Raw genomic sequence first — 144,179 nt, 5'->3', positions numbered from 1 at the left:
GTATTTTACTCACTTGAACATTCTTCAAGTAAGATCACGGTGAAATTCTGGCCCCACTGGTCAATGAGAGCATTTTGCCATTTACTTCAGTGGGACCAACACTTTACCCAGCTGTTTGAAGGATGATGTCCATAGTCAGGAGGAGAATTTGAGGAAATCAGTGGAGCTTTGAGACAGAGGCTAAGGAAGAATTTTAAGAAAGTGTCCAGCTTTTTACTGTCTCTCCCACACAGTCCCTCCTTAGAAAAGCTAGGCTGCTGTGATTTATTGCCTGAATAAGGAGTTTAGATTTTATCATTTACAAAGAGTAATTGAAAATGCACATAGATCACAGAAAACACCACATTTGTCAATTCTATATATTATATATATATATATTACAGTTAATATTAAGTGGACAATTTTATTTGCTTTACTGATGAATTTACTCTAACCACCCTCCTACATCATGTTATGTTTAATGAAAGAACAAAAGTGCAGAGAAAGGCAAAGCAAAAGAAGGAGGGGCTAGAAGGTCTTTCATTCCTTTCTTCTCTAACTGCGGAGAAGAAATTACACAGCCCATTAACAGTCACTGATTTCCTCCCTTCCTTATACTCCCAAGCTAACCTTTTACAAAAGGAAGATAACTCCTTCAATCTTTGCATACCTGCTCTGCTGTGAAAGTGGTGATCTAACCACACTTGTTGCAATCTTCTTCCTAATTTGGCAAATGATTAATTGCCAGTAAGAATGATGATAATGCTGTCTTTTCAGGAGATTATGTTATCACTGCCAAATTTTACACATTTTGTACTGCCAAAGTCATGTGTGGTTCAACTCGTGCTTCTCTTAAGTATACAGCTAATGAGTGTTCCCCCTCCCCCAATACCCTACTTACTGTACGAGTGGCCTTTCCAAACTCACTGAGGCCACTATGACTGGCTATCCAGCAAAGCATGTGGTTCTTTTAACATTACACATTTTAGCAGTTATTTTCTGAGACTAGACTATCACCAAACTCCTTACAATTAAGGCCCATTACTCTCCAGTTCGCTCAGCCTTCCCAATGCTACTTTTCTTTGATATGCAGTGTCTATAAAGCAGACACACATGCCAAAGCTGTAAGTATTGCTGAATATTCAGTGCAGCGGGAGCACAAGGTGGTAATGCCATTGTTCATGGGCAGGAACATCTGTATTATCAATGCACAGCAAGCTAAGCTATATCCAGTGACAGACGTTAGCCAGGTAGCTTAATGCTCTATTGGAAGACACTCAGACACTATGCTGATGGCATAAGTATAAGAACATATAAAACAGAGTAAAATCCATGTATCCCAGGGTGGCTGCCATCTAGCAGCATGTGGAACTGCAAAGTTACACCTGGTGGGCAGTCTTTGTCATCGTACTGCCCTCTGAGGATGCAACTCAGGTGGAGATCCATGATGATGCAGGCATCATTCAAGTGGGATCATACATGCATCTGCAGAGAACTACTTTGGTGCACAGCATGTAGCAGACAATGCAGAGGGACCCGCAGGTCACTGAAGAACAGCGAGCACAGCACTACACCTTGTCCACCTTCTTGAATCCTATTGAAAAGCCTTATGTTCTTTTATTGCCCTAGCAGAGAGGACCTTGATCGCTACAAGACATCCGAACAACGTAGACTGGATCACTAGAAGCCAGCATGACATGGAGAAGGAGACATTATTATTCCTCATCAGATGCAATGCTCATCCTTAACAGCTAACTGCTATCACTAGCTTCAGATGGAACATACAAACCAGCAGGCAAAGGAGTTGGACGTACTTCTTTTCCACTAGAGCAAAACCTGGGGCTTTCCACTGGGGCCATGGCAGGTGAGCATCTCCACTAAACTCTAGTACTGTGAGGGTGCTCTTCCTGGCTGATCATGTGGAAGGATGATACTTCCTATGTCTTTTTCTACCATATTCACCAGCATGCCGGGTTTAGTCCATAAGGCTATTTAAAGAGATACCATATACGGATGAAAATACAATTCAAAATAATTGATTACATTTTGCTGCAGCTAATAGAAAAAGCAAAACTTTTTTCTTTGTTACTTTAAACACATATAGTCTACTGAGGACCATTGTGGTAGCCAGCGTGATCACGGTTGGTTGCATCACACTAGGCATGCAATGTAACTTTTGAATATAATGAGCAATTGAAGGAAGGCCAGATCTCTGCGAGATTAGGATATTCCATACACAGTCAAACCACTTAATGCTCAGGATTTGGTGCTGACGGTGCATATGGAATGCCTCTAGTTGATCCAAGTCTGCCTGTAAGAGGGTCCAGGTTATTATGATCCTTGTTACAAGACTCAGTTTTATGCGGTCCCAAATGCATGGCTTGAATACTTTCCATATTAAATATTTAGAATTGTTATTCCACATATCATTTTTATATAAAAATTTAGTTTATGAGATATTTTAAAATATATAGCGTATGACAACTCTATTGTAAGAGTAAAAAGAGCATTTTAGTAATAGTGTTGTTGAATATTGGAATGTAAATCTCTCAGCTTCTTGTCTTATGAAGTAAGTCTTTTTCAATGTTAAGTATTTTCTACAAAACTGAGGACAAATCCCAGTGTAATCTTTATACAAAGTTATTTTAGATGTCTAATGCCTGTAAAATTATTGCTGTGCTTTGTCCTGAAGTTGAGGGTCTTTCAACATTTCCATTATAAACCCAGTTTTTCATGGGTTTATAACAACCATAAAAATTTGATTCAGTATGAATCTTGGTGTAAAAACTTCAGTCTAAGATATATTTATAAACTGTGCCGATAGATACGAGTATATTTTCAGCTGGGATGAGGCTCAGCCTCTGGTTTGTGGGTGCAAGTTGCACCCACAGAGTTTGCACTTGTATTTTTACACTGGTAAATTGAATTGCACATGAAAATCAGATCAGTTGCACCTTTAGCTACTTGATTTGCAAGTCCAAGTCAAGTAGTTTGGGTGTTCCCATTTAGATTGTCTCTTCAATTTAACAGGTGGCACAAAAATGCAATCACCGATTTTTTTTTAACTAGGGAAAATCAGCACCTTCAAAAGATTTCTGAAGATTTATTCCACTGAAATTTCAGACATCTAGAGTTATTTTAAGGTAAAATAAGAACAATGGTTTGAACACTTTACTAGATTCTTCTAATTAAAAAACTGATTTTAAAAATTAAAATCTGATATGGGAGGTGGATGGCTTGGGAGATCAGTAAAGATATATAGATCTTTTCACCACTCTCTCCCTTCCAGCCCAGGCATCATTAGCAAGTAAAAGCTGCAACAATTTAAAAGGAGTAGACAGTTTCAAGAACTAAAGATGGAAAGTTGATAGCCTTATCAGGGTCTCTGCTGCTCTGTGTTGCTCACAAGGGAGGGTTAATTGATGAGCAGCCACCCTTATGAGGGCTTCATGCTGCTCTCAGGCAAAGGAATATGGTAAATTGTTGCATGGCCAGATCTGATCCTAGAACTCTACTGAATCCCATGTGTCTCTGGCAAGAGCCAAGGGAAGGCTGGATTGTTATTTTAGCCAACTGTGCATGTGTGCTACTGCTTGCAGCTCACAGCTGCTGAATTAGGCAGTGGGCAGAGGGAATAGGCAGACAAATGGGCAGGTATCTTTACAGTAAAGGGTACAAGCTGCAGCAACTGGATTCAAACTTCAAACACCTCAAAATTCAGGTGTAGTCAGATTCAGGATTTTGGTTTAGGCACATCTCTGCTTTTACTGCTCCCAGCCTCAGCAAATCAATCAATCAAATAGCCCTTTCCAGCACAGCAGCCTTTAACTTGGTTGCCATTAGGCATTGATGAAGACTGCCACTCTCTCTGCAAGTTCACTGGATGAGACAGAGCCTGAAATCTAGAGAGCTGGTTTCAGACAAATTCAAGTTTCTGGTCTCTTCTGATGCCTGTGAAACACAGTACAAGTTGCCTGCCAGAGCTTTTGTATTGCAAGAAGTTACCATCACCATTGTGCTTAGGTTCTATATAAACATATCCAAACACTGTCTGTCACTTACAGTATAATTTAAGAGAAAAGAGGCAACAAATAAGTCCAGTAGGAGAAAAGGAGGCAAGACAAGGATAATAGTCATAAGATTACACAGGCACCGCATGACAGGCTGCACAACTTGAACCGTCAAACCATATTAAAACAAACAACAATCTTTGTTGCCAGAAAACTGCTCATTTCTATTTAATTTATGACACTTTTTTTGTTCTTTTTTTAACCCCCCCCCCCACCTATTTCTGTATTTTTAAGAACCCATTTCTATTATTTTCATGGGTTTTGTTTGGGGGGAGGGGGAAAGGGCTTTGATGGGGAGAGAAATGCTGATCAAAATTCTTTTCTGTGTGCCAAATGCAAGTCACTAGCAAGATATTCTTTCCATTGTTTTTGGGGCCATGCCCTTGTCAGCAACATTTCCCCAAGCAAATCAGATGTGATGCTATTCTTCCCCCCCTGCTGTGCCTGTTGGGAGGCTTCCATACACTGTGGTGTACTGGGGACATTGCCATTTGGCTCGTGTCCTACTCTTTGTGACTTGCAAAGGCATTTTAATAAAATGTACAGACTCTCTACCACTCACATCTGACATTTGGATCTCCACCTTGTTCATAACAATAGACAGGCACCTACCAAGTCAGGAATTCTTAATCCCCTTCCAGAATTTGGGATTCTGTCGAACAAGTTATCAAAGGGAGGAGGGGATCAATATTTTGACAACTCAGTACAGATTTTGGGACTAGAGGCAGATCCAAACCAAACCCAGATGATGGGTGGCTTGGGAATTGTCTAAAGTCAGTCAAAGAACCAAGTCTGATTGTTCTTTAAAAAGCTCACTTGTACTTAGCCCCAGACTGTAACCTGATGATTAATGCATTGGTTTCCTCCATTTTCTTTTGGTTTTTTCCCCTTTGTGCCATTGCTCTTTTAAATTCCTTTATTCGTTATGTTATTTGTATTGCTTACTTAATGTCATTTCTCATGTTGCAGTGAGAGAGAAATGGACAAGACCTCTGTAGCATCACCTAAATTTCATATTAATTATTAGTTTTAAAAATAGATGAACTGATAGTCTACATTACTGATATTTGTACGATGTTTTTAAAATTATAATTCCTTCACACTGAATGTTGTGATGATACATTGCGAGATAGTGTCAGTTAACCTTCTCAGGTGATCTTGGGAGTGAAGGATCCATATGTTTAAAGGATATGTTTTAATCACATATTGTAATTGTTAATACGCATTCATATTCACATTTTGTCTATATTACAGTGTTGTTAAAATCTAGTAATAAAGGGTTTCTGAAGCCACTGATATCTAATAAATCAAAGACCTAGAATTATAAGATACACTTACAAAGACTCTATAGGGTGTTCTTATCAGATGGAGTAAAACATTAGCATAACAGAAAAGGAGTACTTGTGGCACCTTAGAGACTAACGGTAACACCTAGAGACCTCACCAGGTATCAGAGTGTCAACATTTTATGCATTAGATAAATAGTAAGAAACTGTAAGCTCTCTGGGGCAGGGACTATCTATAAGACAAAGGATAAAGGGTATTTAGTCCATATAGGGAGTATTTTAAAGGGTTCATAAAGAGGATGCCAAATATTGAATTGTTTGAAAATTCTGTAATCATATTTACAGGTTGAAATGTAACAGGCCCGTTTTCAGTAGGAAAATAATGCAGACTTTACAGAGCATCTACATACATATGTACATGTATCTGTATATTTATATGATTAATCATAGCAGTCTAATGTGTCTAATCATAAGGCTAAATTCTCCATTCTGATTCAGTACTTATTCTGAGCACAGAACTTATTGATGTCAGTGGATGTTGCACATATGATACAAGAACAAAATACATAACAGAGGTCTGCTGTGTGGATTAGAGAGAAGAATTTTAACCATAATCTTTCATGAGTGAGGTGTGGAGGATTTTTTTTCCATTTTTAAAAATAGCATAATAAAATATAAAACATTGGGGGTGGAAGGCAAGAGGAAATACATATTCAGACAGGGCTGGATTGTGCAACTCTCACCACACATTGACTTACTCAAGCAAGTAGTCCCATTGTCTCACACAAATAAGTGCTACTCACTGGGAGTAACAGTTTCACAATAGTGCCCATAATGCTGAACTTCTGACTTAAAACTCATGAACTCAAGGAACATCAGTTAGGAAACTTCATACATTATTTTTTGTATAGAAATGGGTAAACATGCAATTCTATACAGCACATTCTCCATTGATTTCAATGGGAGTTTTGCCCAAGTAAGGACAAAAGTTTGGGTCCTGTGTATGCTGCTGTGCTAAAGGACGGTAGGGTGAGGTAAGGATACGGACTGAGTCTTAAGCAGGGCTAGAGTCACGCTGGAATGTTCTGGAGCACCATTCTGGCACTCCTTTTGGGAGCTAAAATGGCATTCTGGTATTATCACTCACCTGAAGTACCCCAGAAGTGTGTTCTGGCACTTCTTTATTTAGGGCTGGCACACTGTTCTTAAGTTATATTCAAAAAAGTGAAGAATTGAATCTGAGACCCCTGACTTTATGAAGAGGCAGTAGCTTTTCCATAGTTAAAGGTTGTCACTGCCTTTCAATTATAAAAGGAAACCATGATCACTCTAAAATCCTTAGATTGTGTCTTTAGGCCTAGTCTGTTCAGAACAAGTCTAATCAATATAGTGCTTTAAATGATTTTGGGAACTAGTAGACTGTTTACACTAGGGTTCCCAATCTCAATACAGGAGTCACTGGGTGAAATTCTATGGCCTCTGATTTGCAGGAGGTCAGACTAGATGATCTAATTATCCCTTCTGGCCTTAAATGCCATTAATCTAATTGTGCTAACACCAATTCAAGTGAAGTGACGTTAACATCCTATGGGGATGACAAAATAGAAGAGAAGAAAAAGGGAGAGGATGATCGAAAAGAGGAGAAAAAATTAAATTGAAGAAAGAGAGAGATGAGAACAAATGAGGATATGAGAAATGGTAAATAAGATTTTCACATATAGATACCATGAAGATAGCGGTCTTAAAAATATTGAAAATATACAATTTTAATGGTATCTGCCTTGGAGGCTGCTATATGTAGGTATGCCAGCTCCGAGTCTAATAACCTGGAGCATATGCAGCTTTTCGTTGCAACTCTTGAGAGCCTTACTTTACTTAAATATTTTTTTTAAGTTAACTCATTTCAGCCAGTGGGAGCTTGAGCTGAGTGAGGAATAAGTAAAAAGTGAGTCAGGAGCTCAGGACTTGGCCTATAGTGAGCAGGTAGAATGATTGCCTTGTTTATACCATTTTTCAGTTCATTAATTGGTAGAATAAGTCTTTCAGTAGCCAAATGTCATTTACCATATGTTTGTACACAGTTTACTGCAATGGGGCTCAGACCCAGTTGTCTCTAGGAGCTGCTGCTACATAAGTGCTTAAAAATAAATATAGGGAAAGCAGTAGCCTTCATAATCAGTGTCTAAGAGTAAGATATTCTTACTTAAGAGCAATGGGTGACATATGTATGGCTTTATAACACTATCCATTTGGATAACGCTATCCCCTAACAGTGTTTCTGGCTGTATGCTGGGTAGTGCAATGGGGTAGAGTTAAGATTGTTTGGGGTATCTTAATTGTGCATTTCCACACTCTATTAACTGAAACATACATTTAAGTGGAGGGTTTTGTTTGGTTTTGGGGGGGTTGTTTTGTTTTTTGGTCAGGGTGTGGGGGTTTTGAGTGGGGAGTGGAGTTGGGTTTTATTTTAAGTAAAAACTTCAGTATTTTAATATTTCCCTTAAATTGTCAGTGTATCAATAACTTTAGCTTAAAAATAGTCTGAGAATTGGTTCAGTGCTGTTGTGGTTTAACAATATATCAGAAATGTACATTTGTTATGGACTGTAACATCAGTTGTCCTTCATTTTATACAGGCCATGTACCTACCACAAAACCTCAAAATAAATAGTGCATGAAAAATATTTCATGCTTTGACAGGCTTTTGCATAAAGCATGTCTATTCATTCTAAACCTCAATTTTGTTCTAAGGATTAAAAGGTGGGGGGTTATCAAAAGCACCTAAATTAGGTGTCGAACTCCTACTGAAAGCCTTAGGGAGGTGGGTACCTAACTCCCTGAGGTACTTTTGAAAGATCTCTCCCAAAATGTTTAACAGTGTCCATTTAGCCTCTGTATAATTTTAAAATAAAAATATACCTACTTTTAATAATTTACAGGAATTTTTCTTACTGTAAATTATTATATTTATTTATATTATTGTATATTTCTTGCTGTAAATTATATTTACCTAATTATTTACGGTAAATAAGCTTTGGTACTATCTCTGAGAAGTGTTCATCCTTATCTAAGTAAGAAGAAGAGGTTTGAAATAGTTTAGTTTGAAGGTCCACACACACACACCCCTTCTATAACTGGTATGTAATTTAGTTTACCTATGCCACTGTGTTACATTAAGGGCAAATACACCACTCTATAAAATAATGCCAAGAATAAACCAAACTAAGATGAAGGTTGAAAGTAACAAGAGATTAAACTGCAAAGTCAGGCCAAAACTTCCCTTCTAAATTGCAGTAAGATTGCTGGGTGATGAAACTTCTGCAAACAAAGAGATTTTCCAGTAAAGCTACAGTAATTTAATTAGAAAAATATTCCCAGTACTCATGGCCATGAAATCTTTTTGGCTAAAAGACTGAATGTAAGAACAACAGGAAAGTGATTACTGATATGTTTGATTTGTAGCCAGATTAAAAAAGGTACTGCATTGCATTTTGGTATAAGGTGCATCATGCAGCACCCATTTTATAATAAAATCTGGACCCCTACACTAACATAATTGTAAACCATTATTCTCAGTCAGAGCACAAACACATTTTAAACAGATGTATTCAACCTCTAGTTTATTACATGCCAATCTGTTTATCATTAAAATGAAAAATCAATATGTCCGATTCATATATAAACAGAGGTTGACTGTTCTAGCAGTCATTGAGGATGACATAATTATAGAATAATGATTTACTAAGTACAAATCACATTTCCTGCAAACAGTGGCAATATAAACTTTTCATAACACCACACTACAGTGCCACTTGTAGCCAAAAACTTACGTCCACGAATGCAAACGAACACCTACACCGCTGAACAGAGCACTAAACAATCATTGTTAAATATACTTTTCATGTTTGGGTATGGCTCAATGTTCAGCTAACGAAAGAACATGCAACTTTATATGTTCCTGGGCAGCATCCAGGTTTTTATTTAAAACAGGAATGCTGCAAATAATAACTTCAAAAAAATGTTACATGGTTTCTCTTCTGGACCATTAATTTTTCAGTCAAATTGAACTATCATTTAAGTGGATCCTGATGCTAAAACTTGGATTCCACATTAAAAGCTTGAAACTGAAAAATATAGAATAATTTGTTATGCTGAGCTATTCATCCCAAGATGTCAAGAGAAAATAAGCCAGTCTCAAAATAAAATTAGCCTACCTTCTGTGATGACATCAAATTAATAATACAAAGAAATAAATGTGTGTTTGCCAAGAAACAAAACCATTAGCATTTCAATAATAACTGTCTTCTAATTCATGTTTAACTTAAATACAGACTTACAAAATGACCTGGGACTGCTGTCCAGCAGGAATGTAGCACCCCTAGGAGCTAACTATAAGGACTGCTCAAGAAAGCCAAGATTTTCAAAATCAGTTAGCAATTTTAGGTGTCCAACTTCGAACACCACAAAGAGGCCTGATTTCCAAAGACTGAGAACTCTTCAATTTCCGAAAACCAAGCCCCTTTCAAGATGTCTCAAGTTGTGCACCTAAAATTACGAGCAGTTTCTGAAGATCTTGGTGGACACATCCACAATTTGGCAATCATAAGAGAATTTCACTTCTGAGGAAAGGATATTTTCTTATTTTCTGATGTTGAAATCACCCTGCTAACCTCCTGCTTTCATCTCTCAACTCACAAAAAGCCTCAGAACCACAGCTACAATGCACCATCTCTGAAGTCTTAATTAGTACCTTGTGGATTTGCTTTGCATTGTGTGAGGTAAAGTTCAGAGGTAAAGTTCAGAACAATGTCACTGGGCCATGTCCTCCTCATTTACTCCAGTGAAACCTCACTAAAGCCAACAACACCCACATAATAAAGAGAGGTTATTCAATGTTTATTAGCAGTAATAAATTTTCAGAACAGCAGTAGAGTTTCTTAATAGAAAAGAAATGCAAAAAAAAAAAAAGAGACAGAATCAGGATGCTGAAAGCCTCCTGGATACACTTGCTGGTATCGCCGGTAGTTTTTGAGTAACCCAAGAGCAGCAGGGACAGAAGGATGGTGAAGAAATTTGGCAGCATATGACCTCCAGAAGAAAGGGGAGCGTCCATGTACCAGCAATGCAGATACAGGTAAGCAACTGTTTTCATGTTCTCTCCACAGGTACTAATGCGGAGAGTGGACTAGATGATACATCTGAGGGAAGGGAACAGAAGGAGACTCTGCCAATGGGAAGGCATGTGATGCACTGTCCTAGGGATGGGGGTTCCATGACCACCGCTCCCAAGAGAAGGAGGGGGGTGGTGGTGTTTGGGGACTCCCTCCTCAGGGGGACTGAGTCATCTATCTGCCGCCCAGACCGGCAAGTCTGCTGCTTGCCAGGAGCTAGGATTCACGATGTGACGGAGAGAGTGCTGAGACTCATCAAGCCCTTGAATCGCTACTCCTTCCTGCTTCTCCATGTGGGCACCAATGATACTGCCAAGAATGACCTTGAGCAGATCACTGTAAACTACGTGGCTCTGGGAAGAAGGATAAAGGAGTTTGAGGCGCAAGTGGTGTTCTCGTCCATTCTCCCTGTGGAAGGAAAAGGCCTGGGTAGAGACCGTCGAATCGTGGAAGTCAACGAATGGCTACGCAGGTGGTGTCGGAGAGAAGGCTTTGGATTCTCTGACCATGGGATGGTGTTCCAAGAAGGAGGAGTGCTAGGCAGAGATGGGCTCCACCTAACAAAGAGAGGGAAGAGCATCTTCGCAAGCACGCTGGCTAACCTAGTGAGGAGGGCTTTAAACTAGGTTCACCAGGGGAAGGAGACCAAAGCCCTGAGGTAAGTGGGGAAGTGGGATACCGGGAGGAAGCACGAGCAGGAGACCGCTAGAGGGGAGAGCTCCTCCCTCATACTGAGAAAGAGGGACGATCAGCGAGTTATCTTAAGTGCCGATACACAAATGCAAGAAGCCTGGGAAACAAGCAGGGAGAACTGAAAGTCCTGGCACAGTCAAGGAATTATGATGTGTTTGGAATAACAGAGACTTGGTGGGATAACTCACATGACTGGAGTACTGTCATGGATGGATATAAACTGTTCAGGAAGGACAGGCAGGGCAGAAAAGGTGGGGGGAGTTGCATTGTATGTAAGAGAGCAGTATGATTGTTCAGAGCTCCGGTATGAACCTGCAGAAAAACCTGAGAGTCTATGGATTAAGTTTAGAAGTGTGAGCAACAAGGGTGTTGTCGTAGTGGGAGTCTGCTATAGACCACTGGATCAGGGGGATGAGGTGGACGAGGCTTTCTTCCGGCAACTCACGGAAGTTACTAGATCGCACGCCCTGGCTCTCATGGGAGACTTCAATCACCCTGATATCTGCTGGGAGAGCAATACAGTGGTGCACAGACAATCCAGGAAGTTTTTGGAAAGTGTAGGGGACAATTTCCTGGTGCAAGTGCTGGAGGAACCAACTGGGGGCAGAGCTCTTCTTGACCTGCTGCTCACAAACTGGGAAGAATTAGTCGGGGAAGCAAAAGTGGATGGGAACCTGGGAGGCAGTGACCATGAGATGATCTAGTTCAGGATCCTGACACAAGGAAGAAAGGAGAGCAGCGGAATACGGACTCCTGGACTTCAGAAAAGCAGACTTTGACTCCCTCAGGGAATGGATGGGCAGGATCCCCTGGGAGAACAACACAAGGGGGAAAGGAGTCCAGGAGAGCTGGCTGTATTTTAAAGAATCCTTATTGAGGTTACAGGGACAAACCATCCCGATGCATAGAAAGAACAGTAAATATGGCAGGCGACCAGCTTGGCTTAACAGTGAAATCCTTCCTGATCTTAAACACAAAAAAGAAGCTTACAAGAAGTGGAAGATTGGACAAATGACCAGGGAAGAGGATAAAAATATTGCTCAGGCATGCAGAAGTGAAATCAGGAAGGCCAAATCACACCTGGAGTTGCAACTAGCAAGAGATGTTAAGAGTAACAAGAAGGGTTTCTTCAGGTATGTTAGCAACAAGAAGAAAGTCAAGGAAAGTGTGTTCCCCTTACTGAACGAGGGAGGCAACCTAGTGACAGAGGATGTGGAAAAAGCTAATGTACTCAATGCTTTTTTTGCCTCTGTCTTCACGAGCAAGGTCAGCTCCCAGACTACTGCACTGGGCAGCACAGCACGGGGAGGAGGTGACCAGCCCTCTGTGGAGAAAGAAGTGGTTCGGGACTATTTAGAAAAGCTGGACAAGCACAAGTTCATGGGGCCGATGCGCTGCATCCGAGAGTGCTAAAGGAGTTGGTGGATGTGATTGCAGAACCACTGGCCATTATCTTTGAAAACTCATGGTGATAGGGTGAGGTCCCAGACAACTGGAAAAAGGCTAATGTAGTGCCCATCTTTAAAAAAGGGAAGAAGGAGGATCCTGGGACCTACAAGCCAGTCAGCCTCACCTCAGTCCCTGGAAAAATCATGGAGCAGGTCCTCAAGGAATCAATTCTGAAGCACTTAGAGGAGAGGAAAGTGATCAGGAACAGTCAGCATGGATTCACCAAGGGCAAGTCATGCCTGACTAATCTAATTGCCTTCTATGATGAGATAACTGGCTCTGTGGATGAGGGAAAAGCAGTGGACGTGTTGTTCCTTGACTTTAGCAAAGCTTTTGACACGGTCTCCTACAGTATTCTTGCCACAAGTTAAAGTAGTATGGGCTGGATGAATGGACGGTAAGGTGGAGATAAAGCTGGCTAGACCGTCGGGCTCCACGGGTAGTGATCAATGGCTCCATGTCTAGTTGGTAGCCGGTATCAAGCAGAATGCACCAAGGATCAGTCCTGGGGCCGGTTTTGTTCAATATCTTCATTAATGATCTGGAGGATGGCATGGACTGCACCATCATCATGTTTGCAGGTTACACTAAACTTGGAGGAGTGGTAGATATGCTGGAGGATAGGGATAGGATACAGAGGGACCTAGACAAATTAGAGGATTGGGCCAAAAGAAATCTGATGAGGTTCAACAAGGACAAGTGCAGAGTCCTGCACTTAGGACGGAAGAATCCCATGCACTGCTACAGACTAGGGACCGAATGACTAGGCAGCAGTTCTGCAGAAAAGGACCTAGGGGTTACAGTGGATATGAAGCTGGATATGAGTCAACAGTTGCTAAGAAGGCCAATGGCATTTTGGGCTGTCGAAGTAGGGGCATTGCCAGCAGATCGAGGGACGTGCTCTTTCCCCTCTATTCAACATTGGTGAGGCCTCATCTGGAGTACCGTGTCCAGTTTTGGGCCCCACACTACAAGAAGGATGTGAAAAAATTGAAAAGCATCCAGTGGAGAGCAATAAAAATTATTAGGGGACTGGAACACATGACTTATGAGGAGAGGCTGAGGGAACTGGGATTGTTTAGTTTGCAGAAGAGAAGAATGAGGAGGGATTTGATAGCTGCTTTCAACTACCTGAAAGGGGGTTCCAAGGAGGATGGACCTAGACTGTTCTCAGTGGTAGCAGATGACAGAACAAGGAGTAATGGTCTCAAGTTGCAGTGGGGAGGTTTAGGTTGGATGTTAGGAAAAACTTTTTCACTAGGAGGGTGGTGAAGCACTGGAATGCGTTACCTAGGGAGGTGGTGGAATCTCCTTCCTTTGAAGTTTTTAAGATCAGGCTTGACAAAGCCCTGACAGAGATGATTTAGTTGGGGATTGGTCCTGCTTTGAGCAGGGGGTTGGACTAGATGACCTCCTGAGTTCCCTTCCAACCCTGATATTCTATGATTCTAAGAGACCACTGATATTATTTTAAAGGCAATATATCAGGAACCATTCAGGATAAAGACGAACAGTGTACATGTTGGAAGCCTGGAAATCCCTGTTTCTAATAGGAAATCCCTCTTGAGAATCCCAGTACAATAGTTCTTTCTAGTCTTGGTCAGGTCATCTGTAAAACCAGGGGAAGTGCGGGAGGGAATCACATAATTCTGATTACCCTCTTGCTTTCCTCTCTCTCAGTTACTTCAAATTCAGTCTGATTGTAGTGGCCTTCATATAAAAACTTTAGAATCAATGCTATATTCTACCAAAAGTTTGTAATTCTACCTGGCAAATAGTATAGAGCATTAATCTCTAATTTTAGCAATTCATATTGAGAATATTGGCTGTTAAAAATCATGCTGGAATGGAAAGAGAATGTAGAATGGAGAAGAAAGCAAGATAGTGATCATAATCATCTGATTTTCATGTATAGGTGGCATAATTTATTCATCCCTCACCTCCATGTTTTTGATGTTATTGAAGCCAATAGGAGCTATGAGCATTTAGCATCTTTGAAAAAAATCACATCACTTATTTAGGTGCCAAAATATGGATTTAAATTGCCAAAAGTTAGGCACTTACATTTGAAAATTTTGGTTATAATTTCTATTTTGCACAGCATTTCATGTGGAAGACTAAAAGATAGACTTATTGCTACTTTTCATTCCTTCCTGTCATATCACAGGTTACACATAGAACTGGAGAAGAATATATTTCAATATCTGCTTAACAGGTGATCTTAACAAACCTACCTCAAAGATGCAGCAGCCCTCATATACCCAATTGATATTCTAGCCCACACTTCAAACAAGAAGATTTTCAACCGTATGTGTTAAATTAGCACAATCAGTTTCTTTTATTCCAGCAAGAATATGCAGACATGCTTTAGCCTCAAAAACATTTGTAAAATACTTAAAATTGAATCAAAAGTATAGCTCTAATAAATATTAGAGAGCAATTATTTAAAATTCCTAGCTAAAGGGAAGATTTTTTTAAAAAATCTGAATGCTATTCTGGTACTATAACTTAAAATTCAATTATATACTAAAATTAAGATTTACATTGCATAGAAACAATATTTCTTCACCTTAGTGCAAAAACTAAAATGCTTTAGCCTCGAAGGGAGAAGAGATTTGGGAGGAACTTAACTGAGGTATTTAAGAGAAGGGTATAATATGAATTTATGAGGATGACATACCACATTAAATTTCCAGTTCCTCACTTCTGTCATAAACATAGGCCCTGATTCACCACCACTTTGTATGCTGTGTAGTCATTTACACCTGTGCAAATGCTATTAAATCAGAATGGTAGCATTTTGCAGCCACTTTGCACTCAGTTTTTACAATTTTAGGGCCCCTTATAATAAAGGTACAAAAGGATTATTCAGCTGTAGTCTACTTTTTTATTTTTATGGTGGATACTGAAGAGTTTTTTGTTTTGTTTTTTAAATAAATCCACATTATAAACTCAGGTCTGTCTTCCCTTGAAGGCCCTGTAGCAACTGGAGATCTATGAAATGATCACATTACAAGAGACTGACAGCTGAGCAATGGAGACGTTATTTTCAGTTGCTTATGACTTTGCCACACTTTTACCATTCAGACTACGATTTTCAATGCCATATGCCAACCTCAGGTTAAATTTTTCTGGAAAGCTTCAGCTGAAATGATTGAACTATTTCTCAGAATGAGGTAAGGGTAACATTTTTTTTGCCCATGCTAAAAAATTGTTTTAACTATTTCACTGAGACGCTCTAGTGCCTCCATGCTTTGGAACAGAGACTTGAACCATGGTATTGGGTCATCAGGGATGTGCCTTTTTTAGTCCCTGTGAAAATTCACCTAAACTTCACCTAGTTATAAGCCTCAAAAGGACTTTGAAGGGATCTCACTTTAAGAAAGAGATTCATTATGAGCAGAAACTGAGCATGGAAAAACCTACAGCCCCAGATTATAGTCTTTCAAAAAGTTATTAGCATGTAAAAAAAAGAGACTTATAATTGAAATTATTTCTCAGCCCTAACTATGGGACACATTAACAAGTACCCAAAAACCTAAAGGACTAGAATAAGTCCTTCATAGACATTCTAGCCTATTAGACAGTTAAGTAATTAGAGTCAAAAAAGAAAATCCTGTATTAAGTATCTGATAGACTAGGAGTGCCCTTTCAAAACATAGTAGGTCATTTTTAAGGCAGAATATCGTCATGCCCATCTGAATTATATTTTAACGCCAGAAGTAATTGCATTTCATAATGGGATTTTTTTTTTAAACTTTGTTTTGTTCTCAAAAAAACCAACAACATGTGCAGCCTGATCCTGCAACATTCCATTGGAGCAAAGGCGGGTGAGAGATGTGAAGACTGAGCAAATATATATCTTTTTCACTGTAGTTCAAAAGCCTTCTGTACTGTATTTCCATTTCCAAATGGCTGTGATATGTAAATCCCTAACCATTCATACATGGACATAAAACTCAGTACTTGTAATCAGAGTTGTGTTAAGCTGGTTTTAAATTTTCACTGACATACAGCGGTAACTTTGTGAATGCGGATAAAGCATGATGCCTGATATCAGCTATTTTAACACAGGCTTCAGTAGTTACTTCATAACTTGACAATCCACTGGTCACAAAAGTCTAAATTCACAAGGGGCATGTAGGCACATGAGTCCAACTGAGGGGTAACTGAGAGACCCACGTCAGACCTTTCCTGTTCAAGCTGTTCCCCTTTTTATTAAATGCTTCAATATTCATTGGGCCAGAGAGAGTGCAAGAGTGACTCTATAGGTCAGTGGCTAGGGACTCCTCTAGGAGTTGGGAGACCTGGGTTCAAGTTTTGTTGGCAAAGGAAGAATTTGAAACCTGGTCTCATACTTCCTGCAGTAGTGCTCTCACCACCACGCTATTGGATAAAAGAGCAGAAACTCTTCCTCCTTGCTTTAGCTGTTTGCGAGAGGGTTCCTGGTTGTGAATCCCAAGTGGAAAGAGGTGCTTCTCTCTGCCAAGTTAGGGGCCTAACTACCTTTGAGGGATGGGACCTAAACCCCACTCCTTTCCTTGGCATTTCCAGCTGGCTACCATAGGCAGCTCCCTGTTCAGCATACCAGCTTCTGTAAATTCCTCTTTTAGGTGCCTAACTCACCTCATGCATTGTATAGGAAGCCTGGGAGCCTAATTCAGGGTGGTGAATTCTACTGGGTAGCTAGGTGCTTAAAGGTTAGGCAATACATCACTCAAGCCTACCTTGTGTATCTAGCCCAAATATATATGGCCCCTTGTGATATATCAGAGTACAATCAGAGCTCTGTAACTTGGGGTGCCCTTTACAACGCTTTTCTGCTGTAACTTCCAACCTGAACTGCTCACAGACTTCTGCATGTAAATTACTCACAACTTTGTGTGCGCTGAAGCCAGCGAGCTACACCTTGGCTCTTACAAGCCTTGAAGACTACCACAGGGTGACTTCACCACACTCCCAGTCCCATATTTTTCCCAGAAATGTATGTCCTGTACTGCCCAGCCTTCTCCCAGGCAGTATGAATATATTAAATCACTTATTCCTTTAGGGGGATAATATTCACACAACTCCAAATGGAGTTAGACGACTTGAACACACTGGAGTAGATAAAACAATAAAACAACTTTAAAAATCTCTCTTCGTAATTAATAAGTGAGAATTAGTAATGAGGCATAAAAGTCAGAAATGGTTATGAGAAAAATAAAGGTAAAATGTTTACTGGTGCCTAACTTAAACTACATTAGATTCAAAGCAAAATTTTCTCACCACATGCTCTCAGCACTCTTACTGACCAAACTCTTTAGGTCAGGACTCCTCCCCCAGAGTCCAACAGTTTCTTCCTTTCTCTCTTCGGGTGCAGTAAATGCAATGGGGAGAGAGAGAGAGAGGGTGCCTTGGAGTGTTTCTTCCTCCTTTTATAGTTTCAGTCCCCCTTTTGAAAAACATTTCCAGCTGAGACCCAAGAGACAAAGGGCACATCTTCACTGGGCAAGTTAAAGCGCTGCCGTGGCATAGCGCTGGGAGAGAGCTCCCCCAGCACTCTAAAAAACCCACCTCCACAAGGGGAATAGCTCCCAGCACTGGTGCACTGTCTACACTGGCACTTTACCGCCCTGAAACTTTCAGCACTCAGGGGGGTGTTTTTTCAGCCCCGTAAAGTGCCAGTGTAGACAAGCCCAAAGAGTCTATGTGAAAGGACATTCCTTGCTGTTTTTTTTCACCTGTTTGAACTTCCTTTATCTTCCCTTCCTGCTTGATGACTCTGTTTACTGCTTAAATGCAAATTAAGCAGAGCACACATTCCTTCCTTTGTTTAGGACAAACCTGACTTCTGCCTGGGCAAGACTGCTGGATTTGGAACATGTATTAATAACATCATAGAGGGGAATCTTATAACTTCACATACAACATTAACATACATATTTTACCAGGACAATACTGCCCAGCAAAGTATGAGTTTTCAAATGATACCTTAAAAGCCATGCTCTGTACAAATATTATTACAATAGTATGTACGGTGTGAATACAGGGGTCTATTCCATCGATATATTTCTATCCTACACCCCTATATTTCTCCTGCTGTGAGACAGAGAAGAAAGAAAAAGAAAGTAAAATGGGGTTTGTGAGAATATTCGGTCTCAGGAACCAGAAAGAGGAAAAACAACTATAGTCAGCAATACTTACCAGCTAGCAGAGAGAGACATAGCCACCAGTTGCAAAATAGCCACTTTAACTCTCTGCCAAATGTGAAAGGCCAGGCTCCCTTACCCCAAAAGGTATGTTGGGAAAACATGTTTCTTTAAGAGGGAAACATCAGGAGGAGGTGGTCAGTAGCCTCAACACAGTCCGGGGCGGGGAAAGGCTGTGTTTCTGTGTGTTGTCACTATGACACACAGTGAGAAAAGCCACAAAAGCATTAGAAGGGGGAAGGAATAAGGGTCACAGCCGATGTAAAATGGGTTCAGCTATTATACTGATGAGTGCAGTATAAAAGCTGATTCTGTAGACAAATAGATACATTCTCCACCGTAGCCCAGAGAAAACTCTGTTTTGTCAGGGATGTATGGCTCAGGGATGGGTGAGTGGAGAAGCAACAATTGCTTTATTTGGCATGGTAGTCTCACAAGCTGTTGTCAATAAGGAGTTAATTCTGCTCTGAGTGGCACAAACTCCCATCCAGAGAAAGAGTATAAAATTAGCATGATTAATGGCAGTATAGTTCTTTTGGGAATTTCACTTCTCAGAAAGAAGTGAGTAATGGAAAGCAATGTAGAAGAGAATCCCTCTCATAGGGTTGAAGCTTTCATTCCCCCATGATCCTTGGAGGTATCAAACCCTGCCTTCTCCATGATTTCTATGAGACTCTGTCCCCTAGTTGAAGCATGCACTGAGAACTCCAAGAGTAGAACCTCTGCCTTAAGTTTGACCTTAGGCCTGTATCTCTTCTGCCCATGGAAATTAAGGCCGTCTCAACATCCATTCCTAGTACAGTGTGTTTGTGTTTTAAGTTTATCTCATTTTGGCAAGTGTTTCCTCCCTCCCCCCCCTTTTCTAACCTATTAATCATTTCAACTTGATACTGTGTTTTATTATACCACATTCAATTTCTAAATGCTTTCTAATAGATAGTCCAAGCAAGCCAAAAATACTGCTTTATCAGATTGCCACCATGTCATTGAGAGCTGTTTTATCTATCATATTACATTAAACCTGTCATAAGTATGAACAGCAGATCACATCATAAATTCAGTCAGAATAAATATTTTCTAAAAACATTTAGTATTTTCTCTGATGCATGATGCCAAAACTGATTCATGTAAAAGTAGCAAAATGTGCAAAGCAGTATTCAACTGGTGAAGTAAATTTACCATTAGGGTTCCAAGTGAAACACACTTTTTAAAAACGTTGTATAATAGAAAGCCAGCTCTTTGACATGGTATATTATAGCAAGTAAGAGAGCTTGGCTAAGCTCCCAGACAAAAAAACAAACTATTGGATGCTATTGAATTTGCCCTCAAATGAGTAGCTCTCCCAAATTGTCACTCAATGTTTTAACCTTTTCAAAGTACCTTTAAAAGAGCTGGGCAAGGGAGGGGGAAATTACAGCACCGACACCCCCATCTTCTCAGTTCAGTGTCATCGGTTTTAAAAATAATCTACATAACTTGGTCCAAATTCTGCTCACATCAGGCAAACAAGTCCCATAGAATTTAACAGAATACTCACATTAAGGCAAGCAGAATTCAATCTGTTAGCCTGTTGATATCAATAAGATGCACAAGATATGTCCTTTGGACCCAGATCCACAAAGAGACAGAAGCATTGTGATGCTGAGCAGTTGCAGCACCTAACTTTTTAAGTGCCAAGAAAATCACAGGAACAACACTGCAATCACCAAAGCCTGAGTTAGCAGAGAGGCTGTAGTACAATGCCTGGGAGAGACAGGCCCCTCAATCCACAAAGCCAGCATGCCAGGTGAGGAGCCATTAAAGGTAGCCAATGGGAGACACCAACCAAAGGTGTGTGTACTAAGCCCTGCCCCACTCACAGAGCTAGGAGCCTAAGCCTGAGGGGCAGAGAAGCACTTATCTCTGCTTGCAATCCACAAACTGGGGGAAGATAAAAGATAGAGGAGTACTTGTGTCACCTTAGAGACTAAAGAAGACGAGTTCTTGTGGCACCTTAGAGACTAACAAATTTATTTGAGCATAAGTTTTCGTAAGCTACAGCTCACTTCATCGGATGCATTCAGTGGAAAATACAGTGGGAAGATTTATATACACAGAGAACATGAAACAATGGGTGTTACCATACTCACTGTAACGAGAGTGATCACTTAAGGTGAGCTATTACCAGTAGGAGAGCGGGGTGGGGGGGAGGACCTTTTGTAGTGATAATCAAGGTGGGCCATTTCCAGCAGTTGACAAGAACATCTGAGGAACAGTGGGGGAGTGGAAGGGGGGAATAAACATGGGGAAATAGTTTTACTTTGTGTAATGACCCATCCACTCCCAGTCTCTATTCAAGCCTAAGTTAATTGTATCCAGTTTGCAAATTAATTCCAATTCAGCAGTCTCTCGTTGGAGTCTGTTTTTGAAGTTTTTTTGTTGAAGAATTGCCACTTTTAGGTCTGTAATCGAGTGACCAGAGAGATTGAAGTGTTCTCTGACTGGTTTTTGAATGTTATAATTCTTGACGTCTGATTTGTGTCCATTTATTCTTTTACATAGAGACTGTCCAGTTTGACCAATGTACATGGCAGAGGGGCATTGCTGGCACATGATGGCATATATCACATTGGTAGATGTGCAGGTGAAAGGGCCTCTGATATTGTGGCTGATGTGATTAGGCCCTATGATGGTGTCCCCTGAATAGATATGTGGGCAGAGTTGGCAACAGGCTTTGTTGCAAGGATAGGTTCCTGGATTAGTGGTTCTGTTGTGTGGTGTGTGGTTGCTGGTGAGTATTTGCTTCAGGTTTCAGGGCTGTCTGTAAGCAAGGACTGGCCTGTCTCCCAAGATCTGTAAGAGTGATGGATCGTCCTTCAGGATAGGTTGTAGATCCTTGATGATGTGTTGGAGAGGTTTTAGTTGGGGGCTGCAGGTGATGGCTAATGGCGTTCTGTTATTTTCTTGGTTGGGCCTGTCCTGTATTAGGTGACTTCTGGGTACTCTTCTGGCTCTGTCAATCTGTTTCTTCTCTTCAGCAGGTGGGTATTGTAGTTGTAAGAATGCTTGATAGAGATCTTGTAGGTGTTTGTCTCTGTCTGAGGGGTTGGAGCAAATGCGGTTGTATCGCAGAGCTTGGCTATAGACAATGGATCGTGTGGTGTGGGCTGGGTGAAAGCTGGACGCATGTAGGTAGGAATAGCGGTCAGTAGGTTTCCGGTATAGGGTGGTGTTTATGTGACCATCCGATGAAGTGAGCTGTAGCTCACGAAAGCTAATAAATTTGTTAGCCTCTAAGGTGCCACAAGTACTCCTTTTCTTGTTGCGAATACAGACTAACACGGCTGCTACTCTGAAACCTTAGAGACTAACAAATTTTTGGGGGCATAAGCTTTTGTGGGCTAAAACCCACTTCATCCAATGCACTCTGTGGAAAATACAGTAGGAAGATATATATATATATATATATACATACAGAGAACATGAAAAAATGGGTGTTGATCAGATAAGATAGACATTCAGCCACCCTAACTTGCATGTGGGGCCCAATTTGGTAGGTGTGCTCAGAAGCCACCTAACTCACAAAACAGCTAGAGGAGGAGGAGGATAACCTTTAGCCTAGTGATTAGGATACTTGCCCATGGTGTAAAACTTCCCCACTTCAAGTCCCTCCTCCTCCTCAGGGAGAAGAAGGGATTTTAACAGGGATCTGCCACCTCTTAGGTGAGTACCCTGAGCACTGGGATAATCTGAAGTGGGTTTCCCTCAATCTCTCCTATTAAAGTTGTTCTATTTCAATTAAATAATTGAATATTAACTTGGCCAGGGAAAGTAGTAGAATGACTTTATAGGTTAACTGGGGCACTAACCTGACAGGTGGCTGACACTTGCTCAAGTCTTCTCTCCTGCTCAGGAGGATGGGGGACTTGAACTAGGAGTGGTGACTGGCATCCTGAGTGAGTACTCTATCCACTGGACTAAAATTACAGGGGAGTGCATCCTCTTTCCTCACCCACCTCTTAGCTGTTGTGTGTGAACTTGCCTGAGTGTCCAATTGATGGCCCTTGAGCACACCTACCAAATCAGTCCCCCACATGCAACTCTAAGGCAGTTAAATGCCTGTCTTCCCCAATTTTTGAATCACTCTCAAGCTTAGGCAAGAGATGGGAATCCAGCTGCCTACAATGAGGCTGCAGCATGCACGCCCAGAAGCAAAAACTTAGGCACCTACAAGGTTAGGTAGAAGCTGAGTGGGAGTTTTCTAGCTCCCAGTGGTGCCCAAAAACAGGACTTAGGGGCCTCAGTAGCTTTGTGGATCATACCCTTTGTAATTATGAGTGACTACCATGAAGGCATTGTTGGAAAACTCTTATTCTGACTCATTGCTCTACTGAGAATCTTGCCAAATGAACTTGATTCCCAGGGAATGTAAACCTGTATTTTGTCTATGTTGTTCTTCTATGTTTGTACAGCCCTGAGCCCAGTGGAATCCTAGCGTTCTAGATGCTTTGGTAGTACAAATAAGAATTCCAATAATAATAAATAATTAATAAAATTAGCAGTTGGTCCTTTATGGTTACAATAGATGGTGAGATTTTATTAGTTAAATCACTTCTCTGAATCAAGAGAATGTATCCGAGATGTTAGAAGTGGGTCATTGACTCCTTTCCAATCAATTGAGTACTTTAGGAATCTCATACACAGTAAAGGACTTGTTTTCATAGTGACAGGTGTCCAGAATTAAACAGCCATTCCATTTTTAAGCTAGTAGATATCTTCACCCTTCAATTCAACCCATTCTTAAGACACCAGGAGCCTTGCTTTTCTGCAGGCAGGCTCCTTTCACTCTTTCCCATTCAGACCATTTATAATCCTTCCCTGAGCAAGGGTATGGGACAGTTGTCCTGAGGTTAACCCCTTGTTCACAGAAAGCCAGGTAAGTGCTCTTACATCTTGTCAGAAATAAGATTTCCAGAAATCAGTTGTTTATCCAATATCTCTTATGGTCTGTTTTCAGAGTAGCAGCCGTGTTAGTCTGTATTCGCAAAAAGAAAAGGAGTACTTGTGGCACCTTAGAGACTAACACATTTATTTGAGCATCAGCTTTCGTGAGCTACAGCTCACTTCATCAGATGCTTATGGTCTGGAGAGTAGGTAGATTATTTACCACACTAAATCATGAACAGGAAAGAATTGTCCTTAAAACTATATTTTGAATTTTAGCTTCTAATTCCCCCCTTTTATATTCCTCACATGTGTTGTGTTTCCATATCTATGGACAGAGTTCACAATGTTCATCAATTATTTTAAAAAATATGGATTGAGACATGTAATTTATCAAGATATTTTAAAGGATTAGGGGATTTTATGAACATTAATAACATTTCCATCTATGTGATCTAATACAAAAAAGACACAAGGGAAACAACCTAGTGCAGCAGTGAGTAAGCTAATCAACTGCAATGGTTGGAAAGGAATTAAAAGGGGGGGGGGGGCTGGGGCAAGAAAAGTTCATGAGATTCTCCTCAAATGTTTCCTTCAAAGGGGTTACGTATCCCCCACACACACACCCATGAGTGGGAAGTGCTGCCCTGGAATTCACAGATCTACTGAATGCACAGGATTTCAAGAGATCCACCAGAGACACAAAGCTCATTTGCATGCAAGCTCTGTACTTCTGCATTGACTCCCCAACCCCAGCACCTTGGGAACATGGATTCAATGGAGACTCTTCACACCTGCTAACATATTAGCATCCCATCTCCTCACCACAGGAGGGTTTCCCCCCAAAATTAAAGAAGCTTTAGGCATGAACTTTTCTACAGATTCTCCATAAGGATGGTAGGGGAATAGTTAGTGTCTGTTGATAACAAAAAGCTCCCACTGTATTTTAGAGTAATGGTTCAAAAGGCAGCTTTGTTATTGCAGTGTTCTGGGTGATCACTGGAAACTACGGTAGAATATTTCATATAGACTCACATTGGGATTGGTTTTTTGGAGTGAGGAAAAAGTATCTCCCATTTAATTAATGTATTCTTTATAGAGGACTCTATTTTCCATGCATTTGCATGAATTCAACTCCCCTTTCTATGGGAGTTGCACTCATGAAACAGAGTGGAGAATTGAGCCAAGAGATGGAAAAAATTTTGACTTCATATTCCCCTACCCTGAGTCATTGTTCACAACAGCCATGAACTAGTGGCAACTTTATGATCTTCAGAATTCAGATGGTCTAAGACAGAGGTGAGCAAACTACACCCCACGGGACCGTCCTGACCGGCCTCTGAGCTCCCGGCCAGGGAGGCTCGTTCCCGGCCCCTCTCCTGCTGTGCCCCCTCCCCTGCAGCCTCCGCTCGCCACACCACCAGCGCTCTGGCCCACCGCTCCTGCTGGGCAGCGCGGTGGCATGGCTCTGAGTTGGATAGGGGGTGAGGTCCCAGGAGGCGGTTAGGAATGGGGGTCCCAGGAGGGGGGCAGTCAGGGGACAAGGAGAAGGAAGCCTTGGATGGGTCAGGGGTTCTCAGGAAGGTGGGAAGTGGGAGGGGGCATATATGGAGTGGGGAGAGAGATTTGCCACCACAAGGAGTGCTGCGAAGACAGTAGCTAAAACTTGTTACCCAGACAGATATACCCTTCCCAATGACGGCAGCAGCAGAGAGTAGGTCAGCAAAGACATAGAAAAAACTAACAGGCCCAAAACACTTCACAACAAATACACAATGCTCTTAGTTAATTGCATTTTGGGAAAGGACAATTTTTGGAGAGAAGGCCTCTTGTTCCTCATAGCAAACAAACATATCTCAGTCTGTTCTTTGAGGGTTGTGGAAATTTTGTTTGTACTTTTTGGTCTGAAAAGTCACCAAAAGTAGGTATAAGGGAGAAGCACCCACAGACATCAAAAAATCAAAACACAGTTGTTTCTGGGTCATTCTAGTACAAAACTCTTTCTTCCCCCTTTCCTTCAGGAAATGTTCAGAGAATCACAGCTTGTGTTTGGGCTTGGGAATCTTACACCAAATATTTTTGTGTCTGGTAAAATGGATTTGCACAAAAAAGGCAAGCAAGATACAGGAGAAGCAGTTAATTGACAGAAGCTCCCTGAAGAGTGTGAGCACAAATACTGCAAGTACTCATAGCATGAGGAATGATTCCACGCACACCCATGACAGATAGAAGGTGTGACCTGCATGTTTTCCACACATGAGTGATAGACAAGGCTGTAAGCTGCATCTCTCTAGCATTAGCTGCACTGTTTTGCTATTCCTGTTTGAAAATATATCCCTTTCAACCTACAGCTGTAGCACTCACTATCATTTTGATAACCATTTATCAAGAGACTAGAAAGAGAGAACACCTCCAGGTTCTGAACACTTAGCAAAAGGGGATCAAAGTAATATGAAACAGGAAAATCAGAAGGGCTGTTGGTGCCTGTCCTAGGGCTTCTGTGCTAATCTTTCACTTCCAAAAATCTGGGTTCAACTACTATGAGATAATAAGGGGTGGTTTCATCCTTTTTGCCATTTGGCCACAGCACCACACTACTCTGGAGGACCAGGAATTAAAGTACTGCAAGGAATTAGATGGGTAGAGAGAAGAGATGTTGCTGACCAGATTGTGTTTGAAATGGGATATAAAACAACCTATCCTGGACCAGGATGTAGGCAGTCAGACCTAGTGGGGGGTCAGACCGAGTGATAAGAACAGGAGTCAGAACTGGAGACAGAGTCAGGAATCAAGCCAAGGATCAGAGCCAGAGTCAGTAGCCAGGCATGGAGCAAAGAAACAGGTATCTGGAACAAGGCAGGAGGGCTGGAACAGGACAGGAAGGCAGGCACCATGAGTCAGGCAAAAAGGCATAGTCCAATATAGCAGCCAGCCAGGGATTCACTTAACTGCTCATAAAACTTCCTGAGGCACCTTCTGTCTTAAATAGTGAGTCTGAGCCAATCAGAGAAGCTGGAGGTCTCCTCCAATCGGGAAATTCTGGGCCATGCCTCTGGTGAGTTAGGGTCCACCAGGCAAACCTCTTTGTTGGTACCAGCAAGCTGCCAGGTGGTGTCTGCAGGCTGCAGACCCTCACACAACCTAGGGCTGGAAAACTTGAGATAATTAACTACAGTGATGCAAAGAGGGCTGAAGAATACTGCAGGTTCATCAGTGCTTTAGAGAGAAGTACCACTCTTTTAAAAACAGAGTGTTGGAGAACTGGAAGTCAATACAGAGTGTAATGCAGATGAGGTGTGATCAGACAATTCAGATAAGTCACAGCCATGAGTCTGTCTGGGGTTTGGCTCTGCAGAAATGTGTAAAATACATTCATAGGGAAAGACAGTTATGGACAGCAAGGAAATTGCCCAGCCTGTTTACAATGAAGGCATGAACTGATGACTCAGCATTGGTAAGAGAGGCCTGGCAAAGTTTCTAAGATGCTAAAAAGCTGAACAAGGGATGTTGAAATGCGAGAAAAAGCAAGATTACCACCCAGATTCTGCACAGCTATAACTAACAAGAGAATGGAGAGACTCAAACTGCAAAAGGTAGTGTCTGTGTAGATAGTGGGTCTTTCAGGCCTACTAACTACACAGGCTCATGAGAGGTAGGTACCAACCCAGTTTTTCTCCATACTCGGCTGAACTGCTGTGCTGACACCAAAATAAACACTCCCCTCTCAGAGTCAAAGGATCTGAGAATAGTTTGCTATACAGTTAAAAGAGAGCGATTAGATGATGGTTATTTATCCACACTACCAAGATGAAAAACAATACTCATAAAAGGAAGATCCAGGTTTTTGTGTGTGTTTTAATCTACCAAGTGAGACAAAGGAATTTTGTTTCCTTTTAGTCAAAAGTGATGCTGTCATTTTTCAATTTTGTCTCCTTCAGTGTACTGAAACTGATGTAAAAGAGATATAATTTGCATTCTAGTTGCTGGCTTTGATAATAGATTTTCCATGTTGATTTTTCTGTACGAATTTTCCTTTTTGTCTCTGTTCAAACTGTATATATCTAATTTTGATTATATTCAAACAAAGCTGTCAGTTGAAGTGGCGGGTTTGAATTTCTGATACAGTGTAACACGCAGCTGCCCCCTGTTCTCTCTCCCCTCCCCCTCCTTATTTACAATTTGACAAATAATGTGTTTGTTTGAAATGTTTAAATGTACATTTCCACTCATGTATTCCAAAATCCAGAGAGAGAGCAGAGCGCTTGCAATCATCAGAGATTCCATTACAGTGAAAGAAAGAAAGAAAGAAAGAAAGAAAGAAAGAAAGAAAGAAAGAAAGAAAAGCTTTATTTTCACTAGATTAAAACATGTTTTCATATTCACTGTCCTTTGCAGAAATTCTGGCTTGTTTTTATTTTATTAGAAATGTCACAAGATCTAAAGGTATCAGGTTAGTGATATATGCACCACAGATCAGACTGATCGATAAACAGGCCTACTAGTGGAGAGGGAAAATTTAATATGAAATTGCACATATAGTAATGGGAGCGAGAGACAAAAGAGTTTCTGAATAATTTTAAAAGTTCAAAATAAGCAAACTCTTGCTGTCAAAGTGTTGTGTTTTGTTTTTTTTTTCCCCAAGCAGTTGATGTGGTAATTAAGAATTTGGTGAGAGCCCGGTCAGGTTACCTCGTTCCTGAGATCAGAGCCCCATCAGAAATTCTTTCAAGTGTCCTTCTGCGTCGCCAAAGATGACAATAGCAAATCAATAAGTGCTTGAAATGAAAGGGGTTGTTGGCTAGCCCCCGAGGCTACAGATTTTCACACCGCCAGCCTGTTTCTGAACTTCTAGCATTCCTTGGCACTGTCTCTCATAAGAAGAGAGACCTTATTCCTATTCTCATGCGAAGGTAAGTGCTCAGTTAGCATATCTATTACATTATGGTCTCCACATGCTTTGCTTTGCTTCCCTGCTCCTGGCTCTGGCTTGGGCTTTCTTTCTAGGGAGGTGAAAGTCTAACGCAGTCTCTGTTAAGGACATCCTGCTTAAAAAGCTGCTGCTGTACTTTCGCCTGTGAAAACCACAGATAGATCGCTCTGGATATTAGAAATAGTAGAACAAACTGGGCAATATTTGCACTTCCTCTTCTTTTCTTCTTTTTTTTTCTCAAGAATTAATAGAAGGGGGTAAGAGCTCAAAGCACAGAAAAATAAATACAGGAATCATTGTGTGAAGCTTAGATTACTTTGTGTTCACAGAGATTGCTCTGCACTGATTCACACTGTCATCCTTACCCCTAATGTGCCCTGATTTAACAATCTTTCTAACGACCAACATCCTCAGGACGTTTTAATTAGGTAATTCATTAGTGAGTCAATACAGACATTTATATATTCTTTTAGCTCAAGTGGTTAAGCACTAATTTCGCAATGATTATAAACCACTGGAATATGCAAGGCATAGTCATTTTAATTTATATGCAAATCAATTGGTCCATTTGAAATGCTTATTTTTTTTTTAACAATTATTGTATTGTAGCATCGGGATCAACGGTCTGAATGAACAATTTGGAAACAAGATCTGGATAGGAAAGAAAATTTCGAGCCGCCAACAAATCAATAATGTTTGAGGCTGTCAAACACAGCTAGCCATTGGTATTTACATACTCGCTTGTTGTCAGATGGGGGGGGGGGGGGAGAGGGCGGAGGACGCTGGGAGGGGGCGATTGCTTGCGAGGGTTGAGATCATAATCCAAGAGAGAGGAAAGTGGATGGTAGTGAATAGCCCTATCACCACACTGTCTCAAATAATAATACTGTACCTCTCTCAAGCCCCGCACTGGTGGGGATTGGCGCAGGCCACAGAACGTTTGCTTTGGGTGTTGTTCTCTATTTGATCATGGGTTGGGTTGGGTTGGATTTTCCTGTCCGTAGGAGAAGCTCTATCAGTTTGACAGTATCAAAGCATCTTAATTCCAGTTTTGGTTTGTCCAACAGCTGACTTCAAGAATTAAAATATTACCACTAGCAATCCTCGAACACTTTTTAACCGACATGCCCTCACTACTCGCTATGCCAGGTGCCTGGAAGTGGATCCTATTAATAATAATGTTTTAAAACGGCTTTTCTGCATGTTGGAAGATGAATACGTTTAGGAGTTTTCAAATCATTGCAAAGGGAAAATGTATGTCTGTGGGACTCTTGTGAGGCTAGAGGCGTTATCGATCCGGAATTATGGAGTAATCCGAGCCAAAGGTGTTTATGTCAAACTGTGCCAGTCTTGAAATGCAGAATTAGGATCATGTCAGACTCCTGCTGCAAAACTGCAGTAGCCCAAGTATTCAGAACTGGTCCTGCAGATAGTGAAATGTTGCTTATAGCTACCGTTCGTTTGTTTGTTTTTTTAAATTGTTGACATTGTCTGAGGCAAATTGGAATACAAATACAATCACCAAGGCCTTTACCTAGTCCAGAATTCTAATATTACATTTACTGGCTTGGCAGAAAGGGGGGAAAATGGAAATCCATGTATTAAGTCAGCTCCACAGTTTCCAGACACCCTGGAACCCCTATTCCACAGCAGCATGTCTAATGTATTCCCTGGTGATTCTGGGCATTAATTAGTTGTTTAATAGGAGTATGACTAAAAATGTAAAAGAAGGATTAGGAGCGTGAAACGTATGTCCAGCTCCTTCCACACACTCGAGGAGGGAATGAAAATCACCCTGTATCTTATGTTTCTCTAGGAGCCATTTGCATTTCCCACCAGCTGCTCACTTCAGCTGTACCGATTCTGGGCCAGTAAAAGTGCCCAGCTCATCTCCTGATCCTGCTGCAGCCCCGACATGGGGGCAGCAACAGCGCACGGCCGGGCGAGAGCCCAGACAGAAACGGGACAGCTTCAGCAAGCGGCTGCTGCTTTAAAACCTCTGAATCGGGAAAGTGGGGGGACTTGCGCACGCACAGCTGCGTATGTCTCTCTGCACAGAGTCCTCTCGCGCATTCTTCGGGAGGCTTCAAAGCAAACCCAGTCACAACCCTGGGTATTTATTTACCTTCGTTATTATCTCCAGCGCCTATATGAATTAAGACACACAAATGCGCATTTATTTCACCGAAAAAAACGACTGAAGGTTGTGAGGACCGATCCGAGTATTTTTCATCGACAGCACAATTTTAGGTGAACTCTGGTGGATTTTCCTCTCTTCTGTTTCTTCTTCAGATTGGTTGAAAAAAATTGTCTTAACTTAGCATACCAGTCCCATGGACAGAAATCCAGAGTGCCAAGAACAGATTTATTTACTTTTTTTTAAAGAAAACTCATACACATGCATTTTGATTTCTTTCAAGTAAATCAATTTGTTTGCGGGCGTGTTTAAATGGACAACACTTAGTGTTTAAATAGATTTTCTACTCACGTCATCAATTCTTGATGATGTTTGAATGCAGTTCAGTTTCTTTCGTAGCTAAAGAGGATAACACTTTCCATACAATTACTTTGTCAGCTCTTAGCCATTTTCAGAGTAATTTGCTTTCATCCTCAAAAATTACTACCACATTTACTACTAACTAAAACTAATTCAAAACATGAAATACTTCAAGACAAACGTATTATATGCCTCATCAGAAGTAATGAAAAAAATAGGTATTTTTTCAAGTAGTGCAGCTGTATACCCGAAGTCACTAAAAAAATTTCAGCAGGAAAGTATATCATTTGTTTGGTTTAAATATATACTTTTCGCGTGGTGCTTTTTTTACAATACAGAACATTTAATAAAGTCGAATTTCAGTGGATGGTAATACACATTCAATTTAATGGTTTGGATATTATATTGTTTCCTTAAACGATGTATTACGAATATCAAAGATTAGCGGGAGAATTCAAATAACGTCAGTTGTTTCTCATAAGTTTATCTGTGAGTGTGTGTGTGTGTGTGTGTGTGTGTGCAAATAACCTAGGGCTTTAAAAAATATCGCACGCTATGTTTGTTTGTAATCACCTTTCACACCTAGTAGTAAATATGTCCGAATTTATAGTACTCTACTAGAGAGCCTATAAAAATAAATCGCGATAAAGTTTACAAATACCTATGTTCTTTTCTAACGATAAACAAAACATAATATTTAAATGGTCAGGCAGTAGTTCGTGCCCTATATCTATAGCTTCCTACAGTAGCACACATTTTCAGAAGCAAATGTAAATATATAGATAAGCACAATATTGCGGGGGTAATGCCGTTCTTGCAGAACCCTTAACCTCGTCATTTTAAAAAATGAGTTATCAGCGACCCTGTGTGAACTTGGGTCCATCTACAGCAAAGGAAATTCTAGACTTAAATAAGCTTCTGAGTCTTGTACATCGCAATCCCTTCATTAAAACTGGCCAGTGCCTCCCCTTCCCAGCTGCACACTGGGATCTGCAACATATTTTTCAGTCTGGACCGAGTTGACTTTGAACTAGTGGAACAGTCCTGAGCGGGAGCAAAATGACCTGGCCCTTTGCATAGACTTCACCAGCGCTGCGTTTATCGTCCCATCTCTCTCTTTCTGGAGCAGGCACACACAGACCACTCTGTCCCTCTCACCTCGGTTTTCTTCTTTATCTCTATCTATTCTTCTTCCTTTGCTTGTTTCTTCTTCCCCTTTTCTGGTTTTTCTTTTCTTTTTCCCACTCCCCCAATCACACACACACACACACACACACACATACATACACTCTTTCAGTTTTTTTTCTCAGAATTTCTATTGCTCTTCATCCTTTCCTGCCTCATCATTCCGATTTTCGCGTGTGTGTGTGTAACATATTAATGCTAATATACTATAGAGGTAATGTAGATCCTACTCTTAATTGCCCTGCCTTCACTCTGGTTTCTTATTCGGTGTCTGTCTCTGTTCTGCTGCCTGAGTCGATTTTATTATCTCCCTTCTTCCCCGCTTCTCTTGTCTATGTGTCCCTCTGCCCTGCTCTTTCTTTGCAGATTTTACGCCCCCCCCCCCTTTCCCCGCGCCGCTCGCCTCTGTCTATCGCTGTCTCTGCCTCCCCTTCCCCAGCAAATCCACTGCCCCCTGCACTCCCCCTCTGCGCTGCTCCTCGCTGGAGTTAGTTTGGTGGAATCTCTGCTGACGTCACGTCGCTCCCAATGCAGAGAGGGGGCGAGAGAGAGGGAGCCGGAGAGTAAAAGAAAGAGCGAGTCAGACACAGGAAGATCTCCGATCCCACAGCGAATACACTAGCCCCCCGCTTCCCCCCCCCCCCCCAGCCCCAACCACCTCCACGGAACCCTGCGCTCTTGTTTGGATCCTTTATTACTTCTGCCCCTGCGTTGCTGGCGCTGCAGTCAAGCCAGCCCCCAGGATTTGCTAAATCTCGAGGAGGAGAAGAAAGAATAACGGGGTGGAAAGCTCAACTAGTAGCCGGTAAGTGGAGGCCCATCCTTCCCCGGGATGTGAGATAATGCGAGTCTGAGAATTGGTTCCACTTTGCGGGGATCTTCCCGCTAGGTGATTTGTGTGACTCTCTGATGTCTCTTTTCGCTAGCGAGGGCCGTTCCAAACAGACGTGAGTCGAGCCGTTCTGGGGACTTTACACTGTTTTTCAGTCCTGGCAATAATGATCTATGGGGGCAGTTCAATGGCAATCGAGAAGATCGTGAGTTGTCTCGGAAAACGGTGCATCTCCCTGAACCCTCCTCTACCTACTTCACGTTAATACGTCTGGAGGGATTGGCGTTCGAGAGATAAAAGGAGTCAAGTCACTGAGGGTGGGGTTTGGTTTTTTTTAAGGCTTCTAATGTTTTGCCTAAGAAAAAAATCCAGCTATTAAATGAGGCCTTGAGAATACTACCTGCGAGACAGGCCCTTTTGCAGAAGAGAGTTTTATTATTTAGGTCAGCTCGGATTGGTCACAATTTTAAAATTGTGTCTTTCTAAAAATGCTTTAAAATTAGTGCGATTTGTTAATTTATTTTACTGTTAATTAGATTATTAATTGTACATTATTTGTGGAGGGAAAATATTGTCTCGATTACATTCCTTACAATGCTTTTTTTCCTCTCCCCCTCCAAAATAAAACGAAAATGGTGTGGATCGCTTCTTCTCTAACTATGCGTACCTTAATTTCTTTCCTAAAGGCAGCATTACAGAACATAATTTTTTAAATTAAGGGCATCATTTACTGTAGGGAAACTTAAATTAAGGTAGGGAAAGAAGTCACCTAAAGCTTTAAGATTTTTACCTAGTTTCAGACAATTGCATATCTGGGAAGTAAAAGAGTGTTATGCACAAAGGAATTGCATATGCTTTACATGAGAAAGTGTAATGTGTGTGCCGATAAATGAATAGCCTTACGTGTAGCCTCCAAGAAATATTAATACAATAGAATTAATCTAAATCGTTGTCCTGTGTTCACTAGATTGTAACTAGCAAGGCTTGTCTGTATTTTCAGTAGAGGAAACATCCTTTATTTACTCAAGTAACCCTTACTCACGAGAGCAGTCACTGGGACTAACTACGGATTACTCGGATGAATAAAGATTACAGCATTAGGCCTTAAATTAAGCACCGATTTCGTTTATGAACCACCTACAATAACACCTACCATATTACAAAAACTACTAACTCCAAATTATGACTGGTGGTTCTGTGATACTAAAATGTTTTGCAAGATATTTGCCAGGGCCTCGGATTAATTTGTTTCTAAAATGACATCAATGTGTAAAACTCACCTGATATTGCTTATTACTAGGTCAGCTATAGTTTAAGTGCTTGGAGCAGAGTATTAATTAACTGAATTTCCTCAGCAATCCAAGAAAAAAGAAAATACTTCAACAGTCTATGAGTTTGCTATTTGTTTTCATTTATAAAAATAATTAAATAGTTTGAAAGTGACAAAGTGGACAGGAGAAATTAAAACAAAAAACAAAGGGGAGAGCAACCCCCTTACTAAATGATTCGGCATTGTCATTTCTGTAGTCAACAGAAAATTGCCTCTTCTTTTATGCCCATTCCCCTGTTGAGATGTTCTTATAAAAATTAAAAGAGAGAAAATAAAGATCAGCGGTGTAATTGGGATCTGAGCGGCTGAAACCAGGAGAGTAATAATCCTGTCTAACAAGATATATTCATCCCAGGACAGCAGCATTTGAGGGGAGAGAAAAACTTCCCATTCGGGGGAAAAAAAAGTTGTGCATCTCAATTTGTTAGATAAATTAGCCGTCAAGGAAAGCGAAGAGGCAAGGCAAGTGAATTTGTCATGCAAGGCTTGTCTTGACAGAGCCGGTTTAAGGACTATCAGAGAGGAATTAAGGTTTTCTTAATTGCCTTCCCCAAAAATTTAGCCACAGCTCATATAGTAGGCCCAGTTATTGGAAGGAGCATTTAATACAGATCAGAGTTCTTCCTAAGTCCTTCTTTGGCTTTGAATATCAATTCCGGTGTCGTAATACGACTCAGAAATGTCCTGAGAAACATACCTTGACCTTTTTTTTTTTTTAATTCTCACTTCCTAGGAGAAAATCCGTGTTATTTACAGAGCTGCAGACTGCGTTGGAAAATGTGACTGTTGGTTGGTTCAGCCATACTCATGTCGATTATTAATTATTAGTATTATTAATTATTATTTTGTTATTTTATTATTATTTATTTCATCAAAAATGTTTGTAAACTCCAGTCTGCGGCATTTTAGGCACTAGCTAATACTGCACCCAGTTCAGACACTAAAAAAAGAAAGAAGAAGAAGAAGAAACGAAAGAAAAGATTACCGAAATGATGATGACATGCAAATTTCCCCAGAAATTATCATAAGTAAACATTTGAAGCCTGGACTAATAAAATCCCATCTGTGTTACTTCATATCGAGTTAGCAGAGAGCTGTGATAATGAATTTTGTAATATCTCACGAACAGACATCTCAATCAGGCACTAATCCTGTGATTTTACTGCAGAATCACTAAATCTGGAGCAGCCAAACTGCGGCTCTTTGGCACAGGGATAGCGAAGGCGCACCTCCTGCCGCGACCAGCGAGGGCTCCCAGGCTGGGGATCCTAAACTGTCACACACCGGGTTCCCACTGCCTGGCCAGCTAGATTAGAAAGAGGACGCTCAGGGCTCGCATTGTCAGGTTCCCCCAGAACAGGGAAGCAGCACGTGTAATCAGCGGCGTATCCTTAATGAATACAAACGATTTTCTCCCTAGGATACACTTCTGCAATCTGCTTGTGCTACTGTTTTACCTGCTCTGAACTACAGCTACTCCATTGGTGCTTGGTTTACTATTTGAACCTCGCTGAACAGACAGCACAGCACAATGGGGTATGAGGCTTTCCTAGACCAAAGGGGGTCGTGGTAGCCTTTAGAAGGCAATACAGAAAAAGATACAATGAAATGAAATTGAGCCTAGCTCAGGGTTGTATTACCCCCTAGTAACCTTACGTGATTTTAAAGTCGATGGTTACTTAAAAGTGCGAAGTGTAGGAAGCCCCTTTCGTACTACTTATAGGAAAGCTAAATCTACTGCATCAAATGGGATGACAGTCTAATTTAAACTCAGCTTGTACAAAAGAAAAATGACATGTATTCTATCATCTGAGAAAAATTATGAATCCATAAACAACAGGATTGAAATGTGCTAAGGAAAAGTTTGGTTGCAAAGTTTTAAAATATTAGGTAAGTGCCTACAAAAGTCTGTTCGCCATTCACAAATAAACAATGCGACTCTTCAAAGGGAGTAAAGGCAGAAATGTTTGATCGCCTTGATCATTGTGATCATTATTACTGCCTTTTAATACCAGTGTGTCCCTTTCTGAGCGAGAAGTAGGTGAACTTGATTCTGATTTTTTTAAAATGTATTTTGTAAAAATCGTTACGAAAATATGTTAGCAACATGCTGCACGCTGACTACTACAGCACGTCTCCTTTGACGTTTAATTTTTCTTAAGTAAGCATTTTTAAAATAAAATCCAATACATTTGATGTTTTACAGATAACGGGTGATGGAGTCCAACTGTCGTAAGCTAGTATCGGCTTGTGTTCAATTAGGTAAGAAAAATATTTCCGATCGATTCATATGAAATTCTTTATATGTGGAGAAGAGTAGTTTATTCGAATGTAAGTGGCTGTGTATTATCCGTGAGAGAGAGAGAGAGAGATGCACTTATATTTTTATAATCACATATTACATTTACAAATACTGATGTGCCGATTGATCAAATACTATTTTCTCTCTACGCAGAGAGCTGATACTTTAATGGTCAACAAAATTGAAGATCAATATTTTCTGGACTTTTAAATTATTTGAACTGCGGTGAAATTCACGCGGACTGTAATGTTCACAATGATGGTGATTTGGCAGAGTTCTACGTTTGACAACCTCTCCTCTCTGTCTCTCTCTCTCTCTCGTCCTCTCTCTAGTAGGGGTGCAACCTTCTACAGTTGAATGCCTTTTCTCCAAAGACTCTGATATTAAAAAGGGGGAATTCAGTGACCCTCCAGAGAGCAGGAAAGAGGCAACCAGCAGCAAGCTCTTCGGGAGGCAGCATCCCAGCGCCAACGGTAAGCGAGAGCCCCCCAGGCCGCCTCCCTTCGGTCCCACTCACCTTCCTATCACTCGTGAGTGAGAGAAAGGAGAGAGAGAGTCCAACGTGTTGGATGCTTAATTGTTCCCTCTTTATTTATTCCTCTTTTTTTTTAACTAAAAGGGCTTGTCTCAGGTGTGCAGTGCCCTGTCCTGGTTGGATTCTGGCGCAAAGTGTGTTGGTTGTTATTTGGATAGGGGACTTGCAGAGGAAGTTTCCCAAACTCCTTTCTCATCCTCCACTCTCTCTCTCTAGCTCTTGTTTGGGAAGGTAGGCCGGTCCTGAGCTAAAACGCGGTCCAACAGCGACCTCTGCTGCTGTACATCTGCGCCACTGCACAGAGAAGCAACAAACGGGGGAAACTGGACAATGCTGCCCACTTGCCAAAAAGTTAACTGGGTCCAGGTTTTTTGCTGTGGGGCGTGCAACTCAATTAAAAATGGATATTCTTGGCGAGGTATTTTCCCCGTGCAAAGAGCGGCGTGCAATAACGTGTTGTGAATAACAACTTTCAGGGCCAGCTTGTGTGCTTTTTTTTTTCTTTTTTCTTTTGCTAAGGCAACACTTCCCACGGAGTTCAAAACGGGGAGGGGAGAGGGGTTGCCTGAGTAAGGAGTGCAGGCAGGATCTGTAGAGTGGACTGTCTGGATGTATCCGCATCCTTTTGATGCGACCCTTTCATACGCTTTCATTGCACATTTTGGCTGTGCTTTAAAATGTTCTCTTTGTGCACCTAATCGGAAGTGTCTGCGTCAGTATTTTTTTAAATTAAAGTTCACAATAAAAATTTTTGCTAAAAGTTCAAAATAAGAATAATTTTGGTAACTATCTGCGCTAAACATCGGAAATGTCTTTTTTCTTAAAAAAAAATAAAAAATAAAGAGACACAGGAAACCACTGATAGGAGGATCTCTCCACCCCCTTTTTGATTCAAGATTTAGTGGCTCTAATATGTGAATACAAAATGTAATAAAGAAAAACATCAATGCAAACATATTACAAAGAAGAAAACAAGCTCTCTAGTTCACGTTCCTATTTAATTCAAGAGAAGCATAATTTTGTTTAAATAAAATATATTAAAGTGAATAAATAGTACAGGAAACTGGACTGCACTGATAATGTAAGTATTCCTGGTCTTGTGGTTAAACACTTACTTGTAAGAATATAGTATTAACCCAATTTGGCTAAATAGCTTAATATTTCTCAGATAACATCCAGTGATTTGCAATTGTTCGTTCCCCCCCTTCCCCGTTTGGAAGTTTTAATCACTGTTTGACAGCTCCTTATAAAAATAAATGATTAGACCAAAGAATGGTTAAAAGTCAAGCTTAGAGACAATTCCAAACCCTAAAGTATTATGACCCAATAATTTGTCATCCCGAAAAAATACATGATATTAAATTGTGCACAAATAAGGTTTATCAATGTTTTGAACTTTTTAATCCACAAGTAATAGCTGTTAAATAATGTGGAGAGGAAGGATGACATTGGTTTATATATGGTTTGAGAATAACAAAGGCCTTTTTACCCTTCACCTTTTTTTCCCCAATGAACAGGTGGTCTTAATCAAAGACTACAGCAGGAGCTAATGGGAAAGTGGGGACCTTTCTGCTATAATAAATTTATGAGTCCTTACAAGCCAGTTTTATTCTTCTAAGTATTTATAAAAGTAATATCCACATATGCTCTATGACATGGTAGTTTTTACTTCCCTTGCTGAGAAACAAATGGTTATTTTCTTAACCATTAATTATGAGTCCGGATTATTGTATTACATGTAAAATTTCCTGCCTAGTGCAATATCGATAAGTCTATTTTTTACCCTTCAGACTGAAGGGGAAATTGCTATCCAAACATATTTAATACCATTAATTAAAATATACCTCTGTGTTGAAGTAATGCTGAATACCTTGAGTTTGTTGGCAATTTTTTGGAATTTTTAAATGGTAATATTTCATGGAATTTGTTCTATATAGAGCTATGTATAAATGCAGACCGTTTTGTTGAAACCTAATGAATAATTATAACTCCTATAAGTCCTCAGTTGTTAGGATGATTTATTTGAAAGTAATACAAGCAGTATATTTCCTTATTTACTTACATTATTTTGTTTTCTTTTTCTGTTTTAAATCTTTTAATCCACCTTGTTTTTGTATCGCGTAGTTAGAAGGAAATGCAACGATTTCATCTTTTATGTCATTTACTTCTGACAAATCTTTCCCCTTCTGTCAAGGCTTTTAAGTTGCTGTGTTAGGAAGTCAGGTATCAGAGACACAAAACAATTATTCTTTAGGAGCATATCCTGCCATAGTTCCTTTTGTCAAATTACAGTTGGGGGTCACTATGACTTTGGAGAAAAAAGATATGTAAAAGGGGGAAATCAGAGGAAGAGAGCCTACAAAATACAAAGGATTGTTGAGTTTCTGCAAGTGCTGAACATTTTCATAGCTCAGCAGAAAATAAAGGCTTTATTAGAATAAATGGGAATGTACACAGTCATATTAATATCTACATGAACATATTCTTGCTACAAATAATTTCAAATGCAAATTTACTAATCTTATATTTAGCCATAAAATGGAATTTAGGAAAAGTATTTCTTAGTGACAAACCACATAAAACTACTTAAACTGTGTAGTGGGGGAGCGGGTCAGGAGGGACTCACATTTTATAAGTACTGTTTATTATTATTTTATTTTAATTTCTGTGCAGTGCCCTGGCCTTTTTGATAGGGCATGCTGAGTATATGCAATTATTATATATCTTTTTGTAAATTCCACATTAGAAATCATGTTATGTAATTAATAACCCAGTCATGGAATAGCAGGCTTATAATATATAATGCTGAAATAACATATTGCCTTATTCCATCGCTCTCAACATCGCAAATTGATTATTTCAACTTGTTAAACTAATTATTTGCGGGTGAATATTCAATAATTTAACATCACTTTTAGAAAAGCCCCCACTCATTCAGCTTTATGTACATATTCCCCTGCAAAGTTAGGTACACCACTGTTTAAAGAAGATATTTATCACTTATTTTTACAAAAGTTAAAAGCTAACTATGCAAGTTTGGTAGCCCTCTGTGGCCCCTCCACTCATAGTCTAGTTTCTTATAAGAACCCAATATCAACAGTTACCCTAGTGTACGTGTGTAAGTGGATAGATAGATAGATAGATAGATAGATAGATAGATAGATAGATAGATAGATATTCAACCGGATCCCAGCCTAACTGAAAATCTCTGTATCCTATCAGTTCAGCGAGATACAAATTTCCTTGGCACCGCCAGTGCAGATATGGTGGAAAAGCCACATGAGTCCACCAAAATGTCACCGTAGCTAAGTATGCATGGCAGGAAGTACAGTGTGCTGCTTGAACAGTGTCAGTACCAAAATGTAATTTAGGATGGCAACCGTGTCCAAAAAGGGGTAGAGAAACCATTGGCATTTGGCTTCCTAACAGCAGCCTGGCCAGTTGGAGGAAATCAGAGAAAATAACCTTGAGAAGAAAGAAAGAGGGAAACCTGAAGAAGAAAGGCCCGAGTAAGATAAGAGAAAAGAAACTGGCCTGGGAAAGAAAGAGAGTCCTAAGAGAGCAAAGCAGGGCCTAGGACTAAGAGAGAGACTGGGAGCTGAACAGTGAAGGTGGGAGCCTTGGAAGGAAGAGAAACGCGGTTTCCCGTTTCTAAATCAGCAACACACTCTGGTCATACACTACATTTCAGTGTTTCCGCAATTGATTGGGACTGATTCTCTCTCCAGGGGCAATGCGATTATAGCAGTTACCATCCCAAATTTAAGTTTCCCTTCAAATATTCTCTGCAAAATGAAAATTAAAAGTTACTTATTGTTCCTTTGATATTTTTTTTTCCGTCCTCGTCTGACAATAATAGATGCAGCAGTTGTTAGACTGACCCCAGGGAAAACTAAATGTATAACGAAAGCTTATTCGTGAGGAGGAATATACTAATGGAACAATCTGATGTCTTCTTAATCCTATGTAAAAAGCTTTGTCGTCTTCCTAATATTGACTGAATGGGTAATTAATGGCTCTCCATCTAGGAGAATACCCGGTAATCCAAGATAGGCGAAAGACAACAAGCCAAAGGTAAAAGACAACAGGACTAGCTGGAGACTCTACATAAGAACCAATTTATCCATTTAGGAGAGTATTACGTCTAGAAACAATGATCTTATAGTAGATGAAGGCAAAAGTGGGGAAATAAATACCTGCAGTATGTCTTGCAAACACAGCGGTATCCAGTTAAGCAGGTCATCTGAGCTCCTGTTTCAAGATCTCGCTCTCTCTTTCCCTCTCTCTTTCTCTCATTCAGAGATCAATTTAAATCTGTGCATAATTTGTAGGGTTCTGGGTACTGGCCCGTTGAAGTTGGACTAAGGTCTCCTATTTCCCCCCCCCCCCCCCCCCCCCCCCGTCCGCCTAACGGTTACAAATGATCAGGAAACATAGGATTTACCATAATGGATCAGACCAGTGGTCTTGATATCTATTCCGGTGTCCTGTCCTCACAGTGGCCCGCAGTAGCTGTTTCAGTGGAAAGTGCAAGAAACCCTACAAAAGGAAATCTGCCCACAATCAAAGGAGTTGGGTTTTTGTTTTGCTTCTTTGTTTGTTTTCCCCCTTCTGAAATCCCTATTCCACAGAGGCTGTGAGGATCTGGAATCTAAAGAGAACCAATGATTCTACCGGAATTAAAAAATAAAACAACTTCTGACATTTTAATCTAAACCTTTAGCAGTAATGTATTACTTGGGTTACTACAATTAGGTTGGGTTTTTTTTGTCAGCTGACAGCTTTTAAAATACTATTTCGCTAGGGAAATAAAAACTTCATCTCAGATTAAAGGTGGGTATTTTTGGATTTATCTGATTTATGGTCACCATGACAACTAATGCCGAATGTTAGCTACCCTCATGGCTGGCGGGGGCGGGCGAGGGGGAAAGGACAGGGGGCGAAGCAATGGTGGAGTTTTAATCACAGTATTGTAAATAAGTGACTGCAGCCTTCCCTTCTGACTATACCTGAATATGTCTCTATTCCTACTTCCCCCCACTCCAACCCTCCACTACACACATGTTCAGGTAGAAATGGGCCTAAAATAGCCCGTTAGGTTCCCGGAGATGCTTCATAACTGAGACCATTCTATTCAAATTCTTTAGGACGGTTCTATATTTAAAAAAATCTCTCGTGATTCTTAACGTAATCCAGATTTTTACAAGGGGAGGGGACCCATCTGATCTATTATCTAGAACCCAGATAGGAAAAGGAAGAGTTCGAGCCAGTTAGAGCCACTAGAGCAAAGGAACCCAAAGGGAGTCCAGGGTTTGTCAAAAGAATCTTGACAGAGCTGAGGTTTTTTCTTCCATCAGCGCCTAATATTCTAACAACCAAGGGATTCTGCAAACTATAAATCGCCTAATCCTTCAACTCAGAATTTTAAATGCGCAACAGTCACTAAAACTGCGTGCTGTGCAGTAGATAGAAAAGCATGGTTCTGCAGTCACTTACATGTGTAATTATTCTTGACATACTAATAGAAACAGGAAAGAGCTGACAATAAAGACGTCAAAGCCGGGTGGGGTGGGGTGGGCGCTTGTTCTTTGATTAATTAAGAAGTTGGACCAGAATGTGGGAAGGGAGAGAGCCACTAAAGAGACAAACATACAGACAGAGTTTCCAATTTATAATCTTTTAAAAATGCCTATTAAAAACGAGCGTGGTTGGCCACGCATCCTCATATTCTTCCATTGTTGAAGTCCATAGCAGAGTCGCTGTTGAGAACTGACAGTTTCGTTTCATTCTAAGCTAAAGAACAATCCCTAGGACTCTGTTGCAGGGCGTTTTCAAACGGGTTTGAACAGTAAAATCTAACTGTGGAACTAAATAAGACTAAAAGGCATAATCGGTTGCTTAATACAGTGACAAAACAGCATGGCTCTATGTCAGACCCAAAAAAACCGCCAAACCATTTGTCTGGAAGAGGGGAAAAGAAACCGAATTCAATCTCTTATCTGAGAACATTAAATCCCCTTTCTGACTACGAGTTACACAGTGCATTTGCTCATGTGGAGTCTTGTGTACGAATTTGACCAACGTTAAGCTTTATGACAGAGGCAAAAAGTCATAATGATTTATGACCAAACAAGTAAGAATTCAACATAGCATCCCATTACAGAGGAACCCACAAAGTGCATAATAAGTGCCTTGCAGTTTCCAAACCATACATATGTCTTTTCGTTAAATCCCAGGATCCCAGGAAAGGTTTGCATGTCTCAACTAAAAAGTCCCGTCTTCAAAAATATAAATGAAGAATAGCTCTTCACCCTTAACACACACACACTTTGCCCATACTCCACGTATAAAGTGGAAGCCCTAGATAAAAATAGAAGCCTTGCAATCTTTTTCCTCCAATCCCTCTCCCAGATCGCTTCTGTTCTTTAACCAGAGAGAGATTTATTCCTTTACAAATCGTTTAAAGGTAATAAGGGTCTCGTGCTTCTCTAATTTTCCCCGTTATTTGCAACATAATATTAAAATACAGATCTAGAAAATAATAATTGTTATATTAGCCTTGTCCACCCACCCACCTCCCGGGCTTCCTTTAAAATGCTGCTTAGACAGAACTTACTTTGCTAAAGTTCTGAACCTACAAATTTAATGCGCAGGAATGTCCCAACCTTGCGTTTAAAATAATGACACTGGGAGGCATTGGTTTCGCCCTATTGGAGTCCTTTCATTAACAAGGGCTTCGGGGATTTATGAGTACAGGACCACAGTAGTACAGCGAGGTTAAGAAGAAACTGGAATATGATTAGTAAACAAATTGTGCAGAATGGAGCTGGATTCATATTGACTTAGTTATAGGTCATCTGCTGCCGGTGCAAAGGGAGGAAATATTTACTTTGCACATATACTTTATGATCTTGGGGGAATTAGAGGAAATTCAATAAGAAAACGGCTAGAATCATTTAAAAACCCCCTATTTAAAAGACTTAAGCAAATTAGAGTCTTATCAGATTAAAATCCACTACAAATGTAAGAGCATTGTCTCCATCGAAACGCTGTGGGGTCTGAGGAAAGAGATTCTTTGCCAAATCTCAGGGATAAAACACGTCATTTAAACACCAGATAATGAGCAGAATGTAAATTAATTTAACCTTCTTTACCAACAGGCTGCTAAAGTAATATGTATAATTTAGCGATAAGTAAGGCTGCAAGATATAATACTGAGAGAAAGAGCATCCACTAATAAGAAGGACTTGTCAAAAAATGAATAAAGGAAAGGGAAGCTTGGAAGTTATGTTGGCTTAAGAAAGTTCACATCTGTGGGAAACTCCCAGACATCTAGAATTGTGAAGAGTAATTATAAGTATAGGAACAATCTTATCGCACATACATCTGCAGTGTCTGGATTAGTTCGTGCCATTAAGCAGAACTCTTCCAATCAATGGGGGTGCTACTTAAAACCCCATGCTATGGCCCAGTCCCGAGTCTATTGCAAATATTTGGGATAAGGTGTTTTCTTGCAACTAGGTTCAAAGGAGACAAACGGATATGTTCAAATATATTTGCCTCTTGCTTCATCTGCGGGACAAGCCCATCTTCTGACTGAAGACCCTTCCAGTCATGTGGCCAACATGGAAGGACACACAATCTCCACAATGTGAGATTTGCTGAAGAACTCCCCATATTTCTATCTCACACCAACAACTACTGCAGTAATATAGCAGGACATGTAAACAAAATCAGAATGTAGGACGGAAATTAGCTCTTGGTTTGTGCTCTGAGACGCAGCCTATGGTAGGGTTTTATACTGCCGCCCATCACCGTAATATCTCGGCGTTAGCGGTGTCTGATTCATCGTAGTCACATTGTTGCTCTAGATTTCTCCGTTCTCTTTCCTTTAGATAATTTTGGTTTTACTTAGTAATTTGTTCAAGACCCGGGGGGTGGGGGTGGGGGGAATGGTCTCTAAAAATAAAAGGAATTTAGAAAATGTCCTTATGATCGGTTGTTTGAAATCTCCTTGAAATAATGGATGGATATATTGCACAAAAATTAGATTTTCGTGGTTTTATTTTCTTTGAAATTATCACAAGAAAATAAACAAGATAGTAAACGAAAAGTGAGAAATTTAAAGGTTTACAAATACAGTGTAAGGATCAGCTACAGAGAATCTCGTTTATTGCTTTCCAATAAAATTTAAAAGATTGCTATAATTCGAAAACTACAAAACGGCAAAAAATCCGTTAGTCAAACTGGTATAACACTGTATTATCTATTTGATTTATTAATGGGCATTTACACTTGCTTGGTATTTTTAGTGTTGTCGTTTCTATCCAAGAAATCTGTAAAACGAGACTATAGTACTAAACACTTGCTAGGATCATGCTTAAAAGAATGATTTCTCTTTGACAAGCTAGGTTTTGTTTGTTTGTAAATCGGATTTATAAGGCGCCATTTGTCTTGTTCGCAATTATAGAAAAGCTGTTTAAGACGAGGGTAATATCCATGCCAGTTTGGGTTGAAATTTTAAGATTAGGTCGGTTTTATTTGTTTCCTCTTCTTTCGCTCAGCAGCCTGCTTTTCAATGTAGAAAATTGTGAAGCCAGCAAAGTATGTTGTTTCCCCATATCACTGGGGAACGGCAATAAATGTTATTTATAACAATGTGTGGGTCTATACAGACATACTCCCCGACGCACACATATGCCTTCACCCGCGTTTGGAATCACCTCCTTTAAATGCCCAATCTCTTGCAATTTAGGCACGGCAGGTTGCACAAGCCTCTGGTCCCGCAGAGCGAATTACTTAGCCCAGCCCTGCTTCTCTGATAGGTCGCGGTTATGATAGTCGGCCTTCCGCCTAGCGCTTCCTGATTGGTCCGGAGCGACATCATTCCTGCCCTGAGCAGCGGGTCCCGGGCGGGGGAGGGAAGGGGTCGGGTGACATCACTGCCCGGGGAAGGCCTCCTCTGGTTTTAAGATGTTGGGCAAACAGGGAAGCGGCTGAGCTGATCGGGTCCCTTGTTCGCCTGGGTGCTGCGCGTAGATGTGTGCACAAGAGAGAGTGGCTGAGCTGGGGAGGGCTGCTGCTGCTGCCTTGGATATAATATCATCTACCTGCCCCTGTCACTCTGACACTTGCTGACACTGCCATCGCCTTAGCGTGTCAGTCAGGAGACTTGGTTCCTATGGTTATCCATTATTATTAGGAATATTATTATTATTATAGGGTCGAATTTTCCTTCTTCTTTTTAATCATCTTTTTTTTTTTCGTGCTGTCTTCACGCCACAAAGAAAACCCCGTGTACCTGTGTGTGTGTTTTCCTTGAGACTTTAGCTAAGGCTGGCTGGACTTGCACATTAGACTTCTTAGGACTCTTTCAGCTGAAAGGGTGACAAGTTGCTTCTGGAACGCTGGCCGCTGCTGCTGCTTTTCTGTCTCCCACTGGACCAGGGAGCCATACAGGGAGTTGAGCCCGCACCTTCTGCAACGCTGCGCCTTGGAGCGGGGGTGCAGTGCCTATATATCTCTATATACATCGCTATACGTATATATATATACATAGAGACACACAGAGAGAGAGAAATATTTGGCTTTCTTTTGCCGATGAACTTCATGAAAGATCCCTTAAGCCTGGAGCGCCTGGGAGCCGGGAATAAACTGTGCTCCACTTCACCTTCCTCCTCCTCCTCTTCATCCTCTTGCCATCGTCACCAGTCGCCGCTGGCCATGGCTTCAGCTGTAGCGCCGGGGCAGCCTCGCTCTTCCCTGGACTCCTCCAAACACCGGCTGGAGGTGCACACCATCTCGGACACCTCCAGCCCCGAGGCCGCAGGTAAGACAGAGTCCATCCCGGGGTGAGGCTACACCCACCCATCCTGCTGCCTCCCCCCACCCCCCCTTACAAAGCCCCTGGTAACTTCTGCATCACCCTGTGTCGCAGCTCAGTCTCGCTGCCGACCCCCCCCCCATCCCCCCCTCCCCCCCGCAGTCTCTTCCTATGTTCTCTTGAGTGAAGGAAGGTGAATTGGAACCGCAACTGAGGTTCCTCTGAGTGTCTCTCCTGGCAGCAGAGCCGGGCTGATTGCCTTCGGTCTGTGTGTTCATTGGGAGCATAGGGAAAACCCTCCCCCCGTATAATGAATTGCTTCTGCAGGGACTCTCCGGCGGGTTTGCATTGGGATTCACTGCGGCTCCCATTTGGCTATGGAGTGCCCCAGCATCCAGCTGCGGAGAAAGGGAGAGAGACCCCTCGGCGCCCTTCCACCAGGGAGTTGTGGGGCAAGAGGGTCCACAAGGCGAGAGCAAGGATATTCAACCGGGACAATTATGTAGTCAGATCCTCAGTGAACCTTAATGCGCGAGATACAACACATGCAGCGACTATCATTTACTTTGGTATTTGGAAGTGTATTTGAATCAAGGTCTGTTGATTACCTCCAAGAAATACTACGTGTGTGTTTATTATAAATACATATGTACGGACAAGGTAACGATATTTATCTGGATACATAACTATGTACATACAGATAAATATTCTATCTACACCTTCTAGCTGTATTTGTATCGTCTGTACGTAGTCTCTCTCTCTCTGTCATCTATAGAAATGGATAAACACATCGATCTCTACGGTAGAGAGAGCGTGTGTGTGGTGTGTGGGGGGGTGTATACACATACAGAGCTGTAAATATAAGGTTAACAAAATCCAATCAAACGAGCCTTCTCTCTGTAGGTGAATACTTGCCACCTTTTCTCGTAGCATTAAGGAGCAGCCTTTTGAACGCGGCGTGCCCTTATTTTACAGAGAAAGAGAAAGGCCAGCAGAGTAAAAACGAGGATGCCGGGGTTGAGGATCCCTCCAAGAAAAAGAGGCAACGACGGCAGAGGACTCATTTCACCAGCCAGCAGCTGCAAGAGCTGGAGGCCACTTTCCAGAGGAATCGCTACCCGGACATGTCCACCCGAGAAGAGATCGCCGTCTGGACCAACCTCACCGAAGCCAGAGTCAGGGTAGGTACAGACGCCGAAAGCCCGATGCTGCCTGGTGGGGGAAGTGTTGGACCGAATGCAGCTGCTTTCGATTTCAGTTTGCGTTCAAAACTTCAGAGCCTTTGCACAAAAGCATCAGGGAGCAAGACATTTATGTCAAAGCGAGACAGATTACGATCTCCCTTCTTGGAATATGGTGCATCGCACGTTCCGCCCTTACTATGCAATGTGTTCTCTTCCTTTTGATCGAAATGCGAATGAAAACATTAGCCAAGAAAGCAACTTGAAACAGGCTTCAACCTGTGCTGCCTCTAATGAGAAAAAGATACAACATACACAAGGGCTTTTATTTCCTCATAGGCATTCAGGGCATGCCCTTCCTTGCATTTTCTCTTTCTTTTGGTTTCATAACTACCCTAGCGCTTCCCCCACCCTTTCCCCCTCAGATTTATGGTACTATCACAGTGCTAAAAGTTATCAAGATTATGGGCCAAATCCTGATCCTATGCAGTCCCATTACTGTGAGGCCCTCGCTCAAAAATAGACCCCCAAAATGAATCCCGAGATCCTTGCTATTTTCAGATATAACCCATGGTTCATTTATTGCTCTACTTGTACAAGGATACTATTAAAAATACAGTTAATAGAAAAACATGTTTTATTTGTGGGAAAAGACTTTTTAGTCTTAAATGTTTTAGAATTAGAGTAGACTTGTAAAATAAATTAATAAAGACCTCTGTTTTAAATTAGGAACTAGCTTAATCTACAGAAATTTAGAAGTAAAAATATATTTTAATTAAAAATAGGCGAGCTGTAGACTTCAGACTAAACGGAATAGTAGAAATATACAGTGAGAAATTAAGAAGTATAAAAAAGGGATAGGAAAAAATCAGGCTTGTTGATTAATTCAAGCAGAATGTAATTGCAAACTGTTTGAGTCTGTCTGGTGTCAACCCCATTGCACTGTCATTTTAAAAAGTAGTCTTCTTCATTTAGGCTGTTTGTTGTTGAAAACAGTCACTTTGCATTCTTTGTCGTTAGTAGACTGATGGGTAAAATATCGGATTATAAAATGTTAGGGTAATTTTAGCAACCATTTCACACTATATTTTTATTCATGAGCTGCAATATAACTGACGGATGTTTTGTGAAGATAGCTGGAGAAACATTTGCTGCTTTACGTTGACAATATTTTGTGAATGTGAGTGGGGCATGATATTGGTTTATAGCTGTGTGTCAAGCTGTGTCAAGGATTAATTGTACAGTTAGAGATTTGTAATGTAAAACATCGTTTGTGTAAACAAAGAGGAGCCCGGGAAGGCCTCTAGTACGCAAAATAACTTTGCAGGAGGCTGGCTGACAAATCAGACACCAAGATGTGGATTGGAAAGATTTGCAGAAAGGCACACGTTTTCGCCATTGTCTGGAGGGAGGGACCTTAGATCTCACTTAGCACGTTGTTAAAAGGCAAACTTTGCCAAAAAGCAGGAGAACACGTTTGTTTATAAGTGTTTGGGGGTTCTTGAAGATTAGCACATGGGGAGCTTGCAGTTTAAACAAGCTGCTGAGTCAAGATTTATTAGTATTTCCCCTCTATCTGTAATAGGAAATATTTTTTTTCTCCCCTGGCAAAACTCTGCAGGCTTTCTACGCGTTTTGCATTCGATTTGCAGTTTGTTTTGTTCGGTTTTTTTTTTTCACTTAATGTCTCCCATGTGTAAAATGACAGGGAGCAAATATAAACGCGCTGTCTTTTGTGGCGCGAATGTGTGTTTCGGAATCACGAAAGAAAAACTCATTTGCAAAATGCGTGCTCTAAAACAAATATTTTATGTGGTGATCTGCAGCTGATACAGTCTGAATGTGATAGAACAAAAAATCGCTAACGTATACACTGCGGTTCCCGGAGAGTTTCTTTGGCGATTTTGCGAACTTCCGGGAGTTGTAGATTTGAATAACCATTTTAAATACAAACGTCTGTTAATAGTGAAAAATGCAATCCCGTTTTACACTGGTCAGTTCTCTTGTCAGAAGAACGCGTGATATCTTTTGTATTACCGGCACCGTTAGCGAAGTACTGTGATTTTAGTTTTTGCATAACTAAACCGCGCCTGACCTTTTCCATTTTATTTATTTAATTTATTTATTTATTTTAAAGGTTTGGTTCAAGAACCGCAGAGCCAAATGGAGAAAGAGAGAAAGAAACCAGCAGGCTGAGCTTTGCAAAAATGGCTTTGGTCCACAATTTAATGGTCTAATGCAGCCCTACGATGATATGTACCCCGGCTATTCTTACAACAACTGGGCAGCCAAAGGCCTGACCTCTGCCTCCCTTTCCACCAAAAGCTTTCCTTTCTTCAACTCTATGAATGTCAACCCTCTGTCTTCTCAGAGCATGTTCTCCCCTCCAAATTCCATCTCCTCCATGAGTATGTCTTCAAGCATGGTGCCCTCTGCAGTCACTGGGGTCCCTGGTTCCAGCCTCAACAGCCTGAATAACTTGAACAACTTGAGCAATCCCTCTCTGAATTCTGCAGTGCCAACGCCAGCCTGTCCTTATGCTCCTCCAACACCTCCTTATGTTTATAGGGACACATGTAACTCTAGCTTGGCTAGTCTGAGACTTAAAGCCAAGCAGCACTCCAGCTTTGGATACGCCAGTGTTCAGAACCCAGCTTCCAACCTGAGCGCATGCCAATACGCTGTGGACAGACCCGTGTGAGATATTAAAGTATAAAATACTGAATGGGAATCCCTCCCCCTTCCCACAAAGACTGAGAATTATACTAGAAAGTAATGGGCACTATAGAGAAAGAGAAGGAAAGAAAGAAAAGGAGAGAGAAAACAGAGAGAAAATGAAACCACTGAAATAAGATAGTCCCTTTGTTTTCAAAGGACCTCCTGCAGATTCTGACATCTTTCACTGAGTATTTCCAACAGTTACAAGAACATATATATATATATATATTTACACAAACACACACACACACACACATATATATATATATATGGACAAATGTTTGACTGGATATGATATGACATTTTAATGTTACTATAAGCTTGTTATTTTTTAAGTTTAGCATTGTTAACATAAAAATGACTGAAAGGATGTATATATATGGAAATGTCAAATTAATTTTATAAAAGCAGTTGTTAGTAATATCACAACAGTGTTTTTAAAGGTTAGGCTTTAAAATAAAGCATGTTACACAGAAGCGATTAGGATTTTTCGCTTGCGAGCAAGGGAATGTATATACTAAATGCGACACTGTATGTTTCTAACATATTATTATTAAAAACATTGTGTGAATATCAGTTTTAGAATAGTATCTCTGGTGGATGCAATGATGTTTCTGAAATTGCAATGTAAAACATGCCCTGTGTATAACATTTCGTACAATATTATTGTTTTACTTTTCAGCAAACATGAAAAATGTGTTTTATTTCATGGGAGTAAAATATACAGCATACGGTTTTGTCTGGATTTTTTTTTTTAATGAATTAACTGCCTAGCGGTAACTATTTCACACTGATCAACTGATAGATGACACCGGGTCCCCTTCTTTGGAAACACGGTGCAGTAATTTTTACTGTAATACATATAAATTACAGTTCTACCCCAACAAAAAATCCTAACACTAAAGTTACGTGCTAAATAAACTCTGGCCTTGGGACGATTGACTTCTGCAAAGTAGACAGGATTCCACTATTCCCATGAATAGCTCAGCAGAAAATGGATCATTTGAGATTGCTGGACTCAAGCATTTCCAACGAAAAACAAAGTCGCTGCGTCCATGTGGGGAGTGAACGGCTCCCGCTGTGAAGGAAGCTTTTATTAAATACCAAAAGAAAGTTTGACAACAAACACCCCCTAGTCAAACCCGACAGTCCCCTTTTTTCTTAAGTAGAGAGATCTTTCATGTAATATTACATTTCTATTCCCCAATTCCTTTTCAGACATTAGCAGAAGCAAAGACCACTCCAAATAACCGCAACCTCTGAGAGCCCAAAAGGTTGAGAGGTTAGCGTGAAGTTTCCTGAGCCTTGTACTGCAATATGTAGTTGAGAGAAAAGGTCGTGCTCTCTGTGTTTTGTTTTAAATAATATTGACCCATTAATTCTAAACCTGCTTGTTCGTGAAATTATACAGGATTATAGTTTGCCATCTCCAGGACAATGAAGTAAATCAAGATGAATTACAGTTTGAACCTCCCGTCTGATGACATGTGAAGGAGGAATGAATGTCTTGTGGGGAACGGGGAGCGGGAAGAATGGAGATTGAGAGATTGAGAGAGACCCTTTTTGGATGGGGCTTTTGTTTTTTTTAAAAAATCAAGAATTAATTAAAATATAAAACGCTGAACAAACTGCAAAAAATTCGCCGGCTTGCTGTGTAGGGGCGATAAACAGGCTAGCTGGGACCTAAGACGGGAAAGTCCTCGAGTGCCTGTCCCTGGAGAAGCTGAACCTGTGTGGGTGAGTTTGTGTGTGTGTGTGCGTTTCTTTGCGGCTGGGTGTGTTTTGGCTGCTGTAACTTTACCTATAGGCCGAGCAGACACTGCGCCTTTGTTCTGCACGGAATCTCTGCCACTTAAAAAGAGATCGCAGATAATGCCCCTGCTTTATGATCGGCGCTCGCTGCACATTAACTTTTCTGTCTTTATTTTTGGAGGAGTCGCGGCCAGACCTGCCGGCAGGGATCACGCGGTGGAGGGAGAGCAAACAAAAAGCCCTTTGGACAACGGGTCACCTTCCCCTTGTATTCCTTGGCGGTGGGTGAGAGGCAGGGGCAACCAGACGGATTTGTTCAGTCTGCAGCGTCCTGACAGTTCAACGGGCCTGGGGGGGAGTTGGTTTAGCCTCTATAGTCACCAGTGGCTGGGGGAAGAAGCCAGGGGAATGGGATTCTGCTTACAGTGCCCCCCACCCCCAAGCAGGATAAGGGCGCGTAGGGTGTCTTGGGCGGGGGGAAGAGCAGGGCCACTTCTAGCTGTGTTAATTAATTAAGCCGGGTCAATGGATCCCCGGGCGAAGGTTCCTAAAATGGGAGGCTGATGGTGGGCAGGGGTGCGTTTCCCCACCATCGTGGGGCTGGCCAGTGCAGCTCCCGGGACAGAGCCGGGGGAGCAGATGGCGCCTCTTTGGAGCCCAGAGGCAGACGGGCCGCTCCGGACCCCAACTTTCCCCCTTTCTTCCCCAGGCCAAACCGGTTCCAATCGATTTGCTGCGCCATGTCAACACCTAAATGCTGGTGAGTGCGAGGGGGAGTTGTTGGGTTTTTCCCCCACCAGCGTCATGATTTCGGGGCTAGTGGCGTGTTAAAGTGCTAGAAACCCAAGCCTTTTAAACTGGTGGGTCGCACTGGAGCTCATAGCTTCCTCTGTAAATGCTAAAACATGGCGAGTTCAGAGCCATCCTTATCTGCCTTTACTTTCTTCCACACTCGCTCCATGGGACAGTCGCATGTTATTAGAAATCCCCGAGCAGAATGCTGAAATATTTACCCTCTCTCTGTCTCCTTCCTACCACTGTTTTCCTTCGGCGGCTGTAGTTATTACCATTATTCCTTTGCTTTTTAAAAAATAAAACACAAAGTATTGGATCTGAGCTTTCACTGTGCTACCTAAATTGTTAAAACGATGAAAAATCAGCGTGCCCACTAATACAGGACATAAATCACCCCGAGTGTATTCTGAATTTCTCCTCCTCCCCCTCCCAGTTGAAACCTGGAGGCTCATCATTTCTCTGCGCCACTTGACCAAAAGATACAATGTTTTGATTAGGTCGTAAATCAAAATGTTTTTTTGGGCTTTCCTTCTCCTTGTTAGCGATGGAAGTTTGAACATGAAAAATAATAATAATGGCGAGAAGTGGGGGGAAAACCCAGAGTCTTAACATTCCAGTTCTTAACCAAAGATAATAAAGTACCTATCTGATATGCGGCTGCTCTTTTGAGGACTCTAAACTGTAGCGCTAATGGCTGACCCAAAGCACTCTGAGTGTGAACAAACAATGCTGTCTGGGTCCCAATCCACATCTCAATCCACAATGGGATGGGAGTCCTAATCCCTCCCCCACTTCCCGCAAAAGCAGGGATTCACTCTGCAGTCTACCCAACCCTTCATTCCACTTCTCGTGTGCGGATCAGGAGGGGGAGAAGTGTGGCCTGTAATCAGATCTGGTGTTTTGAAACATTTATGAATATAGACTGGCTATTGATTGACTTCAGAAATGGCAAGGCGCATTAATCTAAACACACAACGTAAGTAAAGTCACTGAGTGGGACTATACCTGAATAAAAGCGAAAGATTTCGAGTATTTCTCTGTGGTTATAGGTTTAGATGTTGTGAAACTTTGCCCTACGCGTTTGGCGATAATAGTTTAACTGAACCCAACCCCAAAACGTGAATGCAATTCAAAATGCAATTTCATGCCACAGCGGGTTAGCTGAAGGCACTTTTTATGAAGGTACCTTCTTTAAAAAATTTGTATTTTTAAACCAAGAAAAATAATGAATCGATCCATTTTATCCAAAATCCCTTTAAGAAATAGCCACAGCTTTATTTTCCTTTGTTTTATGATTACAGGATCTCTCTCCTCCCGCCACCCCCCATTTCTACCTTTGTAACTCAGTGGATAAAATATGCGTCTATTTTACTTTTGCATACATAATTTACATTCTTCTTTTATTCAGGGCATGCTGTGCATTTTATTTAACTATTGATTTTGGATCGCTCAAAGGGTTAAATAAAATAAGAAAGAAGCAAAGCCACACAATTGAATCCAAATGTGGTTATTTATTCATCATAAGAAACAAATAAATACGCGGTAATACCACTAAAAGCGTCTCAGGGGAGAAATTACTCTTTTGAAAATAGGTGACGTTTGAGATTAAATTTACTCAGCACAGGAATGTCTAAGAGAAGCTATGCAGTTTTATACAGGGGAATATGAAATGGGTACGTTACGGTGTTTAAAATGTGGACAGCAATGTTGCTTTATTTTAAACACTTTTTCATATACTAACCCCAAACTTTCCTTAAATAAATGGAAGGGGAAAACAATAAAGTTGTTAGATTTTAGTAATGGAGAATATAAACTCCAAATTGCTTTAAAGTATATTAATTGTAGTAATGTGGTGTATATAATTTGCGTGTATAATTCAAAGCAATTACTCGTGTGTGTGTGTGTGTGTGTTTCAGGCAAACTGGCAAAAGCAAAAACATTCAAACAGAAACTGTCCTTAATCCTCCCCACTGTGCTTTTTTAGGCATCGCTTCGGTTCTCTAGTGTGCAGGCTGATTTTACATATCACATTCTCAATAATACCTAAGCATTTTAAGGACACATAATTTACCTTGCTAAATGCCTACTTTGGTACGCATATTATGCATGTGTAGGTCTGAATATTACGCATCCAATAGACCGTAACAGTCAATAATCCATAAACGACGAAGGATTTACGCCTTCAGAGCTCCATAAAATGCTGGACTAATTGATTGCTAAACCTTAGTTTTCTAAATCAAAACATTTTGAATGAATTTCTTCAAATATCTCCAACCGCCACTCTCTTTCATTTGTTTATTTGTTTCACACCCCTATCATTTCATAGCGGCAAGGTCATTTTTTTAACGAAGAAAAGGACTTCTTTAGGACTGAGATTTTGTATCATATGAACCAAGTTCCACCCCAGATAACTGTGGATACTTAGCAGAGTCGCAAACCCTTGAATAACAGCCAACTGATGACACAATCACAATCCAGTCTGTGTGGCTCACTAAACTTGCATTTTCAATGTGGAATATGTATTGCCTGGAGTACTTCTGTTATGTAGGAAATCTCCTTTGCGCGACTGGTAAATCATTCTGCGAATAGGACCCTCATTACACCAAAAAGAAGGAGCAACTCTGAGTTTTGCATTTTCATTTTTTAAATTATTATTATTTCCAGCTCTGCCGCCAAACCGATCTGTTCTTGTGGACTCTGGAGTGGGAGAACTTTCGCGCGCGGTGTCAAAATAAAAATGCCCGGGTAGCTTGATCGCTTTCTCACTCAGGGTGTCCTAGCTTGTGTGCAAATGCCAAGCGTTTGTACAGGTCACTTTACTATTGTAGACGTTTGACAAAAGATGAGAACTATTGACGGGTTTATATCATTAAGTCACTAACAAAGACTGGGTTAAGCGTTTGGAGGGGGCCTGCCCTGAGGAGCAAAGCAATCTTATGTAAATAAAGCTGCGATCTTATTTATTGAAATCACATTTGGAGGGAGGGAAAGGTGATCTGTGAGCTAATTGAGACGTGTTACCTACCGGGAATAAATCACGTGCATTTACAAAATAACATGATCTAAAACCACAGTAGGAGAGGGCAGCTGAGGGGCTTTATCAGATACGAGTCCTGTTTATCTGCGCCTTTACAAAATAAACGCCCTGAACTGTCTGAGCTGAATTTGGCTGCAGCCGGAGCTGGCTTTGCTGTTCGGTGTCTGTTCTGGTGCAATGTCGGTTTTCTTCATACAGCAGAGCTCGCCGAGGTGTAAGGCGTGCAGATTGGATTACGGACATTTCTGACCCCTCTCCGAAGGAGAGAGAAAAGAAACGCCACATGCTGTGCCTTAAAGTACACAACAGCTCAGCCAGTTTACCTGACAGCACTGGAGTAGAATCCGGAGCAGTCCCATCAGAGGGGTCGCACCAAACGGACTTTCGCCTCAACCTTATGACCGGGCCGCGCCCTTGCCACCCGCGCGATCTAATGGCGCATTTAAAAAGCACAGGGACATAGCTCGGTGCAACATATGGACTATTAGCGTGTGTGGGCGCGCGCATAGATAGCAAGCTAGAAATATATGGGCCAGGTTCTGCGCTCAATTACAGCAGTGTAAATCCGGCGTGACTCCAGCACAGTGAAGACGGAAGTCAATGGAGTTACTCCAGATTTACATTGACGTAACTGAGATCAAAATTATGCACAATATTATATCTAGGATATGTTGGGTATACAACACCCTATATAGATCATGTATTCTTTAAAATAGAACTAAAATATATTATAGACAGAGCTAAATATATATATATATATATATATGTTGCATCCGATGAAGTGAGCTGTAGCTCAGGAAAGCTTATGCTCAAATAAATTGGTTAGTCTCTAAGGTGCCACAAGTACTCCTTTTCTTTTTGGGAATACAGACTGTTACTCTGAAACCTGATATTATATATGCATATCCATGTTGGAAAAAAAGTACGATAACTTCCTCTGTAATTGCACAGAGATGTTTTCTGTCCATCCTATATTTTTTAGCTCTTGCAAAGAGCTATGCACAACGAACATCCGTAGGATACACTCGTGAAGTCCAGTTGCTGTGTTGTACTCTATGGCTGCTGTCCTGGCACTCATTGCCGGCGCATTGCTTTCCTCGGCATCTTCCACTGCTCTGCAGGGAAACCAGAGAGACCCCCCCCCCCGCCCCCATAACACCCTTGGAGCCCTCTTCATTCCTCCCCACAGATTCCAGGAAGGAACCTGCAACAGCCCAGGGTGGTGAACAAATAAACAATGTAGGGGGATGACAGCCAGCAAGTAACCCGTGCGGGTTTTTTCCTCCGCACGGTCTGTTTAGATCTGGCCTTTTATAAACTTTTGTATTATTGTCTGGCGATCATAAAATTGCGGAGAAAAGCTGCCTCGAATAAAAAGGCTTAGACGGATAAAAATTAGTCCTACCTACATTTAATCACTTCCCGAGCCGTGTGTTTGTGTCGAATGCAAAGTCTCACACACAGATTCCCCAAACCAAACCCTGTTGAACATTAACAGACTGCAGCTATATTGCGGTGTAAAATGTAACATATAAAAATGAATCATCTATCAGATTCTTGTAAAACGTCCTGTAAAGTGAATCTATAAATCTTGGTATGCACTTAATCCTTTAGACTTGACTTCCTCTGTTTCTACAAAATATTTGCGCTCCCCTCCCGAAAAACAAGAACCCCTGCTGCTATTAAATGACAATGGGAGGTAATTTTTTCCAAATACCACAATAACTTTGTTTTCCCCAAGGTGGGCTTTAAAATAATCTCACTCCAAGGAGGTGAGCGGCTTCCATTCAGCTCCAAAGCAAAACATAACAGATCGTGATAGAAAAATTACTTCGATGGAAGGTTTCCCTCCTGGGCAGTGGTGCTGGAAGGGGTACTGGGGATGCAGCCGTACCCTCCAGCTTGCAGTAGTAATAACAAACACCAAATACATGGCACCCCCATAACAAACAATTGTTCCAGCACCCCTGCCCCAGGAGATATAATGTACAAACTGGGAATATTTAGGCAGGAGAAGGGTGAAGTATATGGATTCCCGGAGCACACGGGCAGGGAGGAGAGACTGGAAGAGAAAGGAAATGCTGCCTACGTAGGGTGCCATCTGAAGAATAATACGAGTCCACTCTGCCTTGACGTGCAGGTGAGCGAGACTGCAGCCAGGGGTTTCTTGCTTCTCTGGTGCGTGCGCGGAAAATGCATGCAAAGCTCACTCGCAACTGTCTCTCTCAATGCCGGGGGCCCTTTCCTACCGCCGCCCTGAGACCAAGCTGTCAAATGTGCGCGGGGCGGTAAGACGCCAAAGGCCTTTCTTTCGGCGAGCCCCGCATCAGCTCGTGGCGGGGCAGAGCGCCGCCCCGGCGGCAGGGCCACGGCGCGAGAGGCGCAGGAGCCGGCTGCCCGAAAGGTCAGCGGGCTGCAGAGGGCAGGGCGCTACTTCAAAGGGGCGTCGGGAAGCTGCGCCGGGCTCCGTGCCGGCCGCTCGCACGTGGCCTGGCCATCGCTGGGTAATTGCTGCGTTTCCCCTTCGGAGCGCAGGGTCGGGTTCAGGCGGCCTGACTGACAGCTACCCGCAGCCGGATCCTCCCACCACCAGGAGTGACTCAGCAAGGGAAGGGGAGCCCGGCTGCCGCCGCTCCTTGTTCCACGTGAAACCGGATCCCGCGCCCAAGTTCTGCGGGAAGGGAACGGGCACCTTCCCTGGGATGCAGCGTTTCCAGCAGAGGTGCGCTCAGGCTGCTGGAAAAGCAAGGTCCTGCCTTTCACGGGGAGGGTGCCGCGGGAGCGTGTGTCGTTATTTATCACCTACAGGTCCATGCTTGGCCACTGGGCTGCTGAGCCCCACGCAGAGGGAGCAGCCCCCGCGCCCAGGGCTTTGGAGCAATCTGCTGGCTGCCTCTCTTTCTGTATAAACACAACACCTAGGTATGGCCCATTTGCTGCACCCGCGGTTGGTTATTAGGCGGGTCAGTAAGCCAGGCCGCAGGCTGATAACCACACATAAGTCATTAGCAGACACGCAAGTTAAGTCATCAGAAGCAAAAAATGCCCCTGTGTGATCCACACTCTTTCCTAAGAGGCAGCGTCTCTCCATAGCTAAGGAAGAAGCAAGGCTCCTGGTATAAGATTTTATTTTGACCCTCTCCCTTGTTTGTTTTTGTTTTTTTAAAGCAACCAGACCCTTTCAAGCTTCTTATGTCCCATGCTGCCATGACATAGACACATGACATCAACACTTGAGTAAATCAGAAAACTGCCTGAGGATTTAAGGGGTGAAATACTGTCGCCATTACAGGCTATGACAATACTCCCATTGATTTCAGTGAGGTGAAGATTTCTTTCCTAGCGTCCAACATTTTCAAGTGTTCCGTCCTTTAAAAAAAGAAATCCTTCCAGTGTTTTTGCCTCCCTCTTATTCTTCCGAGACTTGTCTACTCACCTTTGCTAAAGTCCAGCACTGCTGCTGGTTGCATCACTTTTGGGTTCCCTAGTGTATACTGGCCACTGTTTTAAGCTCTGATTGGAATCAACAAGGGACCAAGAAGTTTGGTGGCCCCGTCTGTGCTAGAACTCCCAGTCTTGCTAAGGCTGATGGAGCTGGATCATTGTTAGTAAAGGGGGGAAATCATTGCAAAATGTGCCTGCTATAGACCAGGCTTTTGACTCCATGAGCAGTGTAGCTATGTTTTTGGGTTTTGCCTCCCCCCCGCCAGTTTTAATAGATACCCGAAGAGATATTTACATGTGCTCAAAGTCATATAGAACTCAGCATGTCTCATTTATACAAATATGATATGTATTATTTTATATAGATTTTAAAAATCCTATTAAAACAATTGCACTATGTGACATCCTCATCTATCTATCTATCCATCCACAAGAATCAATAGTGTGAATATTTTAAATCCAGGATCAAATGAACAAGTGCATGGACTCGTGTGTAAATGCAAAGAAATAAAACTGTTTACAAATAGGTCCTGACTGAGCAAAGTTCTTGTCATGTGCATAACTTTAAGTACATGAGTAGTCAATTGACTTAAATGTTGCTAGTAGAATGCTTAAAGTTACATATATGCTTGAGGGCTTCACTGGACTGGGGCCATATATAAAGCAAGTTAATATAAAAGGTCACATATATGCAAACAGATATATTCCTATGCTATGAATATTCACATATGTTTATAAGAAAATAATTACAATGTATATTTCAAACCCCTCAGCAGTCCTGTGTTGTATGTGTGTGTATATTTATTATATAAACATATCTCCCTACCCCCATTAAGGGGCCAGTTTCACCTCTACAAGGCAATACTCATGTGGAAGCCAGGAAACACCATAAAGAGTCTCTTGTAGAGTTTCTTCTGTTTTTCAGAGTGGGGTGCTCCCTCCTATGCTCCATGGAAGAAAGCAAGGATCTGGTCCTCAAACCCAGCAAATGTTGGAAATCCACCAGGGGCACAGAGTTATCCATGCAGATGCTCTGAGCCACTGTATCAAAGTTGCATTCCCAGCAGCTCTCCACTACTTACTGACATTGAGACATCATTGGCAGCCCTCTAGCAGGGCACCTGGTGGCTTACTCCTGGACTTCTTTTAATGTGGTGCTCCCCAACATAGGGACAGAAGAGGTGGGACATGAAAGGTAATACAGCAACAGGTTGCTAGAAGACTTTATGGTCACTGGAGAACTAGTGGAATTATGACATCACGACCTCCAAAGGGACTAAAAGATGAACATATAGGGTTTGTCTACACTGGAGTTGTTTACACTAGTGCAGCCAACTACACCCGTGCAACTTTCCTCCCTTCCCCCAGTACTGACATGCTCTTTGAAGAGAAAGGACTTTTAGATAAAGGGTTTGGGGTTTTGTTTTTATTAATGTCTTTTTAACTCCCGTGTCTAATGTCCAATGTCTAATGAATACTTCAGAGACAGTAAATCTCACAGATACAATGCTGTTGCCCCTTTGATTAATCTGAGAGAGCTCACAACACACATCTCTAAAGATCCCCAAGGAGTTTTCCAGAAAACCGGTCTTGGCATTTCTAAGGTAAAAAATAAGCAGACTGCTCCGGCCCCTTTTTCCTTTTTTATTTTATTTTTTAAACGATTCAGGTCTTCTTCATATAGCGTAACAAAGCAAGTAAAGACATAAGTGCACACACCCATGCTTTCTAAAGTTCTTTGTAGGACACTTTTAAGGCTGCACTCTTTTCACAGAAGACAAGGTTTCCATGACTTGACTTTGTTTTTAATTCCCTGCCTGATCGTTGACGTTTTAGGATTTTTGCATGTAGGTAGGAGGATGCAATGTTAAGAAAGGAACCAGTTTCTTTTCCAGTACTGAGAGCTACTGAGACAAAACCTATTCCACATTGAAGGCTATGACTTGGATCCTTGCACTGGATGCTTGTTTGGAGTCAATGAAACCCTGCAAGGATGCAAGGGTTTGTGCTAGCAGATCTGTTTGCAAGATCAGACCCTAGGAGCGCAGGAACTCTCACCATTAGGCCTGGTAGTCTCTCTTCCCTGAGTCTGTTTTTTTTTGGGGTGGGGAACAATCAAAAAGTAGCATTCCTCCCACTGCCTTTGCTGAGTCTGAAGGCAGAAATGTACCTCTTCTGCCTATCTTCCTGCACTGCTGTTTCTGTGGGGCTGGACTCTCTGGTACCAGAATTGTAGTTTAACTTATTTTACTGCAAATTAGAATATATTTCGATTAAAATAATGTGGCCTCTGGCTTTTGGCAATATCTATTATACATTCATGACTTTAGCCTTCCCCCATCTCCTGACCAGAATAGGACTTTTCATGGCATTTACCATGACAAATCTCCAGTCCTAATTACCAGCCCTTGAATACATTTGCTTCATAGCTTACATCCAGTTGGCACAAAAATCACACCCAATATGTAACTTTGGTATTCCCTCCCCTGACAGAAATTCCTACTACAAGCCTCATTCGTCTAAGAGAAATCTTTAATAATCACACTAGAAAGATAAAAATAAAGCACATGAAACAATAGTGCTCTAATATGAGTAATATTAACTGAATAGTTGGAATCAGATTAATTAAGTACTGTGTTACAAATAGGAAAAGGTTATATAGAGATAAAACACACACTATGGATTTTACTCACACCAAAATTCAGTCAAGCTTTATTCTTTCTGGTCTATTTTGATGTTACCAGGCTCCCCCATTCTATTCATGTACTTGTGACTTGTGGTTGGGCCAAGAGGTCAGAGACTTTAGCTTGGAGTTACTGGGTTACTGGCAACAAATCTGACAAATATTCTTGGTGTGATGCAATTAGGGATGATAGAACCATTCTTGCATGTCAGTAACTATCACCCAATAAGTAGAGGCAAGAGAAGGTAAGAGAGGGTTTTCATAGCAGGAGACCTTTTTAAATTCACACAGACCATGCAGCTGAGGGGCAGGCCCACCCTTCCCTTCAACCTATTTACAGGAACAGTGATTACTGAAAATGACTGTTGTTAGTTAGGGCATACCATATTAATATTGTATTATTCCCAGTTTGCGGTAAATTACATTAACCAAATTATGTTACGTCTTTCCCACAATTCTGTCCACTTTTCTCCTTTATGTCAAGAGAGAGAGAGATGTCCCACAATACTCTGCAAAGCTAAATGTACCATTTGGCATTAACGAATATAAAACCTGTCCAAAGAAATATATATTTGTTGTATATCCTAGTACAGGTATCTTCCCAGGCAACTGGTTTGAAATGAGGTATCCCAAACAGAGATAAGGAAAGGTACAGAACAATTTAAGGAACTGGTGAGTTGGATCTTAAATGATGAATAAAGTGCTTTCTAACTTATAAGCAACCATGCTATAAATATAAGTAGTTCCAAGAACACTTTCTGTGTAAAGTGAACATGCTGCAAGGTAGGAATTGCTTCCTGCAAAAGGTTATGTTCACACTATACTACATTGTCTTAGACAATAAAATTGGCTATATTTGATCTCTTAAGCATGTTTTGTAACAAACCACAAGTGTAGCCAATCAATTGACTATGCGGTTAGCAACACTGTCAATGAATGAATAAATGATCTTTTAAGTAAAAGAGAAAATAGTGTTTCTCTCCTAAGCCTTTCTTATCTGTCGTATTGACTCAGTGGCAGCTGAGGGCACTCAGCGTCTCATAGGGTTGGGCACATCACTAGTAGCACAGGTTCAGCTGTCTCCTTTTAGCTGTATCAGGATGTGTGGAATCTTCATATTCTGTTTCTTCCCTTTTGCATAATAAAAGGCTTCTAATATAATGATGAAGCTTAGTTTTAGCAACACCGTTATTAGTCACATCACAGATCACATAACATGGGCCAGATCCCACATTCTTTGCTCACTCCAACTCCTACTGATGTCAGTGGCAGTTTTGAGTATGCCAGTAATGCAGCCTAGGCCCCAAATGTGTATTTGATATCCTACATTATTATAGGACCAACTTATCCCCATGTTTTTTTCTGTAGATGGGGTGAAAAGAGCAGAAACATGCTCATTTGTGCCCTGATTCAGCAAAACACATAAGCATATTTAACTTCAACTTGAAGTCAGTGCAGTTTAAGCACATACTCAATTACTTTGCTGAATCAGGGCTTTGGCTCAAATTCTGTTGTTGGAGGAAGGGGGCCTCACTAAAAAGGTTCATCTCCCACCCTCAGTTTCACAGCAGCTCATAGGTGTGGTCTTTGTAAGTACAGAACTCCGCAGTTTGTAGAGGGGAGCCTAGCTGGGCAGGGAAGGAGAATGGCAAGCAAGAGAGGTGAAGCCCTGCCAGACCTGCAAAGATGTCCCCATCTCACACAATGCTATCTGTTATCTACTCTCACTGAGGGCCCTCAGCTGCATTGGGACCAGTGTGTTTCTACTGGCTGGAGGATAGAGAAAATAGGATTTGAGGAGCCTGTGCCATTCAGCTCAGCTTTGTCAGGGCTCTTTGTGCACAGCTGCAGGGGGAGCTCAGAGGTGAGAAGGGAAGGGTCTGCAGAGTAGATCCATGATTATGCTGATTCACTGATCATGTACATCTGCAGAAGGGGCTTGTGATGAGGTTTACACACACACACACCTACCTAGAAGGGTTACTGTGCTGCTGTGACCCCAATCAGCCCTGCCTGCTGCTCCTGGAGTGGGTGGCAGGCTAAAAGCAAGGGTCTAAATGGGAAGATCCCACTCAGTGGACTCCTGCTTAGAGAATAGTAAAGACCAGTAGGCATTATGTGATGAGAGCTGTTGGGCGGGGACTTAGCAGTAGTCCTGACTGACTCTCCCTGACAGATAAGGTAGGCCTCAATGTGAAACTACTTGGAAGTAACTGGGGACCTACTGAATGAAGATTCTTACCCTAGGCCCTAGCAGTGGGGTCTCTCACCTGAAGGGTCAGCAGAGAGCTGAGCCTAGAGAGTGGATGGATAAATAACCATAAAGGGGCTAAGAACTAAGTCCAGCTCTGACAAAAAATTCTTTCTTTTGTATTTGTTTGGGCTGTGACTTTGGACTTTGCTACCCTGGAAGAGGATTGAAGTTTTGTAGTGATCCATCTGGAGGAGGAGCAGTGAGGGTGGTGACCTGCTTACAGGGCTGTAGGAGAACAACTTGAGCATAGCTGACTGCAGCAATAACTGTCTAGTACCTCTGCTACTCTGTGATCTGGCAGGGTGAGGGGAGGGGAGTACTTCCTACAGGGATTAGAAGTATCCTTTACATCAAGCTTAGCTACTTCAGCTTGTTTTGTGGAGGAACGCTTGCTGAATAGTATGACAGCTTGCCCAAAGTGTGATCATGTAATGAAAGATCCATTTAATGTACTAAGTTCTGTCCCAGCTACACAAGTTGTTGTAGGAAGCATAACTCTGAAGTCCATTGCTTTGGTGCAAATACCATTTTTAGTATTTATGCTTTAATGATAGTGGTCATATGGATAGTTTATCATAGGGCTAAACTTCCCTTTTCTTAAAAATAGTTCCAAGTTAAGTAAATATGCAAAATTCTAACATAGAGACAATTGTAGTGAGAACTATAATGGAAAGTGCATCTTGATCATTATTGGTAGAATTGTATTACCAACAGTTATACATTTGTATCCATCCGGGTATCCAGCTAGCTTAATCCTTTATTATTACTATTCATCTTAGTAGCTACATGCTTATAAGTGTTTGTGTGTGCATACACACACATGAAAATAGCTCTGGAATGGGGACAGAGACTCTGTCACTATACAAGTTTTACCATTGACTTCAATGGGTGCAGGATTAGGACCTAAGTGTATTCTGGTAAGGCCCATTGTGACGCCTGTTGTAGGAGACAGGAAGCTAACTCTGTGTATGCACAACTCCCACGGAAGCCAATGGGAATTGTGTATAAATCATATGGCGGGGGTTTGAATGGATCCCAATCATCATCAACGCAGTGGCTTTCTAAAGAGATGAAAAAAGGGTCTGGTTTATCTATCCGGAGACAACCTCTTTGACTACTGTAAACCTAGACTACAACCAAATAAGTGAAAATTGTATAAAATCACTAACAGCAGTAATTGATATAACGGGAAAACAAGATTGCAGCATCAGGTACTCTCAGATGAGTAGCCATCTAAGGACTGTACTAATCAAGCCCAACCCTTCTTGGCTTTAAAGTGAGATGAGATGATGAAATCAGATGTCTAATCCTGGCTCTGGAAGCCTGCTGGAGCAAATCATTGATGCCTACAGATTACTAGCCATCTCTTGAATGAATTCCTATCTATCCAGAGGCATTTTTGTAGCTGCTGGGCATCTTAGATTCCACCCCCTGGACTTTCGGGAGAGCTGATGGGGGCTAGAGAAATGTATTTTCTTTTCCCCCTTCTGATTGCTCTGAGGAGATCTACTTTTGATGGGCCCATCATTTCTCTGACATGGAATCATCAGTGAGGAGCTCTATCTTAGGGTGTGTTGTCTCTTTTGGGCTCTCCAAATTGTCAGTCTTCCACAGAGTCCTTCCTCCCCTCCCTCCCCCCCCGAAATAAGGAGAGTGTGTGAATGCATCATTCCCAAGGGACCTAGGGATGGAGTCTGTGATTACTTCGGTAGCTAGATTGGAATGGTTCATCTTCCATACTTCTGAAATCGGCTACTAAGTTAGGTGCCAAGACAGTTGAGTGTACAGGGACTCTAGACCAGGACGCAGAAGTCCTGAGTTCAGATCTAGATCAGCCACAGATGTCCTATGTGAACTAGGGCAAGTCAACTAATCTCTCTTCTCTTCCCCATCTGTAGAATTCAGATAACTTTCTTTCCTCAGAGAGGTGTGGGAGGTAATGATGGTGAGGTATTCATATGATCCTCACTACTGTAGTATTTAAGTATCTGGATGGACAGACAAACATCTGCATCCTTTTTTTCTGTCTTTAGGCACCCAAGTTTGAAAACATTGCCATAGTGCACATGTTCAGCATGTTTGCTTTTTCAGCATGCATAAACTTTGCTGTTTCAAACTCAAATTTCTTCACAAAGGCTAAGCATACGGTCCTCATTGAGGACTATAAACATGAAATGTTAAATCAAAGCCAGCTTTTAAATATGGGGGTAAAAGCATCTGAAAAATTCCTTAACAGCTGAAAACTTGTTTGATGTCCAGAAAATTTTAACTAACTACCCAACAACCATGAAATATCTCTGCCAAGAGAATAATGAAACTGCTAAGTAACTGTAGATGGTCATTTCATTCTAAATGCCTATCTCAACCACAACTACAGCATAATTACTGAGACACTCTAATACATAGAGACAGATTTATGTTAATTAATTCATCTCACTCATTATCTAAAACATTGAGTATGAGTATAGCATAATTCTCCTTGAAATGCTAGATTTATTCGGACAAGTGTGTGCTGATTGCATTACATGTAAGTAGCAGAGTGAAGCAGGCCAGTTGGCCCAAATAAATGTAAATAGGGTAACTCATAGTTTAAAGAAAGTAATGCCATGTGTGACTTATACTTCATCCCTTTGTCAAATGATGTTGGCCAGGTTAGAAATTTTCATTAACATTTTAGTTTCCACAGGAAAACCATCACAGTAACGTAGAGGACATTCTTAAGAAACTGCCACATTGGCAGAGGTGCCAACTTTTCACTTTCCGAGTGGGTGGTCTGCTGCAAAATTCCCCAAAGACTAAGGATCCAGAGCTGGCTTGGGCATCCCTTTAAACTGAAGTGTTTCAAAGATTTTAAGATGTTTCCAATAAATATAGGTTCATATTTAACTATCACAGTTTAGTGGGTTTTTTCCATAAAAAAAAATCTTAAGGGGCAATCAGCACATTCCATATTCAACAACCACGTAATCGCCTCCCCCCCCCCCCCCCCCCCCGAAGCTACTGCAACTTAGCAGAGTCTCCTTGGATTCCAATACCTTCTCCTCTCATTTGCTTTGCTTTTATGTGGAAATTGCCAGAGGCCAGACTTTGCCATCATTACTCACAATGAACAGAACCTATCTCCATGATCAGTGCCATTGATTTCTTTGGGACTACTTGCATAGCAAAGGTACTACTCAATATGAGTAAGGATGGCCGAATCAGGTCCTAGGTTAACTTTAAACACAGTATTAAAAATACTAAGGGTTCTATTCTGCTTATTCTGTGTACACAGGTTCCTGATCAATATCAATGGGAGTTCAGACGGAACTAATGATCTCCATATCAATGGGACATGTCAGTGTAACATGAAAAATGTATTCCTTTGGTGTGATTTTTTTTTTTATATAACATTCAGAGACCTATGGAAAGAAAGGGGTGGCAAACATTTAAGTCCCACAACAAAAGCATGTTCTAAGTTCTGTTTACACATAAATTCTGGGGAGGTACACTGCTGAACAGAATTATGGGGTTGAGCATGGCAGATCTATGTACATCTGACTTATTCATGTGCATACCTAGTCATCATAGTTAGCCAATCATAATGATCCGTGGTCTTCCATGTTGGAAAAACTATGGAAAGCTGTAGATCTCTGCTTCAGAGCAGAAACGTCCAGTCTGTATTGAGTTCCTCAGTTGTTCTCACAGAATGGCCTGGGGATTCAGCCCCTCAAGCCCATAGAACCTAGGAAGGTGCTAGAAGACAGAGCCATCTGGGCTTACCTCCTTGAAAGAGAATCCCCCAAATGCTGGCTGCCTTCACAATGCTCTCTGGGTAGGGTGTCTGTATTGCTGAGGAAGGAGGTGAATGAGTCATTGCAGACTGTGTTTGCAATAACTTATGCTCTTTGCCCTGTGACCTTCAGGTTTGTATATGTAGAATGTGCTCAAGAGCCTCTTCCCTCATTCTCAAACTGCAAATTGGGAGTCCTTTTTTGAGACTTGCCTTCACAAATCCTTTGTTCAAAATCTTCATCATCAGGGATGGTGCTGGTAATGCAGCACCAGAATTGTTTTTACAATTCCTGAGCTGGAGTGGAGGAGCTCTTGAGCTGCAGTGGTGCTCCATGGTGGGAAAAGAAGATTCTACTCTCTTGACCCCCTGTGCAAGGCCTGTTTATTTTTTATTATTATTAGTGTGGTAATTGTGCCTAAAGGGCCCAATAGAGGCTGGTTCCCCATTGTGCTAAGCAATCTACAAACACAAGGTCAGAGAGCTCTACCTGGAATAGTTCCTAGTCTAAACAGGCAATACTGATTGTTGGAGGGGAAACAGAGGCAGTGAGAGAGAAAGTGACTTGCCCAAGATCACATAGAAAATCAGTGGCAGAACTAGGTCTAGACCTCAGTTCTCTAATCTGCTGGTATTTGTAAAGGGCTCTAGGATCTGGTCTTTAGAAACGTGTATGCTACTAGCTGCAATACAACTATAAAAATAACAAAATACATGTAATACCCTGATTCAATTAATAGAATAAAACATGAACATACTGATATTAGGGGCCGATTCTACAGTTCTACTGATTTTGAATGGGACTACTTCTGTGATGAAAGTTTGCTGGACTGGGCCCTTGTTTTAAAAATATTTGTTTAAATAAAGCATAACTATTATGAAGTCCATGTTTTTGCACTCAGAAAGGGATGGTTGATGAACATAATCTTGGATATAACAAGAAATAAAGAACTAACTTTTTGAAAGTTTGTGTGTGTATATAGAGTAACATTTTGTCACAGCTGCTACATTTGAAAGAGGAAAAACCTGAGAGAACCATTAACTCTATGGCACATCAGCAATCTGAGATATCTTTGTCCTCTGCTAAATGATTAGCTCAAAGCAATGCCTATTCTTGCATTTCCATCCCAAGCAAATCCTACAGACAAACACTCTAATAGCTATTATAAAATAAAGAATCCTTCATACATAACAATTTTACAACAGTGGAAAATCAGACTCATCTTTATTACCCACAAGGAGAATGTTTATTTTTCATTCATTTTTAAAATGTTTTTATGGCAACATTTATCAAACAGTTGAAAGTAGCAGTGGAAGAGAGCATAAATCACAGGAGAAAGGGAGTCCAGATACCTGAATTGTATTTTTGCTCTTCCACTTACTTGCTTTATGATCTTAGGCATGAGGATTAACAGCTCTGGGCCTCAGCTTACCCATATGTAAAATGGTTCTAATTCTTAGCTCTCAGAGGAATGGACTCCCCTTCCCCCCCCCCCCCCATAGAAACCACATTGGGAGGGGCTCATGGGAAGGAATCTCCTTGTGATGACCTTACCATGTGGTTCCACTGTGGGTCTTTCCCCATTTATGATGCAGAATTAGACTCTGGGTTCCTACAAACCTGGAGAATGCCAAGGGATCCATAAAAAAGCACAGGATCATCCACTTGGGGACCTTGTCCTCCACAGATGTGTGGTCCCTGCAGGGCCCTTGCCCTTGACAGCACAGCTAGATTGGAACTGCATTCCCAGGGCCTCTCCCGATCGTGGCTACCTACAGGTACTCTGTAAAAATCAGTTCCTAAGTGTCTTGAATTGCACACCCAAAATTAGTGGAAACTTTTGACCTTAATCTCTTTCTGCCTCAGTTTTCCATCTTATAATGAGGCTACTACCCCCTCCCTTGACAGGGGTGTTGAGAAAATCAATTTAGTCTTTGTGAAATACTCTGATATGGTAGTGATGAACACTGCAGTGTGCAGTAAAGGAGGTCTAAGGCCATGCACTGAACAGCAAGGATAATAAGCAGTTATTCAATATTTTGCTTTAAGTGAGCACCATCCATTGTGGGCACTGAATGAGGCAGGGGTCCTGTAGGGAAAAAAAAAATAGTAATCAAAGCTGTATCCTAATGCATATGCACAAGGAGGCTGAATTAAGATTGCACAGGCAACTTTAATTCTGGAATTTCCTAACTTTGAGTGTTTTGACTTTGTAACAATGTTCTTGTAACAGTTTTTTTTTTTTTTAGTGTAATACGTATGGGCGTTGAGAGCTTTGATGATGATTTATGAAGTGCCAACAGTGTGGTTGGCACCTCATAGGAAAATATAGTTGCTGACCAAAGGCGTTGATATTTTAGTTCAGACCTAGACTTGGTCAAAATAAATTTCATTTTTCTTAAATTTTTGTATTGAAATTTTCATTCCACAGGTTTTGGAAACAAAGGATTTGTTTGTTCGGCATTTTTATGTGATTAAAACATTCCTAAACCAAAATCTCCCAGTTCTTATGTTTTCTCCCTTCTTATCTCCTCCACCCCCTGCCGTGCTTTCCCCATTTCTCCTTATTCATTCTCTTTCCCACCAATTTTGCCACTGAAAAGAGGAGGGAAAACCTCCCAAAATCTTGGGAAAAAAATCAATTTTTTCCCTAAGTTCTTCAAAAAAAAAAAAGTCTCTGAAAACGTTGAAAAACATTTCACATTTATTAAAAAGCCACTTTTTAATATAAAACTTTATTTGACTAGCTCTTGTTCCGTTTCAAACATGAGTACTACAAGTTGTATCAAACAGAGCTGTAGGTCAAGCAAGAATATAGTGATGGTTATTTAAAATAAAAAAGGCTTTGTAGAGGTAGTGTGATTGAAGTAGCAGAGGTAGGTTGCTTGATCCATGAGAAGGGACATAACCCCACTTAATTGAACTGTTTCTGGATATCCAAAATATCCAGGTGTGCAGGAGAGATGTTCAATAAGTGGTGCACATCAGATGTAACTAAGATTCAGATGAGATGGACTTCCAGATACATGGGGTTTTATAATAGAACATGTTTCAAATGAATACATTCAAGAAGGCACAAGTGTGTTAGCTTGGGCACTTGACTTATTTTTAAACACTTATCTAGTCAGCCTGCCAAGTTTTCAGACATGAGCTCAAGCAAAATTCTTAAGCCCTGTACTTTATAACTGCAAAATGTCTGTCTTTCTTGGGAAACATATTACTTAGACCTTTCCCACACACAACAGTACTATTGCTTTAACAATGCTATTAAAGTGATACAACCTCTCTAATGTGAATGCAGTTGTATTAGGATAGCTAATTCATCTATTGGAAGAAGAATAACTTGTATTGTTATAAGAAAAGGAGTACTTGTGGCACCTTAGAGACTAACAAATTTATTTGAGCATAAGCTTTCGTGAGCTACAGCTCACTTCATCGGATGCATTCAGTGGAAAATTCAGTGGGGAGATTTATATACACAGAGAACATGAAACGATGGGTGTAACCATACACGCTGTAACCAGAGTGATCACTTAAGGTGAGCTATTACCAGCAGGAGAGCGAGGGTGGGGGAGGGACCTAAAAGCAACTGAAAGAAGGATTCTGTTAGCTTTTGTATAATCTCTAGGATGCAGGAGGCATTTCTAAAAGCTCTAGCTGACACGTTTTAACAAGATGGGGGGTAAAACTGTCCTGTAAGCTTTTTGGGTCAGGGACTGTCTTTTTGGTCTGTTGTACAGCACATAGATCTTGCTATGTGGCATCCAGGTATATGATGGGGGATCCTACTATTTGGTGTTCTTCATCTTGCTGGCTGTATTTCTTGGAGCAACCCAGAGATATGGATAGGGAGCTCTCTCAGCACTTAACTGAAGGGGAAAATGTTTTGAATTTGTAACCAGCCTGATTCAGCAAGGTACTTAAGTATGTGCTTAACTATAAGCATGCAAATAATTCTATTGAAATCAATAGCCCTACTCGTGTATTTTAAGTTACGCTTGTACTTCATTATCTTGCTCAAATGGAGGCTCCAAAGAGCTTTTCTTCCAACTATTTGTTCAGCAAAAGAATTACGCAGGTGTTAAAACTTTATGTGGTCTGAATAAAAATTACATCCCCTCTCAACTTACTAGGTTTCAGTTCCTTGGTCTCTGTTGTCACAAACCTACTACTGTAATTCTCCAGCCTCCATAGAGTCATCCAGGAAAAATTGGGTAGCCAGTACCTCAACTTCATATATAAAATAGAAACAATCTCAGGCCTTCTTCGTATACAACAGGCAGCAGAGGGCACAAATCCATTCCCTCCCCCTTTGCAGGTTACCTTTAAGAACAGAGTGGATGCCTTAAATCTGCATTTCCTTGGGTTTGCCACACTTTTAAAATTCTTCCATAGTAGCAAAGAAAATACATTCACTCCAATCTTTAACAGAGTTAACCACTGCACTGCTGTGCTTTTCTTCTTTCCTTTCAGATGATTATATTTCAGTCTACGGCCACCTGTGATTAATGACATCAAGTCCCAAGACACTGACACCACAGCTATGTACCTGTGAAGTATAATTTCCTGGATCTGACACAGTATATTGAAGGAGCCCAGAAACAAGAAATGGCCATTCGTACAATGAGTGTAATACCTTCTGAGGGGTAACAGGCATTTTGTACCAGTCCATCCTGTGGAGATGTAATATCAGAAAGTTCAACAACATTAAAAAGCTCTGATTTCTGTTCAGAGTATGGAGGCAACAACAAAAACAAAATCTGCTATGATTGCTACCACCAATTATACGTTAGCTCTTCTATAATACCACATACTCTGACAAGATTATGATGTTCATATGTGTATAAAACATTAACACTTTTCTGGGCTCTGATCCTGCAAGCTGTTTCACATATGGGGCCAAAAGGAGTCTCAGTGACGTCAGTGGGGCTCTGTGCGAATATAAGGGTCTGCCTGTATGAATTAGATTGCAGGGCTGGGGCCTTGCAGCCTTATCCAAACCCCATTGAAGTAAATGGAAAGACTCCCTTTGACTTCAATGGGCTTTGGCTCAGGCCTCTAATGAGCATATGAAATGTTAATGTTCAGATAACCTGACAATTTCAGTTCTTTAAAGGGCCTGGTTCACAATAATATTATTTGTAAGGCGTTAGTGCCTAGAGTCCTAGGTCTGGATCACGACCTCACTATGCCAGGTACTATACACAGAACAAAATAGCGCTGAATATTTCTTTAAATAAAAGTTTCCATGTACTGTTTTGAACCATAATAGTTTTAAAAGCCACATTTCTTTTTTAATTTTGAAAAGTAAATAAGCAACCCTTCTTTTGAGGTGGGACCTTATGTGTCAAGGGGCAGTCTCAAATGAATGTTTACTGTTGAGTCATAAACTCTTACCGTTAAATAGAGAGTTTATAATGAAAATGTTGACAGACCCTGAGCTCTGGTATCACTTCTAAGAATCCTGCTTGATGGATCTTGGAATTTATTTCCATTTACAACCTAAACAAAAAACCCCAAACTAATAAAGGGTGTGTGTATATGCATCTGTGCACTTGTGTACATAAATCTGTGTTTTAAATAAAGATGAAACTTCCTGTCAAGTTTCAGCAGGCTGACTTTTTGCAGCAGAATTGCTGGAAAAGTGGGAGTTTCTAAGGGAAATGAGGACACACCTATGAACTGCATAAGTCTTAACAGGCCAGGAACCTACACAATAGTTTTTATATTTTGTGAATTCCTTTTCTGTTTATAAGCAATTGTTTTAAAAGTTCTGAAATCTTTCAAACTAATGCTGCATTCTCACTGAGATATTCCCTGTGTGCTGTTTGTCTTCAGAAATGTCTTCTGATGTTTGACCCATCGGTCCCCTTGCTAAGTGTTGAGCTAAAACTGATTAATATTTCAAAATAAATTGCTCCCTCTAGTGAGATCACAACGGTACTGATGTCTGGCAGCCATGACTAAATTGCTTGTGTTTTGCTATATGAGCTGATTATATATTTTACTTGTTATGGACACAATCCTGCAGACCTTATTCAGACAAAACTCACAGTGATCTCAATAAGAGTTTTGCTCAAGCAAGGAGTGCATAATAGGGCTTTATACATTTAAGATTATGCTATTTACAAAGGTTTATTCCTCTCACCTCATCTCAATACATTAGGGCTAGTTTGAAACACCACTAAAACCTTCCCTTAAATAACATGTCAATTAACTAGTGGACCTTTGAAGAACCACACTAGCTAACACCCTGCTAAAGGCTTTGCTATGGATAAACTTCATAGTAGATACAAACAGCACAGTCATTAATATCCACTTCATTTCTTTTATCATAGAATCATGGAATATCAGGGTTGGAAGGGACCTCAGGAGGTCATCTAATCCAACCGCCTGCTCAAAGCAGGACCAATCCCCGACTAAATCATCCCAGAGAGAAAAGTATCACAGAGAAAAGTTTTTTTTTAAAAAAAACCAATTAGTTAGAATCTGGTCATATTTAACAAAACATGTAGTCTGTGCTTCACATGACTTTCCCCTCAATCTTTTTTACGTAGAAAACTAATCTAGAATAATTATTTAAAAAATGCCAGAGCAAGACATTAAATTAACCAGAACTACAACAACAAAAAAATTCAATTCTGTTGGGGTTTTTATTCCATGCTCACCATTGTGATACAAGAGTGCCTTCAGAATTAGGACACTTAACAAGGCAACTAATGTCTATTATAACTTTAATAGTGTGTGGCCCTTTTGATTGGGCAGCACTAATCTGGAAATGCTCAGCAGCAGCTCTTCAATGCAAGATGGGGGTGCTAGGTCTTTTGTCTGCCAATTCTTGTAAATGAATAATTAGCAGCATTATCATCGAGTTCCGCATACGGTCAGTTATGGATGACATATAATCCCCTTCTCAGAATTGTTGCATCATGCAACCCTAACATAAGAGGCTATCTGGAGAGGGGCCCCCTGAGTGGGTGTCCTTTGCTAAGAGAACATGCAGATAACTCACAGAACTCCAGACTGTAAGGTGCAGGGCTCCACCAGGGAAGGAGAACAGTAATCACAAACTCATTGGCAGTGATAACACCCCCCACTCCCTTTTAATAGATCAGCTGCTCCATGACTCTAGGTTCAGCAGGCTCTCCTTGCTTTCTAATTTAGGGCTTGAATATGCACCATTTCAGTGAATGCTGAGCACAATCAAACCCTTAGACTTCTTCTCCCTGGCTAAAGCTGGGATTTGACCTTCTGTTTTTTCTCCTTGATTTCACTTCCTCTCTGTGGCGCCAGCCAGCCAGCACTGACCATTCTCAGCACTCAGGGGGAGGAGGGCACGGCTTTGTGAAGGTATTTAGTTATTGTTCTGCTTAGCACTTTAAGGCCTGAATCCCATTTTTCCAAAAGTGACCTAAGAATCAGGTGTGGACCATGGAAAAGGGAGTCTGCCCCTCTGAGGGAGAGAGGACCAGGAGAAGGAGATGTGGAGAGGCAGCAATAAAGAGCACAATAAGGGAAGTGGACTTAGGGAGATACCAAGAAAGGAGAGGGGGAAGGCAGGGAGGAGCCAGGAGACCTAAGGAGATGAAGGGAATTAGGGGGAAATGGATCCAGGAGGTGGGAAAGACAAGAGGGGACATTTGGAACAAGAAATAATTCTACTTACATGTGTTCCTGGCAGGATAAACCTGTCTGTTTTTTTTTTCAACCTAAAAAAAGAATAGCTCACCAAGAGCAACTCATTTGATTTTGCTAAGGAAAGGTCTCCCTCCTCTGTCACCCACACCAGATGTCTATCAATGTGATAACAGTTGTGAAGCCCCACCTCCAAAGACAATATGTGAAGAGCTGAAAATCAAAACTACCACCCTGTATTTTATCTGGGTACCATTTAAGGTTAGTGAGCATCATTGTAACTGTCTTTCTGCATATGCTTCAAATGAGAGTGCTAAACAAGCTCTGCTCACCCTTTAATGTCTTACACAATATATTCAGGATTCAATTATCATGTTATGTCCACCTTACTGCAGCTGGGCTAAAGCTGACACCAGAAACTGTTGCTTCTTCCCTCCCCCAAGTTATTACCGTCATCTCTATGGATGTTAGGAGAAGGATAGTGCAACACAAAGGGGTTTCCCCAAATGGACTGTGATCTGCTAGTGTGCCTCAAAGCTCCATTTAAACACTAATTGTAAAATTAAAATGGTATCATTAGAGTTTAAGTTATGTGTCTGGATCCCGCAATGGCTTATGCATGTGCTTAACATTGCTTAGGTGAGTAGTCCTTTTAAGGTAAATCATGAGTGTGTTTGCAGGATAGAGGCCATGATTAGCGATGGGCTGAATTGCCTGCCTACCTGATTGGGTGCTGCAGACAAAGTAGACACTCTTCTGCCTATCTTCTCCGTGTTTTTGGATCACACGGAGGGTTAGGTGAGGACACCTGCAGTAAGGCAGCAGTATGCATGCTAGAGGCAGAAACATAGGCCTCTAGGGAACTTTTATTGTGAAAATTTAGTTGTTCGAGTGCGGTTAGGCACCTACAGGTTTTGGTGGCAGCCAAGCAGGAGTTTTGTGGCTCACAGTGAAGCCTAAAATTGGGACTTAAGTGCCCAACTACCTTTGTGGATATGGGCCTCAGATGCTGTTTATAAAACCCACAAAACATTTTTTTATCCAAACATTTCAAGAAATATTAATACATAAACACAGGCAGTGCTAGCAAAGCCAAGTATAATTAACTGTAATGACTTCTACCTGTCACTAGAGGCTGCTCTTAATACACAATGATGAAACATTAATAGGAGACAGTTCATTCTGCTTTTTTCACCACAAATATAGATTACGTACAATTTACCGAACATATTCTGATAAGAAGTTAGCAAAGTTAATTTGTATTTCCGAGGTGTACTTATGTGGTTATCTCTACTTATTTCCATTCCTCAAATCAGGTGCTAAATACAGATCCATTCAGTCTGTCTGTTGTAACTCTTAAAAACTCCGATGGGACTATCAGTATCATAGAAAGTGATCTCATGTTCCAGACTAAAATCCACACTTTTCTATAAAGCTCAAAATAAAATGGATCCTAATGTTCAAAATGCTGTGTAAGTAGTGGCTTCTCTGTTTTAGCAGTAGTTGGATGATATTTCCTCTAATTTACGGTGGACAACACATATCTACAATCTATAAAAATACACTGCATTAAGTTACTGGAAACTTAAATATACCAGTAAAATAATTCAATTATTTTGTCGTCATCTTCTTCCATGCCACCCCCTGTGCTTGGAATCCTTTCCAAAATCTATTCAGTCCTCCACTCTAACATTTTGCAAGGAACGCCAGAGGATCACTTCTGTAACATTGTTGACAAGAAAAGGTGTGTTTATTTTTCAACTGTGACTATTTGAGGTGGTTGCTGTGTATCTCTTTCCCCTGGTAATCTGATTTTTTTGAGTTAACTGGCCTTTTCTCTTGTTGTAGTGTTAGGTTATGTTAGATGTTTCACTTTTATTTTACTTCAATCCCACTGCAAAGTCATGTTGTTGTCTCTGTGTTTCACCCCTGTGTCTATGGGGAGCCACAAAGGCATAGCCTCAGCTCCCTGCACTAAGTCTGGCTTTCCCCTGTGCCTACAGCCTGCAGAGGGACCCCCTCTGCTGCCTTCTCTTGTGTGCAGCCAGCAGTTTTCTTCAGTTTCCCACAGCTCACCGCGCACCTCCCTCTTGAGCCTACTGTCACCATCACTCGTTTGACTTAAAATAAAATGAGTTAACAGTTTTAAGCACAGTCCTGCACCTCTTGCAATTTACACCAGAACAAATGACTAATCTTAGTGTCTTCAGGAAAAGGACACTCACACAATATGCAACCACCTGCAGCTTCTGTGTCTTGTGCTCCCCTGCCCATCCAAGCCTACTGGGAACATACAACTCACATGTTCCAGAGTCCTGAGGCATTACAGATGGGGTGAGACCTGCCCACTGACAGAACATAATCTCTTTCTATCCTGGGAGGCTGCTTCACTGGGCTCGACGGTTCCCTGAGTACAGTGTGAGAGCAGCTGCGAGCATGAAATACAGGAGAGGAACTCTGCAGACAGACTGACCTCTGGCCTTGCTTTGGGTGATGCTCATCCTGGAGGAAACTATTCTGATGACTAGCCCTCCAGCCAATGACAATCAAAGTCCTCTGTGCAAGTGGTAGAGTGGCTTCTAGTCCATGTGGGGGGTTCCCTGGCTGCAGGTGACAGTAATATACATAGTTGTAACATGCCTTCCAAATTGACTTATAACTCCTCACAAGTAGAGCTGTGTGAATTTTTTTTCCAAACAACCCTTTATTTGGGGGGGGGGGGGGGGGAGGGAAGATGATGACAAAAAAAGAAGATTCAGCAAAACCAACATATTTTGTGAATTTGTGTTGATTTTTGCCAAATGATTTCAGTCAAAAACACTTCAGAAAAAATCAACGCATTTCATTTCAAGACACTTGCAAAAGTTTCACACTTTTTTATGCTGAATGGCTTTTTGTTCAGAAATTTCCTTTACTTTTATTGAAAACTTTAAAAAAGTAAAAATGCTCAAAATTAAAATGCAACCTTTTGTTTGACCCAGAACGACTATTTTTGACTTTTTGATTCACTAAACATTTTTTAAATTGTTTTCAGTTTGAGCTGAAATTTTGCTTTTTTGGGGGGCAGTTGCCAGCAAACAGAAAAGCTGTTATTCACCCAGCTCTGCTTATGTGGGTTAAGGAGAATTCTGCTGTGCGCTATAAATCCTGTTGTGGGGATGTGATCACCTTTCTCACAGCCCTGAGACCAGTGGACCTTTTATCGTCTGTCCTGAGCTTGAGATTGTCCCCAGTGTTATGCAGACCTATTGCAATACCAACTAGCCATAAACTGCTGTCGGGGAATCTGTCTCTGGCATCTATCTGTAAAAAAAATGCGTGGTCAATGAAGAAGGGGAAGGCGATGTAGGGCAGTTTTCTGGGGGAGAAGCATTGTCAGCAGCAGTTTGTAGGTGCTACTTGTACACAGGGTTGCTGTCCTTTTGGATATTTCATGGTAGGCATATTTTGCAAGCCACCCCACCTCCCCTGCAACTTTTGGGCTAGAAACTAGAACTTCCGTGATGGTTACAGCCTCTTGTGTTTTTCTTTCTTTGTTTTTAAAATTGGGTAAATTTCAGACACTTTTTTTTTTTAAATATAAATTAAGCTGCAGTAACCCAGGGAGATTTATCTCCAGACCAGCTCCCACAAAGGCTCAGACACATCAACAGCAATGTGCTCTTGTGGCTGCTTCGGTGCTATTTTTAGGGGGGGGGAGAAATGTTTTTACACTTTTATCATATTTTTCTATACCAATTTTTTTACCTCTTGGGACAGTTTCTTATCTTATGTGTGTGGATGTAAACCTGGAGTAACTCCAGTGGAGAATGTAAAGTGGGGCCCCGTTACAATGTTTCCCGATTAAAATATAACCTTAGCTTGGTTAATGTTTTCATAACCCAAAATATACAAGGGCTTTATAGCCAAGACATAAACTTAGGGTGAGATCTTGATCCCTGTATACTTAACAGGAATTTTGCCATTGATTTCAGTAGGGGAGATGTAATCCTTAGTACCTCTTTCCAATATATCTAGTACAACCTGTTGATATCTGTACCAATCACTGGTTAGCTTCTCCCATTTCACCCGGATGCCAATGAGCTGTTACTGTACTGTTAGAAGACACAATACTCTAGGATAGAGGCAATTGCCAGTAAAGTTTTCATTCATGACCTATTTTACCATTGGGATCCTCTAATGGTGCGGTTTTTAACTGCTTTATAGTTCACTTCTCCATTGCTGCTTCTGTTGTTTCAGCAACTGACTCAAGAATACTTACACAGATGCAACATCTAGGGTACTGCAGAGATGCTATTCATTTCTTGTTCTCTTCTTCAGAGTAATATTTCCAATTGGCCCTTTAATAGGAGCAGCAAGAGAAAGCATCTTCATATGCCTATAATTTCTGCAGCCTTCTGGGCCTGAAGTGTTCTCATTCTGTGAGCACTTGCATCTGTGTTTAATATGAAAATTTCTCAGGCCAGAGTAAGGCGACATTGAAACAGTCCCAAGTGCCTGTTCTAACTCTGTAAATGCCAAAGTACACTGTGGTGATTACTCCAGGCATTTCTCTTACTCACTGTATGCAATAGTTTTTGTTCTATTGGCAACCCAGAAAATGAACCTGGTGTAATAGGAACAGCAGAGTCCTAAAGAGCTGCATAGAGCTAAAAAGCCAGCCAGTTCTGCACTCCTTCACTTTATCAGTGGAAATTCCTTCCTCGCTGATCCATATGACCAAGGGGAAATTATCTCTTTTTAAAACAGCTCACATTTGTTTGGATTCAGTTTCAAATTGTCATTCTTAACCTTATCACAGACCATTTATAAAATGCACCAGTTCCTGACCAAAAGATTTAGCATGTACCAGATTTGTTATCCATGTATGACGAAGAGTCTGAAAGAGGTGCATGCCACAGAGTACATTCTCCATGAGCCGTTTAAAGGTTCCAAGAGCACTGCATAATCTAAAGGACATTACTTGAAATTGCCAGAGCCTTTATCCTGCTGTAAAAGCAGCCTTCTTCCTGGTTTTTTGGATCTATTTCCGCCTTTGCAGAGTCAATTCAGATCAACATGGAAACCAAACATACCCTATTAGAGCACCAAATGTATCTGTTTCTGACAAAGGACAGAAATCCTTTGTGACTGTAACAGAGTTGCTGGCCCTTTAAATGAAATTTGGCTCAGCACTCATCGTCCAGTCCAGGTGTGCCCTAGTTGGGTGTAATGAGCAGGGTTGGTCCGCCCTTGAACATTATAAATGAGAGTTGAGAAAGGGCAGTTCAGAACTCAAGTCATCACAGAGAGCCTAGAGGGAGTGTTCAGAAAGGGCGAGCCCCCCAGCACTGACAATAAAGAGAGCTCAAAGGAAGAGCAGAGCTGAACTAAGAGCTTCAGGGAGAGGTCCCACTGAAGAACAGGGTGGTGAGAGGTCCTGGCTGAGCTCTGGAGCCACAACAGGCTGGTGAAAGCAGAAGCTAGGAAGGCAGTCAGAGAGTCACCTACAAAGTTCTCCAGGCTGGAGAGCTAAGAATGGCCAGAGATGAGTGGAGAGGGAGATGCCCTCAAGCTCAGAGAGCCAGCAGGTCAGAGAAGGCTGAAGGCTGGGGAATGGATAGGGCTGAGCCCTCTGATGTCTCTAGGCAATAACTAGAACCATACCTGGGAAGGAAATAAGGCAAAGAAACACTCCAGCAAGAGGAGCTGGCTTTGGCATGGTGAGAGATGCCAGAGCTATACCTGGGAGCTGAGCTGTGGCATGGTGAGAGACGGTGGAGCCATGCTTGGGGACGGATGGTTGGGGACGAATGTACTGTTTGGACTGCTCTGAGGGTGATTTGGGGTAATAAATTAAAACCACAAAAAGGGTTATTTATATACTCTGAAGGGTGCAGTGAGTTTATCTGAGGAATCGAGAAGGAAACTGAGGCAAGGTGCCACTTTTTGGGCTGCCCTGAGGCCATGACGGGGGGCTCCCAGTGACCATTTAATTTTCTATCGTCCACACAGAATCTGTTATCCATCATCCTTTTTCCCAACCAGAAACTATGGCTGATGCGAAAGGTTCAATTATCTCTTACAGACTAGTAATGAAATGGCAGGAAAACTCTTCCCTATCAGAAAATGAGAGTCAGTGAGGTACTTACCTGAAAAATGTGCTTCTCCTTGTGTCTGTCTTGCTGTATCTACTAACGCAATGAAACACTTTATCTTGGTTGATTGAGGGAATAAATTCAACCGGAAACTCTTGTCGAACCTTTCTACTGCTGCTTGTATCAGTGTCCAACATTGCACTGGATCAAATCTACTTAGAACTTTAGAAACTCCTCCCCCCGCTTCCTACTAGATGGGCTGCCTCATATTTTCTCATTGTTTAATTAATTAGAACATAAAAATCTGTATTTTTCAGACAGACTTGAAGCTAATAGAGCTGAACCATCTTGTAAAACTAATTCTCTTCTCTTTTTGATAGGTGTGAATGTAACCCTTGCTCAGTGTATGAAATGGGTTTCCTTCTGTGGCTGATCCACAGAGGATATGGATCTATTGCAGTTCTCAGCTTGAGAGGTTGGCCCTTTCTCATGCTTTTCATGGTAGCAGTCTCTGGTTCAGTTACAGATGAGACCTCACTTATATGATAGGTGACACACCAGGGATTGAACTGAGGACCTCCAGAGCTAAAAGAACAAGGTGAAGCTAAAATGCTCAGCTCTTAAGATGAGCGCTATAATAGATCTCTCTCTCCTTTGGCTCAGCTACAGAGGGGAATACACAATACATATTGGCCCGTTAGGATCAAAAACATTTGGCTAAAAATAGGCAGTGTGAGAGTGTGTGTGTGGGGACGACAGCCTGTGCCATTGAGTATTACTATGTATTCTATATTGCAGCGTGCTAACGTTAAATCAGCCCACAGGAGAAGAGCCACCATATTGATTTGCTTTATTCACCATATTGATTTGCTTTATTCAATCATAAAAATATTTAAAGGTACAGACATAAGATGATAGGGTCTAAGACAAGGACTCCATTATAAATATGAATTTTTTTCATATGTGGGGGGAGTGAAAGTTTTCTTTCATGTTCTGTGCATATTTTGGTTCTGTACAATTGCCTCACTTTCATTGCTGGGCAAAGGCAAGAGCACTGAAGAAGTCACTTGGCTCTTTGCCATGTTCCCATCACAATTGGAAGCATATAACAGCAGTGGGTTGTAACCATTGTAGGTTAAAATCCTTAAATGTTTATTTGTGGAATGCTGGCTGACACTTTCCTTTCACATAGCAATTGACTAACAATCACTAGAATTCTCTGACCTCAATGGAAGCTACCTGCACAGCCTAGGGTGAATTTGGCCTGAAACATGAGTAAGGGGTCAATAGAGCATGAGAAAGCATCAGTTCTGCTTCTCAAATCTCTGAAAGTGAAGAAACTGCTTATTCTTTCACAGCTGGATCCAGATTCACAGTTGTTCTGCACCCCCTTTTGCACCAGCTAAGGTGGAACAAATGGGCTGGAGGGGTGTCATAAGGCAGGAGTAGCCCCACAGGGGCCCCCTGTTCCTAGGGTATTTCTCTATTCCTGGTGCAGAGCCAGATCTGCGCCATCTCTTCAGCAGCCTCACACACCCTCCCTCCTGCTGGAGGCTTTCCAGGGTGAAAGGAGGTGTGCTTTTACTCCCCCTTGATTCTGCCCTCCTTCAGTGGCCCATTGAAATAGTGGATAAGTTTGGCCAACTTTCAGGCCTACTCAGTACCCTGCACTGGGAGACAAACTGGCCTCCAGTTGTTCCTGGATAGAGGAGGCCCAGTCTGTTTCCCCCATGTTCCTGGGCCGGCCCTAGCTCCAGCATAGGGATGGATTTGCCCCTCCTCGGGCTGCAGGTCTCAAAGTGATTGCCAAATCTGAAATTCTTTAGAAGCAGTGGTTGATATTTTTCAAAAAGGCAGTGGTGGCCAGTCTTTTATTTCCTAGTTAAGAGTGAGCGTTTCATAGTTGTTCTTGTTTGTTTGTTTTTTGCTCTTCTTATGGAAAGAGAGGTAACAGGTACCCATTTCCTTTTCTAAAACTTATAGTGACTGCTATCCTAGGTGCTGTTACTTTGGCAGAATTTAGAGAGAAAAACAAAAAATAAAAAATTACAGAATCCCAAATAATAAACTTAAACAGTAAGCTGGTAATATTGATCCCTTGAATACCAATAGTTAAACTTTTAAAGAATCAATTGAGAAACAAAATTAACTGACAAAGAGTCCTGTGGCACATTAAGCCACAGGACTCTTTGCCGCTTTTACAGATCCAGACTAACACGGCTACCGCTCTGAAAATTAACTGACATTTCTTTAGTACTAAGAATGCAAAGCTAAACCCACATGATGTGTCTTTTTTACAAGTATAAACATATAAAATGATTTTAAAACAAGTTCAAATTATTACTTAATTCCCTTGGAATAGACCACCTGTAAAATACACTTGGAAAGGTATCCCTGAGTGTTTTAAATACTCTTAAATGGGTTTCTTTCTACATAAACAAAGGGGTGCATTTTTCAAAGCAGTAGGTGGGAGGTACAAACAGGAGTCCAATCCTGCAATTGCTTATAACATTGCTTTCCTCTTACAAGTAGCCTTATTTATCTTACATGAGTAAAGTTATTCAAGTGCATAAGTGTTTGTAGGATTCAGAGACAGCATTTGTAAATGGATTCCCAAATGTTCTTGTACGAAACAATAAGTGCATAAAATTAAGACAATATCTTTTTAATTATTCGCAACTTTGAAGTAAAACATTAAGTTGTTAGCCATGCTTCTATCTCTCCCTTGTTTTGTTTTAGCCATTCAATATTGTTCTTTACTGTTTCGAGAGCCTGTTTCCTGGGTGCTTCTCCTGCTCCAGCATTAGGGTATTTTTCAAAGAAATTTTCCATCTTGAAAAGAGAAAACAAAATGAATTCATAGGCAGCAAGTACTTCTGTTGTATTTAACATCAAGTAATTTTTATAAGGCCCAATTCTATGCTCTTGAAATCATGGAAAGTTTTATTTGAGAAAGGACTTCAGGATTGGACTGGTAGTACTTGAATAATAATTTTATAGCATCCAAAATTGTGCTAGGCATCTTAGAGAATAAAAGGACAAGTTTCCTGCCGAGGAAGATCTTACAACTTAGTGGCTTAAAATGACTATAGGCATCATCTCCATACCTGCCAAAGCTGAAGGTCAGTGTTGAACGTTTGAGTTATTGATACTATTCGACCAAGATTTCTATCATTGATAGTGTACCTGAAAAAAATAAATAGTATTTGATATAAAAATAAGATTGCTTTTTTGGAATGTTTGTTCCTTTATTGTTAATAAACTCTTTTAGTTCTTAATCTTTTAGCATCATGAAATAAATGTTGCCCCAACTTTCTAGATGTTACCAGAAATATCTGAAAAAACATATGTGATTTTTGTACTATTCTGTAGTTTAGCTATACCTGGCAAGGTCTCTGATGTAAACATATTCAAAGAACGGTGTCTTCTGCCCGGAATCGAGCCAACCCTTGAGAGAAATTTCCATTACAACACCCTCACATGTCTCTGTCCCTTTGTGGAGCTAAAATTGTGTATGGCCAGAGGACCTCTGTAAATTGGCAGGCTTATTGTGATTCTATGCCCTCATGTGAGTTTCAATTAGATTCCCTTTCTAATGTCCTACTCTATTAGTAGGAGTGAAAGAGCACCTCAGGAATCGGTGTGAATAGACAGGAGCAAAGCTGGAAGCTGATTTCATTGTTAGTACAAGAGGGAATAAGAAAAGTAAAGACCCCCCTCATTGTAGATTGCTGTGAATAAAGAGAATATTCTGTATTAGGCCAGATTGGGGATTGACTGCTGCAGATTCCATAGAACACTACTCCCATAACTCTGTGGAACTTGCTACAGTTTTCTCCTGGCACTGGCTATTTTGGGGATAGAAATATACCTTGTAGAATAAGTCTTAACTGCTTTTATCTACATCTTTTTATTCTTCAAGTTCATATTACAATTCTTTGCCACACAGATATATGGTTCAAAAAGCCCAAACCGTAATACAGCACACCTCTAGGAAACTGTCGTGTATGTTCTCTCTCCTTTTCCTCGAAAAATACTTGGCTTTTTATGAGTAAATATTAAAGCAAAAAGCTTCCTGACTGATTCTTCTGGTGCTGTCATAACTTAGTGTGGGAGAGATCACAATTCACTAAAGGTGATAATCAATATGCCTGCAGAAAACCAGAATGGGCAGTGTCTATGTGGGTGAAATGACTGGAAATTCTTTTTTTTTTTTTTTTTTTGCAGGGGGGGAAGATGCAAAATCTACCTAGGGCACTGGGCTACAATGCATTTTTTTCTGTAGCTGTTGCACCAGCCTATTGGTTGTCCTAGCAGGTGCAGCCCTTTCACACCACTTGCATGGGAGTTAGTTACTGAATCCGTGGAATTATTGTTCACCTCTGCAACAGTTTATGATGAGCTGGTGTGATAACTCCCTCTGAAGTTTGTTTAGTTATTCCACTGGTAGCCTAAATGGTATGGAGGGCCTTATACAGCCTTTAGTCTGCAAGGATCTGAGTATTGTGAAAGCTGTGGCAGATTAGGGTGTTCAGTATCTCACAGGACCAAACGTTAATGGCTGGATTCTCAGAAAAACTAGTCTCCATAAACCAATGGGATTCTTCACATGCTTAAAGTCAGGCAGGTTTTTAAGTAACTTGCTGAACTAGGGCCTTAAATGTGCTTCCTACGTTATGCAGTGTTTAAAAGATCTGACAGCTAGTTACTTTGTCCAAAAGAGAGAGAGGTAACTAACAATCAAACCAACTCCTGCATTGTGCTACTCAGCTCTCAGCAAGTTTTGATTCAGACTGGAAATTTAGTGTAGGATTTTCAAGTTGGCAGTAACTCTTCTTTTTCACCACAGGTTGCAGTAATATTTAAAACATTTTCAGCTCTCTGTCCAAAGGAGTTGCTTCTTAGAGCCATTTGCTTCCACAGAAATGGGTAAACCCAAAGATATCTGCAAGTTTTGTTTCACATTAAGAAAAATGGATTGATGTGTTCCTGCACCTAATGGTGACTGTGTGGCGAGACTTAAGTAAGGTGAGAGAAGGAAATAAAGACCAGGAGACTTAGAATTAAGTGTAAAACGTTCGAAGGATGTTAACGTACCTGCTGACTAGGTATTCCCAGTTGAGCCGTATCCAGTCCCAAGCCATGGTTTTGCCATAGCTGTTATAGGAGATGTATCTCAGGACTGTGAACACATCCTGACTTTTAATAAGACTGGTGTTGTAAATATATTTTAGATACCTAGGAGAAACCAGAGGGGGAAACAATTAAACAGACTTTAAAACCTTCTATTAAAGATTGTGAAAAGTGAGTTGTAAAGAAACTATTCAGGCTACTGAGACCAACCTACCATCTGCAGAAATATTTACATTTTACTATGGAAAATCTAACACTAGAGGCTTATTTTGCCTAGACCATTTTAAGGATGAAATAGACTGGTCTAAAATGTGATTACCTATTAAGGATAAGATTTTTTTCAAAAGCGACAGGCAAGTAGACATCGCCCGTGTTTTAAAATTTTTTTTCTTCAAGGTGCCGCTCAAGCGAAAACAATGCATCTTCCACATATCGTGACCTTGCATGCACCATATGTGCAAGCTTATGCCTGGCACGCTACTGACAGAAGAGGTGCTGGAGCTGAGCCCCAGCACAAAGTAAGTTCTGGGCATCTCATTGAAAATCACCCGGGCTTAGGGCCTAGATCATCAAAGATATTCAGGCATCTAGTTCCCATTGATTTCCTATTTCACTTGAAAATTTTACCCTAAATCTATCCGTTTTCTATCCCAGTGAGTGAGCTCAAAGTCCATTAGTCTAATAGGATGAAATCTTGGGAACTACAGAAGGTTTATAATGCAGTAGGTCAGGGGAGTGACCAATAGGTCCATAAAATGGGTGGACTCACTGTCTCACAGACACATATTTAAGGACAATATTAGGAAGCTACTCCTAGCTACAATGTACAGCAGCAGCTGCAAAGGTACTCTTCAGGTACTGTAACTTGGGGCTGAGGGTTCTGTTCTTCAGCTCCATAAACAAGTGGCTGAGTGCACAGCCAGCTTTCTCAGTGGTGTGTTCTTTTTCTCCTTTATTTCATTAAAAAGGTTGATTCTGGGAAGGGCCAAATTCCACCTGTGAGTTACCTACAGTGTGGATTTGTTGTTTGTTGTTTTTGCTCTGCAGATTTGGGTTTGTCTGAATAATCCATGTTTTAGTCATAGATGTGATGACTGTGTAGGGGTTAGTTACGAAATAACCTTAAATGATGATGTGCACTTGTGAAGTGATACACAATGCTAACCTCGGTCACCACATATCCATATTACCGTTACCCTCGTCCCCACTCTTCTAGTTCTTCCTATTGTTAGTTATGCTCATTTGTTTAATCTTGTCTTCAATTGTAAACTCTTCGGGGCAGGGACTGTCATTTTATGTGCTAGCACAATGGTGCCCAGATCCCAACTGGGACCTTGGAGGAAACTATCCTGATAGTAGTAGTAATAATTAGGGTAGTTCTATGTTTGCAAGAGATGAAGGGCTATAAAAACCATCACCTGAGCATATTCTTTCAAACAAGGGAACAATGACTTTGCCTAGTTACTGGCAGTATAATCTCAGGGAGGACTACTCAAGAGTGACAGCATTTGACAATCTGCTGTGTTCTATATCATAATTTATATATGACAAAAATGGTAATGCACGTGAGTGGGTGGGTAGATGGGAAAAGGAAAATAAGTCTTTCAGCGTATTTTCAGCAACCTGTCCAAAAGGGTGATGTCCTTCACTGATGCCAGACCATAGAGCAACTTTTCTTTTTCTTGAGCTAATGAAGTATTTTGGTATTTCTGAAACATATAGTTCCATGATGTCTCATTGCCGGAGTTCTGCATCCCATAGCGATATACCAAGAGACGGAGATTTACAGGTGGACTAAAAAACATAAAGCAATATATTATGGTTGCCACCTTTTTTTGAGTTGCATTATAATACCATACACAGTACTCTTAACTGAATGCAAAAACCATGAATATTCACCTTGAGCCATCTAACCAGGAATAAAATAAGCTAGATGCATTGTTCAAAGCATCTGGGTCGTCCATTCTGCATGCAAATCCTAAAACTTCCGCACGAAGAAGCCTTTAAAAAAAAACAGAGAGAGGGAGATTTTCCAAGTGTTCAACAATCTGAGTCTATATATAATAATGTATACAATAAATTCTTAACCTCATCACATGGCTTCCAGTTTCATCATCGTTCCAACCCAGCTTACTTGCAATGGGTTTAACCAAACTGCGAAAGTATGCCTGAAATAAAGAGGTTTTCTGATTACCCTTATGGGTTTCATGATGTAACAAGGTTTTCATATTCATAGTTTGCCTTTTTAAAAATACCACTAATAACAACAAAAACTCCTTAACCATACTCTGGAAAAAAAACTTTCAACAAAGTAACCATGTCATGAAAGGTTTAGAGTAGCAGCCGTGTTAGTCTGTATTCGCAAAAAATGTCATGAAAGGGTGTGAACATCATACTGCACCTTTGCTTTGTACTGCTATGATGTGCTGACACAACATGAAGATGTCCCATCATCCTCAAACCTTGTCTACACTATGATAACATAACAACTAGTGTAAACTAGTACACTCTCTGCTCAGCTTGATTCCCTGACATAATGCTGACTACAATTTGTGCTGACCATTGAAGTATGTTCCACCCCAGGTCAGCTATCTTGATTGCGGACAACCTCACTGAGACACAGTTACCTTTGATAGTGTAGGTCAGGCATCAGAAGTTTTGCTATCTTGAACAATCTTGCTTGTAATACACAAGACAGCCCTGGCACAAAAACAACTGTACGGTGAACAATCAAATAGGTGGCAACCATAACTGGGAACACTCCAATTTTATTTCCAGTATATAGTCCCAGACTGTATTTTATAATTCATGGACCTATATAAATCAGCTCACAAAATATATGTTAAGAGTATAATAAATAATATACATCTTTTAATGTTGAAATTATACATAAAACAGTTTCAGCAACTTTGAAAATCACTCAGCTTTCAATATTATCATTATTATAGCTCTGAACTGTAAGATTAATAGATTATAAGCACGACTTTCATTGATTGCATCACCTGAAACTTGGGGTAGAGCTCTGTATCATCTCTAAGCATGTCTCTGAGGTAAGATACAGCTGATACAACTCTATGCCAAGGTAAATAGTCCTCTTCATTTTGTAGATATTTTGTTAGATTCAGTGGAACAGCATAATTCAAAAGTTCAGCCCTGAGGAAGGAAGAGAGACAACTGACACAACTTTACAAATCCTGCCTCTTTTGTAACTGGAACACACACAGAAGTCTAGTGTAGTGTGTGTTAATTGTAACCATGTTCAATGGGTGCATCATTCTTGTGAGGACGAGCTCTTTTCAGAAGGAATTCATTGTATGCAATTTGAAAACTTGCTTGCCTATTTTGGAAACAGTCTAATATTTTTGAGGACGACAATGTATCGATCCTATTGTACAATCTGTAGGAAGCAGAGGGACGTGCCTCAGGAGCATGTGCCTCTCTTGAAGCAAATCTGTTCAAATCCCAATTTCAGAAGAGTCAAGTTAGAAATCAGCCTTCTACTTTTTTCAGTGTCTGTTTGCCTTAGATTTAATTTCTTCTTCCCTCTCCATCTAATCACTGTCCCTTTTCTCTCTGTCCTCCAAATCACTCATCATTTCTTCCTCAATTGTGTACTACACCCAGTCTACCTCTTCTCTAATAGGAAGAGAGAAGGACAGAGTGGGCCCCCAAACAAGCAGCGTCCTCTTTTCCAGTTTTTGCAAACATGGTTGGGAGGAGAAGTTTTCTTGTCTCCCTCATTCCCCCCACTGCCACGAGATAAGGCTGATTAGGGATTCTGGAGAGCCAACAAACTGTCTCCTCTGGGAAGAAATAGGGGCAACATCTTCCTTTCCTCTCCCCAGACAGTAGGAGGTGGGGGCTGCTGTGGCTTTCTTATTCCTTTCCTCCGTGGGAATGTGCTATATTATGGAACAGGCACTCATGAGGATTCAACTTACTGTCTGGTCTAAAAATAGACTAGGCAGAGCAAGCACACCACCATTCAGCACAGTGCTCTTGGGAGAGCGGCAATAAGTAAAACTGGGCAAATAGCTGATCGTTCAGTTCATTGGCAGAGGGGGAATCAGACAAAAATTCATTTCCAATCAACCAGATTGATGCTTCAGATTTTTTTTCAATCAAAACAATTTGGCAAATTCAACCCGAATTCACAGAATGTTTGTTCACCTGAATCTTTATTTTTTTTCCCCACCGGAAAAAGTTTAATAATTTCGCTCCGCTTTAGTGATAACCTGATTGACTTCACAGCCTATTCTGGAGAATCCTCTCTTCCCTCCCTATTACATGGTGAAACGGTCCAGGTCTGTATAAAAGTTGGCTTCTGTACACCTGCTTTTAATGTAGACTCTCGACACTTAGCACCCCACTTACGTGTATTGGAGATTTTGTGCTATGATGGGACAGCTGAAAATAACACACTTTTAATTGTGTTGCAGTCATGGAAGTGTTGTAAATTTAATTGGTGAATATGTCCCAGTGGGACTGTGGATACGTGGCTCATCTAAGGATTGGTTTTCTCTTTTAGTTTTGAAACCTGTATATTACATCAGTGACTAAAATATTTGGCTACAGGTTTATCAACTCATAGTAAAATGCAGAAAATCTGCCAATACTATTCGGAGTATCTGTTAATAGAGGAGGTTGTTTCAAATCAGTAAGCAATTACAATAATATCTAGCGTTAACATCGTGCTTTTCATCAGTAAATCTCAAAGCACTTTGAAAAGGGTCAGTATCATTATCTCCATATTGCAGCTGGAGACACTGAGACATCAAGTGGTGAAAGTGACTTGCCCAAGGTCAATCAGCAGGCCAGTGGCAGATCCAGGAATACAAACTGGCTTGCAAATCTTTTTACGACCCAGAAATAAACACTGAGGATCTAAACATGGGGAAAAATTTTAATGTCGGGGGAAGAATCCAATGAATTCAGTGGGACTGCTTTTGTAACTGTTCACCAGTGGGAGTAATGGATTCATACTCTGGCTGTGAGTTTGTATTTTCACAAAACAATGGGTAGCTAGTGGTCTGATCACATGACTGAGAGCCAGAAAGCCATACATTCCAATACCGCCAATTCACTGTTTGGTCTTTGGCAAATCACTTAACACTTGTGTATCTCAGTTTCCTTATCTGCAAAATGGGGATGTTAATCCTTACCCATTTTAAAGAGGAGTTGTGAAAATTAACTAGTACTTGTAATGCAGAATATTAGTGACATAGAATATTTGTTAATGTGAGTCCCACAGAAGGGACAAACTAGCTCTAAATATTTAGCTAGTATGTTTAATAATCATGGAATCTTGTATGTTGTGGGGTTTTTTTTTTGTATTGTACATGGTATTGAACATAAAGGGTTTGATTTTAAACGAATAGGTGTACAATTCATGCACACACTTGCTGTGATTGTGTGTGTAATTCAGTCATGTGGGAACAAATGATCATAATTAATCCTTTGCATGCACAACTGCAATAATTACAAGTAAATTGGATGCAAAATTGTGTATATATTTTGCTTATGCAATTGCATTCTTAATGGGTTTAGTAACCAGGCCCAAACCATCTTTATTTTCCTGACTTTTTATGGAACTCTGTTATCAACAGTCCTTCCAGTTCTCACAGTGTTTATCTCTTTTATACACAGCTACTCAACTGCACTCCCACAAGAGCCCTTCACTTCATCCCAAAGCAAAAGGAATTGTCTGTATTGTGTGATAACAGCAATTAAAGTGCTAAAGAGATTATTATAGCACCGTGCTCTTTAAAAGGGCTCCGATAATAAACTTGGGAAAAAGTTACGGAACATACACAGGAGGCACTTTCCAAAGAAAGTTCTGAAGGATTATTATGATTAGATGTCATGTACAAGAGCAGAGCAGCTCTGAAGGAGCTCTCATTACCATTCTAGGGCAATCCACATTGTGTAGTTACCTGCTTTTATTCACCAAACAAACCTTGAAAAGGTACACACAGTTGTGTGACCAACAAAGAAGTTATGTCTCATTAACTGTCCTAATGTCTCAGGATTCAGAAGGAAATCTGTTGGATTTTGGGATATCTATCGAGACATATACACAGAGGGACAGACCTCTGTGACTCTCTTTAGACACCTGGTTTCTTCTGGGAATGCTTCATCTGGAACATTTCTGTCATGGCCTTGCCATCCACACTAGGCTCAAAAAAACAAATTGTTCTTCAGGCAGAGATAGGAAATAAAATCCTTCTCCCATTGAAGTGAATGGCAAAACTCCCATTAACTTCAGTGATTTAGGATCACACCCTAATATTGGACAGGTAAGGCCAACTCTAACTGATATCAATAAGAGTTGTACCCACATTTGAATTTTCTCCTTATGGAGGAAAATGTAAGAGAAGAAAAGGCTGCTGAAGACAAACCAAGACTTGATTCTTCCTGTAGTTACAATAAAATAATAGTTTAAAAATTCTCATTACCACCATCCAAACCAAGAGAATGCCAATATAATAACCATGAGAAGACATGAAAGCTATTTTGAAATGTCTATAATGTGCTAGTTTCATTATAAAACCTACCTTGCCAAAGAAAACACATCATCCACAAGCCCGGCACGATCAGCAGAAGAGAAATACTGCACGAGGGGAGGAAGAAAAAGAAGCAAAAAGATGTTTATATTTTGTAGAAGAAACAGTAATTGTCAATAGATCCCAGAAACCAACCAGCTTGTAACCAAATCGAGTTAATTTAATCAGACTCACCTTTTGGTTGTTAAGCAGATTATTGGCTATGTTGTTCCAAGTTTGTGTTTCATAATTTACACGATAAAATCCAATGTGGTCTGGATTTATTTTCAGTAAAGAATTAGGGTTGCTGGGTGTTATAGTAATTCCGGTGGCTGTAAACAAATAGTAATGAAATTTTACATGCATATAAATACATGGCTGGGGGGGACTCATTGGAAATATATTCACTCCAAAAGTCATGTTTGGTTTTTAACCCATATCCACAAAGGACCCAAAGCTTAATTCTAGGTTGGTTGCTCTAAAATGGCAGAGAGTAAAGATATTGATGCTACCTGTTAGCTTAGAATAAGAAATAACTGTGGTAACAGTGTGGAATCTGTATGCAAATGTTCATTATTAAAAATGGAGACTACTGAATTTAGAATAAGCATAAAGAAAATTAAGTGTTTATTGCAAAAAGAATAATCACAAAAATTATTCCTATTAATATTTATTCCAAAAGCCTCTATCAGTTCTCAGTGTTTGTATTAATCTGATTTTATATTTTACCTATTTATCCTCTGCATGTTTTTCCATTTTAGGTCTATGCATCTCTTTTTTAATTCCTCTTTCTTGACTCAGGTCCTATAGCTACAAATTAATTAAACTATAAAATAAACCAAGCCCTGACTCAAGTCTTGAGGTTCATGGAAACTCAGAATGAAGCCTAACCCTTGAGGATGATGTTCCATTCTCAAAAGTTAAACTGCTCCCACTGTGGTCAGCGGTTTTGAAAGTTCACTTAGTGCCTATTCCAGTGTCTGAAGTCAGAAGCCTTTTACTCCAATGCGTATTGACTCAGTAAATAGTATTTTTCACTTTGGATGAGCAGTGCAAGGTATTTCAAGTGACTGTTCTAATTCATTGGGACAACTCTCAGTCTCCAGTGTTGCGTTGGAGAGAGTGGTGAGAGAAAATTCTTTCATGCAGTTTTCTGTTATGCATCATAACATAATGGGTAGGCTTACTTGCATTCAGAGTCTAGGATGAAAATTAAGTTAAACACAAACTTTAAAGTAATTTAAAAAAACAAAACAAACTCAACTGCAAGAGGGGAGACAGGTGCTAAATACAAAAAGAGAACAGAAGAGCTGGTAATATATTTCTGAATTTTGAAATTTTGTTGAGCAGTAGAAACTTTTCAAATTTTGAAATGTAGAATTTTGGGGAAAAAACCTAAAACTTTCATGGACATCTCCTTGGTTTTTTTGAGCAGAAAATAGCTTCAGCCAATTCCAAATATAACACAGTACTGCAGCTCCCTCCACCGAAACTAAGAGACTCTAGACTGCCACCTATCACTGCAAGAGATGTATTTATCACCATCCAGATCCAGCTTCTCCCTTAGGCTGAGATTCAGGGAAGCACATACTTAAGTCCCATTGCTGTCAGTGGGACAGCAGACTTATAGCTAAGCAGTGTGTAGGTGCTTTTCTGAGTAGGGGTGGATTTAAGCATGTCTTAAATACTTGAATGTGCAGTCCTCACGCACACACACGCAATCATTAAAATTAAACTGAAATCTTTGTTTTAATGTGCCCCAAATTCCTCTAAACCAAATGAACAATTTTATAATAGGCTGTGTCATATTGTTTGAATAAATAAGAATAGATTTTAATTATTGGACGTAATTAGCATAATCCTGTTTATGGGAGGGGCTTATTCTCTTTCTAGGGAAGGATCTTAACTCCTTTATTCCCAAGCAGTGTGTTTCAAGCACTGAAGAGCATAAAAGTTAGTTGTTACTTTTAGTTCTTACTAAGGATATTTTTAAAGCTTTGCATGATTGTCACATTGAACCTACTGTTATTCGGAAATAAAACATTACTGAAGTTTACCTGCAGATTCTGATTTGTTGTAGAATGTAACATCTGTTTCATTCCCAGCATACCATTTCACTGGGATATTCCATGTGTAACTGAAATTATTTTAAATGAAAAAATAAACAACTATTGAAAGAGAACCTAAAATAACACATTTAAAATATTGTATCTATTATTATTATGATTAATAAATAATACATTTATTGTAGCACCTATAGGATCCAGTTTTATTGTGCTAGGGACTGCATAAACTTACTTCTTCATAGTCAATTTCTAAATATGTACATACCTGTGTATCTAGATATAGATATCCACTAATATATGACTAATTACCACAGATAACAAATTTTTGTTTTTTTTACCAATACCTTGATTATTTAAATATAATATAAACTGCTTCAGGGTATCTTTCTGGCAAAAGCAATTTATAAAAATCTTGGATACAGGCAAGCTAATATAGATACTTGGTTATTTTTATTGAGCAAACCCTGCATAATTAGGACAATATTCTATTTCTAAGTTAAAATAAAAGGTTTGAAGTATCTGATAGCATTCCTCTTTTAGATATGGAGAATAGAAGTAGTCTAGTCCCTAAAACTATGAAATATGTATAATTGCTGCCAGGCCTCTGGCAGACTGAGCACAGGACTGGGAGCTATGGATTACCGAGTTTTAGTCCAAAATCTGGCATTGACTATGTGTGGTGTTAAGCAAGTAACTTATGTCTTGATTTAGCAAGGTATTTAGTCACATGCCTAACTTTAGCCATAAGAGTAGTTCCATTGATCAAACCATTTTTCTGAAATCCATGGAAGGATTCACATGCTTAAATACCTTTCTGAATGAGGGCCTTAATGTCTCTCTGCCTCAGTTTCTCCATCTATAAAATGGGAATGATATTTACCCAATATCAGAGGGGTGTTGTGTGGACTAGCTAATTTCTGTACCATTATATACTGTAAATGTGTTTGTTATAATTATACACAGTTGGAAATAGAGTCTTGTCAAGTAGTATTTCTGTATCATATCATGCTAATCTAGTAGATCACAAGGCATTTAGTTTCATGAAGTATGATTATATGCAGATGGGTGACCTTAGCATTAATGTAGAAGTTTACATGTTCAAAGTTTTGTACAGACATTAACTAATTAACCTTCACAACACCCCTGTGTGGTAAGTTGCTAAGTATTACTATACCGGTTTTACAGGTAAGAAAACAGAAGGTGATTCTTTGAGCACTATACAACGAATCTGTGTCTGAGGCAGAATTAGAACTCAGGACCTCTTGATTGTTCCAATCCTGTGTTTCTTCTTTTAGACCACATTGATTCCTCCCTCCCTCACTGAGCACCAGATTGTGATATACCTTTAGCCACATTAAGTGGTATCTTACTCTTTGATAAGTCTCATTGAAATCAATGGAGCAGTTGGGAAGTGAGGGTATCAATATCCAGGGTATAAAGTAAGGGTATCAATATCCAGCTCAGAGATGTTTTTCTATCATCTTAGATACCATGGGGACAAACACCATACAAAAATTTGTGTCATTCTTCTGACTTTATTGCATTAGAACCCAGGATCAAAGGAATGATCGCTTCATTCTGGCAAGTAAGAAAATGAAGGAAGTCATGTCTCTTTGCTATCTACCAGGAGAAAGGTCAGCTCTTGTGTTACATTTTTAAATACAAAATATTTTAACAGATTTATACATATTTAACTTTTATTAGCTGTCTTTTGGAGAATTATTGCCATGGAGTTTAAAAGGGTTATTGCTTGGCTAAAAGCCTGGCTGTTGCATTTCTCCAGGAGAAAGCCGATAAAAGAGTTCTTAATACTTGTTTTGTAAATGCACTTAGTGGAGTGATTTTCCTTCAGTGTTTTAATATGGTCCTGAGATCATGTACATAAATACTTCTCTTGGGCATTAAGTACAATATCCATATCCTGTAAAGTATGTGTATTGAGGATGTGTTCCTGACATTCTATATTGCAGCCATATACTTGCCTAGCAGCACTATTTAAAGAACATGAGTTCCTGAAGTTGTATTTCTCTTTTGAGTGTTAATATCCAGAACAGGACTTTGTCAGGACAGGGGCACTGTAGCCAGCTAGGGAGACCACCCCTGCAGGCTTCAGAGAACAAAATTTTATTAGACTCTGTTTCACAGCTTAGTCACAAACCCAAACCTGGAGCTGAGCTGTCACAGTTCCACTAAGGGGCACAAGGCCCCAGTGGTCTCCTCTCCCACGTCAGCGCTGGCTGAGGGAGGGAGTAAAGTTTTACAGTGCACTTGGATCCTTTGCAAGGGATGAAACCTATTCCAATGAAGATAATATTAGGACTTAATAATAATAATTAATTATATATAATAGTGTATTTTATCGCTAAGCACTTAATTAAACTTTACTTATCTAGAACTAATTTCCCCCACTACTGAGATGCAGCTGTTTCTGGAATGACTGGAGCAGTGCACAATGTACATGACTGATTAGGGCAGGACTCGTGTTGGGATTTACATTAAAAGCATGATGAACACCAAGAACCTGGTGCTCTAATTCCTTTGATTATGAGGAAAGCTGGGCTTCTGGATTTGCCCACTTCTGAGCATGATGCAATGAGCCAACTTTGTGAACAGTAAGGAGCTGTTAATCTTCCATATGGCACAGAGGGAGAATTTGCAATAATGAATTTGTTTTTGGTTCAAGTCTGTACATTTCCCCCCTCCCCCAAATTCAAATCCAGACCAGGGCACTAGTGACCAGAAGTGGTTTTTCTGGCTGATGGCTCTTTGATCTGTGTGAAATTAGTTGTTGTCCAACGTCAAGCCCCACAAAACCACCACCACAGTTGACACTGGCAGCCTTGTTGGCAGTCTCAAGCAGAAAAGGCAAGAATTGTATCAACATGGGGACAGAACTACTCTTTTGCCTTTACAGATGGTGCTCTGTGGGTTATTGCTGAGGCACACTTGCTGGGCAGTCTGGGGAAGGCTGCATTCTTCTGTCCATGGCTGTACCTGTTTGGTGGATAAAGTCTCCAGGGCTATAAATACAGCATTTTCAACCATCATGAAATTCACTAAGAAATATTGAAAAAAGAAAAAATATCCATATGTAACTGAAACTGCTGTGGGATCTCCATTATGCCCCGTCCTCCATACCATTTGTCCTCCCTTCCTTTTCTTCCTTTTGGATTTAGACATTTGGTGTTGTACACTGAGAGAGAAAGAGCTGATGCAGTAGTTGTCCTGGGTGTGGGGAGGTATTATATAGCATCTTGTTAAGTTTTCTTGTAATTTTACTGGTTGTTGGGGTTCCCCCAAGACCTCTTCCACTTGGTCTCCCAAGAACTCAGTTCACCTCCAGTCTTGTCACTCAGGTTCCTTTATTTGGCATAAGGCAAAGTTACGTGGAGTTGATTAGACTCAAGCAAAGGGGGTGGGTGGAATGTACCATGTATCCAAAGTTACACAGCATACCTGTTCCTTTAGACATTACATTTACTATACATTGCATTACATGTTTTGGGAGGTAACTGTACACTGAAGGTAGGGAGAACTGGTTGGTGTTTGTGTGTGTGTGTGTGTGTGTGTGTAAGAGAGTGAATGAATCCACATGAGATATCTATCTACAGCATCTCTCTTTCTGCTGTTCGTCTACATGACAGGCATATACAGTAAAACCTTACCCTAGTGCAGAGGTCGGTTCAGAAGTATTTGCTGAAGGGTCCAACAGAAAACGTTTCTGTGTGACCTTCAAATTAGCGTCCACACTCAATACAGGGTATCCCATCTGCCTGGTCCAGGTGTCCATCACTTCCTTCACTGGCTTACCACTTGCCTAAGAATAACAGCAGATGGTCGCACTAAGAAAGCTAAATCAGACTGAAGAGGAAATAAAACTCTCATCCTGACTGGATGGGAGACCAGAAAGGGAACAGGTTTCCCTCATTAATGTTAGGGCTTTGTTCCTAACAATTCATCAAATAAGACGGTAAGATTAGCTCAAAAATATTTTATTTGTTAAACTCTTTCATGGTGCATGTAACAAAAGAAAACTAATGAGCTGTCAACCGAGACATTTTAAATACTCTTAAAGAAAATAGGGTTAAACTAGGTCAGGGTTCAGGCAGTAGGAGGGGCAAAGAATATTCCCTACCCTTGTGGCTTGCTCCTCTCTGCACATTTCAAGCTCAAATGATTTTCCTCCTCTGCTGCCTTCTGAGGAGGGAGTAGAACACAGGAAGGACTAACTGAAACTCTAGCACTATTGGCGAATCTCCTCTACAGCAGAATTCCAAAATTATGGTCTGCAAGCCAGTCCTTCCAGGTGCTCTGAAGAGAGCTGAGTTGCTGCTCTGTCCCCCATCCTCCAGACAATTTCAGGTAGGTGCCAGTGGAAGGAAGGAGGAGGAGCCAGCACTAGGGACTGCTGTTATAATGATGGAGCTGCCCCCTCCTTTCCACTTTACCCACAAACTCAAGTGCAGCTGCCTCTCCGACTGGGGCCATGGGACTTTACCAGTGCCCCTCCAACCCATCATGTGCTGGATGGCAAGGAGCCAGGTTTAAGGTGTTGTTCTCCAGGGCTAGAAGGTTCTGTGAGCAGCAGAGAGGGAGAAGAGAACAAGAAGAGAGCCAGGCTGGGCAGACAAGAGCCTGGGACTAGAGGGAGGGCAGGAGGAGACACTAATGCAGAACTTGGGCATAATGGCTATCAGGAACCTGGGTGAGGGAGGGGGAGAGGAAGGCATCTGGTGTCTGAGTGAGGAGCTGGGAACTTGGAGAGGCAGAAAACAGGTGGGCCTCAGGAGGCAACTGGGGAGCAGGATAGGAGGAAAGCGCCAAAACCTGGGGAGAAGGAGGGAACCAAGGTCTGGTGGGAAATGAGGGAGCAGAAGGGATCCAGGGTAGTTAAACTGGCAGTCACACTAAGTGTTTAGATCAGTGGTTCTCAACCAGGGGTATACATGCCCTTGGGCATATGCAGAGGTCTTCCAGGGGGTACATCAACTCATATTTGCGTAGTTTTACAACAGGCTACATAAAAAGCACTAGCAAAATCAGTACAAACTAAAATTTCATACTGACAATGACTTGTTTATACTGCTCTATAAACTACACTGAAATGTAAGTAGAATATTTATATTCCAATTGACTTATAATTATATGGTAAAAATGAGGAAGTCAGCAATTTTTCACTAATAGTCTGCTGTGATACGTTTGTATTTTTATGTCTGATTTTGTAAGCAAGCCGTTTTAAGTGAGATGAAAGTTGGGGGTACGCAAGACAATCAGACTCCTGAAAGGAGTACAGTAGTCTGGAAAGGTTGAGACCCACTGGCTTAAATACTGTTGTGATGAGTGCTGTAGAAAACCCTACTATAGAAAGAATCATGTTAGGGGAGCGTGTGTGTGCATTTAAGTGAGACTGATGTGGGCAGATAGGTTGGAAGGGTTGAAATTTCTTGTGTATGTGGGTAAAAAATTGCTTTGCTCGATCAGTTTCCCCTCACTTGCTCCCAGTTCCAACCCACACCCAAGCAATTTTCCCATGCAAAAAAATGAGTATTGTATTTACTAGAGGGATGAGATTTGGAGTTTGCTGTGCTGGGGGAGGCTGCCTGGGATATGATCTCTCTACTAACAAGATTCACAATATGAAAAAGTTTGGGAAACCCTGCTCTGTAGCATGAGTACAGAAACCTTTAATAGCAAGGGTATTAATTGTTACAGACCATACCTGTGCCAGGGATTCCCAGAAATCATCTGTCTTTGCATTCCGGAAATGGTATTTCTTTAGGTAGTCCTAGAAAAAGAGAGAAGAAAGTGTTTTAAATAGTTGCATGTCCTTCCTCACCTGTCAAAACAATGCACATATTGTAACGTTATCTGCAGAACTAATGTGCAGAATTCCTTCCTAAGAGTGGTGTTGTTCCTAACCAGCAAATGCTTTGAGATATATGTACATTTGTTTATTTCACTGCTTTCTGCACAGACGGAAAGTAGAAACACTTTCCAAATGCAGGGTCCACAGGTTGTTCTAAAAAGGAGATCTCAGAGATATCTACTCCTCCCTGTATAAATGCAGGATGGGAGCAGTTGTTCCCACTCTTCTGCCTTTGGGAAAGCCAGAAACATTGAGAAATGATTGCACACTGAATTATAAGTGTCCAAAATATTAGTCCATATGACTTACAAACACCATTTACCAGAGAAAATTTGGAGGGCATGAAAGATTTAATGTCAGCCAGGATGAAGTGTGATTTAATTTCTACATGGTCCAAAGAAAACCAACCTCTTCTTCCTTCTGGAAGCTAAGTTTGGGTCCATTGTTTTTATCAAAGCTTTATTAATTTATATGTCTCAATTTAAAAACAAACCGAATCAGCAAAAACACAGCTGCTCACTGATGAGACATTTGAAAGGGTGGAATAAAGTTTCCCCATCATCCCTGTCGTGTGTGTCTGCAATAAATCAAATGGAACCATATTAATCCAAAAGCATTTCAGTACTTCCCAAAGGACAGGCCTATTCTTAAGGTGGGGAGTCAATATTTTCCAACATGATACATTAATGTGCAATGTATTAATCCTTGGAGAGGGCCCTACACTTTTTCTTTATTTACTTGAGTGGACAAAATGTAGTTTGTTGTAAATTTCTTCTTATTAAATAGGTCACAAAAAGAGTTATTTTAGGGGTGTCTAAAAGTGGAAATCAAAGTGGAACTATGATAATTTGGACAACTGCATTCTGTGATCAAAATGTTAAAGGTTTAACTGATAACTAATAATTTGCTGTTTAATGATTTGCTGTTATGCTTAAATATTGAATGCTAGAATATGCTATCCCCCAGTTCAGTGCTACTCTGAGACTGTGGCACATCAAGTAGTACGTGGTATTTTCTTTCCTAGCCTGCCTACAGAATGTTAGGTAGGTGGTGCTGTTTGTTTCAATCTCAGCCACAGCTATTCCTGTGCTTTCATAGGGAAGTGGGTAAACAGGAAGTATTTATCACGGCAGCTTGTGCCTATAATGTGGAGTGTGATTGAATATTCCTGTCTATGTAGGACTGTCCTTACTGATTGTATGGAAATGTTTTTGCTGTGGTTTCAATATAATCAGTCAGCTGGCCAGCCAGGATGTTCTCCCAGCCCCTTCGTATCTTAGCCCTGTCAATTCTAGCTTGGGAGCAGTGACGAGAGCACTAGTGTAAACAGGGCTCAAGCATCTGGCATCAGGCATCACCATATTCTGAAGATTCACTTTGAGGACTAGCTCAATTGTGAGAGATTTCTTGAAAAATGCCAGTGTAGCAGCTCAGAGATCTTTGGGGGAAGAGGAGGAGGTAGGTTGTTTATGTGTGTGGGATAAGAACATATTTAATAACCCGGGAAACAAAGGCATCATGATTATTTATTTAAAGATTTCAGAGAACAGCAGTTATGTTCTCTCTTTTTGGAGAGGACCCCAAGTTCTCCAGTTTTCTCTTTTGTGTGCATGGTAGTTGTCACATATCCTAACAATGTATCCTAGCCTCTTGGTAGGGTTAAAGTGAAAGAGGGCTGTGGGGTTTTTTATTTATTTATTTATTTTTCCAGGGCAAATTAGCACCATGCATCTGGATTGACAGATGTGGAGTAACTCTGTATTCAGGCTCAGGCTTCCCTAATTGCTCTGAAAGAGGAGTTTGTAATGGCCTTCAACTTTTTGCAGGTGCCAAGTGAATCAAGATTTGTAAAGCCTTCAAACAGATTTTTGTAAACGGCATAGCACAACTGGATGGTCTGGAGGTACTTGGTGTTAGGAAGATGCAGGAGTGCTTTGGTAGCTGGGTGACTAGGTTCTAGTTATTACGGATAAGAGCATGGGGATAGAGTATTAAGGAGGAATCAGGAGGGTATTGTTAGATATCATGTGCCTAGGGCAGGGGTTCTCAAACTGGGGGTCAGAACCCCTCGGGGTCGCGTGGTTATTATATGGGGGGGCGGGGTTGGGAGCTGTCTGCCTCCACCCCAAACCCCGCTTTGCATCCAGCATTTATAATGGGGTTAAATATATAAAAATGTTTTTAATTTATAAAGGGTGGGGGGGTCATACTGAGAGGCTTGCTGTTTGAAAGGAACAGGAGTACTTATGGCACCTTAAAGACTAACAAATTTATTTGAGCATAACCTTTCGTGGGCTACAGCCCACTTCATCAGATGCTGTAGCCCACGAAAGGTTATGCTCAAATACATTTGTTAGTCTCTAAGGTGCCACAAGAACTCCTGTTCTTTTTGCGGTTACAGACTAACACAGCTGCTACTCTGAAACCTGTCATTATGCAAAGTATTTGAAAGGGGTCACCACTACAAAAGTTTGAGAACCACTAGAGTCATCACTGGCTGGTCTTCAAACACACATACAACCCTGCAGTTCAAATTCCAATTCATTGTGAGTATGAATTTCCACTTAACATTGCTACCTAGTTCCATTGCAAAAGGTTCCATAACTTCTATATCATTACCAAGCTGTACCACCATGCTGGAAATTTGTTTAACCTAGCTTTTATTGTCTACACAGCTTTTTCAGATGCAGTTGAAGGAGTTAGTGTATCTACAGCCTGAAAAAATTAAAATGTATATTAATGGAGTAAACGTTAGTATAGAAATGTTAGGAAAAAATGTTTTAGTACAGAAATAGTTATCTAAAATTCTAATGAGAACACCAAAAGCGAACGTATCACATTCATTTTTCTGAGTAAAATCTTTCCCTTTGCCACATACGGTTTATTTTTGTTTCTGGCATGTTTTACCGTAGTTCATACCTGACATCCTTTTTGAAAATTTGCTGGTGTAATCCAATCTCGAAGCATTCTGAGAATTGATGCTCCCTACATACAAAAAGAAAGGGAATAAGGTCATTTCACACCTTTTTAAAACTAGATTCTCATTACTTTAAAAGACTTCACTAGAGTTTATATTTCATTGAGCAAAAGTAGAAGTAATCTATAAGGATAAAAATTTAGTTCCTTATTTCTGCAGAGCATTCTCTCTCACTCTCTCACACACACACACTCCTGCCATGATTTCAGATCCTGTTGTGAGACTTTGACTAAGAAATTAGAAGCCTTTAAAATGTTGAAAATCTGCAGTTTTAGATTGTACATTGACTCTACTCAAGGCTTAAATTATGCTGGAATGATGACCTGGCATAAAAATACCAGCCTCTGAAGCAGATTGACAGGCTCTGTGACACTTACTCCAAAGAAAAGAGCTTGGTGGGCAGGAGGAGACAAAGTAAGATAGGGGCCTTGGAAAAGGAAGAGGGTGGGGGAAGACACCAAGGTAGAAGAGAGAAATAAAAACGGACAGAGGAAATAACAGACAGGTGGAAGAGAGAGAATGGGACAGCCACAAAAAGAAGGAAAGGAAAATAAACAAGACCCAGCATACCACTTAAAGGTTAGTAAATTTTATTTCCCTGGCAGAGAAAAAGGATAGCTGAAAAAATATTTTGAACTTTAAAAAAACACTCACTGTCCTGTGAGATTAGCACTTATATCAGTCCTCAGTAAGCCTTGACTCCATTCTTTATATTACTAGGGATGACAATTTGGACACACCAGTGTGACTGGAGTGGTCGTTAACATTGAGTAGACTTAGGCAATCGTTAGGACTTGTCTATACTAAGACTTAGTGCACAGCAACCCAGGGTATGAATATACAGTGCACTAGCCTGCTGCATGCTGAACGGCCATGTGGACCGTGCTACCATGCACTAGAAGTTCCATAGCATGCTTTGATGTAGAGCAGTGGTTTCAAACAGCAATAGACAAGTCCTTAATTTGGAGCCTTTCTTTTCCAATTTATTGTTGCAGTTCTCAATCTGGCCGGCAGAGGACTCTTTTCCAATGCAAAAATAGCTTTATTTGTTATATAAATTGGAGAGGTTGACAAGCATCAAAACTGATTACTTATACAGACTACAAGGTCACTTTTATAAACAATGTAGAACAGTGTTTCTGATCCTCATAACCCTCCTGACTGCCTTTTGCAATCCCCTTGAGGTTGTGACAATGGAGAACAACACCACAAGTTATATAAACCCAGTTGTTTGCATAACTTCTCTCTCATTTGGACCAGATCTTCAATTTACACTAAATGGAATAGCTCAGATGAAGTAAATAAAGAGACACTGATTTATACCAGCTGAGTAGCTGACCCTTTTTTATTTTTTTGTAAACATACGTGCTACCAGCATATTTTTATAATTGCTAGCCTATGCCAGAGATATTGTGCGGTTGCACATGTGTAAATTGGGAAGTTTGGGTACTTATAGTTCTTTAGCCACAGGGTTCAGAAATGCTGAGACTCTCAAGCTCTTTCTGAAGTAGTCTTATTTCAAATATTTCCTCTGAAATTTTTTTATCAATATTAGAGCTGAAAATATTATGGAAAATTCAGTTGTTATCTGAAGACAATGTATTAGACTGTTAAACTGTGAGAGAGATGAAGTGTAATAATTCAAGTGCAAATCTCAAAACAACTTTAACTGTGGAGTCACTAATACCAGCTCTATTATATGGTCAAACTGTCTTTTACCTAACTAGAGACAAGTGGGCGAGTTAATACCTTTTATTGGACCAACTTCTGTTGGTGAGAGAGACGAGCTTTTGAGCTTCCACAGAGCTATTCTTCAGGAGCCAGGGATATAATTTATCTTGAATCTGAGTATCCTCACTTTGTAGATTTAACTTGGATGATTCTTATTGTCTGTAGGTAAATCTCTGATGATAAGATTAGCTGGCTTCCTTTCAGGTAACACTCAAAATAATTAAGAAAACCTCTTATGAGAGTGTGTGACAGTTGACAACACCATTTGGAACTCAATGTCAATTTAATCAGAACACATAAAGAAGAACACATGAAGAAGAACTTTGTGGAAGCTCAAGAGCTTTTGTCTCTCACCACAGGTGCTGGCTTTTGTTTTTGCCAATGGGTGCTCCTCTCCACCCCTTTTCCCCCCAAGCAAGTGGGGGTGGGTCCTTGGGGTGGAGTGGGGGGGCAGGGCCATGGTCCTGGCACCAGGGCCCACAAAAGATTAATCTGGCCCTGCGGGTGTTCCCTGGTTTTTTTCGGTAGATACCTGAGCACACACAGAGTCAGCAACGATGTCTCTCACCAACAGAAGTTGGTCCAGTAAAAGATATTACCTCACCCACCTTGTCTCTCTGATACCCTGAAACTCACACAGCTACATCCACACTGCATTTTACCTAATTTGAATTTTCTACCTATGTTGTGCCCCATCAATCAGATACTGACCAGGTATGTAATTACAGAGTGTGCTGTGATGACTCCATAGACCCTAAAAAATTCATTGCAGCTTTAGATTGTATAAGCATTTATACGTGTTCTGATTAAGTTGACATTAAGTTCCAAATTGCGCGTTAATTGTCAACTGTCATACAATTTCATAAGAGGTTTTCTTAGTTTTAATATTTAAAATATATCCCTGTCTCACTGTTCCCAAACATGGCAGGTGTCTCCAAAATAGTGACAGGTTTCAGAGTAGCAGCCATGTTAGTCTGTATTCGCAAAAAGAAAAGGAGTACTAGTGGCACCTTAGAGACTAACCAAATTATTTGAGCATAAGCTTTCGTGAGCATCCGATGAAGTGAGCGGTAGCTCACGAAAGCTTATGCTCAAATAAATTGGTTAGTCTCTAAGGTGCCACTAGTACTCCTTTTCTTTTTCCAAAATAGTGGTTTATTTTAAAACATTCAGTTTTGTGGTAACTATGTAGGCACAAAGGGGAGGGTGAATTAAAGATGGGAGTTTTCTATTCAGTTTCTTATACAGCACAGTACCATCTGGGTACCTTTAAAAGCTGTAGAAAACAAGAATGTGTCTCTTACTCACTGCATTGGTGAAACTTAAATCAGCTTTAGGTCCAGAGTGTCTGATTTTACTCTACATATATTGGCTATTGTTGGTTTGACTGAGACCTTCAGGGTTGCAAGAATGCAATTTACCTAATGGTTTATGGTTTGGCTACTGGACATTTATGATGCAATAAATACTGATTTATATTGTTGGGTACAGGCACTAACAATTGGAAAAAAAACTATAAAAGAAGTAGCCTACTCGGGTATAGGGCTAGCTAATAAAAAGAGATACCTAACACTCAAGAGGATTTTGTTCTAGACATAGCTGAGGCTAAAATCTGTGACAGATACATTTTTGCTGAGCATAATAATGGAAGTCTTGAGGCAAGGAATAGGCTGGCTGAAACATTAGCAGACGCTATGTTAGAATTTCTGCATACAGGGTTCTGAAGGAAAGATACAAAATCACAGTCTATAGTTTGTTCCCTAAGGATTTAATGAATTCAACTCAAAATCTTAAGTCTACTAAATTTTGGGTGAAATCAGATTTTCAAATGCAATTAATTATTGGGAATCTCTGAATTCTTTAAGTAACTTCTCTCTTGGAGTGCAGTGTGCAACGGAGAATTTGAATGATTAGAGGAATCCTTACCTATAGCATAAAATAGGAAAGAGCGGTAGAGTCGTACAAGAAGTTGTTAACCTAAACAAATTTAGTATACTAAAAACAGTAAATGGCAGGAATCTTTTGCAGTAAGAAGCCACTGGGTCAAATCCTTGCCTCGCTCCTACAAGTACTCCCACTAAAAGCAGTGGCCCTGTCTAAAAAGGTCCCCACTGTCATTAACTGTGTTTCCGCAATATTAGGTACCCTAGCTTAGAGGAGAAGTGCTCTCCTACAGACCTTGGGAGACAGGCCAGTCCTCGCTTACAGACAGCCCCCCAACCTGAAGCAAATACTCCCCAGCAACTACACACCACACAACAGAAACACTAACCCAGGAACCAATCCCTGCAACAAACCCCAGTGCCAACTCTGTCCACATATCTATTCAAGGGACACCATCATAGGACCTAATCACATCAGCCACACCATCAGGGGCTCGTTCACCTGCATATCTACCAATGTGATATATGCACCATGTGCCATATGCCCCTCTGCCATGTACATTGGCCAAACTGGACAGTCTCTACGTAAAAGAATAAATGGACACAAATCAGACATCAAGAATTGTAACATTCAAAAACCAGTAGGAGAGCACTTCAATCTCCCTGGACACTCAATAACAGACTTAGAGGTGGCCATTCTTCAACAAAAAAACTTCAAAAACAGACTTCAACGAGAAACTACAGAACTGGAATTAATTTGCAAACTTGACACCATCAAATTAGGCTCGAATAAAGATTGGGAGGGGCTGGGTCACTACAAAAAATAATTTCCCTTCTGTTGATACTCACACCTTTTTGTCAACTGTTGGGAATGGGCCACATCCACCATGATTGAATTGGCCTCGTTAGCACTGACCCCCCACTTTGTAAGGCAACTCCCATCTTTTCATGTGCTGTATATTTATATCTGCCTACTGTATTTTTCACTTCATGCATCTGATGAAGTGGGTTATAGCCCATGAAAGCTTATGGCCAAATACATTTGTTAGTCTCTAAGGTGCCACAAGGACTCCTCCTTGTTTTTGCTGATACAGACTAACACGGTTGCTACTCTGAAACCTGTCACAGTGTTAATAAGGGTGGGGAACTTTTCAGAAAAAGGCTAGTGCAGACACAGGCTGATTGTTTGTGATCCCCATTGTCTTTTGTCTCCTCCTCCAACCCCCTTTATTATAGTTAAGATTATAATGCGAGGCCTCTCCTACCTTGCTGTATGATATGCCATCAAATACAGATGTTATTTCAGCTGGAGACGACACATTGACCACAATAGGGTGAGAAGACAGCAAGGAGTCGTCCTTCATCACAGGCAGCACGTCATCAATTAACACCTGATCAAGCTGGTAAACAGAAACAAAACCAGGAATATAATTCTTACTCAAAGAACAAATAGTTTATAACTTTAAATGGAAGCTTCCGATCTGCCTTTGGTATATGGGATGTGGATGGAGGAGGCATGCAGACTGAAATTTCACCTCCTCTGCAGAACGACTTGTGCATTAGCACTGTATTTCTAAGATGGGGACCTCTTTCCTCCGCTATGATAAATTACCTCCTACAGAATCCTGTTTGAACATGTGCATCTCACAACACAAAAAGGTCAGCAAGGCAAAAAAGGGAGACTGTTACCAATTTCAGTTTTGAGACACAGCACAGATGGCGATATAGAGGTCGGGTTGAGGAGTACGTAGGGTTTCTTCAGGAACTGTCCCTGTTTTTTGTTTTTTTTTCTTCCTTTGTCAGATCCAGTAACCTGTCATCCATATTCGCTTAATTCCTGATTAATAGATGAATCAGACTAAAGTTCTGTATAACTTTGTTATACCATTCACTAGTATACAACTCTATGCCTTAGTTAAATACTGTGTCTAGATTTAAAAAGGGGCTACATAACTTCATGATCAATAATAACATGTAGTTATGTATGTTAAAGTAAGAGTAATGGAATTTCATACTTCAGGTTGTAAAGAGATTAATTCAGGGTGAGGAAGGATTTCCCCCTTTCCTCCCCCCGCAATGTACAGCACAGGATTGCACAAATGAAAGAGTGAATAATGTTTTTTGGCTTTGCTTTGGAGTATCAGATATGCTCTGGTCACTGCTGAAGTAAATGTGCCAGTGATCAGTATTTTGCTGAAAAGGATTTAACGTAATCAAAATCTAACAAACTAAAGCCCCCTCCCCCCCCCCCCCGCTCTATATATAAATAAAAGTAGGAATGCATATGATAGCTAGAGTCTCATATTAATTTGGTAGATAGGGGCCATGGCATCTGTTTTTGACGGATAACAAAATCACCTAATTCATACAAGCAATTATCAATCCTCAGTGTGTAAAATAAGCACCTGCTTTCCTTTTCTTGTGTAATGCTGACAGACCCTGCTCATTGGTGGGCAAGTTCGAACGTGGGACCTCTGGAGCTTAGTGCATGAGCCAAAAGCCAACTATCTGTTACCTAAGGCTGTAGAGCAAACTCATTAATATCTCTGTCTCTGTCTCTCTCGTGGTGTCAGTGCCACTAGAGGGGACAGAACACCACACCCAGGAGGTGTGTGAGTTACACTTGCACAATCATAAAGCGAACTAATTAGTTCAGCTTCACTGTTAGCAATGTTGGGAACTTTAGGATAGACAGGCCACCTGCAGTCACTACTGTTTTAAGCATTTTTTTTTATTAGACTTGCTCTGAGTATGGTTCTATGTCATAGTGCTTAAAACACTTGCAGGAGCTGGATCTGGAGAACTGATTTCCCCCCACTGAACCAAAGCTGTAGAAAAAGGTTTGGATCTGAATAAATTCACCCTAAACCCCCTCTTGCCAATCCACCAGACTTCAAAGGGATTCACATTTGAGGTTGCATTGTGGTTGTGTAACACCACACACACACATACTCTTCAGCTCTTCTGAATCAATAAAAGGAGATGCTCCATCTTTCAGGAGTAGGACTTTTATAGCCACTTTGCAAAATTACCATGACCAGGCTCAGAATCTACTTATGATTCTTTACTATGATAATAAGCTAATATTTTACTCACTCATCAAAACATTACTCTCCTCAGGTGAGCAGAACTTTGCAAGTCTTATAGACTAGTTTCAGACCAAAACCTAGTTAGCAGGACAATTTAGAAACCCAGCAAGTCCTTTCACAGTCCAGTCAGTAGAGGCCTGTGGTATACAATCACACAAGTCAATTTGTTCAGGTATCTCCTTTCTCTACATAGCTGCGTGCCACAATAATTAAGTGTATGTGTATCCACTACGTGTCCTTGTTTTCAGTGTCTGTGACATGACTCTTCTTTTCATTCTATTCCAAAATAAAAAATATAGTGTAGAAATAATTACCATTTGCCAATCAGTTTCTGCAGCATTTACTCCCAGGAACTCAAAGTAACTGGCAAATCCTTCATTTAGCCACAAGTCGTCCCACCAGTCCATGGTCACAATGTTTCCAAACCACTATAATTGTAAGCATTAAATATGAAGTGTTAGCCACCGTGATAATTGTATATTATAGTTTTGCAAATCTTCATGCAGTATCTTCATTTGTTTACATTTCTTCCTGTTGCCAGGAAGAAGAATTTGTCGTAAAGCTAGGTTTTTAATGGGAATTCAGATGATGACTCACATTACTCATTTGTATTATGAAATTACATATTACAGCGGTGATTTGGTACTGATTCATATACCACTGGAAGTATTTTTAGTTTCTTCCTCTTGATTTGATTTACCTTTATAGGGACCAACTTTTCAAGCAGCTTGCAGAGTTTAGTTGGATCCATTTGCAAACTTAAATCACATATCTGCACATGTAAATGATGTGGGTGGGTGGATGTGAGAGAGATGTGGTTTCATGCAGATTTTTCAGAGGCTGGCTGAAAACCTGGTCCTAAGCATCTAATTTTCTGAGAAGAGTCCATTTGCAATAATTCCAGTGCTGTAAAACTCTAACAATAGAATTGCATTTGTGCACTTATTTTAAAGTGAGGTTTAAACATACTTAGAAGACCTGGAACCAAATGTATGGCTGATTATTTTCATAAACGAGGTATGGATACTGTGCACTTCTAGTGCTTTAAAAACATTAAACATTTAATAAAATCTACCTGGTGAACGAGCTCATGGGCAATCACAGCTGCTACTGTCTGTTTATTGGATGAAGCAGATTCTTTGGGATCGTAAAGTAGGTTTGTTTCTCTGTAAGTGATCAGACCCCAGTTTTCCATAGCACCAGTCCCAAAATCTGGAATAGCTATTTTATCTATATTGAAAGAAAGAGAGCTGGGTAAACATTGTATTCTCTAAGATTCTTAAGTGATATTTCCTTTTTAGGTAGGAAGACATCCATCTGCTTATTCATAACATAAGATAACAGCTTGTTTTGTTGTTCACCATTTGACAGTCTTCTATATTACATACTGCAATGACAGAGTGAACCCCAGGATCTCTGTTCCTATGTGTAGGATGCTCAGTGATACCATGGGGCAGATCCTCAACTGAATGTAAATTGTCACAGCTCCATTGACTTTAATGTAGCTCTGTCAGTTTACATTAGTCAAAGATCTGTCCCCAGATAAAGTGCTGTTCAAACTTATGGAAATAAACTTGTGATCCAACACTAAAATTTGGCTCCAGAAATTATTAGTATTTTCTAGGGATATGCTGTAGGCAATAAAGCATCCGAAACTGTCTGTAACATAATGAGGAATGTCATTATTTGTCACTCTCTGGAAAAACAAATATTTATTGACTTATTAACTGAAGTTAATCCCCCATATGGTGATTTGCTTCTCATTGCAATCTGTGGAATCACTTCTTCATGATCCATAATCAGTACAAGTTAAAATGAGAATTTGGACTCTCGGATGACAGAACAAGAAGCAGTGGTCTCAAGTTGCAGTGGGGGAGGTCTCGTTTGGATATTAGGAAAAACTATTTCACTAGGAGGGTGGTGAAGCACTGCAATGGGTTACCTCGGGAGGTGGTGGAATCTCCATCCTTAGATGTTTTTAAGGCCCAGCTTGACAAAGCCCTGGCTGAGATGATTTAGTTGGGGTTGGTCCCGCTTTGAGCAGGGGGTTGGACTAGATGACCTCCTGAGGTCTCTTCGAACCCTAATCTTTCATGATTCTATGATTGGCCATGCATTCTGTTCTGTGAGGGTAAGGGTAAAATAGAAATCGATTCAAAATTGGACAGAAAACCTTACACACATCTCTAATTGCAAATTGCAGGTGTTTATTCTAGCCAGCTCGGTCACTGGTCAGAGCTGTCAACCTGGCAAGGTCTGCGGGACACTTTATTCAGTCTGTCAAAAGATCCAAAATGAGGAACACAAGAAAAATTAGTGATGCCAGAAGCTTTGATGTGATAGTAAATTAATTTATTTAAAATAATCATTTTGTTAAAACCCTCTTTGATTCATTCATTTCTGATTTAATCAATTTATAATAATGAATGGACAATATCATCAACATAAGAAGGAAAGATGGAATTTTGGTTTCGAACTGGAGAGTTGAGATGTTTGTCTCCTACAACTTGGCGCTTTGAGGAGCACAATATAAAATCTATAAGCTGGTCTACTTTACAAATATTATTAATTCAGGAAACAGAGTTTGACTTTGAAATGTAGATGGAGCCTTATCAGTGTCCTTTAACTTGGCATCAGACATGTTACAGAAATATGCACTTGGTCATAGATCGTTAAGATTCGGTCTAAATGGATTCACAAATTGGAGCCAGCTTGTAAACAGGTAAAGAGACAACTGTGTTGTAGCTAGGTCTCCTGACTTAGGGTATGTCTATACTACCTGCTGGATCGGCTGGCAGCGATCGATCCCGCAAGGGTCGATTTATCACATCTAGTCTAGACACTGCGGTGAGTAGATCGAAGTACGTCGACTTCTGCTACGGTATTCACGTAGCTGAAGTTGCGTAACTTAGATTGATCCCTCCCACAGTGTAGACCAGGCCTTAGTTGTAATTTGTAGTGTAAATGGACATTTATAGTGACTCAGTTGATATGTAGCGGTGAGGAGAAGAGGAAGGTCAAAACCTTCAGAGAATTTAGCATGTCAGTTGCTTTACATGGGTAATCCATTAGACAATGCATAGCATGATTTTTTTTTTAAAAAAAATTCCTCTGGCTACCTTAACTTTTTTTTTTTTAAATTTCCATCCTTTTCGGTTAAGTTTATAAACCTTAATAAACTATACCTTTGGATTTTATAGCAGAGGCTGCTTCTATAGCTTTTTCACAGCTCTAATTATATCCCCAATTAGTTCTAATTTCACAAATCAGATCCAGATTTCAAACACCCAAATTTAGGGATGCTCAGATCCAACGTTTTGCTTTGGGACCTTAAAATATAGGGGCTACAGGCAAAATTTGGTTCCCTAGCAAGGTTGGTTTTGGTTGAATCTGGGCTCTTCATTCAACCCATCTATAGAAAATAAATTATAGTCATGGGTCCAAACTCTGCCCTGGTGGAAATGGGTGCACACAAATTGGAGCAAGTCACATGACTTGCATCATTTGTGTCACCGGTGACTCTGGTCGAGAAGTGTCCTTGGGAGCTGAATCAGTTTATCTCAAGCTGCATCTGGCTGTTTCTCTGTTGATGTCACCAACGTTTCTTGTTGTTTAAAATTGGACAGTCTAAAATAGCGGTGTTAGGGCCCGTGTTTGGATTCAAGCTGCCAGAATGAAGGGAGGAGAATGTCCTAATTGGGTCTGAGCCTCCCCTCTTGACATACAAGAGCATCTTGAACTATAAAGTCTTAATCTCAGCAGATTTTGGCATAGCTAACAGCAACATTTCTATATTCTCACTCTCCCATGAAACAACGATGACTCAGAGCAGAAAACAAAACCGTGATAGTAAATTAAGAGAATGAAGAATATAAATGGTAACAATCACCTAATTTTGGAAGAGAATACTTCATATCAAAATACTGTTCAAAGTAGTCAAATACAACTTTAGTAACATTTGCTGCATAATCTGCTGTTTGTAATTGCTTTGGCTGTGCATATATCCGGAGCTGTAAAACAAAGCAGAGAAATACAATTAGAGCAGATCCCAGTTGGACAAAACAAATCAAATTATATTTAGCACTGAGGAATCATTTAGCAAAGAGAAGGATAATATGGCTGACTTTTCTTCTCTGGAAGATTAAACCTAACACTAAAACCCTTGTCTAAACCACTTATATGAGGAGGTTTATGAAATGTCAACTTTATATATAGATTAAATCCATGTGTAACGCCCCCAAAATCTGTGCACTATTCATTCTTGAAACATTATGAGCTCATTTTCTTCATTCCTCCCAGCCACTCTCACTCTATCATTTCCTTTTTTTGTCCAATCTTAGATTACAAGATCTTTGGGTGGGAACTCTGTCTTTACTTGTTTTGTAAGGTACCATTCACATCTATGGTGTTATACTGTATAAGTAAAAAGTAACACTAAGGAACAAACCTAGCTTACATTTTGCTAAACCATATTTCTGTCTGCTCCTCTGCTTTCAACAAATTCTATCTGGACTTTTGACCACAGTTTAAATTAATTAGGATTTGACCTTTGACCTCATTTCCCTGTAATTAGTGAAAGCCACCACATCACATTTGAATAGATTTAGAAAACTTATTTGTTGGAAGATCAGCTATGCTTTTCAGTTTTTTAAAGGGATAGCTTCCCCAAATTAACACTCTTAAGCTTTGCCGCTGTTACTGATAGACACCCTCTAAGAAAGAATAGGCATGCATGCTCTCCTAAGACTAGTGCATGAGACGGGAAGTACTGCAACCCACTATCAACAAAACAGCGCAACTGACCCTATAAACATTCAAAGAAAATCAGTTGGAAAAAGGGTGGTTTTTTCCCTCTGGTCTTTTGATATCTTTAGAGTTTCCTTGTAACAAGAGTGGGTACATAATTGTATTCCACAACTCTCTGCTATAGAAGTGCACTGTACAGGGAAGAGGAGATAGGGAACGCCTTCCCCACACAGATGTACCAGTGCGGGATTAAAACCTAGTATTCCAGGGCATTGGATCAAGGAGCTGGCACATTCTGGGCCCAGGAGGGTATGGTCAAATGGTTATACTTCTGGAGCCAGCAGAGAAGGAGACCAAGACAGACTGACAGATGCAGAGGGAGCTGATAGACATACACTCTCTGCTGTGGTCGCTTTATTGTTCTGGCAGCAAAAGCTTTGCACTTGGGGATGGAGAGAGTGGGAGGGAGGAGAGTACAGAGTCCACTGAAGATTTAAAGGGACAGGACATCACACAGTCGTTGGTCTCTCTATATATGCATGTTTCATTTAGTGGATAGATATTGTTCCTTTTTGAAGTAATAGTAAAGTGTGCTCTATTTCCTTCACCTTCCTCCCCAGCTCTGGTTACCCCTAGATCTCCTGTTCTGCACTGACAGTTTCTCAACTTTTCATGATTAGAAGAATATCAGGGTTGGAAGGGACCTCACGAGGTCATCTAGTCCAACCCCCTGCTCAAAGCAGGACCAATCCCCAATTTTTGCCCCAGATCCCTAAATGGCCCCCTCAGGGATTAAACTCACAACCCTGGGTTTAGCAGGCCAATGCTCAAACCACAGAGCTATCCCTCCCCCCCATGGTTCAGGTAAGTGTAGGAAACTGCTTTTAGTAGACTAAACTCTGTCTGACTGTTGACATTAATATTATAAAAATAGAATGGCAGTGTAGTAAGGTAGGCATAGGCATGCGTGATAGCTGCTAAGCCATCTGCAAAGTATCATGCTTAGAGCTTGGCTTGCAAGAGTGATATTTGAATAGAAAATTCCAAAGCTGGTATGATGAGGATAGGCTCTTGGCTTTATGCGTGTTCTGTGATATTTCGTACTTGGATTTGTTTATTATAACCTGCAAACTACAGACCAGTCAATTAACTGAGCAGTATGGTTGGATATTAAGGTGTATGCATGCACATTTTAAATCTATAATTACATTTTTTAATGAAGAGGAGAAAAGTGATATGTCAAGTGCTGATTTTTCATGCCCCCACCATCTGTGATCAGGAACTGCCGCTGCCACATGGTAATTAATTTTGTATTACTATTTAGCAATGGAATATCCCTCAGGCTTAAGAGACCAGGGACTTTTTCCTTCAAAAATGTACAATTAGAGCTGGATGGGCATTTTTTGGTGAAACAGTTTTCTTCAGAAAATGCAAATTTGTCAAAATCAAAACTTTTCTGAGAAAAGTATTTGTGCTGACAAAGCTTTCGTCTGGAAGGTTTCTTGGGTCCAGGATGGAATTTATCGTCAAAACTAAAAGAGAGAGAACCCAGAATAGGCAATAGTCCAGTGGTGAGGACACTCACCTGGGATGTGGAAAAACCTAGCTTCAAATTCCTGCTCTGAATCAGGCAGGGATTTGAACCTGGATCTTCCATATCCCAGGGGGGTGCCCTGACCACTGGGCTTATTAGTTATTCTGGTGTCTGCCCCTCTCTCTTTTGCACTCTCACACACATACCATAAATTCCATCCTGGATCCAAGAAACCTTCCAGTTGAAAGTTAGTCAAAAATGATAGGTGTCCACAAAAACATTCACTTTCAATGAGTCTGAATCTTCTGATGGAAAAAATATTCCTTTGAAAAAAATCCTGACCACGTCTAGGCTTTGAACTGGACAAAGGAGTTGGCCTGCGGTGAGGAGCCGTGGTTGGCAGTTGACAGGCTTCAGTACAATGAAATTAAGCTTTCTGCAGGAAAAAGTGGTGAGGAATACAACTGAAAGGCAAAAAAACAGCTTCTAAAATTTAATTGGGTTTTCATCAAGACCAGGGGATTTCCATGAGGGTTGGTTTGCAATTACTGTCTGTAACTTCCCCTTCAGTAATCTCTTTACTCAATTTAGTGTGCTTCATTCCACCCCCCCGCCCCAACTGGAATAGTTATACTGGTGAAAGGCCTAGGGTGGGCAAAATGATATGGGTAAAAAGGTGCATTACATTTGTTTATTCTGCTTCCAGAACTGAAATAAGCTATACTGGCATTGGCACTTTTTTTTACCGGTATAATTGCATCCACACTAAGGGGGTGCTGCTGCTTTAACTACATCGAAGCAGCAAAACTTTCTAGTGTAGCCAAAACCTTTAGGCATTTTTATTGACTAACATAAATAAAATGTGTAAGAACTATAGCCCAAACTAGATGGGGATTCTTCATGCAAACTCTGTGCTGGTATTAACATCCCCTCCCCTAATATACACACTTTAAAGTCCTATATAAGGGTGAGGTATGTATTTATTTATAACTTGTAGATATTCACTTTTATTCACAAAAGCTACAGTCGTACTATATCTTTTCTGCCTTTAATATTCCCTTTTGAAACAACCAAGGTCAATCCCTAACTCACAGTCTAGAGTGTGGTAGCTGAATGTAGAATGGGAGGGCTTTTGTGTATACAAAAGAATGACTTTGTGTTCGGTTGCAGCATTCCATTTCTTTTTCCCTGAATACATTTTGCAAAAGACCCATGCAAATTCTGATCGTGTACACGATTAAGCTCTAGAGTGTGTGTGTCTAGGCTAGATAAACATAGTCCTGACACTGAAAACAAGTGGAGCAGCCTTTGTGAGAACCACAGGAGCACCTTGGTCTAAAGGTTTGGAGGCCCCTTGCTGATTATCACAGTTTATGACTTAGATTTGCAACTAAACAAACAAACACAAATTTTAAAAAAATCAAGGATACTGCTTCACATCGCAAAATGTACTCTGGTCACGTATTTAGACAAACGTAGTGCAGTTTTAATTTGTGATCCAAAACACTGCATGCGCAAAGATGGACAAATACATAACGTTTTAGAACAAGGAGACCTCAGCACAGCACCGTGCTATTAGATCTTTGCTAAGAAGTGGGGTGAGACCTCTGGGATTTTCGTGAAAACCCTAAAACGTAGGAAGGATTGATTTGCAGATTGGGACACTGAGGCAAAGTACTGACTTACCCACAGAAGGTCACACTGTGAGTCAATGGCAGTGTTGGGAATATAATCCAGAAATCTGGATTCCCAGTCATTACACAATATTTTCTCTTGAACAGTAATAAATTAGCCTGAGCAAATCGTTAAAACGTCCTTACTGCAAAGTGTGTTCTCTGATTCTTAGAAGAGAAGGGAACTAGCAACAGCACCACACTGGAAGAATTTTTCTGTCTCACACTGAAAAACTTAGACAAATAACTAGTTAACAGGGGTTGAACATTCCAGATTAAGTTCAGGCTCAATAAGGAGGTTAACTCATGGCTAGGATTTCACCTTCAGATTCAACAACTCTGGTAAAATCTTGTGAACTCTTCCCACAAGTTTTCGAATAGTAAAAATCTCATGAGACTAGCCATTCTTGTAAGATTTTGGCTGAATCCAAATCAAAACTGGAAAACAGACTCCTTACTTTTTTGGATACAATCTGGAACCAAAATTGTAGGAGCCGGTTCAGATTTGTGGATTCAAATCCAAACATACTCAGCTCAGAGGACTGAGGTGCCAGCCCTTCAGGGCAGGGACTGTCTCTTTTTAACATGCATCATTCCTACTCTGATTGGGGGCATAACTGTAATATAATTAATAACTGTACACTATGCATCTTTATATAACAATGCATTGCTATGACTCAAGTTTTTCAACGTTGTTGATTAATAAGCAAGAGAGACATGAGGTCCACATAGATTCACAGCTTTTAAGGCCAGAAGGGACTATTTTGATCATGCAGTTTGACTTCCTGCAGAACACAGGCCATTAGAATGGGAAGATTAAGCAATACAATGTGAAAAGCTGATTTATGTTTTTTAAAACTTGCATCTGGAATGTGTTCAGAATGAAAATTGGACTTACAGGAATTCCACTGGCAGACTTTCTTTCTACCCAATCAAACTGGTGCACAGCAAAGCACACCAAATAAGTGCTCATTGGGACAGATTTCTGAAAAGTTGTCCTGTTCCAGCCATCAGGCAGTTGAACCGTTTGCTGAAGAAGGAGAAAAATAATTCTTACCTTGTGAAACTGCAAACATGTGCATAAAAGAGTAAAATATTCATATATAAACTAGAGCTACAGGAATGACAAATTGTGTCTCTGGCTTTACACAGCTCGTGGAATGGGAACATGCAAAGTGATTTTTTTCTTAAAGGTGGATGCATATGATGGGGCTTTGTTTTTATGCACTAAGAATGAGTTTTCTTATTTCTAGCTGTTTGCATTAAGAAATCAAACCGTGCATGTCTGTGCTTATATACTCTTGTTTGGATGAGTTTTTCAATATGCTTGAGCCCTGGTTAATGTGTTTTCTAGCTAGCCTTCTTGAAATGGCTCCATAAAACCAAAATGTTGGAGAAATTAAAGAACGGGTCAAACTATGCCCTCCTTTAAACTTGTGCAACGTTCCTGAAGCTAGTGAGGTAGTACAGATGTAACTTAGGGCAGAATTTAGTCCACTGAATCCAGTCCAATTTCTTTCAGTAGTAATTAGTGCTGTCAACCTTGCTGGGTTTGCTTTGCAAGGGGTTGTTCAAACACCCTTTTGTTTTTAGGGCTGGCCAGATTTTTGGTTTGTTAATCCATTGCAAGCCTGTCCTGATTTTAGCAAATGTACTTGGTATTCTTAAAGATTTGCTGAATAGTTTGGACAAATTACTTCAATTGTTCGTTATTTGTTACTGATCATGTGGTATATATATCCCTGGTTGGATGACTCTCTATAAAAGTAAAATAGCCAATGACAAATAATAGATACTATACCTATAGTACAGTGGCTCTCAACTGTGGTCCACCACTTGTTCAGGGAAAGCCCCTGGTGTGCCAGGACAGTTTGTTTACCTACTGCGTCTGCAGGTTCGGCGGATCATGGCTCCCTCTGGCCGCGGTTCACTGCTCCAGGCCAATGGGGGCTGCAGGAAGGGCAGTCAGCACATCTCTCGGCCCACGCCGCTTCCCGCAGCCCCTATTGGCCTGGAGTGGCGAACTGCGGCCAATGGGAGCTGCGATCAGCCGAACCTGCAGACGCGGCAGGTAAACAAACTGGCCCAGTGCGCCAGGGGCTTTCTCTGAACAAGTGGTGGACCACAGCTGAGAACCACTGCTACAGTAGAAATATAATAAACTTCTGAGATTTTTGTGAATAGCAGCCTTTACATGAATAACAGATGTTTTGATACCATAAGCAAGAGTGAAACAAACTAAAGTAAATTATTTATATAGTCACAAATCTGTTTTTTCCCATTATTCAAGCAGCTCTGTTCTGATATCTCCAGTCCCCAATATCCCTTTGAGTTTTTAAGACTGAATACACTCATAATCTCAAAGAAACATTCAAATGAAATCACCGTTTCTCCTGTTCTTTCAAAAGTAAATTTCACAGTTTCAGTGCAAAATAACTGATCAGTCAAATCCTTTTGTAGAACCTTCCATTCAGTCTTTTATGCTTTGAACACCTTTCCAAAATATGTTAACTGTGCTTCTACTTTCAACTTACTCAAATTCCTCCTAGAAACTCCATCAGCATTTCCTACAAAAATGGAGTAGTCCATGAAAAACATCAGTAAGTTTCTAAGCCATGTCTACACTCAGAAAAAAAGGTGTATTTTTAGCATATAAAAACACAAGAGCTACCATACTGGGTAAACCATGGTCCATTTTGCCCAGTTGCCCGTGTCTGCCGGTAGTCCATACCAGAGCTTCAGGGAGAGTGTACAGAACAGGGCAGTTAAGGGTGGATCACTCCATATCTTCCGCTCATGGCTTCTGGTAGTCAGAAGTTTAGGGTCACCCTGAAGCATGAGGTTGTGTCCCTGTCCATTCTGGTTAATAGTCATTGATGGACCTATCCTCCATGAATTTATCTAGTTCTTTTCTGAACCCAGTTATACTTTTGGCCATCAGAACATCCTATGGCAATGGAATTCCACAAGTTAGTTGTGTGTGCATGAAAAAATACTTCCTCTTGTTTGTATAAAATCTGCCACCTATTAATTTTATCGGGTGACCCCTGGTTCTTGTATTGTAGGAAAGAGTAAATAACATTCTCTATTCACTTTTCTACATCATTCATGATTTTATATGCTGCTATCATATCCCCACTTCGTTGTCTCCTTTCTCAGATCAACAGTCCTAATCTTTTTAGTCTCTCCTCACATAGAAGTAGTCCAAACCCTTGCTCATCTTTGTTTCCCTTCTCTGAACCTTTTCCAGTTCCACTATACCCTTTCTGAGATAGGGCTACCAGAACCGGACACAGTATTCAAAGTGTGGGTGCATCATGGATTATATAGTGGCATTATTATATTTTCTGTCTTAATTTCTATCCCTTTCCTAATAGTTCCTAACATTCTGTTAGCCTTTTTGACTGCTGCTGCACACTGAGTAGAAGTTTTCTGAGAACTATCCACGGTGACTCCAAGATTTTTCTTGAGTGATAATAGCTAATTTAGAGCCCATCATTAAATATGTGCATTACTTTGTACTTATCAACACTGAATTTCATCTGCCATTTTGTTGCCCAGTCACCATTTCTGTGAGATCCCTCTGTAGCTCTTTGTCAGCTCTGTGTAAGCTCGAAAGCTTTCTCTCTCTCACCAACAGCAGTTGGTCCAATAAAAGATATTACCCTTCCCACCTTGTGTCTTGAATATCCTGGAACCAACACAGCTACAACACCACTATGTGTAATTTATATATGTCCAGTAGGGGAGGCAAGTCTACAATATCTGTGCATGTGGAAGCTCAGGGATAGGCAGCTAACGAGAAAATGTGATTCTCTCCTGCATTGGGATTGGCATTACTGTGTTGTGTTCTACTGTTAAAGCCTTGGTGGCCAGTAATACACAACTAGGAATGACAACTAAACAACCAGTCCTATTTTATATAAATCTTATTTAACCTAAAGCTGTATAACTTCTGAGATGACAAATGATCTGCTAACACACAAGGGTGTTTAGATTTGAATTACTCTTATGTTTGTTTTACAGAATCATTATACTTATTTAGTACATTTGTGAAATACATACCTCTACTGGCATGTTTGAAAGTGCTTTGTATGGTTCTTTATGGATGATAGATATGGTGTAAGTTGCCTTTTTGTTCGGCTCATCGAAGCAAGGAAACGACTTCCGTGCATCTGTTGGCTCATGATCAGTAGCTGCTATGCTCCTTTAAAATAAACAAAAAGATTGTTGCATTGTCCTAAGCCTTCATGGTAGCCATTCTTTGTTATTTCCATGTATGAGCATAATCGTTTGTTAATACTGCAAACTGTAGTAGAATTAGCAAGTTTTATTGTCAGTGGTCTTTTTATAAAGATACAACTTAAATATTTATAACCCTCAAATATTCTAAGGCTCCTAGAAGTCACAACCGGTAGGTGTTTTAACAAAAGACAAGTAAAACTGCTAATCACAAATGGAGGACGTGCTCAAATATTTTTTAAGAGCAGGAAAAGTAAAACACAAGTAGTTCCTCCCCTAGTAAGGGGAAATCCTGCTCAATGTGAGTAATCCCATTGACTTCATATTAGTAAACATTAGTAATGTCATCAACTAAAAGGAAACTCAGGCCCTAATCTAGCGATGAGCTCTGAATGAATGGACTGCTCTGCCTATAGGAAGCTCCACTGATTGGGTCTTCCTGGAGCTCATTACAGGATCAGGACCTGAGCTACTCCTGGAAAGACATCTTCAAAAGCTTCTGAGTGATTGCTTAATCACACCCCCACAAAATAGTGAAGCTGCCTGCACAGCACTTTCTTGTTATAGGCATTTATCACTTGGAGGTTACCCTGTACACCTGCCTGCCAGTGCTGCTAAACTTTACTGACTCCACTGATGAGTTGTGTACTGACATGAAATGTTTGAAATTGGGTAGAACATCTAATGACAAATCAGTGCCACAGTGTGTTTGCGTGTTTTAGCTTGGAAGTGAAGTGGGCTCTCTTACATAGACATGACTAAGGGAATTGTTGCACATTGGGATCATTTAGAAAACGTTGCCAAGGCTTGTATGAAACATCCTCCTACATGAAATCAAGTTTTCTCCTATCAGCATGCTGTTCAGGGATGGAGCATGCTCTTTGTTCTGATTGGTGGGGGAATGCATCTCTGATATCTCTTCAATTAATTTGGAATGTGGTGCATTTTCTCGCAGCATTTCTACAGCTGCTCAAGCTACATTAGGGTAAGGAATGGATTTTTTTGTTTGTTCTTTACCAAAAAAGTAATCAAAAATACTCATAATAAATGATAGATCTTTACCACCATCACAAGTTCACCTGACAGCCAATTTTTCAGTGTTTCTGTTGCCTTTGGCTTTCCCCTGTGATGGTTAAATACTAAAATGGTCATTAAAAAACTGTAGTAGCAGCAAGGTTCATGTAGAAGTCTGAGGAGATAATACATCTCGATTTTTACTATTCATATTCATTTGGACAGTCACTTAAATGCCTTGAATTCATGGTCTTGGGGGAGGAAGTGTCATGAACATCACCTTATTTAAACCTCTCAAAATAGCTTAGACTTAATGTATTTCTTCTGCTTTGTAAGATGTTTGATGTCCTGTTCTCCTCTTTGTAGGGTTTGGAAGATATTTAACAACCAAGTTAACTTCAATTCCCTGGGCAATGTTTTACAGTTGTTGCTTTAAAAAATTGCTGTATATTTAGACACACTTCTATCCATGTTCCTCAAGACTGATAACACAAGAAACTTTACACTGATTTATAAGGTGATAAACCATATATCCTCATGCATTTGTGGTGGGCAGACAAACACCAGTGACGCAATGTCTCAATGCCACAATTCATGGGGATTGATTCAGAGATCTCTAGACCAGGGCATCCTCCTGTGCAGACAAGTGGTAATTAAAGAAAAAATGAAATATTGTATAACTTGGTTTTGAGATAAAAACCTTCCCTTTTTCATAAGGTGGATTCTGTCCCTGCAATTTCTGTTGATCTCCAGGTTTTTAAAACATGAACCAGAAGCGACAAAGTTGTAAATATACCAGGAATATTAAGAGATCTGTTTGACCACATGCAGCTGTTGTTCCCAAAATAAAACATTGCTATGTTTAGAGTGATGATAAATTACCATTTTTTGCCAAGCATACACAGATTTTCATTAAAAAGAGAGAAATTTTTGTCTCCCTCAGTTAAGTAATGGATTTTCATCCTTTTTTTTGCAAACATAGATTCATCACTTTCCCAGGGAAATTTTGGCACTTTAGCAAGGGATACACAGTCATGGCAAAATGTGTTTTCTGCCTGCAGCAAATGCCTTGGCTTCCTTTTTAAATAGTTTTCCATTCTCTCCTTGAATTTTCTCTATTTCACATCTGTGCAACCAACAAAACCAGGAATACCAGCTTCCTTATCAGCTGGAGATATGCCCAAACTAGCACCATTTGAGCCCCACACAATGCTTCACTTCAGTGGTTTGAATAAAAGGGAACTCACATTTGAGCCAGATTTTAGTTATGCAAAGCCAAGACACAGCTGCCTTGCCCATCTGTATCCTCAGTAATACCAGAGGAAAAGAAATTGGAGTTATTTCACATCTCTTGATGGCAGCTGAGGACTGAAAAATCTGTCACGCTCTAATCTGACGCTTATATGGTACTTTTATGGACCTCGTTATCCTCATATCTGAGCACCTCACAATCTGTTTGTTGTTCTTATCCTCACCACAACCCTGTGAGGTACGGAAGCGCTATTATCCCCATTTTACAGATGACGCGCAGAGAAACTGAGTGTCATAGTGGAAGTCCGTGACAAAGAAGAGCATTAAACCCTGGTTTCCCAAGTCCACAGGCTAGTCCCCAAACCACTGAATCATCCTTCCTCTGGGACCTAACATTGCCCTCTGGTGAATGTATAAAACCAGAGATGGATCCAAGGGACAGTAAAGTCTGGACCCGTGCCCAGTGTATAAAGAAAAGGGCCTGCAGCAATGTTTAAGCAATCCTTTGCCCTGGCAGAAGCAGCTCTCCAGACGGCTTTTTCCACTCCACCTCCTCCTCCTCCCTGCCAGTCTTCCTCTTCTCCATCAGCAACCAGGTCCCACAGCTTCTGAGACTGTTCAAGAGGAAAGCTAATTGCCAGCTGGCTGAGTCCCCACCTCTCTCTCTCATAATATAGGCTAGGCTGGTAGCACTGCCTATTATTAATGTTGCCCAATTCTTCCCATGATAAGAGGTGTTTTCACTTGCTTCTAACGTTGCCAAACTTTTATCATTTGGGCTAAAATCTTCCACAACAGGTGTCTACCTCAGGCTGAAGTTTTACTGAAAAATTTCAGTCAAAATAATTCAGTTACTTGCTTCTGAGAACAAGATGAGGGGAAAATAAGTTGTTTGCCCATGTTAAACAATTCTGGTGCTTTTTCCTTCGTGAATCTTTAGTGCCTGCATTCTCTGGAGGAGGGATTTGAAATTTTGGTAGGGGGTGTCTGGACTATGTCTGGACAAATTTTGTGTCTGGACTGTGCCATGCCCATGAAAATCTTCCCAAATTTGGTCAAGTTTATAAACCTTTGAAATATCACACTTTGCCTATGTTCCATAGTGGTTTGTTAGAGTTTGGCCACTAAATTCACTGAAGATTTCATCTGCATTGGGCATGCTGTAGCCAAGGGCTGAGCAGAACTTTCCCTGCAATTACAGCTCTGGGCTACTGAGGCCCATGTGGAGGTTGGGTACCTGAACTTAGAGCAGGAAGCCTGTCTTTTGTGTGCTCTCAATACCCACTCAAACCCTTGACCCCACCCCCGGGCACAGTTGACATGGAAGGGGAAGCAGCCTGATTTGAATGCAGAGGGGACAAGAGTTGGACCTGAGGGGAAATCTGAAGATTATATTGGGCCAAGGAACCTTTTGTGGTGAGACTGAAACTGTAGGCTTATGGTGAGGAGAAAGAAACTGGGAGTTGGGTGGGTAGACTGTGACTGGCTGGGCCGGGGTGGAGGGATTGTGACTGGCAAGCAGTGAAGCTAGTAGGAGAAAGTCAGGGTGAGGAAAGGCAGATCTGACTAGAAACCAGGATGTGGGGGAATGACTGGGGCAAGGATAAAGGGGGATATGAGTGGAGGGACACTGAGAGTGAACTAAGAGCTCAGGAAGAGAGACTGGGACTGAGAGCTTATGGAGATGGAGAAAATGGAGGGAGAAAAACAGATTAAATGAGGAACCAGAAGGGAGAAATGGGGAATTGTTGGGTCAGGAGACTGGAACTGTTCATGCTATTGGGAAGACTGGGAGTAGAGGTGGAGAGACTGGGATGGGGAGTGCAGAGAGAAACTAGGACTAGCTTGGCAAGGAGACTGGGACTGAATAGGTGAAGAGAATGAGACTGGTACAAGAAGCCATGGAGAGGGGGAGAGACAGCACTGGGACAGGGACAAATTGAAGAGGACAGAACAGAAAAAATCCAGCGAGGGGGAGATAAACAAAAGACTGTGTACCCACGTGAGCACACTTCCCTCCAGAGCCTGGAATGAAACCCGAGATCCCTGAGCCTCACCATTCCTCTGCCATCAGCAAATATCTGTGAAAGCCACTGGTAAAATGTGTCTCATCCCCCTTTAGTGCTGGTCCACATAAAGGAGGACAATCTACTACTGCGAGCAGTTATTCGGCCTAAGTGGCAGACATCTGTGTGGTGGATCTAAAGCTTCCAACCCTGCTGATGAACCATGTGAGTGTCAATATGATTCCACATGTTGGAATTTCTGTTCACTTGCTTTTCAGTTTGCTTTTTTAAAAACTTAGGAGATTACACACACAAAGCTACATTAAAGAAATATTATTAAGGTTGCAAAGTCAAGTACTCAAAAGTTAGGAAATGCCAGATTCAAATTCAAATTCAGATGTCTTGTTCATATGCATTATGATCATCTTAAATTACATGCTCAGATACTATTTTTTCCAGAGGACCTCTGCCTCATTCGGTGCACAAACAGATCTGGAATGAACCAGGGTTGTGTAATGAAGGAGACTTGTCTGTAGGATCCCTGCCTGATTTATTGCTGATGTTGGAAGGTGTGTAATGATTGAGGCAGGGAGATTGTAAGAAGAGGATGGACAGTCTTGTGGTTAAGGCATGCTGTCCTAGAGAATAGAAATGTATCCCTTCCTCGGCCACAAAGTTCCTGGTCATGCTAGAAAAATCAGTTAAACCAAACTTTTCACAGGTGGTCAATAATGGTGCTTCACTTGAAACCCTGGTATCTAATGTGCAGAAGTGCTGAGAACTCCCAGCTGCAACTGAGGTCACAGGGAGCTGTGCTTAAATATATATAAAATGCAATGTAATGCTACATACACTGCAAAAAATCAGATACTGGTATCACCTCAAAGCAGTGGGTACTTTTGACCTTAATTTCTCTGTGCCTCAGTATCCCATCTGTAAAATTAGAATAGCAATATCTCTTCATTTACAGGAGTGTTGTGAAGGTAAACTCATTAATGTTTGTGAAGCATGTGGATACAATAGTGATGAGTGCCATAGAAACACCCAGGAGGAAATTTAATAATTCCATCTCTAGAGCAGGGTTTGAATAGTGTGCAATAAATAAGGCCTAGGGCAACACCTGGAATGATGAGAAGAAGACAAAACAATGAATAACTGCTCATTAATTGAGCACCATCCCCACTGTCTACTGAATGAGGCAGTGGTTCTGTGGAAAAATAGTATGTAATGCTGTAATTAAAGACTATCTTAGTGTATACAAACAAGGGCCAGAATTAAGGTTATGCAGGCATCTTTAGTTTAGGCATTTCTGAACATGTTAGTGTTTGACTTTGCAACCTTAATAATGGCCTTTTAACAGTTTTTTGTCTCTAATATCCACACACACATACACATATCCCCTTCCCACCATTTGCTACACACACTTGCTATGAAGACAGGATGCCTCCTGCTTTCACGTTTGAGCTGCTGTTCCACCTTTCCCTCCTATTTCTGAAACTGAGGCCTGGTGGCTGACAGAGGGGTGGGATGAAAGATGAGCTTGTGGTGAAGAGCCTGCACTGGGCTTTAGGAAATCTGGGTTTTGTCCCTGATTCTCTGACAGATTTTTTGTGTTACCTTGGGCAAGTCACTTTTCTCTCTCTCTCTCTCTCCCTCAATAAACTAGAAATAACGATGCCCTACTTTACAGGGGTGTTGTGAGACTAAATGTGTTAATGATTATGAGGCTGTTAGATGCTAGGGCCATAAGAACCTTATCTAGATTGATAACAGAGGAGCTGCATATGGTTGATCGCGAGGGAATAGAGCTGAAGAGCCAACTGGGGGCTCAGATGCTCCCCATATGGCTTCCTCTTAGATCAAATTGCTGCTGCAACCCATTTATATAGGTATGGGGCAGGGACCCAGTTGACCTTTGCTCTTCTCTCTGCCCTTGCATCCTCCCTTGCCAGTGCCTGCCTCTGCTTTTGCTCATGGTATTGCCAGTCAGCCGCAGAGTGAAGGTGACATAACTCTTGCCTGTTGCACCAGGAGGTTCTGAAGAGCAACAATGAAAACTGACTAGAGTTGTTAATTTCACTCTGCAGCTGTTCAGGAAAGCTAGGAGGTATTCCAACAGCCTGTCTGCAGTTTCCAGGTTATCTTCTATGCATCAGGGCTGGAAATGTCACTTTTAAAAAATTAAGTCATAAATGTAGAAGAAAGTGATGGTTTTAGTGCCCCTCTCCTAACACATACTCACCAGGGAAAGTTTGCCACTTAGCACTAGCTAGCAGATTTTTCAAGCCCTGCCTTTGAAGTAGTGGAGATCTGAGGCAGGGAAAGGGTTAATTGAACCATGAAAAGTACATATATTTTGGTTCTTTAATTGTGGCTAAACCTTTGCAACCATTGATCTGATTACAAGGGATGAGTTGGAGCAGAAATATGTCAAATCATAGATATCCTCCAAATTTCAAACCTGCATATGTGTAATTTAAACCAGCCGGGGAAGGAAAAGTGGAGCTCTGATTCTGACATTCCTTTTGCTTACAACATCAAAGCGGTTATGTCAAAAAAGCTACCACAATCCTAGTTAGTTAGCATTTCACTGAAAGGCTCTTACTTTGGGGCATGATAGAAAACAACATACAGAGCTGCATGTTATGTACCAGACTACACATATAAAACAACAGATTGGACTCAGTCCCTGCATACAACTCCCATATGCGAGTTTGCAAAGATCAGGGATAGACTATGCGCAATAGAGTTCCAAAATGTTTTTCAGAATAAAAACTCTAACCCATATTTCCTTGTAAGCAGCCGCCCAGAGACTGCTTTCGCATTCTTAATGCTGTACCTTCCTGGGGGAACAAGGAAAATTAAAAGAAAGCCCAGAAATATAGCAATTTTGTGACAGAGAGAAGGTGAGAGAGGGAGAGAACAGGTCTGAGCAAGTAGAAATAGATGTGCAAGTCAACGTTTGAAAAAAATTGGTTTACTTGGTCACTCCATTCTCAGTGTAGGTGGTTCTATAAAATCCAACCAGGGAGCCATTCAGCCAGCCTTGGAACTTCAGGGTTAGTAGATAGGTGTCATTTTCAGTAGTAGCAGAGAGCATCTCTTTTGCCCCCATCACCACATATTCGTGTTGTTCATATTCAAAACACTCTGTCAGTGCAATCTGCTGCCCCGAGGCTTCCCAGAGCATGGGCATCTCTGTGATCTTGATCACTCGGAGGTGAAGCCACAAGTACTTGGTAGGTTTATCCAACTTGATGGAGATGTTGACTGTCCCTGTGTAGATATCTGCATCCATCTCAGGCTTCATTTCCAGCTCGTAGTGTTCTGGGTTAATGTAAGTGGGTAGCCTGAAATTTATCCATTCTCCACTCGCATCATTTTTGGGAGGGCAGTGGTATGGCTCCACTGTCCCAGGGGTAGTGATTGCTGGCTCTTTTGTGCCTCCGGAAGGTTGGCAAGGCTCAGGTCTGCTTAATCCCACGCCAAGTCCCACAGCTAAACCTACTGCAGCCACTACTGCACAGATGATGGCCACATGCTTTTTCTTCATGCAATACCTCTTGGACTTCTTATCCTCAAAATCCATTCCCTGCATCTTTGGTTTGTATTTTAATGGTGTATTTATAGCCTTTCAGTCTGTTTCTCCCACCTCTCCTTCCACCATGCACTCAATTAATTAAAGATAGCACTCATCTGAACCAGAGGAAAAGTGGCTGATCCAGAGGAGTGCAGCTGTGGAGGAAGACAGAGGAAACTGACACAGAAGAATACTGTTACTACTCTACTCTCCTTTTAAGCAGTTCAGCCCCACCCCCTACTCCTCTTGGTCTGCTCTGAGTTAAATATAAAACAGCACTGTGTTAATCAGCAGTTAGGAGATGATCATATGCCAAAGCTCTGTCAGCAGCTTTCAGAAAGTTCACAGATAATGGTGTAACTGCTAGGAAGCCTCAACTTTTGCCATTACCTCTTATTTTTTCCTCTTGTTATTGTTGTTTGTTTGTTTTACCAACCAAGGATTTCCTTGAACTTCCACCACAGATTTTGTGCAATAAAATATCCAAGGTTTTTAAAAAAATCTTTGTAGTTTCTTTCAGTTGTTTTCCCTCAGTTATATAGTCATTGTTTTACCGTGTAACTCCATGTGGTTATAGGCAGAAGAATTGGCAATAAAATTATATATCTTCACTTTTGTTTCAAAATTTATACCTTTAAAATTTTGCTATTTTCACACATACAGGACCAGTTTTCCAAGAGATCTTTTAGAACTGCACATACAAACTGGTAGCCAGGGATGTATTTACTTCCTTAGCCAATGCAATTAGTGTTTTATGTTGTATGAGCCATTTGAGATACTTCTAAAAATGTGGCTTACAATATGATTTAGACACTAGAGAACTTTCATTTCCATAACCAAACATCAGGTAATGTGAATCAAATAGAACCTGCTCCTGCAAGGGCAACTTTTGAGAGTAAGGTCTACTTCTGTGAGTAAGGATTCTAGTTTCAGGCTGAATGTATAATCTATTTTCTTGATATCAAAGTAGATGAGAACTGAACACAGAAATCTCCAATTTGTTTTAAACTCATAATGGAGGAATTTAACGGGTGGAACAGACGCATTCAGTTTTCAGCTGCTGTGACTCACCTGTTTTTTCACTTGGTCCAGAGGCAGAACTTGTGTCTCCTGTGTTTACTTATTTCATCATGACAGTGTCTGTATTCAGAAATAAGGTGCAACAGTTTGGCTGCATGACTCCCGTTTAAATTGATGAGGAGCTGTATGGCTTAACTCTTGCTTGTTACAGTGGATACACTTCAGTGTTTTTTAAAGAGAATTGGATACAGTTTCACCGGGATGGCTAGCCCTCAGACCTAAATGCAGCTGTTACATGCTCCGAAAGATATATGCACAGTGCTGTGCAAGAGGTTCTTCTGGGGTAATCTTTCCCCACCCTGTTTAGAGATGGCTCTGACCTCAGCTTTACAAATCACTTTTGTCTACTCACTTTCAAATGTCACAGCCTCCACTCAGACACAATCTTGTGTGACATTCCTAGGCACAAGATCAACAAAACTGGCTGGTATTGAAGTAACTTAATATCTTGTGTCCAAATCAAAGATTTCAAATAGAAGCCAAAGAAAGAGAAGGTTTGTGTGTTGGCGAGCTTCAGGTTAACTCTTACTCAGATGTTTTCAGGCAGCTCTAAAAGAAAGAAACCAATGTAATAATCAAGTGTACAACTGGAATCTGTTTTGCATTATGTCTGGTTTTCTTTCTTTTCTTTTCTTTTTTGTCTATTGATCAAAATTAGACATGATTTGGGAAAATCAGTGCCTTTGAATGAACTTGGTCAGAGCATAAGCTCTGGTTATAGGGGCCAACATTGCAGATCATCATGGTCTTAACACTTACAATTTACTTTCTCTTTTTGATCTGGTTTAAAGATACAAGGAGAGAGAGAGAGAGAGAGCAGATATAAAATAAGATGCCTTGAAACAGAGTGGCTTGTTAAACACTTATAAAGTGAAATATTAAATGTGTCTGGCTTTTTCTTTGCTTCTTTAGCCAAAAAAAGTGTTATGATTTCAGCCCACTCTGAATGTTTTTTTATTTAAAGGTAAAAAGTGCTATCAGTTGAACCTATTGAAGATGTAGCAGATTTCTCTATGGGAAGTGAAAGTATGAGTATTTATACCTTTACAGGGAAGGGCGGGAAAGCATATCTGGGTGAGATGGTTCCAAAAAAAATGATTTGTGCTAAGTCTTGAAAACAACAGCAGCAGCAAATACCATAAAAAAAACCAAACGAGCAATGACATATTTATTAACATGATACATAGCATAGATTGTTGCTTTCTATAAAGCAAATACGGTAAAGCTGTTACCTATGCTTGAGCATTGCTATGTCACTGATCATCTCTTTACTGAAAAGTGAGTGTCAGGTGTAGTTATGGCCCAATATGGGTGTACATTTTTTTAATGGGGGGATTTAGGGCTTCTGGGCAGGGCCATCCTTCCCATCCCAAAAATAAGCTTTGTGCCCTGTTGACATCTGAGGGGGCATCTATGGTAGAAATAGCAGGAGATGGCACCAGGAGCAGCTAGGCTGCTGAGCTAACCAGGGACAAAAAACCAGAGGCCTCTCCACCAGTCTGAGGCAGAGAGGGGTGTTACAGGATGACCTCTGGCGGCTCTGAATGAAGTAGGTCCAACTCCTCTGTGCTGGTGCTCCCATTTGACCAGTGAAGGAGGCAAGGCAATACCTGGGGCTACAAAGAGACTCGGTGACCTGAGCAAGAGACATGGGGAGTCAGAGCTGCCTGGGTCATTCAGGAGAAGGGCAGGAGATGAGAGCTGCCAGAGCCAGGAGATTGATTGTGGTTCCAGGCAGAAGGCTGAAGGTAGGAGAGCAGCAAGAGGTATTTGCTAGTTGGCATCCCCAAGCCAGACAGCTAGGGCTGGAGAGGGCTGAAGGCCTGTGAGCAGTAGAGGGAGATGCCTGCTGGCTGTAATCTAGAAAGCCAAAGCCAAGGGCCAGAGAGAGCTGAAGCAGGGGGATCAGTGGAGGAGCTTATCTGCTGATGTTTCCAGGCCTGGAGAGCTGGACCCCGAGGAACTGTGAGAGGGCAAGGAGGAAGTGAGGGATGCTTCCCTGGTAAAGATGATCTCCCAGTAGAGAGGCTTTTGGGATTCATGCAGGGAAGACCAGGGTTTTAAGGTCTACATGCACTGGGTGTGGATATGGACTGTGTTTGGGGACTTTGGTTATGGGCTGATTTGCAGTATGTTTTGTAATAACCTGGCTCCCAGGTGATGTATTATTCAAGCAAGAGAGCCCCGTGTACAGTCTTTAGTTATCTGAATTGGGAACCTGAGGCAGGCATGCTCTGGGCAGGGGGTGCTTCCAGGAGAGGCAGCCTTATGACAAGGGGGTAGTAACAAACAATTCCTACCAAACAGTGCAGTAATTGGGTGTGGAGGACACAAAGGCACCAGTGATGCCCTCACTGCCAAAGTGAGTCAGATGGGAGGGCAGGGATACCAACACCGCCATCCCCACACCAAAAGACACAGGCCCTGTCCTCCATCTCTCCCTGGCCTAAGGGAGATGGATCTCCATAGAAATTAAGTGGGGAGGGAAGGAAGTGCCCAGGTAGCTCGCTCTCACACCCAGCTAGCTGCACCTCTAAGAGTCCACCCTTGAACTCCAGGGAAGATTTGAGTAACCAGACCAGTTTGGGAGGGGAAGAGGGGAAATGCATGTCAGATTTTTGTAGTATGATCAGTTTTAATTTTAGAAACCTAAAAAGGAATGAAAACTGACGAACCAATTATTTCACTCATAATCATAGAAATGTAGGATTGGAAGGGACCTTGATAGCTCATCTAGTCCTGTCCCCCACGCTGAGGCAGGACTAACAACATCAGGCACCCACAAAATGATGCCATTTGCCAAAGATCTATCCAGTGTAGCAAGCAAGGGTTAGATGGAAAAGGAACAGAGAAGGGCAACAAAAATTATTAGGGATATGGAACAGCTTCTGTATGAGGAGAGATTAAAAAAGTCTGGGACTGTTCATCTTAGAAAAGAGATGACGGATGGGGGATATGAATTAATAGGCAGCAGGTTTAAAACAAAGGGAAAGAAGCTGTTGCTTCACACATCGCACAGACAACCTGTGCAACTCATTCCCAGGGAGTGTTGTAAGAGCCCAGAGTAAAACTGAGTTAAAGGAATTAGATAAATTCAAGGATAGGCCCATCAATGGCTATTAACCAAGACGGTCAGGGATGCAACCCCATGATCCAAATGTCCCTAAACCTCTGACTGCCAAATGCTGGGACTGGATGACGGTGATGGATCACTCAAAATTGCCCTGTTCTGTTCATTCCCTCTGAAGCATATGACACTGACCACTGTCAGAAGGCAGAATGCTGGGATAGACTATTGGTCTGACCCAATATGGCCATTCTTATGTTCTAAGATTTACTTTTTGTTTCACCTTAATTTGGGACTTAATCTACATTGGGATTTAATCTACACTGAGAAGCAGTGCAATAGCCCCAGCACTAGTTAGCCATCCCGCCTTTCCAACTGCCCTAACGTGGTGGCGCGGAATGTCACAATGCTCTAGTGTTGGTATTGGGTGGCATACATGTGTGAGGGCCAGGCTTGTGATGCATACAGTCATAATGCTACTGATAAGGGCTAGCTTCTGTGCATGAATGGTAGGGCTGTTCTATCCGTATTCAGCGCTGCTCACATGATACTACAACGAATATAAACACTTCCAACTGTTTATTGATATGCAAGAATTTCAGAACAGTTGATCACATTTTGCCCACAGCTTCTAATTTTACTTAAAAATTCAAAAAGAAATGAATTGCAGTGAGTAGCTGAGCTGTAATGCTGGTCAGAGCTGGATGGAAAGGCCTGCTGAGCTTATTCAATATGAAAGTAAGTACTTCCATAAGATCCTTAATTGAAGCTGACAGTAAACAAGAGCTGTTCTGGGAAACGTCAAAGACATGGAAATAAAGTGTAAAAAAAGGAAAGCATATAGCTAAACACAACAGACACAAACCTAGTGAGCCAAATTCATACCTTGTGTAACTCTACTGAACTCACTGGAGTCAGGCCAGGGATGTATTTGGCTTCCTGTTCCTAAAATGTAAGAGCACCAAGGAATCATAGAAGCAGCAGAGTCAATGGGCCCAACGTTCTTACTCTTTTGTTATTCTTCAGACTCCTGTATGTTCTCTGTGCTATCTATATAATGAGATTTGGGGGTATCTCACAGTGAATTCAATCCTTGAACATCTATCAGGCTGAGTTTGGTCCCTAGTCTCTGAATCACTGTTAGAGAGCTTTGGTTACAAGAGGAAGACCCTAAGTAGCTGTTGTAGTGACTACTTTTTGGTAGACCTTTAGATGCAGGATTCTTCTATATGTTTGTCCTTGCGGCACTCTGCAGGAAAGACTCCTTAACTTGAAAAATGTGAAACTGATTGTAGTGCTCACTGGAGACCCAAATGAATTATATTAGAAATAATTCCTCTCACCCCGATATTTCTTATGGAATTAATGATTGATCTTGACTTCATCTCAGGTTTTGAACACTCTCACATGATTGTTAATCACCTGGAAATGCTGTGGGCCTTAACAGTTATTGTTGTACAGTAAGCCCTGTTTCATTTGAAATCTTTTCTATTATCATAATTTTTAGTTTATAAATCACGCCCTCTTGAATTTGTGTGCTTTGGAGGTGCAAAGACTTTGGATTGAATTGATTTAATTAAAGACATTCAGGATTTCTTCAACAGTACTTGTGTTTCCTGAGTAAAATCTTTGGACGTTGACCTCATCTATCTAGGGGTGGCTGTTTACTGCACTGCCTCAGGAGCATTCTCCTATTTTCTAAAGTAGGTTGACCAGCTCTGGGTACAGTGCACTAGATGAGGTAAAATAGTATCCCTGCCTTCTGCTGCAATAATATCACCTCTTTTTGAATGCAGTTGTGTTTTATCTGCCACATCAGCACTGCATTTCGATTTTATTCTTCACTGAAGATGTACACTGGGGTAAAGCCTGGAGGGAATTTCTGCACTAGGAAATATGTAGCTTTACCCTTTGGTAGAGGATTTCTTCATTTGATTCCTTGCTTCAGACTCCTCACTTAAAGTTTATGCACAATGACGTGAATGCCATCTATTAGCCTATTTATGCAAACAATGCAAGTCCTACTGTACTAATTTCCATTGTTTCTTGTGTTTTGCAGCTGCCTTTAGTTTGATATTAACTTTTGACTTGAAGATCTTGCTTCGAGTTCTTTCATTCAGCTCATTAATGAATAATAAAAAGCTGGGTTCAGAACCCTGACCCCAGCAGATATTGTCATTCTTTTCCATCTTTAAGAGGTTCCATTTATATATAGTTACATTTTATTTCCTGTCTCTTCAAAAATGGTCCCTACAGTAAATCAACTGCCTTTATAGTTAATGAGGTTTCAGAGTAGCAGCCGTGTTAGTCTGTCTTTGCAAAAAGAAAAGGAGTACTTGTGGCACCTTAGAGACTAACCAATTTATTTGAGCATAAGCTTTCGTGAGCTTTGGTGTATATAAATCTCCTTACTGTATTTTCTACTGAATGCATCCGATGAAGTGAGCTGTAGCTCACGAAAGCTTATGCTCAAATAAATTGGTTAGTCTCTAAGGTGCCACAAGTACTCCTTTTCTTTTTATAGTTAATGACTCCACACTTTAGACACTAACCTCTGGTATGCAACTTCAATTACTTCAGTTTTTTAAAATGTGCCCAAAAGGAGCTCTGGTGCATCTACAAAATGTAAATAAAACATATGCAATTTTTTTTCTGAAACCCAGCCAAGCTGGGATTTTCCCAGCACCCAATACAACTTGTTCAGCCCACTTTCCAAGGCAGAAGTCTTGGAGAAATGATGAGCTTTGCAGAATGACTAAAGGTCAATAAATTTGGACTCTGATGGGCCAATAGGAGAAGCAGGCTCCTGAGTTGTGAAGCCTTGAGTGAAAGTGCCCAATTCAACTTGTATAGGCCTCTAGGAATCATGTGAGATACTTCCCCTGCACTCCAACTCACCATATCCTTGAGGCTAGAGTGATGGGTCAGTGTCTTAGAAAGACCTCTCTCCCTACGTGGAGGCAGCACCCTCCTCTAATTCCCTCCTTAACGTCCCAATGAGTATAACTCAACTGTGGATTATCACTTCCACTGGGATGGATAAGTCTCAAACTCCCTGCCATAGGCTCCAGGGTCTTAGAAGGGGACAACAGGAAAAACTAAAACTCCTAAAGGTCCTTCACCCTCATGGAATTAAAGCAAAACACTATCCTCTGCACAGCCCACCTGATCTCTCTCCTATATTGAGCTAGAAAGGAACTGAACCCTCAAACTACCACTGAGATCAATTCTTTAAAAGGGGGCAACAAAATAACCAAACAAACTTCCTCAGCTAGATGTACCCCTGCACAACACACCTTTCCCTCCTCACCCCAATGACATAACCCTCTTCCTCCTCCCTATCAACCCTTCATCCAATGCTTTCCCTCCACCAGCTTACCTCACATAAAAAGGAATTACTTTCTGAAAGGCATACAAAGATGTATACTGACGGTATGTCTACATTGCAATTAGACACCCACAAGTGGCCCGTGCCTGCTGACTCAGGCTTGGGCTAAGGGGCTATTTAATTGCAGTGTAGACATTCGGTCTTAGGCTGGAGCCAGAGCTCTAGGACCATCCTATGCTGCTGGGAGTGCTTCTGGGTCTGCAGCTGCTCCTGGAGTCCTGGGGAATTAAGTTCCCTTTTTGATCTGTGCTGAACTAGAATATAGTAAACTTTCTCTCCAGGTGGATCTTTCTGTAGTTATCCATGCCCATGTGGCGTGCAAACTGGATAATTGCAATGTGCAATGTAAGATGGTACACATGAGGACCTCTCAGACCCTTCAGCTAGTGCAGAAAATGGCTTCACACTTATTTGGTGAGGGAGTTAGCCAGAGGGGATATACAGTGTTTGCTCTCCAGAGATTACATTGACTTCCTATTTACTCCCATTGCAACTGAAGGCATTGATGTTGATCAATATAGTTTGCACCCTTGACTACTTGAGAGACCTCCTCCATCCTTGTGCACCTCTGTGACATGTAATATGCATTTATGCTGACAATCCCTAGATCTAACTATCTGGGTATCATAGGCAAGGCATTCTCCATGTAAGGGAGGTCTAGAAGTCACTCCCCATATTGATCAGTCATAACCTGAGCCCACTGATCTTCAGGGCATGGAGTGAGGCTCGTCTATTCATGCGGCTTTCACATTGGGAAAAGTGGGGGGGCTTGGGGTGTGAATGGATGAATAAGTACATAAAAAGAAATTGCGAGGCAGCCCAATAAAGACATCTGCTCAATGTGTGGCAGCAGGGCAAAGCCAAGTAAAATACTAGCCTTTATTGAGCAGGGAATAAAGATTAATATGAAGACCATTACAATCACTTGATGGTATGTTTTTATCCTTGAATGCTGTATTCAGCTGTGAGCTCCTCATCTTATTAAAAAAAAAAAAAAGACAACACAGAAGTGAAGAAAGATAGAGGAATAATTGGAGACATGGGTGCAGAAGAGTAGAAGCAATCCATATTAAGATTAAAAACACTGAGCCAAATTCTGCTCTCCTACATTGGTGTGTATCTGGAGTGACTCCATGAAAGTGCTTTTAATTTGGAAAGAAGAGCAAGAGTATATAATTATGATATTAAAAATATTGGATGGCTTAGTAAATTCAGTTTTCCTTTCCCATGATACAAGAACAAGGAGACATACCAATTAAAAAGACAATACATTTGAAACAAAGTAAAGGAAACACTTTCATGCAACATATTGACACTAAACTGGGAGGAGTGGTAGATACGCTGGAAGGTAGGGATAGGATACAGAGGGACCTAGACAAATTGGAGGATTGGGCCAAAAGAAATCTGATGAGGTTCAACAAGGACAAGTGCAGAGTCCTGCACTTAGGATGGAAGAATCCAATGCACCGCTACAGACTAGGGACCGAATGGCTAGGCAGCAGTTCTGCAGAGAAGGACCTAGGGGTGACAGTGGACGAGAAGCTGGATATGAGTCAACAGTGTGCCCGTGTTGCCAAGAAGGCCAATGGCATTTTGGGGTGTATAAATAGGGGCATTGCCAGCAGATCGAGGGACGTGATCGTTCCCCTCTATTCGACATTGGTGAGGCCTCATCTGGAGTACTGTGTCCAGTTTTGGGCCCCACACTACAAGAAGGATGTGGAGAAATTGGAGAGAGTCCAGTGAAGGGCAACAAAAATGATTAGGGGACTGGAACACATGAGTTATGAGGAGAGGCTGAGGGAACTGGGATTGTTTAGTCTACGGAAGAGAAGAATGAGGGGGGATTTGATAGCTGCTTTTAACTACCTGAAAGGTAGATCCAAAGAGGATGGATCTAGACTATTCTCAGTGATAGCAGATGACAGGACAAGGAGTAATGGTCTCAAGTTGCAGTGGGGGAGGTTTAGGTTGGATATTAGGAAAAACTTTTTCACTATGAGGGTGGTGAAACACTGGAATGCGTTACCTAGGGAGGTGGTGGAATCCCCTTCCTTAGAAGTTTTTAAGGTCAGGCTTGACAAAGCCCTGGCTGGGATGATTTAGTTGGGATTGGTCCTGCTCTGGGCAGGGGGTTGGACTAGATGGCCTCCAGAGGTCCCTTCCAACTCTGTTATTCTATGATTCTACGATTCTATGATTCTATATAATTCACCTGTGGCACTCAGAGTAAGATGGCTGGTGGAGGGGATTTTGCATCTTTCCCTAAAGCACCTAGTCACTGTTGAAAACAGAATAATGAACTAGATGGGCCATTGATCTCTTCTAGTATGTTGATTCTTATATTCCAATGTTATTAGGTGCACCAGAAATCAAGCAGAGTTACAGAAAAATTATTGCATGTATATGTGATTTTTGGCACTATAAAAAGCCCCATAGATAACCCTGCTCAAAAAGAAGAAGAAAGATAAGTCCATTATACTTTTTTGAGCAGCTAGATATTAAATCACAGAGACTTCCCTGTCAACATATTTCAGCTCATTTCCAAGTCTGTTATCTCCTGCATTGGCCTTTGTTTTCTTTTATAGGTCAGAATTTTAAAGCTGAGAAAATAAGAAACAAAGCAAAAAAAAAAAAATTCAGAGGCAGAAACAATGCCACGACTATTATACAGAAAATCAGTGGTATTATATAAACTGAATTGTTGTCATTTTAAGGCATTTAACAATGACTTTAGAGGTTGGGGGAGGAAAAAGTTGTAGAATTCACGCTACAGGAAGACTTGAATCCATTTATCTACAATATGGAGACAGGATGAGCTGTGTATTTGAAAGTTTCCCCACACTGCTCCATCAATTTGACTGGGCTTGGTAGAATTTGATTTTTATTTTTTTTATAATTTCAACAGATAATATGAATGTTTAAATTTTAAGAATTTTATTTTTTATTGATTTTAAGATTTCACAATCGTGAAAAAATTATGGGGGCTCAGACTATAGTGGGGATTAGACAGTGATTATTTAATGACAGTAAACATTGAGATTAAAAACATTAAAGCTTTATAATCATCAAAACACAAATTGTCATTATCACATGTCAAGATATACAAAACATCCTTAAATCAAACTCTGTTCGTTCTCAAGCAGTATTTTTCTTGCTTTGCCTATCTATACATTTCTGTTGTTATTGATGGGAATATTTTTTGTTGGTTAGTGTGTGTACGGCAAATTCTATGTTTACCGACATTTACTGATAAAAATCTAAGCCTTCCAAGTCTAATCCTTCCGTGTGCTTAGCTGTATTTAGGGTAGACTGCCCCTAAGGGCTGATAGGAGAGAACAAGTTTTATGCTTCTTCCATCCTTGTCCACTCCACTGAGACTACCAGCGAGCGTGCCAGCCACGATGATTGGGTTTTGTAATGTGGACGCCTTTTCAGGAGGAAATGGACTGAGGCCAACCAACTTCTTTCACATAGGCCAAACTCTATCTAATGGTATAATGGGAATATATAGACCCCAGCACAATGAAAACAAAAAAGGGGCTAATACAGACACAGTGAGAGGCAGGAAGTGAAGCAGCTTGAGTTGCAGCTGGTTTTGAAAAAGACAAAGTGATGCTTGTGGTTAAGCAAGCTGTCCTTGAGGGACATGCTGATCTAGTTGTGACCATCTCGGCTGGAAGAGGTTGGTACACACAACAGAAGATAAAAAGAAAGAAACCCACACTGGCCATCCTTAACCAGAAAGGCTGACGTGTGTTGTCTTGAGGGAAATGACTGCTGGTTTAGATGGCCACCTGCCATACCAGAAGAGGACTAGTGTTTGTTTTCTACTAGAACTTCCTGTAGAAAAAGGGAACCATGGAGGAGATTTTGCAACTCTTGGTGCAACAGCAGGCAGCAGCACAAGAGAAGTGTGCTGCAAGGAGCAGCAAAACCAGACACACAGCATTATGCTCCAGATGTCGCAGGCACAGCCAAACAGCAGGAGATGCAGACAGCAGCATAACAGGAGCACAATGTGATTGACCTGGTAATCGCCCCCAACAACAACTGGAAAAGCTAACCCCGGCCATAGGACTGAACCTAATTCACCAGTAGAGGCTGAAAATTACCAGTGAAATATTTACTCCTAGGCCCCTTTTAAACCAAGATGAAACCAAAGGATGGCCCAAAGGTCTTCCTGGAAATGTTCAAACTTGTAACCATTATACCAGTGGGCTACTTGGCTGGCACTGGTCTTACCAGATGAAGAGCAAACTGCTTGTAGTGGCACAGATGGCCTGGGCTTACTACCCGGGGAAGACAGCTCTCTTGGGTCATTTGAAAATAAATGGGGAGAAGGATTGCTGCTAGTCCTGTGAAGGGAGGTGAGGGTCCTTTTGGGAACAAGACTTGGAGTTCCAGCAGAAAGACTCAGGAATTTTTGCTATGGGAGGCGAAAACCAGAAATCAGCTTGGCACACAGGTGGCAAACTGGTTAGCATCAACCTTCTGAGGTCTGGGAAAATGAGCGAAGGCTTACTGATCTCCCCACGTTACTACAAACCTTAGCTGAAACCCAAAGCAGCCTTTCATTAAGGGAAAGAGGATGTAGGAGATTTGAATAAAAGAAAAGGAGTACTTGTGGCACCTTAGAGACTAACCAATTTATTTGAGCATAAGCTTTCGTGAGCTACAGCTCACTTCATCGGATCCGATGAAGTGAGCTGTAGCTCACGAAAGCTTATGCTCAAATAAATTGGTTAGTCTCTAAGGTGCCACAA

General features: G+C 40.9%; 2 protein-coding genes and 1 long non-coding RNA gene across 4 annotated transcripts; 2 read left to right on the top strand and 1 right to left on the bottom strand.

Moving 5' to 3' along the window:
• The first annotated feature begins 32,955 nt into the window (after positions 1-32,955).
• Positions 32,956-51,939, top strand: PITX2 (paired like homeodomain 2). 2 transcript variants are annotated; one of them, XM_027833821.3, is made up of 5 exons: positions 32,956-33,179; positions 36,743-36,798; positions 37,171-37,311; positions 48,172-48,377; positions 50,515-51,939. In XM_027833821.3, exons 2-5 carry the CDS (start codon positions 36,753-36,755, stop codon positions 51,076-51,078), a joined length of 957 nt encoding a protein of 318 aa, XP_027689622.1. In that variant the 5' UTR covers positions 32,956-33,179; positions 36,743-36,752; the 3' UTR covers positions 51,079-51,939. The 2 variants fall into 2 exon arrangements, with proteins under 2 accessions (XP_027689622.1, XP_037752978.1); XM_037897050.2 differs by lacking the exons at positions 32,956-33,179; positions 36,743-36,798; positions 37,171-37,311 and adding an exon at positions 46,254-47,202.
• Positions 51,940-76,383: 24,444 nt separating this feature from the next.
• LOC122465564 lies at positions 76,384-99,506 on the top strand. The gene is made up of 3 exons (XR_006290494.1): positions 76,384-76,729; positions 97,834-97,920; positions 99,201-99,506. It is a non-coding gene; the product is annotated as an uncharacterized LOC122465564 (long non-coding RNA).
• Positions 84,182-132,061, bottom strand: LOC102946219 (glutamyl aminopeptidase). Its single transcript, XM_027833813.2, has 20 exons — positions 131,280-132,061; positions 123,851-123,992; positions 120,684-120,815; positions 115,722-115,842; positions 112,908-113,062; positions 112,147-112,260; positions 110,009-110,143; positions 105,072-105,137; positions 102,006-102,071; positions 99,952-100,103; positions 96,278-96,357; positions 94,416-94,552; positions 94,233-94,288; positions 90,681-90,831; positions 89,767-89,846; positions 89,578-89,679; positions 89,302-89,472; positions 87,643-87,783; positions 85,653-85,731; positions 84,182-85,377 (listed from the first exon to the last, which is right to left on the bottom strand). Exons 1-20 carry the CDS (start codon positions 131,894-131,896, stop codon positions 85,240-85,242), a joined length of 2,835 nt encoding a protein of 944 aa, XP_027689614.1. The 5' UTR covers positions 131,897-132,061; the 3' UTR covers positions 84,182-85,239.
• Positions 132,062-144,179: the final 12,118 nt, after the last annotated feature.

The sequence above is a fragment of the Chelonia mydas genome, chromosome 4 (assembly GCF_015237465.2).
Source record: "Chelonia mydas isolate rCheMyd1 chromosome 4, rCheMyd1.pri.v2, whole genome shotgun sequence".
Lineage (NCBI taxonomy): Eukaryota > Metazoa > Chordata > Testudines > Cheloniidae > Chelonia > Chelonia mydas.
The sequence above is the reverse complement of the archived record's forward strand: the minus strand, read 5'-3'. Positions and strand labels throughout refer to the sequence as shown.

What these genes read in the sequence shown, in the direction of transcription:
- PITX2 (XM_037897050.2), top strand. Translation starts at nt 46,974, where the DNA reads ATGAACTTCATGAAAGATCCCTTAAGCCTGGAGCGCCTGGGAGCCGGG. An exon ending in CTCCAGCCCCGAGGCCGCAG is followed by an intron (nt 47,203 to 48,171) that starts GTAAGACAGAGT and finishes CTTATTTTACAG; the next exon opens with AGAAAGAGAAAGGCCAGCAG. An exon ending in TCACCGAAGCCAGAGTCAGG is followed by an intron (nt 48,378 to 50,514) that starts GTAGGTACAGAC and finishes TTTATTTTAAAG; the next exon opens with GTTTGGTTCAAGAACCGCAG.
- LOC102946219 (XM_027833813.2), bottom strand. Translation starts at nt 131,896, where the DNA reads ATGCAGGGAATGGATTTTGAGGATAAGAAGTCCAAGAGGTATTGCATG. An exon ending in TTTCAAACATGCCAGTAGAG is followed by an intron (nt 120,816 to 123,850) that starts GTATGTATTTCA and finishes CTCCTTCTTCAG; the next exon opens with CAAACGGTTCAACTGCCTGA. An exon ending in GACATCACCCTTTTGGACAG is followed by an intron (nt 87,784 to 89,301) that starts GTTGCTGAAAAT and finishes GGTTTCTCCTAG; the next exon opens with GTATCTAAAATATATTTACA.